General features: G+C 33.0%; 8 protein-coding genes and 6 long non-coding RNA genes across 16 annotated transcripts; 8 read left to right on the plus strand and 6 right to left on the minus strand.

Moving 5' to 3' along the window:
• The first annotated feature begins 1,166 nt into the window (after positions 1-1,166).
• LOC105325208 (uncharacterized) lies at positions 1,167-20,886 on the plus strand. Of its 3 annotated transcripts, XM_066085088.1 has the most exons (26): positions 1,167-1,347; positions 4,870-5,123; positions 5,742-5,923; positions 6,523-6,629; positions 8,676-8,941; positions 9,050-9,211; positions 9,311-9,351; positions 9,520-9,611; positions 10,023-10,170; positions 10,795-10,842; positions 11,128-11,208; positions 11,513-11,776; positions 12,218-12,481; positions 12,646-12,906; positions 13,579-13,836; positions 13,930-14,190; positions 14,584-14,841; positions 14,982-15,239; positions 15,471-15,725; positions 16,088-16,203; positions 16,377-16,444; positions 17,345-17,565; positions 17,684-17,780; positions 17,877-17,893; positions 18,214-18,364; positions 20,798-20,886. In XM_066085088.1, the coding sequence occupies exons 1-26, from the start codon at positions 1,231-1,233 to the stop codon at positions 20,868-20,870; spliced, it is 4,320 nt and encodes a 1,439-aa protein (XP_065941160.1). In that variant the 5' UTR covers positions 1,167-1,230; the 3' UTR covers positions 20,871-20,886. The 3 variants fall into 3 exon arrangements, with proteins under 3 accessions (XP_065941160.1, XP_065941162.1, XP_065941161.1); XM_066085090.1 differs by lacking the exon at positions 12,218-12,481; XM_066085089.1 differs by lacking the exon at positions 11,513-11,776.
• A 1,865-nt stretch (positions 20,887-22,751) lies between these two features.
• On the minus strand, positions 22,752-24,474 carry Perlucin (perlucin-like protein). The gene is made up of 5 exons (XM_011435114.4): positions 24,386-24,474; positions 23,928-24,028; positions 23,715-23,811; positions 23,385-23,601; positions 22,752-22,907 (listed from the first exon to the last, which is right to left on the minus strand). Exons 1-5 carry the CDS (start codon positions 24,423-24,425, stop codon positions 22,874-22,876), a joined length of 489 nt encoding a protein of 162 aa, XP_011433416.3. The 5' UTR covers positions 24,426-24,474; the 3' UTR covers positions 22,752-22,873.
• Positions 24,475-27,312: 2,838 nt separating this feature from the next.
• Positions 27,313-35,082, plus strand: LOC105346056 (eIF5-mimic protein 2). Its single transcript, XM_011454508.4, has 14 exons — positions 27,313-27,425; positions 27,750-27,817; positions 28,027-28,109; positions 29,257-29,350; positions 29,465-29,571; positions 29,669-29,734; positions 30,321-30,456; positions 31,839-31,948; positions 32,295-32,381; positions 32,511-32,594; positions 32,979-33,044; positions 33,414-33,633; positions 33,757-33,879; positions 34,495-35,082. Exons 2-14 carry the CDS (start codon positions 27,757-27,759, stop codon positions 34,515-34,517), a joined length of 1,260 nt encoding a protein of 419 aa, XP_011452810.1. The 5' UTR covers positions 27,313-27,425; positions 27,750-27,756; the 3' UTR covers positions 34,518-35,082.
• An 804-nt stretch (positions 35,083-35,886) lies between these two features.
• On the minus strand, positions 35,887-39,965 carry LOC105346054 (leucine-rich repeat-containing protein 56). The gene is made up of 4 exons (XM_011454507.4): positions 38,948-39,965; positions 38,277-38,761; positions 37,811-38,027; positions 35,887-37,328 (listed from the first exon to the last, which is right to left on the minus strand). Exons 1-4 carry the CDS (start codon positions 39,774-39,776, stop codon positions 36,820-36,822), a joined length of 2,040 nt encoding a protein of 679 aa, XP_011452809.3. The 5' UTR covers positions 39,777-39,965; the 3' UTR covers positions 35,887-36,819.
• A 10,781-nt stretch (positions 39,966-50,746) lies between these two features.
• On the plus strand, positions 50,747-53,821 carry LOC109620963 (uncharacterized). The gene is made up of 2 exons (XR_002201574.3): positions 50,747-51,838; positions 52,536-53,821. It is a non-coding gene; the product is annotated as an uncharacterized lncRNA (long non-coding RNA).
• A 5,184-nt stretch (positions 53,822-59,005) lies between these two features.
• On the plus strand, positions 59,006-65,046 carry LOC105346053 (protein eyes shut). Its single transcript, XM_011454506.4, has 5 exons — positions 59,006-59,166; positions 61,027-61,208; positions 63,211-63,343; positions 63,534-63,596; positions 63,865-65,046. Exons 1-5 carry the CDS (start codon positions 59,094-59,096, stop codon positions 64,758-64,760), a joined length of 1,347 nt encoding a protein of 448 aa, XP_011452808.2. The 5' UTR covers positions 59,006-59,093; the 3' UTR covers positions 64,761-65,046.
• Positions 65,047-69,947: 4,901 nt separating this feature from the next.
• LOC105346052 (uncharacterized) lies at positions 69,948-72,300 on the minus strand. The gene is made up of 4 exons (XR_010713896.1): positions 72,141-72,300; positions 71,881-71,981; positions 71,234-71,739; positions 69,948-70,000 (listed from the first exon to the last, which is right to left on the minus strand). It is a non-coding gene; the product is annotated as an uncharacterized lncRNA (long non-coding RNA).
• A 535-nt stretch (positions 72,301-72,835) lies between these two features.
• On the plus strand, positions 72,836-79,210 carry LOC105346049 (von Willebrand factor A domain-containing protein 7). Its single transcript, XM_066084118.1, has 14 exons — positions 72,836-73,114; positions 74,306-74,428; positions 74,820-74,993; positions 75,086-75,149; positions 75,305-75,399; positions 75,509-75,697; positions 75,831-76,022; positions 76,607-76,726; positions 76,873-77,031; positions 77,297-77,413; positions 77,541-77,695; positions 77,817-78,487; positions 78,626-78,927; positions 79,112-79,210. The coding sequence occupies exons 1-12, from the start codon at positions 72,865-72,867 to the stop codon at positions 77,892-77,894; spliced, it is 1,716 nt and encodes a 571-aa protein (XP_065940190.1). The 5' UTR covers positions 72,836-72,864; the 3' UTR covers positions 77,895-78,487; positions 78,626-78,927; positions 79,112-79,210.
• Positions 79,211-79,948: 738 nt separating this feature from the next.
• On the plus strand, positions 79,949-82,362 carry LOC117684035 (uncharacterized). The gene is made up of 3 exons (XR_004597886.2): positions 79,949-81,375; positions 81,482-81,841; positions 82,023-82,362. It is a non-coding gene; the product is annotated as an uncharacterized lncRNA (long non-coding RNA).
• A 1,289-nt stretch (positions 82,363-83,651) lies between these two features.
• On the minus strand, positions 83,652-90,317 carry LOC117684028 (uncharacterized). The gene is made up of 14 exons (XM_034454567.2): positions 90,180-90,317; positions 89,716-89,834; positions 89,431-89,616; positions 89,216-89,328; positions 88,840-89,005; positions 88,654-88,736; positions 88,370-88,526; positions 87,771-87,940; positions 87,251-87,362; positions 86,776-86,977; positions 86,585-86,678; positions 85,689-85,927; positions 84,449-84,797; positions 83,652-84,280 (listed from the first exon to the last, which is right to left on the minus strand). Exons 2-12 carry the CDS (start codon positions 89,792-89,794, stop codon positions 85,709-85,711), a joined length of 1,581 nt encoding a protein of 526 aa, XP_034310458.2. The 5' UTR covers positions 89,795-89,834; positions 90,180-90,317; the 3' UTR covers positions 83,652-84,280; positions 84,449-84,797; positions 85,689-85,708.
• An 854-nt stretch (positions 90,318-91,171) lies between these two features.
• LOC117684034 (uncharacterized) lies at positions 91,172-95,642 on the plus strand. The gene is made up of 3 exons (XR_004597885.2): positions 91,172-91,357; positions 94,568-94,869; positions 95,048-95,642. It is a non-coding gene; the product is annotated as an uncharacterized lncRNA (long non-coding RNA).
• On the minus strand, positions 92,691-93,653 carry LOC136275542 (uncharacterized). Its single transcript, XR_010714123.1, has 2 exons — positions 93,215-93,653; positions 92,691-92,887 (listed from the first exon to the last, which is right to left on the minus strand). It is a non-coding gene; the product is annotated as an uncharacterized lncRNA (long non-coding RNA).
• A 1,695-nt stretch (positions 95,643-97,337) lies between the features above and the next one.
• Positions 97,338-98,609, plus strand: LOC109620961 (uncharacterized). The gene is made up of 3 exons (XR_004597891.2): positions 97,338-97,808; positions 97,912-98,271; positions 98,457-98,609. It is a non-coding gene; the product is annotated as an uncharacterized lncRNA (long non-coding RNA).
• Positions 98,610-108,244: 9,635 nt separating this feature from the next.
• On the minus strand, positions 108,245-120,018 carry LOC105346051 (von Willebrand factor A domain-containing protein 7). Its single transcript, XM_020074426.3, has 20 exons — positions 119,526-120,018; positions 116,725-116,835; positions 116,181-116,354; positions 115,835-115,898; positions 115,462-115,562; positions 115,015-115,209; positions 114,710-114,913; positions 114,261-114,380; positions 113,976-114,161; positions 113,761-113,873; positions 113,383-113,548; positions 113,197-113,279; positions 112,915-113,071; positions 112,305-112,474; positions 111,682-111,793; positions 111,220-111,421; positions 111,031-111,124; positions 110,201-110,439; positions 108,945-109,293; positions 108,245-108,772 (listed from the first exon to the last, which is right to left on the minus strand). Exons 1-20 carry the CDS (start codon positions 119,722-119,724, stop codon positions 108,617-108,619), a joined length of 3,195 nt encoding a protein of 1,064 aa, XP_019929985.3. The 5' UTR covers positions 119,725-120,018; the 3' UTR covers positions 108,245-108,616.
• Between the last annotated feature and the right edge of the window lie 17,902 nt (positions 120,019-137,920).

Raw genomic sequence — 137,920 nt, forward strand, 5'->3', positions numbered from 1 at the left:
ATAATACATAGTCTGGTAAAACAAATTACAAACTACGATGAATACAATCTCTAAACTGAATAAGTATCTAATTAAATGAAATTCAATGTATATTGGACATAAACTTATAGGAATATTAATATCTTGCAATATGCTCGGCCTATACAGCTCAGCTGCTTATCGATAATATGCATGAGCTGTTCAAATCTATGATTATCGTACACATAAAATTCAGTTTAAAAAATTGTATGTAATTTGCACGAATTCTCAATTTAAAAAATACACATCTTGTGAAATTTGGATTCAGCAATATTCCTCCTTTTCGTCAAATTTTGTCAACCGAGAAAGATCAGTGCAAAGGAACGCCTTTATGGAAGAGCATAACATCATCAATATATAGTTAGTATATATATATATATATATATATATATATATATATATATATATATATATATATATATATATATATATATATATATATATATATATATATATATATATATATATATATATATATATATAGTTAAAAATGCAAAATGCTAGTATTACCATCTCATAATACTCAAAGAATGATTCATGTTTCTTAAACAAGTACAGATATTACAAAAACGTTGCACTGGCGTTGTCCCAGAACGTTAACAAAATTGAGAATTATTTTTCATTTTGAGTTCATATCATTCAAGACTGCACAGTTGACATCTGCTTAGAAAAAAACATTAGATAAAGATTCATTTGAACTTTAATTGCACAACATTTTGTACACCGCAATTTTCGCAAATTATATTTAATGGTAAAACGAATAAACAACTTGATATTGTTTGGGATTATAAAAAACAGTTTACATGGATTAGAATGCCTGTTATGTTTTATTTTTTTATTAGAAAGAAATGCCCATCCGACCATGTCACTGACTGAATGTATCCCGGCCAGATCTCTCAAATTAGTGGTCAATTTACTCTAATCCCCACGAAAAGCTCGCGGCGCTAAGCTTGCTATTTTGTATAAACACGGGAAAATCTAGACATAACAAACCGTTGAAAAAAGAAATCGTCTTAAAATGCAATATCATCCATTAATTCAAATCGCATATTATATGTGTTATAGTAATGGCCTTTAAACATGTCGTTGACCCCCGTATAGTATTAATTCATCAGAGTATGTGAGTCTCCCCTGTTGGAGATTGTGCCAGGATCAGAGACTCCTCTTTTTTTTGATATTTCTTTGCTGTGATGTGATGGAGATCTGTTGAACATGGGAGTACCGCTGTCTTTATCCCTGTCGTTAATGTGGCTGCTGCTGTCCTTTGCCAACTGTTCTCATTTCAGAGGTGGTTCCATATCATGGAAACCGACGTCAAACCCGTCACAGGTAACTTAATTTGTAAAAAAAAAAAAAAAATAGATCACATATTAATGATGGTTTTTTTTAACGGAAGCTAGTATTTATGAACTGTGCGTTGTCTTATATAATGCATAAAGCATTTAGTTAACAAAAAAGAGCTTCAAATTAGCCCCGACCCGGTGCTGAATTCTAGACCAACGGAAATCGTTCTCCTACGGTGTGCGGCCAGCACGTTGAGGCACCACTCGGTTTACTGGTAAAATCCACTGCCGATTCTGTAGTTAATCTGTAAGACAATTCCTTTCCCAATTGCTTAGTTTATTTATATTTTGAATACCCATTTTGTGGTTCGGGGACCAAGCTTCGCCCAGCGTCCTGACATCATCCATTGTTAGGCGGCTCAATGGCACTGTTAGAAACCCCTTCCATATGTTCGTGCAGCATTCACAAATTGACAAAGTATTGTATTGTATTTAACATATTTCTACTTTTGCAATTTGAATGGCACATGGTATAAAATTGCTAGTTATAGTACAGTGTTAAAGTATCAGAGAAAAGGAACCATAAAGAAAACGAAAACAATAGGCACATGTATTACTATGGAACGCATCAACTGCCTTATGTGGATGATCTTCATAATATGATGATACTTCAACATCACATGCTGATACTTTAACATTACGTGCTGATACTTAACATTAAACATCACATGCTGATACTTCAACATTACATGATGATACTTTAACATTACATGATGGTACTTTAACATTACATGCTGTTACTTCAACATTACATGCTGTTACTTCAACTTCATGATGATACTTCAACATTACATGATGATACTTTAACGTTATATTCTGATATTTCTTCATTATATGTTGATACTTCTACGCTATATGTTGATACTTTGTCTTTATATAACGATAGTTCTTAATCATATGCTGATACTTTCTCATAATAAGATGGTACTTCACTATTCGGTGGTTCTAAAAATAGGCTATACGCTAAAACTCAGAACATCTGGATGCCTGTAAAGTTTTTAACTCTGGGTTGTTTCTCTGTTTCGGTATTGATCAGATACAACTGTAGGGTCAGTGGCGGGGGGGGGGGGGGGGGGGGCTAGACTTATCAGAAATATTGACAAGCAAAAAAAAAGGGGGTGGGGAGGGTTATGGTTATGTCATATTTTGAAAAAAAGTGGGTAAGGGGGTTAAGTCCCCCCCCCCCCGTTCCGACGCCTATGAGGTCCACTGAGACTAGTTTAGATCAAGATACTCAACAAATACTACTATTTGATCACGTGTTCTCTTTTACAAAGGTCATTTTTAAAAAGAATGCCTGCTTGGTAAGACCATTGGCGCTTCCCATTAGCGTATAAAAATCAGGGGGTTCGAAAAGTTGCCCAGATGAATCCAAACATGTGCATTCTTTTGGCGCTTGGTAAGTGTTGACCGCTAAAAATATTAATAGTCCCTAAGCAAAGACTTCTGTCATTCAGGTTAGATTGGACTAAGAGGATTGATGGGCTCTGACTGGAGATCCACGTGTAGGAGTGGACAATATAAGCACTGATTTTTCCAACAGTACGGTATTGCTATAAAATCAGTTTCAACAGCACACATAGTCCCTGACATCCGACTTCATGTAAGATATTGCAATCCAGAGGACGCAATGCTTTATCCTTTGCATGAATGGGGTCGTGATTTTATAAGCAGCATGTGTGGTTGTCGTATGCCTTAATACATTACACCGAAACATATCGTATGTTCCGACATTATTTTTTATTTAGTCGAGATCTCTTCTTATGAGCTGTACTTTATACTTTAGTACCAGCATTTTCTTTCATATGTATGTTAGCAGATGCGCCAAGTTACTTAAAATTAGGCAATATAAGCACTGTAAATGCTTCAAGAAGCCAAAATCATTTTACCAACTCTCAATTTAACAACACACTTTTTGTGAAAAGTTTCCACAAAAAGTGTGTTGTTAAAAAGAGAGTAGTTCTGGAAACAAACATTTTTCACATCATCAAATATAAAAAATAATTAATTAATTATAATTAATATCGACAGATATCCCATACTGCCTCAAAATAAGATTAATCATTCCAAAACCAGTGCAATTTTTTGTGCGCCGTACAATGCAGTTTTTTTTAACTATGGGAGTCACTGTAGCTCCATGGTCGTCCTTCTAAAAATTTTTTTCAGGCCGGGAGCTACAGACCTGCAACTATATTTCTCACAACACTTGGTTGAAGAGTACCTGACTATAGTAATATTTTGTGTCGTACGCATTTTTTTTTGGGGGGGGGGGGCATAATGATTTTTATTTGGCTAGATACATCTAATATTACTGTAATTGTTTACAATTTGTTCTAAGCTTGAAATTGTCATCAGGTCTACCTTCTATTACCATGAAAACGGTGCCACATACATGTAGCAATAGCAATAACCAAATCACAGACACACGAGAACTAAACCTCTGTCTTCTTCTTCATTTTTCAATAAGTATCAAACCATATAATGTAAATAAAATAGTTGACAGCGTTACTTCCGAATTTTGGTATTTGCACAGCTAGAGTTGTTGTTTCAAAAACTGTACAACTGAATATTACAGAATACCCTTTAAGGCGAAGGTTTAAGTGAGCTTTTCTGATCACCTGCAACGTCTGTCCATCTGTCCGTCCGTCTGCCTGTCTGTAAACTTTTCACATTTTTTACTTCTCTAGAACTCCTGGGCCTAATTTAACCAAATTCGGTACAAGCATTCTTAGGGGGGAAACGATCTTAAATTATTAGGATAAAGAGTAAAACTCTTTTTAAAAGAGAGATAATTACGAAACTGTGAAAAAGGGGTATGTCTTTAAAATCTTCTTAAGAACTACTGCACCAAATATGTCTTCATTTACATCCAAGCTTGCATATAGAGTGAGGAATTTAAATTGTTAAAATCGTGACCCCGGACTGGCCGAACTAATACTGGGGCCCCAAGAGGGGTTCAAAGTTTAATATAGAAATATATAGGGTAAATGTTCTAAAATCTTCTTCTCGAGAACTACAATGCTACAGTTTGTGAAATGCAAGTATCCTCAAATAATGAAATTCTAAATTGTTAAAAAACGTGACCCTTGGACTTAAACTGAGGCACTAAGATGGGATGAAAAGCTCAACACAGAAATAGTGTAGGGAAAATGTTAACAAAAACAGAAAAAGAATGATGCAAGGAACTGTTGTTCAGGTGAGCAATGTGGCCCATGGGCTTTTTGTTCGGGTGATGCTTTTTTAAGGTCAAAAGATTTGTAACTCCGTGCGTGAAAAGGGATACAAAAGAATGTTTAAAATAAACTGTCATATAACTTAATATATAATTATCTGATTAACCCTTATATCTGAAAGGTTGGCTCTTCTCAATTAAACAGTTCAAAAAAGGTTGATGATGTTTGTGGAAACAGAAATGCTTCAAAATAAACTATTTTTTTTTAACTTACTAGTATGAGAGAGCTTTTACTGCATGAGTGAGTCAGGTAAGGAGTCGTCTTTCTTGTTTTAGATTGAGATCTCCCACCAGATGGCTTGGAGACGGTCCTACAGCAGCTCGTCATATTGTGACGACACAAAAATAGCGAACGGAGGGCTCATAGCTCTATCAGCCAATTTGTACTGCAGAGAGGGCTGCAACTCGACCAGCAGTATCAGCACCATGCGCGGTAAATGCATTGCGTTCAGCGCAGGAGAGGATTGGTCCCTGGGAGAGGGGTCGTTCTTATTCACTGTTCCTACCCCTGGAATTCAGTACACTTTCAGGTAGGTGACTTGTAGAACATTTAATATATTAGATAAAGTTACAGCCATGCAACACATTTGTAGTGGCAAATTCCTACCATTACTATCCACTGAAAGGAGATGGAAATAACGGATTCGAAGCGATGTAAGCAAGAAAGACAGTTTTTTTTCTATCACAGAACAAAATATCAAAGTTTCGTTAAAAAAATTGTTTTTGATCACCTAATCATACAAAAAGAATAGTAAAATTAATGTTCTTTATTCAATAACTCTATACAAGAGTTTTGTAGAACTAAATTTAATTAGGACAAAAAAAAAAACACCAGTTAACATTATGTTTAAAAATGTGGTTTAAAAAAAAAAGATTTAGGATACATAATTTTAGGAATATTTGTCTGATTTTAATACAAAATTAATCAATTTACTGTAAGTTTTAATTAATGGACCATTGTAGTATTTCATTTGATACATTACTAAGAAGAAAAAAACAAACAAACAAAGACCTTGAGAACTATTGATTATTCTATAATAATTGGTTGGGAAGAATGTAGAAGAGCTTTGCTTGAAAAAAAAAACCCGTTCATTGTTTTGAAATAAAAAATTATACTACCCTCCAATGTTTTTTTTTATTTGCTTTAGACTGGAGGGCTGTTGTTGGCAAAGTTTGAGTAATGGCGCTTCAAGTGGTTCAATGAGAATGACTTTGACCGCTGACCTACAACCTCGAAGTGACACAGGGGTCATCAACTCCTCTCCAGTCGTCACTATGACACCCGTTGTTCGTCTTCTCGCTGGCTGTCAACATTCATTGAGAATACCAGGTACTAGTATGCATTGGATTGCCGACCTAGGAAAAAGTAAAAGAAATATTTGACTGTTATTCAGTTAATTGCCTTGTTCGGAAAATGTTCATCATGTGGCATTGCTATTAAATCTTAACACCAACTTAATCAAAAACTAATACTAACATTAAGTTAAGACGGAGATAAAATGAAAAATGTTGAATACTTCATTGAAGCCTTTATTGAAATCAAAAGGAATAACAGACCAAACTTTTCCTTTTGTACCCTTGATCATTTGAACATATGCTGCCGCTAATTTCTAAGTAGAGGCTCTTTTATTATTTATTTATTCTTTTATTTTTTAAAGCTGTAAATTGATAACTTTGTATTGATCTACATATATGATATAATGATATATTGATAAACTGTTACATGACATATGACACTTAAGTACATGTATTTTAATCGGGAATTAGCACGTAGAATTCATTCATTTGGTATGTTCACAGAAGACAGCAAACATAATTTATATTTCACACGAGACAAGGATTTGGCAGTTAGCACTTTGCGTAAGATTTTCGTGCATATATTTTTTGCACGCTCAGTATTGCATATATATTCTGAATTTTCTTCATCAGTGATTGACGCAGACGGGGACATCGTGCGTTGTCGGTTCCCGACCTCCAACAGCACCAACGAGTGCGGGAAACTCTGTGACGGACTGGCAGGCAGTACCATAGACACGGTGTGTGTGTGTGTGTGTGTGTGTGTGTGTGTGTGTGTGTGTGTGTAGCTTGACGTCACTACTATGATGTAATATGATATCATAAAAATGGTTAGACAGAAATGCAAATATTAATGTCTTATATGTATGATTTCAACCAAATCATTGTGATTAAGCTTGCATCATTTCGGAGATCCTTTGAAGGCGTATGCCCCGCCCCCAACCCCCACCCCGGCCACCCCACACCCCTCACCATTGAGGCCGTTTGGGATATGGCCCGTAATTTTCCTGTATTCCAACTTCTACAGGTCGACATGGATGCAAGCCGCAGTAATGTCACCCCCCCCCCCCCCCACGCCTCCTTTTTTGGTGAGGGGTGTGGGGTAGCCGGGGTGGGGGGGGGGGTGGGGCGGGGCATACGCCTTAAGAGGATCTCCGAAATGATGCAAGCTTAATCACAATGATTTGGCTGAAATCATATATATATAAGACATTAATATTTGCATTTCTGTCTAAACTCAAAACAATGTATTTGAGCATTACCATAATCTTAAAATATAAATGCTGTCTCGATCGCGGAATTGTAGCAAACTAATCTAATAACGTCTGTTACACTTTGAAAAAATACGCACTGTAAAAATTTTCAATATTTTTTTTTCAAAGTGCGTTGGTATGTTCGATATTAACACACATGTATTGTACGGGGTCCAGTCGAAAATGTTAAGACCCTTAAATATGATAGATAATTGTTTTAACCTACATGTAGTTTAGCTAAACGCTACATTGACAAGAGAACTCGAGTTTTTAAGCTTTTCTGAATAGCAATTTTACAATGAAAAGGCTTGTCTATAAAGTCATTTAGTTTAACGATTTAAACATGATGAACAACATTTTTTAAAAATCTTTATTACTTTAAGAGATCGGAAAAATGTTCAATTAATATGACTAAACTCTGTTTATTTAAGTTTATGAAATTGATATGATGTTTAAGAAGGAAAGGTGCTGGTGAACTCTTCAAGGGATCAATGTGAATATTAATAAATTGGATATTAGGTTGTATTTTTAGTTGTCCGATTTCCGTTCCCAGTGATGCTAGACCATATTAAACAGTGTTTACATTAAATATCAACTCTTCATCTGAAAAAATACGAAATCAGTTAAGAAAAAAAAGTTCATAATTTGTGATTTACAGCCTACATTATTTTTTACAAAGTAAGTAAATTGTTATTTACATTCAAGTATGACAATTTAATAATTCAGATATCATAATAAAGGATTTATTATTAAAAGTTTTATTTTACGGTAATGAAAAGTTAACTTATTGTGCTGCATGCCATGCGCCTTTTATTTATATGAATTCTATAATTGTATGCCAGAATGCGTGGTATTGAAGGAATTCATGAATTATCATCATCTAAGCATGCCTTTTACAGGTACATAACTTGAATAATCAAAAACCATTCTTTGTTTTAAAAAATTAAGGGTTTTTTTTTATAATTTATTTACAAACTATGCATGTACAATCATAACATAAAAAGATGAATGAAATTGGAAACTCAAGTAACTAATATTTTTGAGATGATCCGCCAACTATCCTTGACCTCATTTTCTTTTCGTATGTTCAATGAATGGGAAGAGTATATGTCAACATATCTAAAACATTAAATGTATTCAAATAGTGATTTTGTAGAGGGTAAAATGTACTGACATCTGTTAATATAAATAAATCTTTTTGCTAACAATATCAATAGATTAAGTGCTCTATATAATACAGAATTGGCATGGTTACATCCAAAGATTACTGTTTGTTCATTAAAACATACATCAGTATTGCACAAGTTCTTTAGTTTTTCCTGTATTGTAATCCAAATGTTTCATGCATGCAGACAACCATAAAAAAAAGATGACTTATTGACTCCTTAGTTTCATGGCAAAATGAACACATTTCAGTATCTAATATTTTATTAAAATATAAATAAACGAGAGTTAGTGCACATACGAATATCCCCTTTTTTAAGGTTTTCAAGTGAAAATATTCGATTTTAAGTATTTTTTTAATTGTTACAGGATACGTGCGTATTTAATTATAATTCAACTTCGGGGACAGGAACCTATGGGGTGAGTGTGCAGATCGAGGACTTCGCTGTCACGGCTCCCACCGCCGTTCTGAGCTCAGTGCCAGTACAGTTCCTGATCATTGTGTTCTACGACTCCTTGTCGTGTGACGATGCTCCGTCCTTTGTGGACCCCACCCCACCGGAAGCCAGCTGTCACGTCGTCACATCAACCTTTACCAAAACAATCGTGGCAAGAACAAAAAATGCTGCCCATTCGTAAGATGTTATGACCAATTATTCGGATTTTCAGTGTTTTGTATATATCATTTTTGAATATCATTGCCTTTCAAGAATGTGTTATTGTGGTATAATTCTTTATCGAAGAGTAACAAAGATATTCCTTATGGGTCCTACTGGAATTACAAAGACCAGCTTAGCCCCCTATGGGAGTTCCGGTAGGGAATGGTCGATATCAGTCACGTGGTCACCCACGTCAAATCAAGCCGGATATCATCTTGTGTGTTTTAATGCAGAAATCAACAGCAAGTATGTCTTATATAATGTTCCTCGATCGTAGTTGCAAAAAAATATGCAAGACCTTGGCTTATCTAGTTTTTTTTTTTTGGTTATTTCGTGTCATTTCAGACTCTCCTCAAGTATGATTTGTATTGATCTGATGAAAGGAAGTAAGTCAACATTTAATGTGATGAATAAAAAAAGAAACATCTTTTACTAAATTCAAAATATTTCTATATTGTGATTAAAAAAAAGAAATATCTTTTAATTAATTCAAAAGGTATCTATACTACTTTTTAAACAAATATTAAACAAAAAAGGCGTTTTTTTTCTTTTAGCGCCACCATCCATTAAACAAAATTGTCTGACGCCATCTAGTGACGTCGTCATCGGGCCCAATATTACATTTAAAATGTGTTTTGATAGAAAGGTGAATATGCATTTACTTTCTTTATTATCATAAAGGGATTCTTAAGTCATCAAATCAATTTACATATGTTCTTGCGAACCTTGACAAAAATTAAAACACCTTTCAAAGGGTCTTTTGTTCGCTTTCTTTAAGTGACAGTATTTAAAAGTCATTGGGATACATGTATTATCTAAGTGTATGCTAAGCGAGTTGCATTGAAAATTCAGATTATTCAATTAATAAGTGACAATATCAAAGAAATATGAAAAATAAACAATAAAAAAGCCCCAAGAAATGATACTATTTATATAAGTAGCCCCCCCCCCCCCAAATTAGATATATAACAAAATACACGTAGTCGACTAGTCGTATGACAAAATATTGACGTTCATACCATATATATTCCTAATTCACTATTCCCCTATTGAACAGATTATGCGACCAACGACAGATAAATTCATGATAATTTATCATTCAAATGGAACTGAAGCAAACAGATTCAATATAACGGATCCAAACATAGCAATATTTTCGACTGCTGTCGATCGCACTGTTACTGTCACGTGGGGCGGATCATCGGGTAAGTTTTCCTTTCATCTCCGAGTTCAACAAAAATTTCATCAATGGATAAACGCATCAATGGAGGAAGTCCATCTTCAAATATTAATCCATGATATATTTTTTTAAGTTCTCTTTAATGTATGTATCATATCTCTTAACATGTACATGTAGAACTCATATGACAAGTATAAAGTATAAAAAAACTTATCGGGATTATTCATACCATGTGTTTATATACTTTGGGAATAAGGAATCATTCTTTGAGTATTTATATGAGGTTATAATTTCGGTCGGGGTGTGATCAAATCCAATAAAGCCCGAAGGGCTTTATGATAGATTTAATAACAACCCAGACCGAAATTATCACCTCATTTCCCACCTCATAATATTCAAAGAATGATACCTTATTACTTATATTTACATAATTTTCAGCCATTGTACGATTAAATATTCGAATATACAAATAAGCAACCATGTTACTATAAGGGGCCATGATAAAGGGTTAAAGTTTTATCCCGAATGTAAATATCTATTACTAGTATTGAACTCTAATATGAAAAGAAAAGGAAAAATTGTCTCCCTTTATTGGGGGTATGTTATCTGAGTGGGCGATTTTTCAGTAATCTGTATTTCTTGTTTACAGGGCCTGACATATTGGGTGTTGGACAATATTATATTTTACTAGAAGCAGGTAAGTCCTTTGCAAGTATTCAATTCACTGCCATTCATATTATAATTAATGTATGAAATTATTTTCTATCTTACATACTTATTTTCCATTCTTTTAACATGGTATATTTTTTGCAAGGAAAAAATATTCATAATTATATAAAATAATCTTTATTTGTGTCCCAATAATGCTTTATTTGTGTCCAAATAATGCTTTATTTGTGTCCAAATAATGCTTTATTTGTGTCCTAAATATATTGTACTTACACATATTAAAGCATTTCGTTGTGATTTATTATACAATCAGGGTCAGTTGCCGCTCCTCCCCTGAGTTGTCTTGCAGACTGGCCTGGAATTACCCAGCCTTTTTACTGGAACTTCACCGTAGGTATGAGAAACCATTGATCTATGCAGGTGTAGCCACGCCCCCTTTATATATATGATTTACAGCTGAATGAGACTTTCAGTAACAAATCAAACAAACGTATATGATTTCATTCCTTACAAGGTATTAAAAAAAGTAATGTCTAGAATGATAAAAATGTCGATCAGGTTTGTACAAGTTGTCAAACTCAAGAAATGAATTTGTGTTGTTTAGCACAGATACCTGTAAAAGGTATCAATTTCTACAACAATTTTACAGCGTTTGTTTGTCTTCAACTAACCAGATGTGCATAAATAAATTTCCACAGTTGATCGTACACCACCTACCCTCAGCTTTACATCAAACCCAACACAGGTCAACGACAACGAGACCTTCTTTATGACTTGGACGGTGAGTGAACCGCTCTCCGTGGAGCGCTGTAATTTGACAACACCTTCATCTTCATCCATAGTGAACTGTCGCGGTACCTTTACTCAAAACAACTTGGTCGCCGGAAATTATTCCATTAGTATTGAAATAGAAGATTTGAACGGGAACAAAGCTGGACCGTTTGACCACCAGTGGGTCGTTAGTACGTATTTTTCTTATCGCAGGCATTTTTCTGTTTGTTGAATAAACAAATTCATTGGCTATTAATGATACATTGCGTAATCCTGATCCCCTTTAACCATACCAGTTGATTTGGTAACAGTTCTCGAATTATTTACAAAATTTCATCAGTTATCTCGCTCCCATATTTATAGTTATAGTATTTGTTTGATGTTTTTCTTCTTCATAATCTTTTATCTACAATATTTTTTCAATTAATCTTTTTGGAATGAACAAGGCATTTTGATTATTGTCATATTTATATAGAAACTATTACCGACATCAAATCTTCTTGCTCTATTAAATGCTACAATCACGCGACAGTCTTAATAATATTTAAGGTAATAGTTTCAAATCTGCCGCCTAGTATACTGAATGATTTCCTCTGACATGTGTACTAGTATTCTTATGTACAATTCCACAGTTGATCGTACTCCACCTACCCTCAGCTTTACATCAAACCCAACACAGGTCAACGACAACGAGACCTTCTCTATGACTTGGACGGTGAGTGAACCACTCTCCGTGGAGCGCTGTAATTTGACAACACCTTCATCTTCATCCATAGTGAACTGCCGCGGTTCACTTACTCAAAATAACTTGGTCGCCGGAAATTATTCCATTAGTATTGAAATAGAAGATTTGAACGGGAACAAAGTTGGACCATTTGACCATCAGTGGGTCGTTAGTACGTATATTGGCATATAATGCCATCATTTAATTTGATATAATATTTTGTGTTGATATGGACTTAGTCTAACAAATCTTGGCTCTTTATTTTAACCATATGTGTTATCTAATACACACAATTTTGTAAATGTTTTTCTTGCAAAAGCTACATTTGGTTTATAGCTGACGTAACGCCGCCAAGTCTCACATTTGTGACCAACCCTTCCCTGACCAAAAGCAACGCCTCTATCACTTGGACCCTTAGTGAGCCTGTTGCATCATCAAAATGTACTGTAACGTTTCCGAACGGCACTGTAGTAAATGAAACTTGCAATGACCAATGGGAAGCTATTGATTTACCACGTGGTACTTACCAAATCAGCATCGTTTTGGTTGACGCAGCTGGTAATATCGGGGGAGCATTTCGCCACACTTGGACGAACAGTAAATGGCTTATCACTAAAAATTTATTTTCTTTGTTTTAAAGCATAGTAAAATATTTTATTCTTCTGGAATGGCATTATTTTCTATACTCTTACAAAGAAGACGATTTACTGATTTTTTGTTCACATTTACATCTACATGTATATCATAATAAAATTGTTTATCAACTCATTTATCAATGTCATTTGATAGGGGAGTTTATTCGTGTATCTCACGATTTACCTTTATTAAAAAGATATACCAAGGAAAATAGTTTTACCATATAAAAAAATAAATGTACACATTACATACATATATATTAAATTTCTTACCGTAATAAGACTAAAGGCTAGTTGAATGTAAATTCCCATCAGCTTTGAACAAAATTTCAGTAAAATTCTAAATTCTGGTAGGAAAACTAAATATCCTACGATAAACGGCTACCCTGTATCTGATTAAGTTTCTTTTAAGCATTATTTTTTATTCATAAAAGTAAAATTTAAGATAGGATTTTTTTTTACGAAAACTTAATCTAACCTAGATGTACATATTTTTTTAATGTAGAAGAATATTGGGTTCTCCTTTTTAAGGCAAAGCTACAATTTAATAAGTTTTTGGTCTATCAAAGAATGTTCCTTATTCCTTAAAGAGAGGAGGCTACTGTTGATAGAGATCGAACTCCTTTCTGTGTAGTTGACGTCACGCCCCCGATTCTAACATTCAGAAGGAAACCACGGAGATCTCTGAGCAAGGCTAACATCACCTGGGTGACTAACGAGGAAGCTGATGCAGTGTGTGAAGTCCAGGGCCCTTCCTCTTTTTATAGGTCTGTAGTGTGCGACAAAGCCTGGAGTGAGGACTATTTACCGGAAGGAAATTTTATCCTTAACGTCACCGTTTACGACAGGTCCTTAAACATGGCAGGTCCATTCCAACATAAATGGTACAACCGTAAGTATCCAGTTCGCCCCTTTTTTTCTATTTGTTTAAGTCTTTTTTCACGTTGACATTTTGGATTTTTTTAAAAAATACTTTATCGTGAAGGAGATGTAAAACCTCCGGAGTTGAAACTGACGAGCACTCCATATTGTGACAAGTCTTATGATAATGCCTCTCTTACGTGGACTTTCAATGAGGACGCAACATCAACGTGTCTGATCAGAACGTCATTAAAGACCGAGTTTGCCGTCTGTGACAAAAGTTGGAGTGGAACTTTTTTGCCTGAAGGAAATGTAACAATCGAAGTAAATGCTCGTGATAAATCAAGGAACTCTGCACCATCATACACGTATACCTGGTACAACAGTAAGTTGACTACTAGTGGACGTAAATCTCAAAAATACTATTATCCAAGTAGTCCTCAGTAGATTACGTTAGCCAACAGGTACTTGCAACAAACGTTCGTAAACAATGAACCTAAAACATTGGGATTTACAATCATTATTTTTGTGCAAAAAAAAATCACATACACTTTATATTTAACTTTAAATGTCTATGAAAAAATTCTGATAAATAAATGAATTTATCTTTAACTACTTCTTCGAAGACAACAGTCAAAATGTTGAAAACCGGTTTAGACAGGGTATGATACTAGTATATAATGTATATGAGACGGCCCCTTATACCTGCATTGCTTTTAATTTCTTTGGAAAAGAAATATTTGATGGCCTCTTTTATTACCGTGTACTTCTGTTACAGAGGATGTTACGCCTCCAGTACTAACCTTTACACGGAACGGAGCATTAACAATAAATGATGCAACGATCACATGGTCTGTCAATGAACCGGCATCGGCCAACTGTACGCTCACTACTCCATTCACGACTTCGGTATTTTCTTGTGATTCTGGTTCATGGTCTGGGAGCAGTCTTCAAGGAGGGATTTACGAACTCAGTATTCGCTTGCTGGATCTTGGGAACAACTCTGCAGGGCCATATGTTCATAAATGGAGAAACGGTGAATGCTATTTATATAGCTCAAAGTAACTTTTGTTAAGGACAGTACCTGTCTAATAGATCAAATTTCGTCCTAAATGAAAATAAGTTATTAATTTACAAGGGTATACAATCAAGAATAATTATGCAAACCTCTTTTAGTGGACACAATCAGACCAAAAATGACCTTTACCAAGACCCCCAGTAGAACGTACAGTAACGCGACAATTCAATGGGGCGTATCTGAATCCGTGAACGGCAGCTGTGAAATCAGAGGACCCTCTAACTTCTACAGGAACGTGTCTTGCGATCGCAGCTGGGTGGGATTGAACCTCCCTCCAGGATCCTTTACTCTTTCAATTATGGTGATCGACACTTCTGGAAATATCGCGGGTCCCTCCAGTCATACGTGGATTAACGGTACGGTCCTCAATGCTGGGTTTGAAATAAACATATTAATTTAATGTGCAAGTTAAATACTCCAAATTTACATAATCAGAATCAAATTCTAAAATGGCAACTATCGGTATCTCCTGTTACTCAGTATACAGTACTGTTTTACTGGCACATGTATCATGTTTGATATGGAAATAAAACATCTCTGCTGCTCATTATTTTTTTTACAACTTATTTTATTAATTCTGTTTACAGAGGATGTTACACCTCCATCACTTCAGTGGGTAGGTTCAACTCCATCCCAAACTAATGGAAGTATCATGTTGTCCTGGACGACGGATGAAGCAGTGACGTCACTTTGTACCGTTCATTCTCCAGTGAAGGCTACAGACGTATCGTGCAATAACAAGTGGGTGGGAACAGAGCTGAGACATGGAGAGTACTCCTTAACAGTTAAAATGGTGGACGGGTCCGGCAACAAAGCGGAGGCTGTTTATCGCTGGAACAATAGTATATCTGATTAATATTTCTTTATTTACAACAATTACAAATCAAGAGTTGCAAAAGCAAATCCTCACACAGATTTGTTAACTTATCAGCAACATCTTATCCGTATACATATAAAAAAAGAAGCAATCATGACTGGCCTACCTTAATGGCCGTTTGAATCCAGGAACATTTTAGAGATAATATAAAATTTTCAAGAATTACCATATTGAGGCCTCCTTATGTATGATGTTGCGTAACGGCTACGATTTCAAAGCTTAGCGTGGGTCGAATATTGCTATGTAAAAAAGCTTAATCTATGTTATGTTTCCTTTCTAAACTTTGTAACAAGACTGGGTATTTGTATAAAAGATTCCATATTTCAGCTGCACTGGAATTGGTATTTGAAGTGATACTGACTCTTTCGAATGTGAAAGTAACGAATTTTACAAACAAAACGTCTCCAGAATACAGCAAGCTAGAAACAGAGAGTCAGACCGGAGTAAGTGACGTCATCTTATTTATTTGTACCCTTTTAACTCATAAAATCATAAATACAATCCATCAATTTTAATTTTTAGATGTCCTTTGATTGTTTAATTTTAAATTACTACCGATACATGTACACATGTCAGCCAAAAATGTAGCATTGATTTTTTTTTTTTTGACTTTTAGTTAGAAAATTTTTATCAACAAAAAGTCGACAATTTTAAGGCAGTTCACATCAGAGACATCAACGTTTTGTGAGTACACTTCTTAAAAAAAATGCAAAATTGAAAGTTTTTAGTAAAATGTTTAATATTGGCGGACTTCTAAATTATCATTTTTTAAATAAAACGTGGATATTTTAATAAAACGCTTGTATAAATAACAGTGGTAGAAGGAATCTTGCCCCAAAACTGTCGGTGCAAAAACGACGACCATAAAAGTAGGTCACAATGCTTTTTTAACACCACATTTATCAGCGTCATAAAATAATGTAATGCGACGTATAAAGGAATACTGGTACCAATACCTATATCATAGCCTGTATACAGAGACAGTCACACCAACACATACTATGACTTTGTCCAATATATGTTGACATCAATTTTCGTGGGTTTAATGAGGCGAGGTGGTCACCAAATTAGCCACTAGATCCTCCTTAAATTCCAAAAAATTATTTGTAAGGCTGTAAACTTTTATTTCAGACATTAAATTCCTTATATTTTAGCTTTAAATGTTTCAAATATTTTCTTATATTTTTATATAGAACTCCTCCTAATGAGATCAATAAATTGTATACAGGATTAATTTCGCCCCGTGTAATTTTCGTCCTTCAACACTTCTTGAACCGTCTTGAATTTGCCCAAAACAAAACGGGGCTGAATTTTTCCCTTTATAAGGTAGTTAAAAACGGCCACGACCACCCTGCCTCAAGAAAGATCACAGTTTTACGGATTCGTATGCTGGGGGACGTTGACTCTGTCAATACAAATTGTTGGATTGATTCTTTCTTCAATGAACATTAAATGTTTTAATCCTCTCAACAACAAAATCAACGAAATTTGGTACATACAGAAGTATATAGCGAATTATAATGAATGAAACACTGTGGATAGTATGAAAGTTCAAATTTAATTTATCGTTTTAAAATTAAATAGTTCAAAGCCAACCAGACAGAAAAGAAGTACCACCTCGACCGGAAGTCAGGTAATAGTAGACCATGACGTTGTCCTGGGTGGGAACAATATGTCCACAGGTGCAGCTGCTCTGTCCAAAACCCTGTCAACGCTTTCTACCGGGGGGTCGACGATAAACATTGGAGGATCAACAGCAACGTTCGCCAATGTCACTCTCTTGTTGGAAAAACGAGCATCAAACGGTAAATTCTTTAAACCGTGTCTGGCTAATTTCGTGTTTATAGTCGTTATAAGCACTGCGTCGGTAATAATGATCTAGTTACTGTTTGTATGAATGAGAATTGTTTTTATACATTCCAGTAACATTTAGTAAAGACTCCAGTACTTGTGAAATATCTCAACTCTATGTCAAGTGTGGTCTTAGGGAATACTGTGACGAGGCAACAGGCATGTGTGTGTAGGTACACCAGTGAATCTTGTATTAAATTGAAAATATCTTATTTATCATATCAAAAAGGTGTATAAATATTAAATGATTTTTTTTATTTTGTAGAACTAACGCAAAACCAGGTACGTTATCATATTTAAAAAGAGTCAATTATGAGTGTTGGAATCGAGCTAGAAAATGAAAGGTTGAATCAAATAAATGATTATTTTTTAATTTTCGTCAAAATTCAAAGTTATTGTGCTCGTTTAATAGATACCCTGCTTGCTAATTATCAAAATTTCAAAGTAGTATTTCTAAGAAGTTTAGACATTTATTTCACTTAACCCAATAGCTGTTAGGGCCTTGTGTTATAGACATTTAAGATTTAAAAAAATGAAAATGTATCATGATTAGAAAATAATTTATCTTCTAACCAAAGATGTTTCTAATTTTTTTTAATCAGATAACAACGGTATGATTTTAAGCATCGGGCTCGGAGTGTCGGGACTGGTCGTTTTGTTGCTGACTACAATCATAGTTGTTCTGTTTTATCTCCGAAAGAAAGCAGAGCAACACAAAAAAAGACAGCAGATTGAAAAAGATGAAAAGAAAAGGTTAAAATTTATTTAAGATAGACAAGCATAAACATATTTCAAAGTGGAAGGGAGGGACATACACGTACGTGTATCTCTTCGACTTGAATTTCTAGACGACCCCCCCCCCCCCCCCAAATGAAAAAGAAAAAAGCGGCAGGCGGGGGAGGAGGAAGAAGTGGGACCCCTACCTCCCTTATGCATGTACATGCTTTAATATTATACATGTACATGTAGATATAAAAATATATTAGTAGTATTGAGGATATTGAATTTTCATGGCTGATTTTACACTCGTTGTGTGCATGCATGAAGTGGAAAAAAACAGAATAAATATCTTAAGGGTGTTATTTACTCAGGGTTTGAGTTCTCAAATTCCGATTGTTAAAAAGTTCAATGTAATAAGTAAAATTTGTTCTAAACACAAAAAGTATTTATGAAATGAATTATTATTGACAAAACATTCAATAGTTTTACTTTATTATGGAATTATGCTCAAACAAAAATTGACTTTTAGCCAAACAGAGGAAATTCGGACTAAATTTTGCAGATTTTGTTTTCTGCTAAAAGTTTTTTGGCAGTAGTCTAATATTAAAAGTTAGGATCTTATATTTAAATGTACGTAATTTTGCATTTTTTCCGTTGGTTTTACCTCACTTATTCATTAAAATAATCTTATGGCACGAATAATAATAATATTGAAAAATGCTTAAAAACGATAAAAGACATCATATCTCAAAATTTTGATCATTGACCTCATATAAATTTTATGCCAACAGAATAAGGTCAATATAAGTAGTTCAATATCTTAAATGTTTTTGTATTATCATCATTCAATTTTTTTGTAAAATTGAATCAAAAATGGGAAGGGATTTGAAAACTGATAGAGGAAATTCGGACTAAATTATTTTTAAAAATTGATGCTGAAATCTAAATGTTGTGTACTTATTTAGTGCCACTACCATTCGTAAACTGTATCTTATTTTTTAAAGTGATTAATTATTTGGAATATTTTTATAATTAAGAAAATCTCAATCGTAGTGTAAAATTTTATGGGATTTTTCTTGAATTTTCAATAAATATTCAATGGCCATTAACTCAAAAAGTAGGTCATTGACCTACTTTTCTGAAAGTGAAAAATAACAATACAAGCAAAGGTCTATAACACACAATAGATGGTTTTTCATTATCATCAGTGGATTTTTTTTTCATTCTGAGTAAACGTCATCCTTAATCATGATAATTCTTGCAAAAGTTTGATTTTAAGTGATCTATTTTGAAATTGAAGAGAAACGTTTGACAAGAAATTCATTTGATTTTATATCTTTAGATGAGAACGAAGAGCCAAGTTTGAATACTCATTTAAGGTTATTTTCTCCACTGATAAACACCTTTTCATACACTGGCGTCGGAAGCAAATTGAAAGTGGGGGGGGGGGGGGGGCTAGACTAATCCTCAGAAATATTGAGAAAAAAGTAATTCCCATCCGTGAGGGGGGGGGGGGGGGGGGGGGGGAGTATACCTATAAAAAAAACTTACTTACCCAAATTTTTTTCCCCCCAAAATCATGAAAATCCTAATCCGTGGGGGAGGGGGGGGGGGGTAGTATGCTTCTGAATCCAACTTCTCAATCTTTCAAGGTAAATTTAGGAACAATAATCTTTCCTGGGAGAAAAAGTGGGGGGGGGGGGCTGAACCCTCTATCATGCTATATTTCTAATGGTTAGGTATAACTTTGCAAAAAAAGTGGGGGGACTAAGCCCCCCCCTAGCCCCCCCGGTTCCGACGCCTATGTCATATTGATTGAAAATGTACAATCTGAATCGTGCATATAAAAAAAAAATCAACGTTTTGCCTTTGAGATATCAAAAAGCATCACCATCACTAGCTTTATACATGAGACATACGGCTCAGACCCCCGCCCCCGTTTTATGTTTTATCAGTACATCGTCACCTTACTTTAAATTTATAAATTCTACATTACTCTAAATAACAACATTCACATCTGCAATCAATATATTAATTATATTAATATCTATTTTATACAAGCATAACCTAGATGATTCCCAGGAATCATTTAACATCAAGGCTCTTATCCACCTGGGCGACCGTCCACATGTCTCTAGTTGTAATGTGCAATATTCAGATGTTTAGGCTCTGTTTATGTAGCAGTAACAAAATAAAAGAAGAAAAAAATTACAACAGAGAGAGAGAGAGAGAGAGAGAGAGAGAGAGAGAGAGAGAGAGAGAAAATGATTCTAAATGAGAGTTAACATTTATATACATTTACATTTATATACAAGATGAATCTATTACAGTCTCAGTTGAAAACAATTATAAATGTAGTTTGCAAAAATATCAATAACATCGCATTCATTAGGCATTAACAAGATAAACTTGCCTTTATTACGTAATTTATATATTTTGGGTTTTTTATCTCTCTGTTTCTTTTAGGTTTGAAAAGCCAGTGGAAACAATAACATTCCCACCGCAAGTAATGTACAAGCCGTACAAATACTGGCAGTAATGTGACGAAAGAGGGATATGGTCGTGAACATCATCGGTTTTTTTTAGAATTAAATCTTCTGACTTCAAAGACATCGTAAACATGGAATTATAATATAATGTCACGATAATATGCATTGAAGTTTTGAATTGTTAGAAAATGAAACAAATATGCAAAAAAAACAACATATGAATACTCATTTACCGGTACTGGTACTATATACGTGTACATGTATGTGCATTCCAATATCGAATCTGTTAGAACTGATTTGCAATCATGGTAATCATGCAAATGCCTTTTCAGAAAAAGATTCGAAATCAGAAAATTTCATTGCTGAAAGAAATCTGGAGATAAGCAAAACAACAACGGGAAATCTACAGGCCTACTAGGATACTAAGGAAACATATCCATGAAGCATGTTGATGTCAAACCATATAAAAATAATGTTGTCGTCAATTGTTGTCTGAAAAATATTACAAGAAAATCATTCAATTTATATTTTAAAAGGTCTTATTTTTATGCATGTTTATATCTAACTCATCATGCGAATACTTCAATATATTGTTCGACATAATCACGATAAGGAAAAAAAGCATCCTCGGCTAGATTGAGACATGTATATATATATGTTGAAAACCTATTTGTTAGTATACAATTTCAATTGAAAATAAAAATTTTTTTTAGGTAGCATGATTTATATCGTCAAATAAATCTAGGCAGTATTTTTTTTTTTGCCCTGGAATACAGATTATATTCAAGTTTTCACAAGTTGAAACTTTTTGTAATGGTCATTATGAGAAATTTCAACTTTTAAAAAACTGAATGTCAATGAATTTTCGTTTTAAAAAAGGTGATATTTAGGCAATATCATCCGTTTGCAAGTTTTGGTTTGTTGAAACAGTCTTTAATGAGTCTTTTTAACGAGTATCTTACGAAACAACTCAAAATTCTTAAAACAGATGGATTTGAATATGTTAACAAAATAATTGAGTAAAGAATTTTTAATTATGTGGAACTGCATGCAGGTCTTCCAGGAAATAGTCTAGTGTTGAACCAATGATATATACAGTTTAGCTGCTTAAAACGTTTACATCCTGGAGAAGCATACAAAATCCAGAAAAGAGAAAGCATTCATTTATTTTCATATATGATGCCTCACTACCAAGAAACGAAAAACAAACAAACAACAGCTTTGTCAGAAAAAACATGGTTTTTCGTGTTTCTATATCTTTATGGAGAGCAATACGTGTCTAATACCTCAAATACCGGTATGCACTCGTTATAGCATTTGCATGCATGGTTATTCTGGATTTAGGACCTCTTTTGAGTCTACTCAAAACATATCCAATGGTAGACTGATGAAATTATTCCATAGAACTCGGAGTGTGGAGTTGCAGATCATGTTTGATCTTAATGTTCTTCATATCATGTCGCGTATGTGAACACACTTTGATGATGAAAATATACATAAAACATCGCAAGCGCCATTCTGCTGGGCCAATTCTTGAGCCTCCTCTGCATCACATTGATTTGGAACGAGAAGAATTGCAGTCTTAATGTCCTGCACAATTCCCCATAAGATCATTCATAGATTAACTTTGAGTTTATTTAAAATTAAATGTAAATAAAAGATCAAAATGATACATTGTCCTCAATGGATGTATTATAATATTATATTATAATCCTATATAAGTAGCTAGCTATTAACAATACGAAAACCAATATGAAATTGTTAGTTGCATTTGCTGTATTAATACATGGTCTACGTCCATTGTGGTAAGCAAATGCATCTTTTGAAAAAATCCCTGAAACAGAACTAATGTCGAAAACAAATGTAATCATTCTTCTATGTGTATGAATTAAGTATACCAACTATATATGTGTGAGTTTCTTCTAGCATCAAATGATGAAATTTACTTGCATGTAAGATGATTTATACACGTTGGTTTTATTATCAATAAATGTACATGTATATATGCATAAATCTTGGAACCTTCACGATAACATATTGGTAGACCATGGACCTATTTTCTCCCGATGATGAGCATTTCATCCAAACTGAAAAGAATACAGCAATACTGTATACAGGGAAATAATCGCCCCCGTTTTATTTTCGCCCGTTTCGCCCTCGTTGTCAGCGGGCGAATTAAAGACTGGACGAATTCCAAGATCTTATATTATTTCTCTTTAAACAAACGTTAACCTGTGTTTGGGCGAATTCAAGACGGTGCAAAACCGTTTGCTAGTGAAGAAGGGTGAAAATAACACAGAGCGAAAATAACCCTGTATACAGTACATAAAACACGAAAAAAAAAATAGAAATAAGCGTACATCAACCATTTGCTTTGTTGAAGAAATGTTCGAATCATTTAATCTTCCAAAAGGTGAATACGTTTTCATTAAACGTCTTTGTAAAAGTGAATGATTTAATCATTTGATTTGATCACGTGATAAATCAAGTTCATATCCCATTGAACTTTTAACATTGATGTTTGCTTCAATTAAGTAATTTAACGTTTAGCTATGAATTCTTACGGTTTTTCACAGATGAAGTTCATTCTCTCGTCACAATGGGAATCGTTCCAAGAGTAGTTCACACCGGACCACAAGTGAGCACAGTCCTCGTTACCTTCGTAATCGTCAGGGAAATCGTCCGCCCAGTCATCGTAAGAAAACTTGGCCTGTGATGTGATCCATATCCACTCCCCCTCGACCACAGCATCCGTGCCCCCGATCCAAAAACCGGATTTTGCTTTAATAGACGTTCATTAATCTCAATATGGACTAACTGTAACAGTGTAAAAACCTTTAATTATTTTTTCAAAGATTAGAAGACGAAACGTTCAGGAAGTTTCAATGCTGTACCGTGCTGATGTTCGGACCGAGCGTGGTTTTTCAGAAAGTTGTTCTCCTTTTCTGTCTCAATCTCCACCAGTTTGGATCCAATCATGTGACAGAAATACTGAAACAATTTTTTCCGAGTGAGTTGCATATACTTTCTTAGAGTTCAAAAAAAATTCCAGATATAATACCGGTATGTTTGTCGTTAGGACATGGCGTACTTAGAGTACATTGTACCTCTGATTCTGTCCAGTCATTGTCAACATGCGTTACAAAAAGGTAGCAGGAATTGTCATTCTTTAACCAGCCGTGGGGACAGGTTGACTGAGCAAGCACCCCTGAGTTTAAACCAAAAAATAAAAATAAAAAATACACTGTACATAAAATGAAAATCATATTTGAAGAGCAGGTGTTGGAATGAATGACAATTTAAAGTTGATTGTCATTAAAGAATGATGAACAAAAATCAAAATGAATGAAACACGGAAGAATTATCGGCATTTTAAAAATTGACACTGTTGCCAATTTTGGTATGCATACACCATGCAGATGAATTAGTAAACAATAAATTTGTGAATTTTTAAAACATGATTTTAAAACACGATTTTAATTTACAATTATGTAGCATCATATTAATACTCATATATAGAAAAAAGTCTGCTTTGTTTTTCCAAACAAATAGATCGATATTTTACCTGTTAATGAGAATATAGATAATAGGTAGATCCGAAACATGTCAGAAAATTGAACCAAATAATAATCATGACATCTATGTGTATATAGGTATATATGTAGGCTAATCTAAGATAAGCGACTACAATAAATAAATACCTAAGATGTACTAGTATACTAGTGTGACAACTTATTGGCAAGGTATCGAATGGTCAATTAGAATAAACATAAGTATCTTAAAAATAAATTTACCAATAGTACATATATCTCTTATACATGTATATGTCAACGCACACTCACACATTATATATTTTATATTCTGTTCTGTCATATTGTAATCTTGGTCTAAACATTCTTGGTTATAACGCACAACAAAGAAAGAATGCAGTGATAGACCTTGCCTGAAATGATTTAAAATGAGGTAATATATAAAACAAGTAGTCACAGACATCAATCTGTAATTGTTCGTCCAATGGTGCTCTCTTCTCCATTTATAAAACCAAAACCTTCAGGTTTCAAGATTTTAGTAATAAAGTCATTTTTCAAACGCCACAAATTGCACATAGTTTACTAGTTAATGAGGTTTTCATTCTTATACAGCCCTTCACCAGTACATACCAAACTTTTTTAAACCAGAAAACTGCATAAATGATATGAAAAATTTGCAGACACCACCATAGTTTCCATTTTGAATGTAAAATGTTTATTCATGATCAGAGATTTTGCCAATGTTCAATATTTGGCCAATATATTTTCTTTATATTAATCTTATTTTTCATTTTTTGGTTTCAAAAATGTCTAAAACCTATTCATATTTTTCATAAATACAATATACTCCAATATCTCAGTTTACTTATATGTAACGTTAGTTCTCAAAGTAAGGTTGGTCCCGTAACATTCTTAGCAACAAAACATCTAATCCTTCAGCTCTTTAGCAGTTCAATGGTTTCTTTATTTTCATTTCCATTTATTACATGGGGGGGGGGGGGGGCATGTTCTTTTAATATGATAAGCAAATATTTTTAAGTGTAAATTTAAAAAAAAAATAATTGAAAATTATTTGTTTTTAAAAGTGGAGGGGGCAAATCCATATTAAGTCTATTTTCTATGTGTAAATTGAAAAAAAAAATGAAATATTATTTTTTTAACATGGGATGGGGGGCTCTATGATGAGTCAAGTTTTATATGTAGGTTAAAGAAAAAATGTCTACTGCAAAAAAAGGGGAATGAACTGACGTTACAATCACTTTAAAAGAGGAGATACAGTGCAATGAATATTTATACATTAAAATCTTTATTATTCAACAACATTGTATCTGAGATTAAACTACTGTTCTACTTATAAATAAATAAATTATAACAAATCTTATAAACTATGAATAATGAAAATTTACTGAAAAATAGATATGTTTTATTTTTTTGCATTCAAATTTTACGTTGTTAATTTTATTTTTATTGATTTATTATAGCGAGCGCAGCTCGCCGGCGCGCAGCGCCGGCGCGAAGCGAGCTCTACCGGCAAGGCGTGTGTGAATAGAAAATTCGGACTAGTTGCACATTCATTCAACGGATTTTTTTGGCGTCAGTAAATCGGACCAGTAATGCCTTGTTTTAATCGTCCCAGTAATTCCCTGTAAATATGGTTTCCCATTTCAAACTCTCACGAGAACAAGATAAAAGACTACGTACATCATGGATTGTAAATAGAATAATTCCATTACATAAGACTAACAGAGTTGTCGTTCCTTCGAGTGACGTCACAATAGATTTCTTGCACATTGATCCCACAGAATTTTTCGGAGTCAGTAAATTTCGACCCACAATGCAATTTATCAATGTCGGACGATCTCACTAGACTTGATTCCTTCTCGCGAGAATCAAAGTAAAACTTTGAGAAACAGATAAATTGTGTAATTTCATGAATATCATGCTATTTAGTAAACAAAACAGTATATTTCACTTAGGGTTTTTTTCAGGGTTTTTTCAAAGAGACAGACGGCACTTGACCGACGTCAACTTTGACGTCACAATAAGGGGAAATTACTCTAAGTAGTTATTGTAAATCTGCTGGAATATAAATACCAAAATCTTCTCAAAATCTTGCAAAGCTAAAGAATGGGGACATCTTTTTTTTTTTAAATAGGAAACAGTTGTAACTTGCTCTCATTTGGATAAATGCTCACATTTATTTTATTCACTATATATTTACAGTAATTAATTTCCAGGAACGTTTTTTAAAAGGGGGCGCGGCAGCATCATTCAAAAAATATTTACAAGTAAAATGAAAAATAAGTTCTCAAAATCAGGGAAATTCTAATCCGGGTGAGGAATGGTGAGTGCGTAGTATGCATTTAGCTCTTTAACTGCTCAATGGTATCTTTATTTTCACATTTATTACATCCTCCCGGGGGGGGGGGGGGTCCAAAACCGATTTTCTTATATGATCAGCAATTTTTTTTATACGTAAATTATATTTTTTTTTAAACGGGGGGGGGGGACTTTATGATAAGTCAATTTTATATATGTAAGTTTAAGAAAAATGTCTGCTGCAAGAAAAGAGGAAATAAACTGCAATAAACATTATGTTAAACTCGTTATTATTCAACACCATTGTAAAAACTGAGATAAATTCTATTTAAATAAATAAACAATCTTATAAATTATGAATTATGAAAATTTACAAGAAAAAATAGGCATGTTTATATTTTATTTTGCATTCAAATTCATTTACGTTACTTTGATACTTTTATTTTTATTGATTTATCATAATTCATTGTTTGATCAAATGCTGCGCTCGCCCCAACGGTCGCACCGTAAAACATATTAGTTCATTGTTTGATCACACGCTGTGCTCGCCTGGGCAACGGTCGCACCGTAAAACATATTAATGTCCATCATTACTTTCAGTTCTTTGATTTTCGAAGATGGATAGCTTCCGATGCCTTCCGAAGGCTACAAATCTCGTTCTCATAGCACCTGACGAGATTTCAGCGCACAAGCATTCTCTTTCTATTTTTGGATCATTCTTTATCCGAGGCGAACGGACAAGAAGGAAGCTTCAAGGTGCGTAAAAGATGTTTATTTGTAGGAATCACACATTTATGTGGTTAACAATGATTCAAATACAACGTTTTAGTTTAAATTGAGAGACTCATTCGTGATAAACTGTGTTACTGGACGATTAGATTGAAATGGTCACGTGGAGTCAAAAGCAATGGCTTCTTTCCGAAAATTTTGTTGTAGATTCATTCTATGGTGATGTTTTTATTGTCCATTGGTTTTAATTTATATGAAAATATTGATAAAACGAAGAATGTCTCTGAAAATCTTTCTATTTTATTAATCAGTTCTAACTTTGAAATATATTTATGATTCATGTAATTTCAGATTTTTTATGAGTCAGAAGGTAGAAAAACCCTCTCTATCAGGCCACCGTCTGAAAACTAGGAAAAGGGGTAAGTCCACTGTGGTCATCAAATAGTTTTTAATAATAATTTTGTTCAAATCTAAAGAAGAAATATGAATGTAGTGCTTGCTATAATAAATGTTTATTTCTCAAAACAAAGTTCTCAATGATATATCAATGGATATGTTTATGCAAGTGATCTTATAGTATAGACATATTCTACTGATTCCTGATTGCATTCATTTTTTAAAATTTTAGATGAAAAGGAGAAATACGATCCTTCATCTTTCCGTGATGCAATTATACAAGGACTGACAGAGACAGGAAATGATTTAGATCTGGTAAGTAATCAAGGTCTCAAATGCTGATTTGTGCCTATACTCAGTCCCAAGATATTTTGGATTCACATTTGGCTTAATTGCTTGATTTTTATAAATACCTCAGGGTTCAAACGAAAACTTTCATTCAAAAGTATGAAAAATTTCCAAGATTTCTCAATCGAAACGCCCCTGTTAGCTTATCAGGTTTCAACACAATGCTAAAAAATGAGATGTCTACGGAGATTTTGTATTGCAGCCAGCCTGGATGATAACTTTGAAAAATTGCGCGATGTATTCTGAGTGTATTCCGAATTGAGAAAAAAAGTAAACATTCCCCATTATAAATCTCCGTAAGGAATCTGTTTTCGTTCCTGTGATTTTTTCCGAGTGAAAGATGACAATATGTCAATGAAATTATCTTGGAAAATATCCCTTTCAACTATTTCAATTGCACTTCTTTCACAGGTAAGTGTATTTTTATTAAAAATCGTCCAAATGTGTTGCATAAATATCTTGGGACAGACTATAGATCAAAAGCACTACTGGCCTACGACCAATATTGCCATGTACCATTTCTTGCCGGTACATTGTTATGTCTTTTTCCTTTTAAAATTTTGTGTGTTGATAAAATGAGGTAACAGTAAATGCACTGGCGAGAATAAGTATTGTATCATGTATCAAAATAAAGAATAGATAATACACTATCCAGTAAAAGAAATTAAGACATTATACTGACTTAAAGGTGGCTGACTTTAGTTTTCAATGTGCATGCATTTGCGGATTCTAGTAAAATACTGTGTATTTATACCTTTTAAGAAATTGTTGCAATACCATTCATAAACTTGAACACTAATCACAGTAAACAAAATACAAATAAAGATATTAAGATTTTCAAAGAAAATTTTAAATATTTTTAATAGGTTAGCATTGCCATTGTGCTTTTATAGTGATATGAAGCTTTGGAGGAGTACATTATAATTAAGAATTGACATGAAACAATAAATAAAAATTATATGCCCTAAGAAATTTTCTAGATTTTCTATTGTAGTTTTTACACAAAAAAACCCCAAATTGTATTCCTTAATTCAATCATATTGGCCTTCCATGAATCTTACTATCCCTTTGACAGGTGGATTTTGACATACTTTTTAACTTTTCTGCATTATAGGTTGCAAAATATCTGGACTTGCAGGGAGGCAAGCTTGACTTCCGTCGTTACGCTGATGTTTTATTTGACATCTTATTTGCTGGAGGACAGCTAGGTACATGTACAAAATTATAGATCTAACGAAAAAGAAAGAACAGAGTTTAATCTTACAACCTGTCACCAATCGCTTCAGGTTAGAAATGACTAATCAAGGGTATTTGAATTGTAGCCCCTGGTGGATCCATTGTTGAGGACTCGACTGATCCAGAAAAGCTCTTTAGAACAAATGTTTGTGTGTTTGGAACTGATGAAAGCAGATTGAGAGAGTTTTATGAGGCAAGTCAATCAAATTTGAATAGATAGTAAATTTAGAATAAGATAACTTTTTAATTTTTTCATACTTTATTTTGATAATCTTCGTTCACATTTTCAGGTTTTTAACAAACTATTGAGACGCTACAAGTACCTGGAAAGATCTTTTGAGGATGCCTTAAAGAAAGTGAGTTTGTCAAGTACTAGTAGGGAATTTCATAAACCATTAACACCATACATGGTGTGATACATGTACTGTAAGATCAGTTAAAGCTGAATACAACAAGTAAATAGTAATACACCACATTTCTATTTCTACCTCAGATATCATAATATGTATACAGTCCAAATTACCAAAGCGCTCACTCGTATTTATCACAAACCTCTAATTTTATGAAAGAAATTTAAGAGTTAATTGAAAACCAAACTGTTGTAGGATCAAAAAAAGTAATTAGTCTATTTTTGTTTTCATAAATCATTGAACTTTATGTTTATATTATGTCCAGTGGATGTATTATTCTTTCCAATCCAAATGAGTTATGTTCAGCTTACAACTAGATATTGACGTCCATTATATTTTGTGTGTGCATAAATTAACATTTTATAATGGCAGGGGATCACAACTTTCTAAAACTTGAGTACATAATAATTTTGAAAATATTCTAATTTCGTATAATCGGGAAAAAATTCATTAGCTATTGAAACTCTGTAAAGGTTTCCAAGGTAATTTTTCTATGCAAAAAATTTTAAATTCCCAACAAATTCTTTTGTAGATCCTGTATTTTATGAAAGGATTTAAGGATGATGAGAAACGCAAATTGGCAATCATCACTGGCATATTCTTGGGAAATGGTTTTTGCTCAGCCAAAGTTCTCTCCAGCATATTTGAAGAGCACTTGGTTAAAGATGGTATGTTTTATATAATTTTGAGAATTGCTGTTCTGCATGATATTATATAGAAACATAAATGAAACCATTTTCCATCAAATGATCCTGACTCTGTAATATATTAAATACTCAGTTGTGGTTTTTTTTTTTTTGAAGTTTGGATTGTTTATGAAGTTGATAAAGACGCCCCACTCTTCTTAAAAAAATAAAATCAATGACTTATCAATGTGTTTCAGTCCCTTGTTATTTATTTAAGTAGATATTTGGGGCTTTTTTCATCAGATGTCCGACGAACAACAAATTTATTTTGGTGTGGCCTTAGTGATGTTTCTTACGCAGTTTCAAACATATTTTCAAATAAAATAGAATTTTACATCAAAAGAGAAAAGTTGTTTGATTTGCATTACATATTGAGTATGGAATAATCATGTTTGTATTTAGAACCATGTTTTTAACACCCTTGCTATATTTTTATCATATGATTGATTTATTCAAATTTTCAATGAATATCTCCTTTGTTATTGCTTTCCAAAATTATATTTGATATTCGGCTCAACAAACCAAAGAAATAAATAGGTGGTTCACTAGAGGCTATTCCTTTTTCCGTCATACATACATGTATCAGAGCAAAAGTTTATTTGGTTCTTCAATAGAGTTCCATTTTTCTGACCTTTTATTGGTGTTAAGTGTACAGCAATTGCACTGTTAATTTGTTGAGATACAAAAAACTCGTATGATGTAATATGATGCTCATTCACTGTTCACAGGAGCTGCTCATGATACAAGAAAGCTTGTAGTTGTTTGTTGAACACTTTTGTAAAGAAATAGTTTCAATAGTTCATTCTGAGTAAGGGACCCTCTGATTTTTTGGTACACGTATAAAGGACATATACATGTGTACATAGTGTATTTTAGTGCAGACAGCACTGTGTTTATTGATGTATGTACATGTATGTGTGGGGATTTGCCATATAACGCTTCAATATTTTTCATTTTATCCACATATTGTAGATATATTTCTTATGAAAAAAGAGCAGATGCCTTTGGTTTGCAGCTGTTCTATTTGCTCTGGTGTCAATTTGTTTCTTGTTCAAAGTTTTCATTTGATCTATCTGTTATTTATTTCTATCTAGCAAGTACACTTTAATGCATTAAGTTTGTGCTTCAATTCAATCAATAACATCAGAATTTGTATTTTGATGAATGGATCATTACCTTGAATGCATAATCGAGAAAAAAATTACAGCTACTTAATAAAGTAAAGTATAGTACATTAATTTTCAGTTACTGTCTTTATTTTTCTTAAAAATAAGCCATGCAGAAAGATATTATATTCTCCTGCAAACTGTTGCATTGGATAGTTGTTTCATTTGTCTAAAATTGACTCATGCATTGACCTACAGGAGTTTCACTGGATTTTGCCGACGTGATGTTTAAGACTTGGCTGGCAGAGAAGGATATGAGCAGCATCATAACCGCTCTCAAGAAAGCTTCACTGGAAAGTAGACTTCCAGTAAGTATTACCTGCTGTTTAAGATAACTCATACATGTGACAAGCAGTATCAAAATATGGAATTTGTATGAGCTCTTTCTAGTTCTCATTTTATGGCTTTCTTGGTGCACCTTGGGGTGATAGTGTGTTGCAATATAGAATTTCAGGGCATGGTAAAATCATTTCATATCCTCAAAGCCACATGTTATGTTCAATTCATTTTATTAAAGCATAGGCAATTATTTATCCCTCATTTTAAACTTGAGTTGTGAAACAAATGGCAACGATATCTTTGTGAACTCTGTGTTTTGGAAAGCAATTTAATCCATTTTTCATTGGGTTTCTATTTTACTTCACCTGATTGCAGGAATTGTTCCCAGTCAACAAGAGAGATCAGGAGACATTTGTGGCGCACTTCAAAAAAGTTGGCCTCGGTCCCATTGCTGATTTTCAGGTAATCTATGAAGAATGTCTTAAGGTTGTGACTGTTGCAATAAAATTCATGTCGTTGATTTTTTTTGTTTTTTTTACATATGCTACCTCCTGATGTATTAAACATTGTTTTTGGTTTCTTTTTGGTCAGGAAACCCAGAGAAATTATCAAGTAAAGGTTGAACTCAAGAAGCACGTCACAGAAATGATGAAAGATGAAGAGCCTCCTAAAGAGGTAGATAAGTTATATCAATATTTTGATCCAAAATGTGAAATAGCATTTCAGATGTTTTGAAAACAAACTTATGATAATTTTGTATCAGATGACATTTGCGTTTAAGTAAATCTTTGAAAAAGAGATTTATGTGCATGTGTATGATAAGCAGTACATTCTTGCTTATTTGCTGGTCATGTACATTCACTTTAAGTCAATGATGATATATCTACCCGGTATGTGTGTAGACAGATATCCTGTTCTAAGCAAATGATTAGCCGCACCATTATATTAAAGCATGGCCTGTTGCTAAAAGAAAATAAAATAAAAATTCTTGTTCTCTTCGATAGGTGTGGAACATTCGTACATGTAAAAATCTTAATTCTGATTTCTGTTGATTTTTAGATGGTGGCTTACATTCTTGAACACATGCAGAAGCATAATCTCAAAGAACAAGAAGTAACCATGTTGGTAAGTCAGAACAACCAATGGGTCAGAACTAGGAGGCCAACATTGTTACATGCAGATATGTAGATTTCAAATGGATGTGGTCAAAGTTTTAAGTTTTTTTGTAAATTTGAAGTACTGTAGAAGCACATATTTTCGTTGAGTCAAAATTTCGTTGTTTTTAAGCGAAATAAGATTTCGTTGTCATTTAATTTCGTTACATTGTAATCTCTTTGTAAACAGTAATACTTGGGTTAAAAATTCGTCATGGATTAAATTTCGTTGATTTATACTACCAACAAAAATAACGAAATTAAATCCTCAACGAATATTTCTGCTTCTACAGTATGTTTGGTATTGATACATTAACATATGATAACGTTGATTTTCTAGGTATGGAGTACCATTATGGCATCAGTAGAGTGGAATAAAAAAGAAGAATTAGTGGCAGAGCAGGCATTGAAGCATCTGAGGACATACAGCCCACTGCTGGCCGCTGTAGCCAAGTCGGCCATGGCAGAACTGTCACTACTGGTCAAGATACAGGAATATTGCTACGACAACATGAACTTTATGAAGTCCTTTCAGAAGATTGTGGTCATGTTGTATAAGAGTAAGCAATTTCATTGTCTTCGACATCTCCTCTGATTGTTTCATTTGCACAGCCAGAGGATTACTCTGTATTGTGCCTGATGTGTTGAGAACTTTGTGACTGTATGATTTCATTTGTCCATAGCTGAAGTAATACGAGAAGAAGTAATCTTGAAATGGTATAAAGATGCACACTCTTCCAAAGGAAAGAGTGTCTTCTTGGAACAGATGAAGAAATTTGTGGAATGGCTGGAAAATGCCTCAGAAGGTTAGCAGTTTGTATTTCAGTTGCCAATAAAAATGCAAATAATACTTTTTTTGTGTACGATCCCAAAAAATAATCGTAAATTAATTGTTTCTTTGGAATTTGAATTGATTTGAAAAAAAAAAACTTTGGCTTTAGACATATGATATAAACAACATCACACTATTCTTTTGATCTCGTCCCTGTTATCAGCCCTCGCTCTTTGGAAATGGACCATAACTAACTGCTCTGGCTGATACCAGGGTAGAGATCAAAACAGTGTGATATTTTATGTATCACACAGTCCCAATCCTATCCAATTAACCAAAGATGCTATTTTGTCTATCATATTATCAGAAAAAATAGTAAGTAATATATAAGAAATTATTTGGTGTTTGAATATAAAATCAGAATAACCGAAATATCAGTTTAACTGCTATCAGATAAAGTGGAACCCTCTGTATTAAAAGTTAATTAGTCAGTTTGTCAATAGATGAGAAGTATAGGTTTTGCAGGTTATAGACAATTAGTAAATTTGACTTTAATAAATTGCTTTATAATTTACAATGAAATACTAAAACGTTATATGTATAATAGTTGTTAACTTTAGTCCTGACAAAATGTTTTATATTTTCTTAGAGTCTGAAGAAGATGAAGACTAACCCACCTATTATTCAGGGATACTAAAGATTTACTCTGCCTTGCATCCTCAGTCTATGCAGGCTCTCCTTTGTTCCTTCATAGACAGGTGCTTCTCCATTCTGAATGATCTGTGTGAAACCTCTATAGCCCTTTATCACCATAGTTCATGACTTTTTTACAGGAAAGATCTATCAATGTAATGAATAAGAACTCTAAATTGTTTGATGTTGTACATATATTGTGGGTGAAAGATGGCAAAAGTAGACTTCTTAATTACTTTCTAACATACATTGGATTGTACTTGAATAAATACAACTAGAATCAAATATTGATACAGATTTTTTGATGTTAGCTTTTATATATGTTCTTTTTTTCCAACTTTATACTTCAGAATATCATCTGTAATTTGTCATGTTTCATAGTTGTACTGTTTTTGTACAAAATCAATGTTGATGTAGCAATAATACTTTCTTTTGAAAGTGAATTGATAAATAACATGAAATTGATGTGTAAATGCTTTTGAAGCAAATCAAAAGATGTATTTTGTTTGTATATGTATTGATAAATAAATACAGGTCTCTTGTACATAGTATTTCTTTTGATCTCTGTTAAACTGTTGGATGTTGGGATTGTGTGGATACAAGAAGTGACCCAGAAGAACCCAAAAGGGATGAAATTATGTACATTTACATGTATATGTCACTGTACACTTACTTATACTTATACTGGTTTTCACTGTATAAGGAACCACAGATGTTGGATGTTTGCAATATATGATAACAGCCATCTCATCATTTTTACAGTAATTGGAAAATCAGTATAGTGTTTTAAAATTTGAAGAATTCTTGGACAGTTTTATATTATTTCCTCATCTTCATAAAAACATTCAAATAGTAGTCAGGAATAGACTGCAAGGGTTTTTCGTGGAAATATGTAACTAAAAACATCTTCAAGGTACATTTTTTTTTTTTTTGTAAAGGACTGAAACTTTGTGAAATTATTTAAAAAATAGTTTTCAAAAACCAAAAGAACTTGGCTGAAAAGGCTACAGAAAAGTACCAACATTTTCTCATGATAATGATCTCCAAAGAATTGAAATTAAATTTTTTTTCAAATTCTTATCAAAAACAACAAAAGGGGCTCAATGTTAAACAAAAGTATTGGCATATATTGAAAGAAAATAGAAAGGTCTCCACTCTATTTTAAATTTGATTCGATAAAGCAGAGTTATGGCTATTGTAGTTCAGACGAGCAATGGTTTCCATCTTGATGGCTTGTTTATCAGTTACTGCCCTTTGCGATCCGCACTGTTCCGTAATGTTTTCTTTTCCAATCTTGAAACCTTTTCTACTAAATTGAGCCATTAGAAAGTCTTTAGAAAAGAGGCACATTGTTGTAATCAGAAATATTTATTGTGGAAAAGGACAATCTACATTTGCAGAGTGAAAAAACAAAACAAAAGACCTAGTCAACTCAATAAACGTACACTATGAATGACAACACACAGCCACATCTAAATTTCAGAAAATATCTCATCAGTGTTCTGAATATCTCGCAACCATCTAACATACCAAGATGTGATTATACAATCCACTAAAATAATCGTTATAAAGCCAATAATTAATTGCTATTTTGCTTTTTTAATATTCAGATTTTATAACCCACACAATGATTTGAATCTTTAATCAGCTATGAAAATTTTTCAACATCAGTGCATCCATAAAATTAGCAATAAGAAGAGTTCAATCATTACAAGAAAACTTTTTTGTTTCCAAAATCAATATGATTCTCAGCGTTCATCAAAATAATGTTACATTTTGTAGGTATCACTACAAATGGCATATATCATTGTACTTGTACAATGAAATAAATTAAAATACTGATATGTAAAAACATGAAAACTTTCAGTACTTAGCACACTTTTATCATCATTACTAGAATTCATTGTACTGAAATGCATTATAGTTATACAGTCATAACTAGCACACATTGTCCCTCACAAAGAAAATCAAAATTCTCATACTTAAAAAAAAAAATTATGACTGTATATGTAGATTTATTTCATGAAACAATTTAGTTGATTTTCATGCAAGCAAATTGAAGGCACATTACCTCGCATCAGAATACATGTAGTAATAAACATGTGTATGTACTTGTTAGTCCAAGACAGATGTATCAATCCATTATTATTGATAAAATGGCCAAAATATGAATTTATACATGTAAATGCATCAGCTAGCAAATAAAATGAAAGACAATTTAAGCCAGGAAGAAACCAGAAGAACCAGATATATTTTTTTGCCAAAAATAAATAACAAGTTCTCATTTGGGAAAGCTTGGTTTTGAGGGTAGAGTTGGAACCTGTGGCAGCTGCCTGCGGACTTGAGATAGCACGGCCCGTGCCGTGAAGGGACGGTTCTGGAGAACTGGGCGATCAGCAGACGCAGACGGAGCGATCACCGCAGTGCCGGAATCTTGACTGTTTGGGCTGGTCCTTCTTGCCGGGACAGCCATGCTTTTACTCAGCATGTTTCTGGCCACTGCCGAGGGAGGGGGAGCACGGGGCATGACTGGCCCGTCCATGGTAAACCTCCCAAGGGGCTTGATGGGGGGACAGGGACGGTGAGGATTGAGGGCGTGGTTCTCCAGACGGGTCTTCAGCTGGAGGCTCTCTGGTGTTTCCTGGGGCTCCTCTGGTTCCTCTTTCTTCTTGCTGTCTGCTGTCAGACCCTCTATCTTCAGGGCCTCAATGATTCCCTCCTGGAGTTCACCAGATGGAGGTTCACGAACATTGCCCAACACTTTGGGTGGGGTGGGTGGTGGTGGGAGATCTGTAATAAAATAAGAAAAATACAACACAATTATTTTTCTTGAATTCAAAATAACTGTAGATATACTTTTAATTATTCTTTTCAAACAGTTTAAACTGAAGATTACAAAGATTTAAAAAACATATGCAGTTTTGGGGTTTTTTAATAACAAGAGGAACAAGAACCAGGTAATGATTTTAAATTATGGAATGACTTCAATAGCTATCCACTTCATACATGTATAAGCTGGGTTTACACCTTGAAATAATTTCTCAAATTAGGAGAAAAATATTTTTTTTATTATAGATGGCATGATGCGAAAAATTAACAATTTTGTTAAAAAATTGTAATTTTCAAAAATTTAATTCAGTAAATATTAACTAAATTAGGCCCGAAGCTGATTCGAACTCATGATCTGTAGTTCACAAGCCCGATACTTTAACCACATATCTATGATATGATATAAAACCAAATTGATGTGGACTCCATAAAAAACGTCGTACCCAGTAGAGGACTAGAGCTGACACTTCGTTCCTTGCTGCTTGGCCTATCAGCACTGACAGGTCGGCCATTACCGCCGGACTGGTTCTCTCTGAGTGGCCTGTCACTGTTGTCCAGAGAAGTTAAACCCGAGGGTAAATCATCATCATCATCTTCTTCATCTGTCACTTCCTCATCACCAGATATGCTGATCGCATCATCATGATCAATTACCAACACCTGTAACAAATGAAGTACGAAAGTAACTTCTCTGTAACTTCTCTATAAATGAGCATCCCATTAAAAGAGGTGCGCCCTTTTCATTTTTTAATGAAAAAACCAACAAAACTTTTTTATTAATAAATATTTTTTAGATTGAACAACTGTGAGGATGTGATGAATGATTTAATCAAAAATATTTAGTACGATATTCAGAAAGAATCAAATTACCATACAATACCTAAACTTAAACTTATCCAAACATCATACCTGGGGAGCTTTCTCCGCTTTGATCTTCTCCATCATCTTTTCATGATGTTGTTTCCACTCCTTTAGTTCCGCCACTATGTCTGCTCTCTCCTTGTCATCATCTGGAACAGGATCGTATGTGTGCTCAGGTTTGTGTAGAAATTGAGGAAACAGCTTTAGTCCAGTGGATTCATTTGTATTTTGACTGCCTGGATTGATTTTTCGCCGCGAGAAGAGGGCTTTGGATGGATTTCCACAAACAACAGTTCCCATGGTAAGTTCACTCGAGGCATCCTCTGTAATTTTTTTATCCTCTGAACTTTCCTCCCTGCTTGCCTTCTCTGCAGTTAAAGGTCTGACGTTTCCCCCAGAAGTAGTAGCAGGTCTCCTGGATGCTGTGAGGGGTCTGAACCCTGAGGAGGGTCTGAGGGCAGAGCCTGGGCGGTACCCTGTTGTAGGTCGCAGGGACGCAGTGCCTGGTCTGCCTACAGTCTCTGTAGGACTGTCTGAAATCATTAATGGAAAAAATGCTGTGGTGAGGGACGTGACATAACTGGGCAGGTTATAGTTTATTAACATATAAGCAATTAATAATGTGTTTAATTTGTTATTAATGAAATTTTTGTTAGATAAAACTTTGATGGTATTTTCTGACATTCACTTAATCAAAAAGACTATTTTCATTTCTTTACCTAGTGAATTAAGACTTTCTGTTGAGCCGCCTATTCCTACATCTCTCTGCAATTCCTCCAAATAGGCCCAGTCATCATCAAATACATTCTTTTTCTTTGAGGGTGATGGTTCTAAATTAAGTGCTTCTTCATCTAATATCTTAAGATGAGGTATGATGTTTTTGACAGTCCACCTGTAGTCATAGTCCTCTGTTTCACTACTGTCTGGTGTAGGTAATACACACACAGGATTCCCTTCCAATGTCAGACTGGAGAGGTTTGAACACATAGCAAGATAATGAATCTGTTGGGTATCATCGATGTTGTTTCCTTCTAAGTCTAAAATTTGTAGCGAGTCCAGCATGCTTAGAGCACTTATATCACAGATTTCATTGTATGACAAGTATAGTTCTTTTAGACTTAGCATAGATGATATTCCATCCAATTCGTATAAGCCACAACGTGACATCCATAAAACGGTAACATTTCTTAAACTAGAACCTAAGTCGCGAATGCATGGGATGTTACTATTTGATAGTTTCAGTTGTGTTAAGTTTGGTAGCAGGGAACCAAAATTTCCCAAGCTTGTTTCTTTTGTGTCGACTTTTAATTCCAGGCGATAAATGTCATCTAAATTATCAACCCCAGTCAGAAGTCTTAGTTTACCTGGAGAAAGATACTGTTCTAGTAAGAGATCACTATCTTCTAAAACTACTGGTTCAGGGTTTACCCTTGTTTCCTTAAATTCCGTAATTTGCACACCTCTGGCAAGGGCACTCGTAGGACGACTTTCTAATGCAGAGCTCATCATTTGAAGTCTATGGTAAAGACTGTCCTGTACAACTGCCATTTAAAGATATAGACACAGGCGTTATTAAGCCAACTCCATTCGAAGTTAACTTACAGTTCGATTCCTTACCATTCGAATGCTCATCAGGCACAATAATGTATACAAAATTAGATTGGTAATACGTAAAATTTACAGGAAAAGTCACGCAGTCTATATCCGTTGTGACGGACGCAAAGTCGCCATGTTGGTATTTCTTCTAACTAAATTATAAACCAAGTCCGTTATGTTCCGGAATCACTGAGAAAAGCTTATGAGAGAAAATTTTCACAAAATTTAAATATACAAAACCCAAGAGAATTTAGTAAAGGTATTACAAATGTTATTGAAAAAATCCGAATTATTTATTTATGAGAGGTTTTTCTTTTTTTATGATAACCACAGGGCTTAATATGGGAAAAAAAGCGCCCTGCACCCAGGTGCTAAAAGTATGTCAATTTTTTCTTTTCACTATGTATTTCATTGAAAACCAATATTCTTTAAATAATTGTATACAGAAACCCCCTGTAATTTGAAAGACGAACCCGCCCCCATATACCTGTACATAAAATATTATTTCTCCTAAAATTAACGCATTCATTGCATGTTTTCTGCCTTGATATAAAGTGCATTTTTTCTGAAATTATTTCAATATCAAATTATGAAACTATTTTAAAATGCTATTATTAAGGGCAATACAGGCCACTATAAGTGGGACGCTTTGTTCATTCAAAATTAGTAATTTTCTTTCAGAAGATCAAGAAGTCAGCTGTGAATTTGAAACGGGGATCAATGTGAAGGGGGTTGTTATAGGCTACACATGCACTATATAGGAGGGGATGGGGGGCTGTAATTGTTTGGATGAAAAAAAATGGATAAATAAAAGAATAACTTTGTGTTTTTCAATAAGGGAAGCTTTTGACTGAATGACAATGATGTTTCAACAATGAAGAAGTTATCTCTCTTTTCATGTTCTCTGAATGAAACACATTAATTTAATGTTTTCCGCATCTTTTATTTGCAGACAAATTTTGATAAAACTTCAACCTAGATTAAGTAATCTATTCAATTTTTTTTTTTTAAAGTTATGTCTGTCAATTCTGGAAAAGACCATTATTAGATACAATACAGTGTCGGATTTTAAGGGTGGGTACCCTGCGTCCCCCCTAAACTGTCAAAATAAAGTTAAATCATACTCATTCTGGCGAAAAAATGAACAATTTGTGAGTCTTTATAATCAACTTCTTGGAAACTCTTGTAATTACTTAACATTTAACTGATTTCAACTGAACAGTATGATTAGAAAACCCATGAATTCAATGGTGTTATATACAGAAAACCTACATGTATTTTACTCACGCTTCCCGTGATCAATAGGGTTAATGGGGAGCAGAGTGGACCGAAAACCCTTAACTAGTGATGATGAATAAAGCTGGCTTGGTTATTTTTACTTCATTTTCATCTTCCCATTGACCTTGATTTTTTTAAACTGATTTTTTTTACAGCCATCCATAAGAAAAAATTGAAAGGAAACGGTTTTTTTATACATCTGCATGGCAGAAGCTTTAGATGTGATCACTTCAGGTCTTAAATATACAAACTTTTAAATTTTTAATTGTATTACTTTTAAAGTATAAACACGAAAAGAAATATCAGTCTTACTTTGAAGACTTTATTTTTACCTTAGAAAGTCTCTAGAATCCCAGACCCCCTGGAAAAAAATGAAAAAAAGTTTTTATCGGTTTTTTTTGGTTTAAAAATACTTAAAGAGATACACTTGACAATTCTTTAGTAAAATAAATTACTTATCTCAGAAGACGAAAAAAAAACCACATTGAATATTGTTTATTTTTTTTATTTACGATTATTCCTGCGTCCATCTGTCCGTCAGATATTATTTGTTCATTTTTTTTCTCTGAACTTGACCCTATTTGGTTCAAGCTTCACAAACAGTGTATCCTTGTGGAAAAATATAGTAATGATATGGAACCAAGGCCAAGGATAAAGCTGATCATAACGGAACTTCTCCGGAAGGTATTATATCATCCTTGACTCTGTGTCTCATGTTAAACCAAACGAGTGTTCAGTGTGTGGTTAAATAACGAAGAGCGACCATTAACCAAAATTTTCAAATCTATGGATCTTTTTTGTTGTTGTAATCTTGGACCCTCTTTTTTTTTTTACCCATAGAGCACTTGTTAAAAAAAATATAGAATGACTTTGTATGAGGTTTCTAAGTTCAAAGGTTCAGGTAAACGTATATAGTCACTTATAGTGTTTTTCATATTTATGTCCTCTACTAAAGCGGCACCATTTTAGATGATTACATTTTCAATGACGGCTTGTTTTTAAAAAATAATATCAAAGAGTGTGCTTGGAAATTTCTTATTCGAAATAAACAATTGATGACGGAAAATAAACAAGCAGACTTTCATATAATAGCGATGCTGGACCAAAAAGCCTCCAAAATATACCCCGGACACAAGCACGAAAAGAGAGAGACCTGTGCAGTAATGAAGCTTAAGAGAGGTACATGTACAACAGACACAGGTTTCGCTAGGTTGTTGTTGTCGTTTTTGTTGCAGTCATTTACTCTGAATACAATAACTGAGTTTATTTTTTTTTCTCATAATCTGACGTCACAGTATTATATCAACTATAGTTCCTCTTTTGTATTAATGTATTTCTAAAAAATAAGAGGATTTTATGAGTAATTTTGATTTTATGCTTTACGTTTTCGATTTTAAAGAGCTCCAGACAGTTCATGTGGAAGCAAGAAGCATGAGACAGGATTCCAGAACACACAGTTTTGTAAAGGTATCCGACGGACAGTACAGGAACACAAGGTAGTTACACAAAAGGTTTAATGAGCTATTGCATATCAGTCTTAACCATTTTTTTTTGTTATCACAGGGAATTTTTCGCGTGAGCTATTAGGCTCATCAACAGATTGCTGATAAACATCGTAAAAGTATTAACATTCTTCACTGTTGATTTGAAGGCAAAAGCCGAAGTTGTAAAAGGGATAATAAAAAAATCTTAAAAACATAATTCGCAGTAGAAGGATAAACAATGGATGCACTTGAAAGACAAATACTGGACAAAGGACAGAAAGCACAGTTAAATGAAAAACAGTGAAATCAATAATATCACAGAGGATGCAATAAAACCACAACAAATGGCACATTAAAGCATACGGAGGATGCACTAAACAAAAAGACTCTGAAGATCCCCCCCCCCCCCTTCCAGAAAACGCAGGAGAAGGATAAAGAAAAGACGCAGTGGAAGACCAAATAGGGGGCAATAGAAGGAAAGCGGATGACGCAATGAAACCCCAAATAAAATGCACAGTAAATTAACAATAGACGCTGTAGAGTACTAAACAGAATAGGCAGTTTATCCATGTTTGTTTTACTTTTGGAGAAAAATAAACGTTCGTGCCTCGATCAAATAAGAATCGTCCTTTACATACCAAAAATCTGTCAATCATATATATTAATTGAAGAATCTATTAATATATATATTTACTTTATATTACAAGTGGTGAAGACAAATGTATGTAGAATAACCGCCTCTGAATCATACTGCTCAGAATGTTTGTTCGACCAGGGTTATAAACATTTTGACAGTCCATGGGTTTCACCCAGTTCTAGAATTTATGTAATGTTTATACAAATGTTTGATTACAGGCAACGATTACACTTACTCCGCTCGCAATATCAGACAAAGATGGCGTTAGAGTTTGATACATGCATCTTGATCATGTAAGTGTTTGTTTTATCTGACACTGATTGATATATTGACGGATTGATTGCAACATTGATTCAATATCAAACTGGAATAGCAAGGAATTTCATTCGGGAATGATTTTCTCCCTGCCCCGTCGATAGAATTGGCAAATAATTTAGAATTGTTCTAGAAGATAAGATTAAGTTATATTGTTTTAGAATAATATGCCATGAAACATACAAATGCACCTTCACATAGCCAGCTGAAGACAATATGATTGCGTATTTCATACAAAGTCTGACGTTATGAATATATATTTACATTTTCCAGTGTCTTTGCCTGTGATAACACTACGTATCGATTTTGTACTATATAACCCATAATACAAATAACGCCAAATTGAGGCGCCAGCGGGGTTTGTTTATTTATATTTAAATATTTAATCATACGATGGCTTAAAATTATATAAAGATAAGTAATAAGGAATCATTCTTTGAATATTATGATGTGATAATTTCGGTCGGGGCGTGATCAAATCCAATAAAGCCCAAAGGGCTTTATGATAGATTTGATCACGCCTCGACCGAAATTATCACCTCATAATACTCAAAAAATGATTCCTTATTCCTTATATAATTTACGATGCTTTGTTTTTGAATTTTTAATATCAATATCTTTTAAAAAGATACAGGAATGGCCATACAGAAACAAAGAGGTGCAGGGATTCTTTGCATTGATCATGAGATTTGACCTTGAGCAAAAGTACTAATTCTATGCTGTTCTTTTTTTCGAGCAGAAAACATCAAGACAAATTTTTGTCGAAAGTTGTGCATATACAGAATACTCATGCAATTCGAACTTTATATTCTAAGAACAGAGTCGTTCCAAGGTTAATTATTTTTTAATTTGTCCATCTTAAATAACTTTTTTGAATGCATATATATCTCGAGAAGATAAAAGATGTAAACTACGTATTGTAGCAGCAATATAAATACCTATGCATTTTTAGCATATAAATGAAATGTGGATTGTTGATCTGTATCACTAATTGTGTAAATGTATATATATATCTTTCCTTCGATATATTTCGTTTGAAGTATTCATGCCTTTCGTTATAAACATACTTTTAATCAATACACAGCGTTTATAGTTATCAATGATTAGAATCATAAACATTCTGACAAATAATACAAGTTGAAATGCCATTTGTATGGTAATTATGATTGGCAATGCTATACTTGTTTTCCATTTAGTAAAGAACTCCGCACCTAAAAGTTTGGACTGGCGGAAGGCGGCTTCGTTTAGCGTATTTCAAAAGTGTGCTGATTGGTTGAATTTGAGTTGGCGCGGCATGCGTTGAGGAGGTCCCTAGTCAAGCCTCTATCTGATACGGAGGCCGCCAAACACTCCAAAGGTCCTTGACGTCAAGTGCCGGGGCCCATTTATAGTAACAAGACTTCCGATGTGTTGGTTTACAAATACCCATCATTTTTCTCCTGAATGAAAGAAAATGAGTTTCAACCTATAAAAACTGTTGAAATAAACTTAAAAAAACATCCTTATTGGCTAGAGGACAACACTGTAGAATAGCCAGGATTTTTATTTTAAAATGAAATTCTTTTCAAACTTTGAATATTAACGAAAATTATATGTACGCCCTTAATTATTGACCATAATTGTAAATAATAATGCTTTATGATTACCCGTATAAATATAGAATAAAATTCACTCCATCCAGTGGGAGAAAAAGACATTGTGTCATTGATAACCCAAGTTATACAACTAGATATTTGAAAGAGTTGATCCAGATTCTAATGCGCATAAAGCTGCGTCCCGGTAATAAACACGCTTTATGTTATAAAAAGTTTCTAAAGGCCTGTTTTCTCGTTTGAGCGATCGCTTTTTCCAAATGTTACATCTCGAAAAAAAACCCACATAAAGTATTATATATTTAAAAAGCTATAAAGAATAAAAAACGACACCTTAACAAAAATGAACAAGAATAAATGAGGCATAGGTGGCATTACGAGTTAACTGTGTCAGATGAAATACAATTAGCGGAAAGATATTAAATATGATCGTTATATAAATGAGACCTATTATGTCTGAAGGCGAACAAGACAGCTAACTATATACATAAATATTAAACGGTTAAATGATGAAAGAAGAGACATGCATGTATTTATTTTGAAAAGGTTATTCACATAACTTCGTTTTTTGGTCTGATCCAATTTGAACCTTGGTATTGTTTTTGTACTGCAGTGAAAGGGTGAACACTTTCATCGAACGACTGAAACATATCAAGTTCATTTAAATCTGAATATAAAATTTTACCGACAGTAAAATGCAAATAAACAAATAAATAAATAGATATAAATAAATAAATATACTAATAAATAAATTAAAAAAAAAACCACGAACGCTCCCAACCCCCGCCCCCCAAAAAAACAAACAAACAAATAAAATACAAGTATTAAGCATGGGCGAACTGTCAACCACCGGTCCCAACCCATGAATAGCACGTGTGTAATATTGCAGTTTTCTCTCACATCTTTGTTTTTTAATAACAATCAATAAACTCAACAAGAAGAAAATGTACAATACTCCGATGTGTGTCTTTCTCAAAACCACTGACCTTGGAGTAGAAAAATATAGGAAATGCAAAAGGTTAAATAATATATATTCAATTAAAGTACACGTCGAAAGCATAAATCTATAAAACCACATTGTTATGTATATGTACTAGAACTGGTACTTCCGGTGACTTGTTTTTCAAGGCTATTCCAATCAAGAAAACAAGACAAAGAAAAAAAATTTCCAAGCCAGAATCACAGAGACATCTACCCACTTTCTCCCAATCAGTGAGAAGATTTATTACTTTTATCTGAGAGGATAAAGGAAATGAAAAAGAGATCGAAAGCAAATGAAAAAATATAAAGTATAAAATGACGGATTGAAGGAAGATGGACAGACAGTCCCCACTCAGAGAACTGGAATTAGGAGAAGATTATCTGCATAAAGATGAAATATTTAAAACAAAACCAAGCAGTTATTTACGATTTTTCCATTGTCTTGTGATTAATGTGATGGACCCTCAGGAACCATCTTCTTTTCTTGGATCAAATACTGTTAAACTGGTGTCCTGGTTCATAAAAACAATACATTAAGATGTTTTTTCTGAAAACAATTGAATAGTTTCATTCGTACACGAGGTAAATCCTTCTGAAATTAATTCTATCGTATCTTCTGTTATATATCTTACATGTAATGGTTTAGAAAATATGTAAAAATAAAGTTGATTCAACATCAATTATCTAATATGGTTTGAATTCCAGAATTTGAATATAACCACATCTGATATCATACACAATGAGCCCTTTTTTGAAAACATGGAAGATTACAAATTTTTTTTACAAACTTTGAAACTGCTGTTTGCTATTTAATTTGTTACTGTTTATTGTTTTAATTTACTCATTGATAATTCTGAAACCCAAAATGATGTCGGTAAATGAATATTATCGTGCAGTGAACAGAATTAAGAAATAATTTGCTACTTAAAGCTGCACATTAAATCCAACAGTTTTGATGCTGTTTCAAATTAAATGATAAATTTACTTTGCAGAGCATTAATTCGAAGATAACAGGTTGTTATGCACCCATTGATCACGTGACAGGTTAATGAGATGAGACCATCCCCGGCTTTGAGACCTCTATGATCACGGTTAGACTGACAGGGCAACACTGTGGGGGGCTACAACAGAGGTCCTTCACCCCGAGATTGGTTCTCCCAAGGTAATAGAACCTTGAGAAGTAAACAAAAATTTTTAATTTCCTCAACATATCGCTATCAGCGCTGACCTTTTGATATTGTTTTTCGTGTTAAGGAAAGTCGAATCATCTTTACATGCATGGATGGTATGCCTTTACAACAGGATGACATAAGTTAAATTAATCTCTCTAGAATATAATCAGTTGCAATTGTTCATAATGATACTTAAGGATAGGTATTAACTTTGAATGTGCAAAAGCGCACATTATGGAAATTGCTTTGAAAAACACACTGGTTTCCGTATGTGGTTGAAGCGTTTTGACACATTGAAGTGAAATGACGACTTGAATTTCATCTGAAACAGGCACAATTTGTAGGAGGGAAAGTAAATACTTTAATAACTTCAACGGCATTTAGGAACAAACGTGTTCTAGTACGATTAACTGCTGCCATAAAGCTGGCCAGATTCAAAGAAAACTCTCCAATATTAGAATTAACGTTTTTGCAAAAATCAATGGACATCGTTGTGTTCTCCTCAATTCAATATGTTATTTACCCCTCCGTTCGTCATCATTTCTCGTAAATTTTTACTCGGAATGACCAAATAAGCCCTTTTATTTGTTTTCTAGACACTTTCATTTCCAAACTTAGTAAAAACAACGGAAACGCATTTTCGTTCAAGTTTTACTAAATGGCGGGATGTTTTCAGATATACCGGAATCAGTATTGATCATCTGTGTTGCTGATTATTCCCAATCAATACTTCCTCTTTATGGGACAGTAGTTGAGCATATTGAGTTATTTGATGACATCCAATACAGAGCTTTGTCACATTATCATGAAATAAAATGTCTGTATCTCACTGGGTACATACCGGCAATACAGCAGCCAAATCGTAAATCAAAATGGGAAAGGTTATGGACATTCTCTTTCAAGAAGCTCTTTACAGAACATTTACTTTTGCAATGGAGACAGTGCAGACAAAACTGTAGCAATGCAATTGGGGAAAAAAAATTACGCACAAGAACAACATTCTGAAAATGCATTTTATTTCGGACCAAATTATCGCACTTCGAATATCTTAAACAAAAATCATCCACCACTCCCACCCCCACCCCCACCCCCCAAAAATATTTTGATTCTTTCAGTCAATCCGAGCTTAGATTAGATTTTAATCAAAGTAGTGAAACTTCTGTGGGAGATGATTTATGAAGGATTATTATATAACAGAGTAGATCGATAATTTTATAAATATTGTCATCAACATAGATATATTGGCCTTATTCAATAAATGTCTCGCCCACCCCTTCCACCCTCTCGGGAATCCATGCACTACCCACAAGTAAGCCTCTCTGTAAACATCAGTACCTGATACGTGTGTTATTACTCCTGACGTCTTTTTTTTTTTTTAATTTAAACGCTTCTAAGTTATGGTTAACAAGCTTGCTGTTAAATTTTCATTTTCGTTCGTTTTAGATAACATTGTGAATTCATTGCTCAAATGTGAGCATCGCTATTCATTTGCAGTGATTGATTGCACGGAGGAGTTAATTTTAAAATCAATCCAACTTCCAATAAGGCAAACTTATAAAATATTATGCATATTATATAATTCCCGGAAGAACATTCCTTATATTAAAATACGAAAAATGAGCTTAAAATCGATAAAACACTGGAGATGACGTCATCATAGAAAAAAAAACCCACAGATCTATCCGATCTGATGTTTTAAATCTAGTCTTGCAGAATATGTTCATGTACGTTAAAATAAAAATTGACTTAACGAAATTTGAAAATATAAATTATAATTTTTTTTAAAGTATACTTTGTCATGGCCATTTGATTTTTTTCAATGGCAAAATTTTTCAAAACTTATGTAGATTCTGATAAATTAAAAAGGTCCTTTATTCAAAACTGAAAATAAATGCAACTAAACTGTATCTTTGATGAAACGAATATATTTTTGAAAAGATTAATTAATTAAAATTTGATAACAATATATGTATAGCGTATCTATTTAGACTTTACTTTTGAAATTGAAATGTAATTTATTACCCCCCCCCCCCCCCCCCTCAATACGGATATACATATTGCCGGTAGGCGACCCCTACAGTTTCTCGCTTTGACCACCGATATGGACACGATATTGGCTTTCTCGTAAGTACCTTATCGCAGGTAGGGGAGATATGAAGTAGGGATTAAAGCTTGATACACGGATATTACGCTCAATTGTCCATCCTGGAATGTCAGCAATGCATGGAGATTAAGGGGGAATTTCGTTTTTTGACGGCCTTGACCTTTTAAGTGTACACAGGAGACAACTACCAATTGTTTAAGATAGAGGTGATTTTTCTCTCTGTCAGAGACAAATGGGGGAGGGGGGCTATGCAATAACAGCTCGTCATTCTCTGACAGGGGGCAAAGCTGTATTGACTCTAGTCACGAGTCCCGGCTCATGGTCATTTCTTCCGTTGTCCAAAATATCCCCCACCGAGACCTTGAAATAATCTCCAGTCTCGGACTCGTAAACAATATGTCCTCAGTGTACCCTCCAAACGACCCCCCGCCAAAAAGGGGGACTCAATTACTGGACAAAGCCTGAAATATCCGGGACAAGTCAATTTTGTTTTTGACATCGGGTACTAAATAAAACTGTGAAGTTCCACATTTAAAGATAGAGGAGAAATTGCTCTGTCAGCAAAATCTAGAACTCTGAGAAAATTTATCATCAAATCCAAGGATAACTAGATAGAGATTTGAGTACACTGCATAACAAACGCACATACGTTGCCTGTAGGAGAGTATATAAAAAAAAATCTGAGCACAACGCAGCACATCTGATCCCTCTTTTCAAATTGCATATTGAGAACATTAAATTAAGGTATTGAAATCTTGGAGAAATGACAGAACAAACATGTTGTAGATGGAAAAGACACATTTACCGCGTTTTGCTGATTACAGTCTACAAGATTATATAACTTTAAGGTTAAAAAAATTTCACTGATTAGAAATAAATGTTTAATTATATTTTATCTTGGATGACGATGAACCAGATATACATTTATATTTTTTGCAATATATTGTTGAATTTTTCCATTGTAAACACAAAATGGTTTTATTTAATGCCACAAAATATGGAAACATTTCAGGCGTACTTTAAAACGAATCTAATCATAACGCTTTTAAATATATTTTCTTGTCGACAATGTCTCAGTTCCATATTTTTACAGAAATTGCCTATATCCCTTCCGAGTCACTTTGTATTGTCTTAGCTTTGTTATTAAGCCCATTATGGTAGAAATATTTTTGTATGTTTCATGTCTTGCGCATTTATTTTTCTCTTTCTATTGTAAATATTGGCGCAAGAAGACCGAAATGAAGCTGTATGGAAATAGTTTTATTTCCTAAACAATTTTATGATTCAATATTTACAACAGTTAATTTAAGAAACTGAATGGGTGAGTGTATGAATGAAAGAAAGTGAATCAATGAACTTCCTTGGGTTTGTTTAGGGTGTGAATTAAAAGTAATTTCTGTTAAACAAAAATCAGAGGAAAGACTGCTATATATACAATGTATAACGATAATATTTTATTGCAAAGCGCATCTGCAAAATGTCCAGACCTACTCCCAGAAACAGAATTAATTCCTTAGCCTTGTCAACACTTAGATTCAATAAGAAACTCGAGACAGAAAAGCAGCGCCCTTGGAATAGACGATCTCCTGTTTTTAACAGTTGAACTTGTAAAAAGGCGTCACTTTCACTCCGAACCCCATTTCTTTAAAGATGAGAGACAGATTGAAATTTTTTTTCTTGCAGAGTGATGACAAATTTTCTTGATTTTCATCACGGCAGGCAATAAAAACCTGGAGGATGCGGAAACTAGAGAAGCAAAAAACGCAGAGTCAACTTTGACGTTTATTAAATTAATCACAGCAGACGAAAGATTTTGATGCAATCATCTTCATTTGAGAAATTTATGTACCTATGCATACAGTTATATAGCGCATGTAGTGTTTACATAATGCGGCTATCTCTTATAAAAACCGAGCGCGATCCGGATCAGCAGGGATCATATCATTGTAGTATATAAAAGCTGGCGGCCCTACGGTAGATTTCATTACTTTTGATTTACACCAGTTGACAACGGAAGCCAACAAAGGTGTTTAAAACTTTTTTGTGTACTTAACTAAGCCAACTTCGAGACATTTCACCTGATGGTAAAGGAAGTTGGATTTTCATATTAGCTACTAAGTTCCGCGTAAGTTTTCGCCGTACTCGAGAGCAGAATAACTGGAATTGCCGGAGTGTATAGTGTCAAAAATCGACTTAATCTGTAGATATCTTTAAAGAATCTTCCCCTAGTGTCCGTTATCTAAGTACTAGCGATAACTGCGGTATGTCTGCCTCCCGTCGAGATGTTTGTACAACCCCTAGCCAACCGGTTATAAATGTACCCCGCATGTGATGTCCGGACCAGAGCTCCCGTAGACTTCAACGAAGAAACACCGCAATATCTGCAGCCGTAGTGTTAGCACCTCCTAGGATTTTATATCTATCTACAGCATTGTAATTATATATCTTAAGGTATGTTGTTTTTCCCATCATTTGGAATAATATTTATTTATTAAGTTTTTAATTTTTTCAAAGAAGTGAAAAATAGGTGAAAATTTATTCCATGAAAAGAATGCAATAAAATTAAGGGAAAGAATATTTTTGAAAAGTCTGCTTTTATTGAATTATTTTAATATTTTAACGCACAACAGAAATAAAATAAACATAACGAATTCATTCATAAAAGTAAAACGTAGAAGACTTATACGAGTAATGTAAAGATGCGAGAAATCTGTTTGTTCAAGTACTCCAAACAATAGTTTATCACGAGCAAAGAGGGATGTAATAAAGTGTTTTGTTTTGAAGACAGTCCTTTTGAAGAAGGGAAATGTAATTCAATGAATTATCGGCGGTTTCCACACAAATTGTGGTACAGACAACAATCTAAGATACAATTTCAATGTAATGACCGGAACTTAAAAGCGCTTTCTCCTCCCCTAATTAACTTATAAATACTAGAAAATCGTGTGAAAACCGCATTATACACTTAGTCTTTAATTGCTCGTTGAGCGATGTAGGTAGGCAACTATTTCTCTGACATATTTGACATGATGCTTTATAGCCACTTATAGTAACTTTACGGTTAGTTGTTGTTGCTTTTATTTTAAACCATGTAATTTTTCGACTAGAACGATTTTTAAAATATTATCTTTCATTTATTTCTTTCCAGAATGGTTGAGTTTATTTACTTTTTATGCCTCCTTGGAGTGACAAGCAGAATCTTCGCTCTACCACTGTCGTCTGCAAACACTGGAGAAGAAAATGGAATATCCGCTGACGTGGTAGACGTCGAAGTTCCTGGACAATTTCTCATGAATTACGAAAACTTGTTGAATTCTGATGAAGATTTAAGCTACCCAATTTTGCCACTACCCAGAAATCCCCCACAATGGCTGATGACGCTTATTCATCAAACCGAGATCAAATCATCAGAGTTTTCTAACAGACAGAAGCGCGCATATCCAGACTATTCCAATCCTCGTCTTCAAGCCATTCTACGCGCCTTCTACTCTACGTACGGATACGACAACATGAATCTTCGCTACGGACGTTCAGTTCGCTCCGTAAAAAGCCTCGTTCCTATTCAACACAGAATTTTCCACAATTCATTTTTAAAACAAATGAAAGCTGACACTCATTCCAGAGGTCGTATTCAGAGATCAATATACAGGAGACCCGAAATCCAAAAAATGTTAAGAATGTTTTATTCTAGAGGAAAGTTTTTTGGAAATCATGGGCTAAGATATGGCTAAAGGGGCAAAAGTGTGCTATACCTTTAGTAATAAGGTATACGATTGACCTTAAAGGCAGCATGCTTTAGACAGTAAGTTCGCAATGGTTTGGACTTTCCAAGGCACTTTGCGAACCTTGCAATAAAACCTTGGCGTTGAATCTCTGATTTGTATATAATATACATAGTACTTTTATTTATGATATTGTTGTTTATATGGTATAAAATGTGTTGTATTAATGTTGAGAAAGAAAACTCCTCAGGTAAATTCGTTTTACCTAGAGTAAACATGTTTAATATTGTTTTCCCTGTACAGTCTTTCATGAGTTTCGATATGTTATAATGTTATGCTTTATTATATTTTTCTTAGGTAAAAGTTTATGTGTTGCTAGTGTTTTATATAATTTAAGCTAAACAGAAGAGAAAAAAATCCCTGCATTTCTTTTTACTGATTGGAAATGCTGCATCAAAGTTTAACAACTTTATGTATATGTAAATTATAGAATGTTCTGTATCAAATTGAAAAAAAAATCAAAAAATAAAAGAAGTATCAAATGCGATAAACTTTTCATGAGGCACTTTTTGTAAATGTTTGTTAATAACGATAAAGTATGTTTCAGTATTATAATTTGCTTTTTGGGACATTGTTAGAAATCAAAGTTTCAAAGTATTTGTTGTTCTTAAATAAGGAAAATTAAAGTAAAATTAAATAAATTAATTGCATCCTTGTTTTGTTTTTATCCTTTCTTTAGAATGCCCACTTAAGCGTGAAAAGAACTTTAAAAAATGAGTTTAAAAAGGGACTTTTAATAACTCTCGGCGATAAATCAAGGGTCTGGATAAATGTTGTCTTCAAACACGCGATCTATTTAGTTAATTTTCGATTCAATAGTGTAAATCATATTTGCACGCCATCCGCTGACGTTATAACGAATTAAAATCGAACCAAATCAACAAGGATACACTGTATGAAGGATCGGATGCGTTATAAGGAAGCACACAGGGCGTGACGATCAATGCATATAAACTATTTGAACAAGGAACTTTGCATGCAAGAAACATCTCACGGCAAAGCTATTGGCTGTCTAATTGTCACTCTTAAAGCAATACCAGGCACAGGAGTAATAGAATATCATTCAAAAAGTGAAGTTAAGTGCTCTGCATCCTCTCCCTTTATCGTTAGCAGGGTGCTTCCGACCGTTCATATTAAAGTCATATTTAAGATTGACGCCCTCCAAGTGGTTTAACGTAATGATACCATTAAAGAAATTAAGAGTATTGACTTGAGGTCTTTAAGTTCAGAGTAAATAGAGCCAAAGTTATAAGTTGCGTTTCCATTTGATATTTACAACACATCTTTTTAATAATAAAAGATGTCTGTGCTGGTTCGGTTTTTAATGGGGATGACTATCTCTAAACTATCAGACTGAGAACGTTGTAAGTTAAACATATTCTCCTAATTATTGATAATTCTGATGAGTTTTGCGCTTTGAGTTATTTGTATATATGTAGGGCAAAGATAAGAAAGCATTGAGTCTTTGCGTTATAAAAATGTCATAAGCAGGCACAATTTAACCATCCATACTTATTAAAAATTGTTTAACAATTAATATGTTTTTGAAGTAATTTGAATTTATTGCTCCTAAAATTTTTTTGCTTCCTTCGTTTTTCTTTTTTTGAGTTGATAAGCGTTTCATTTTTTTGACGCTTTTGTTTCCAATTCGTTGTGCAATAAACGCAAAGATTTTAAATAAAAGTTATTTAAATACCAACGTTCTTTTTTGATAGTTAGAGTCCCTTTGAAAACCGAACAAGCAAAAGCACAACATTGGTGTTTACAATATATTTGATCACACCCGATAGTATTTCATCACCTCACAATGTTAAGAAAATATGTTTTCTTTTTCCTTAATAATAAGCGATGCTTTGCAAGAAAGTAATTTAAATATCTTTCGATTAAAATCTTTGCGTTAAGTGCACGACGATATGGAAACAAAACATAAAAAATTACATTTTTTATTTTTAAAAAAATAAGAAAATTTAGAGAGCAAACAAATATTTAACAGAAATCATTTCAAAATACTTCAAAAACAAATCATCTGTAAAACATTTTCATAAGTATGGGAAGGTGAGGTGTGTCAGCCTTTGGCATTTTTATTACGTAAATGACTGAACATTTTCTTATCTACATGTATGTTTTTAATATGTAAATATGACACAAAGCTCAAAATTATCAATAATTAGGTGAAGAAAAAAACAAAAACAAAACAAAGCAATGTCAAACCCAGATGTGTTAGACAACGTGACGTCATAGTTAGTTTGGCCAAGGATACTGTCATGTTTATAAATGATATGATCCTGCTTCACCCAATATATGACTTTATATAGAAATTATAACAACATTGCCTTCTTTAAAACAAGTACAATAGGCATACACCTAGATTCTTCTAGGTCAGCGCGTGGATAAACAGTATATAGGGACATTTCGGCATAAAGATAAATGAATGTGCATTGTAGAGATTTGGTGGGTTTTTTTTTTAAATTTCAAGACCTACTAGTACATTATTGCTAGTATTTTAAAATTGTTTCAATTTAGGTTATTTTTCCTTTGATTTAGTTTTGTAACAATTCATTGGTGCGGCAAAATACATGTATACTTAGTATACTCGATTATTGAAGCTTAAATTTCACAAATACTGAGTATAAGACACTTATTAGAATGGTCATTCAAATAAGGTAAGATTTTAAACAACTGAATTATCGGAATTACATGTATTTGTTTTCTTAATTTGACAAATCACCTTTTCATGTCTATAGGTAAAACGTTTTCGGCAAATCAACGTAATACAATTGAACCATTAATAATGAACATTGCACAAACTGTTTTCACTAGACACAGCAATGTATAGGTAAGATAAACAACTTTGTTCTTAATATATTACCGAATAAACTTTTCTTCAAAACAATGAGGGGAAATAAAAAAAAATCTCAGTATCAATTGTTAATTTCATTTACATATTCAATTTATTTAAAAAAAATATTAGTTACTTTAAATTTACTCGATGAAACTCCCTTACTCATAAAGTTACTGATCACTTGTAAAACTATATTATGTTAGCCCCCCCCCCCCCCCCCCCCCCTTGCAATCCAAAGTTTTATGGCGATGAATATATGCTGTTACATTAACAATAAAAAATCTTAGTTTGCAATAACTCAAGAAACCTAATCTAGATCTGCACTTGTTAAGACATACAGAGTGAATCTTAGACTTCATTTTATTGTGTTTTTAAGAATTCTAAAAACAAAGAAAAATATCATTTCTAAGACGTATCTTGATCTTTGGAAATTCAATTTGCGTCAAAAAAATCCTTTCCATATAAAAATCTCGATCTATGTTTAATGTATTTGAACGTTTCCAGCGTAAACTGCCAACCTAATACAGTTGATTATCAGGAGACATGTTCTGATACTTAAACAGATGGATTTGTTATATTGTCTAGGTCTTATCTTTTGTCTTGTCTTACTGTAGTTTTATTGAACGTTGTCACAACGAAATTCAGGCCAGTGGCAAAGCACCATAGTCTGAGAATTATTGCATTATCGTATCTTCTATTATATTACACCCTTTTAATGGGTTTTTTTTTACATACAATTTGTTAAAAAAACTGGAATATCATATGGTTATGCAATTCCTTATCAATTATGTTTGTTTGTGTCAAAAGATGTAAGCAATTTTTCTATGCTTTATATAATTAAGAATGCTCAATAAGTAGGAAAAACGACAGTTGCTTTATTTTTGAAAATAAAAACACAAAACACACTTAAAACTAAAAACATAATTCATATATATATATTCATTTTGAAATAGCCCTGATATCAGAGAATTCATTTAAAAGGTTTTTATACTTAGATGCACTCAATTCCGACTTAGAATTAGTTTTGTTTTTACTTGTTGGTTACAAAAAACGCATTTAATTGTAATTATCTCCCCCCTGCTTGTATTAAAACAAACTTAAACGCTTCTTATAGGGATTTAAGTTTCATATATGATAACCATACCTGTTGTACTTTTTATGCATAATGACGACATTACTACGCTTTCTAAGATACGCATTGCCCATTTTCTCGGTCATTGTTTGATGTGGTATCGGGAAATTTATATTACTTCTTATACTCAGTAGGGCTGTTTCGTGCAACCTTGATAAAAGAGATAATACGATAATCCGTGTTATCTGTCTGCGAATTGAGACATAAAAAAGTAAAAAGCTGCTGTGTTTATCGATTCTTTTAATTTTTACCTTCATAATCTTTGAGAGAGATAATTGGAAAATAGAATTATCATATACTGCGGTTGTACCTCTGTGCGAAAAAAAACTTGGACGATTCTCAGTGTGGCGTGATATCATTGTTGATCATAGAAATCAATTTTCCATCTGGTCTTTGTAATGTTCCACGCCCGAAATCAGACAAAACTATTATTCTTGGTAAACGGAGAAAGTGCAAAAAATGAGAAATGCATGTTTAAAGACATATGTACTTGTTATAACAGCTCTTTGTATAATGACCTTGCCATTTTATCACAACATCAAGGGTTTACAATCTAAGTGCAGCTAACCTATATTTTCTTACTACAGAGATTTTGTAAAGTAGCATAATTGGTTTGGAAACTTTATAGATATTTATCAAATTTGCGTAAATCGTATTGAAACATTACATTCTTCGTTACAACCCCCTTCTTCTTTTTTAATTACCAAAAGATCTCATTTTATTGTGGAGGAGTAATGAAGCAATTATAAATTAATCCATCAAAGAAGAAATTGCAAATTAGAAGTCGAACACGCACAGCGGTAGGTGGCATGACGTCACTATGGAGCAGACACAAAAGGTGTTTTGAGTTAGAATTTGTAAAGAAACAAGATAGGCCACAAAGCTGACAGGGAGTTGACTGTGCAGCAGATTACTGGAAATCAGAAAGTCATCGACTAGATTTGAAAAAGTACATCGATCCATGTATAAGCTGTTACAAAGAGGCACTACACTGAAACAGAATATTCCCTGAAGGTTATTGTTCTTACTTGTTTACATATTGTTTTTTTAACCCAATAATCAATATAAAAATTGGCTTTGTCATTTCAAAAGCTTGATTAATTGCATATACCAATTCCTTACTTTGTATGATTTGTGCGGATGTAACACAGTTTCATTACCAGTTACTGCGCACTTAACTTCACTAGAAGTCTTGGTAGTTCCTGGTGCACATATTCATCTGTATCTACTGGAAATGAATCTAGATTCATATCTAATTAATACTAAATAAATCATTCAACATTACATTGTTTTATATCATTTGATCTAACTAACCACAAAGGCCTGAGTATGATCTTATTTAGATAACAACTTATCAGTATATGTGTCCGCTTCTCCAGATCCTCACCAGACAATCTTCATGATGGGATACGATGTTACGCGACACTTTTTCCATGCTTGTAAACACAGGCAAAAAAAAACTTCCTCACATGACAAATTCAGCATCGTTTTTTTAAAATTTAATACAAATGAAATGAAATATTTTGCAGTAGAATAACTCATATACAAAAATGCTGCAAATACATGATATAAAACTACTTATATAGAATATATTTGAAATTTGTTAGGACTTGTTTCATCCAAATAGAATTATTTTTATTTTTGACAAAATACATAGAAAACAATTAGAATTGATTTAATATGTTCTTACATCTTGTAAAATGGATTAAATATTGTTCATTAATTATATTCGTTCATTGTTGTAACTGCCTTTTTTTTTATCAAACATTAAAGATAGCTGTAAGCCTTAAAACGTTGATGACACGAACGCCTACAGTCGACCAAGGCCTTGTTGTTACACTTAATAGCACTCACCTCACGCATTTCAGAAACCTACCTGGCGGTGATAAGCAGTCGATGAGTGACCTAGAAAGCACCCCCTCCCCCTTCACCAGTTGAGAACTCTACACAATGGCGTCGCTGGTTGTTTTGTTTTGTGTCCTGGGGACCGTTGCAGCCCAGTCTTGCCAGATCCACTCTGATAGTAAGTAGCCGACAGTTGGTCTGGAGGATGTCTAGCAATACTTCAAATCGGCCAGTGACATGATAAAATGTAACGCAAAACAAACAGTTTTTATCCCCCACAAGGCTGCAGACAAAAGTTATAATTGTTTTGGTGGTTTTTTTTTCAGAAAAGAACCTGCATTTTATTTATGACAAATAGAAAGGTCAATTGTTCATATGGTATTTTTTCAGACGAAAAAAAATTAAATTCAGAAAAGTTTTGAACATTACTTCGACGCAACTAGAAATATGACGAGCATCATATTATATTTATAAAACTGAAAATCATGTAATAAATAAACATCATGAGATTTTAAACTAAATATTCTACAATAATTAGGAGCAATTAGTGATGCACAAGTCGGTTAATTAAAATCGGACAGCACAAAAGTTCAATGCTCCATGCAAGTTTAAAGACATCATTTTTATATTATCTTTTGTCTGGCTTAAATGCAAATGAAGCAAATAAATGTTTTAATTTACGTACGTACGAGATTTTTCAATTGACATTTCTTGATTTTGCTTTTAAATTAAATCAATTGTTCATTTGGTTTTCCATGCATTATACATTTTGAAAAACAACATCAATTTAATTTAGGACAATTAGTTGCTTTAAAAGTTCATGACATCATATCGGAACATTTTATAATAATGAATCATTTTAATTTTTTTCAGTAAATTATCCTCTAAAATTTTTGTCATGATATAACAATATATATGAGCAATCATTAAAATGAAACCTTTTGGTATAACAAAATAGGCATATTTCCAATCCATTGACTGGTAAAATAACAATTTGTTTAAGAATTGATCAGGCCATTAAATAGAAAAGTCAAATTGGGTTAAGGTCACCTATAGTTATTGCTTCCTTTGATAAAAAGTCACCACATGTATTTTAGAGCCACCTTCGACAAACATGCCGCCATTATTTATGTCGTCTTAATGTTTCGTAAGGTCATGACTGTAAAACTTTTCCGATACTTATACTTATCTCCAAAATGAGTGATTTATGATAAGTTCTATACACTTGACACACGACCCTTATAGAGAGTTTCGCGACTGTAAGTTTTTTTTACTAAAGTAAAGACAGCTATATGTTATACATATATAATTTTTTATCCTGATTTTAAGGATAAAGGATGTATTTTGCTTAAAGGGACAAAGACATAATTTGTGCGGAAAATTTTCAAACTTTATTTTCCCATTTTAATATTTTGAATGGTAATGTTTGTTTTTTTTTCATGCTTCTTCAAAATTTGTATGTAAAATATCGAGTAACAAGCAGGGCACAGAGTTCATAATTCATTGTTTTTTGTTTTGTAAACAAAGCTCGAGTCCTGTTATTGTTTTTAAATGTGTTTTATTGGTGTAAGTTTCAATCTAATGTTGCTTTCTTTCGTTGACAGTATTATTCAAGAACACATTGAATCAGTTGATCTTTTTTTTGCAATTAGCCAGCTTGTCAAAGAATTGCCTTACTTTCCATTATTTGTAAACAAATATACCTGAGCTTTGTTAACATAACAATGAATTCTTACCTCTGAATCTCGTTTGTAACTTGACTTCTAAATTCAAACTATTGTCAATCATTCATAAACTAAACCATTTCAAACTTAAAGAAAAAACAAAATTTTGATCTTAAATCGTGTCAAGGTCCCTTTAAGATGAAATTTAAATGCGCGATCCTTTATCACGTATATCATTTAACAATGCATATTTGCTATCATTGCCAAAATATAATAATATTAATTACAATATCTTTGGTTTCGAATCTCATATCTTGTATTAAAACTCGAAAAAAAATAATATGTGTATTATTTCATAATGTGCCTCTTTGTAGCTTTTGAGACAGATTTCTGTCAGATGAAAGCCACAGTGGATGTGTTAAAGTCCGACACACAGCGAGTTTCCAACAGCGAGGTTGAAATCTCTAGACTTTGGCATACAATCCACACCGAGACCAAAAGTATCTATGATAACCGTCAGCTGATTGATGACATCAAACACAACCTTACTGTAAAGGTAACTGTCATATATATCAACTGTTAGAGAGAGAGAGAGAGAGAGAGAGAGAGAGAGAGAGAGAGAGAGAGAGAGAGAGAGAGCACAACAAACTGAAAACAGAAGTTTTATCAAAAGATATATATATATATATATATATATATATATATATATATATATATATATATATATAAAAAAGTTTAAAACATGTAAATATATCCGTCAGACCAAATTCTTGGTTTGCACTTTTAATTTTTTTCAAAGAAATCGTATTTGTTTAATTACTAATAAAAACGCTTTCGAAAACTAGATATCTTTTTGTCTACACAATCTAGGTTTTCTACAAATGTTTTGATGATATGTCAAGGTCGTTCGAAGGGTTCTGTAAGCCTTCAGTCTAATATGTAGGGTAATCCTTTATTTCGTTTAATCAGCATTATTCAATTATCGTAAATGTGGTGTTTATCATTAAACAGCAGGAGATCAATCAGTAACAAGTGTAATGATTGTCTGCCTCTAAAGTGTAACTTAATGAATTGATTAAACAAGAGAGAGAGAGAGAGAGAGAGAGAGAGAGAGAGAGAGAGAGAGAGAGAGAAAACGTAGATAGATAATAGATAAAATGTTTTGCTGCACGATTTAAAGTTGAATTTTGTAGTTGCATCAGGAAAAGGAAATTGTTATTAATTCTAAGTAAATTCGTTACACCTCCGTTTCAAATTCATTTAATACACGCAGGAAACGAAAACTCTTTAGATTTTTTTTACTGCATTTAAGAGAAAGTATTAGATACATTTATGTAAAAAGTACCCAATTATGGCTTGGTATTGCATCTTTTGATTTATTAATCTATATCTTTTATGGTCAAAACCATTCAAAGTTTTTACCGTCGTCCATATTTTAACACAACAATACGATTATTCAATGTTCATTTTTTAAATGCAAAAGCTTTAAAGAAAATTCGTGATGTAAAATTTCTCTTGAATAAGAAAAACACATTGCAAAGAATAATAAATACTACTTTAAAATTATAATGCAATCTTTGCTTGTGTTAAATGATCGTTTATCCAACCAGTTACATGTATGAACAGTTTCCTAAAACTATACTTCTGAAAGATAACTGTGACATTCAAGAAACATGTGTAAGATAAATACTGTGATATAATTTATAACATTTTGTTCACCGAGTTACACAATCAAAGTAAAGATATACTGTCAAATAAATATGGCATGGTTAAAAATGAGGTTAATCACATGTCCGGAGATGTGTTTACTGATAACATAAGGAAACCACTTTAAACCTAAAAATAACTTACATATTATTGTCCTTAATGTTCTATGTTCTATATCCAATCATAGAGTTCACATTAATATTATATAAATTCAAACAATCTGAAACTTATTAACTTTCTGTCTTATTTAGCTTTAAAATATGTAACAATTTCTTTTTAAAATGGATACAGGTAACAATAAATTACAATGTAAGAAATTCTTATAGCTGTTAATTTATATTTGATGATATGTGAAGAAATTGATGCTACTGTATATTCAAATATCGATGCTTGTTCCTTTTAGCCAACTAATACAACACAGCTTTGCATACAGAAATCACAAAATACTCATCTTTATAAATACTCTACAATTATATTTATTAAATGTTAAATCAGAAAAAGACATTCTTTCTCATTTTTACACATGACCAATCTCATCAATATTGCAGGTTCAGAATTAGATAAGAAGGTGAACTCAGATATAATCTAAATTGATAATATATAATTTAATATTAGAATAAATGATAGACACGAAGAAATAAATCTTCAGTCACATAAAACTCGTAACATTCCTTCAACATTAGTGTAGTCGTTTAGGTCAACCACATTAAAGGTATTTTGGTTAGTTATATCAAGGAAAAGCGATATCTTTCTCCAGATGCCGAGATCTATTTTAAATGCAATTATCTTTTTTAAGTCTTTGAAGGTGTATTATTTATTGCAAACAAATATCTGGAAATGTCATTTCACAGAGTACAGCACCCAACAGCAGCAGCCAGCACATAATGGAAACATTACATAATCTTACATCGACGATGGACGATAAAATGAAAAACCTAACCGACACGGTGACAGCTCTTGAATCCCGGATGAGGCAATTAGAAAGTACTTAACGAAACCAATAACAGCAAAAAATAATCATTAATATCCAAACAGTAATTAATATTAATTCTCAATCAGTAAGTTCAGATTTAATACATTATTCAATGATTCACATGCTTGTTTGTCAGATCAGAGGCACCACTGCAAGTGGGTGATTTTAATAATAATTTTGTTTTTCATAATTAAACTTCAGTTAAGTGCAGCAGCTGCGGTACAGGGGGTCACCCTTGCTCGCTTCATCCTTGTGAACATGGAGGTAACAATACCCAAATACGTTTTGTGATCAATGCAAAGAAAAAATTCTTAATAAACTGTTAGTCTTGTTATTGTCATTCTATGCTGTGGAAAGATATCAACACTGTGTGAGATTGCCTGTAAAGAAATACAAAACATAATGAAATTAAATAATCGTCAAAAGGCATCCCATTAACAAATATACAAATGTAGGTAGTAGGTACTTAAAAAAAACTTTGATGCTCAATTAATTTTTTAATTGTTTATGGTTACATTTTATTGAATTTTAGGAAAATGTGTCGAACTAGGCAAAGATTTTTACTGCGCATGCCCCGCTGGATTTTCAGGAAAACTATGTGACGTCACGGATCACTGTGCTACTTCACCTTGTAAAAACAATGGAACATGCATAAATAACGTTCTCTCCCACACCTGTATTTGTTCTTTGCCTCATACTGGTCCAAACTGCACAATAGAGCTAACAGTCTGTGATACGAACCCATGTGCAAGAGGCATGTGTGTCCCCGATGGAAAGAACTTTAAATGCCTTTGTGATCCTGGTTTCTACGGTGACTTATGTAATAGCATAGTTGACCCAAGCCTCATAACTACTGTTTCCTCCAAATCTTCCCCTTCGAGTACCTCAAAAACATCAACCGGATCGTCACCAGGCTCGAGTAAGCCAATTTCGACAATTTCTACCACACCACCGGCGAAATCTACGACAACTACCACAGGGTCAATGAAATCAACGACTAATACCACACCACTTTCCACAGCATCCAAGACAACGACCAGTTCATCAACGTCACCCAGCGCCTCTACTTCCACAGCATCTACTACACAACCAGCCTCAAAAACTTCGCCAGTTTCTACAACACAAAACTCAAAAGCTACACACATTTCGTTGTCGACAACGGCATCAACATTAACCGGAAGTTCTGTAACAACTCAAACTCAGTCATCAGGTTCTACTCAGACAACTACAATGGTTGACCCTTGCGCTCAGCCTGGTATATGTAACGCCCCGTCTATTTGTGTTACCCGCGGTACTGGCTACGAATGTCTGTGTCCCCCGACAAGCAAAACGATGAACGATCCATGTCTTGAACCAATTCTAGTTAAACCTTTCGACATTTGTTGCGTTCAAGACACCTGTCAACCCATTGCAACGCCGATTTGCTGATCAAGGCTCGCAGTGTGTAATCTTTTAGTAATCTCAGGAAAATACATAGCTAATAAAAAAATACCCATCTTCAATATTTTGAAGTCATTTTGTTTATTTTGGTTTTTTTTTTGGTGTTTTTTAAAAAAATGATTTTTATGTTCTATTTCGAAATTTCCGTAATACCTGTAAGGATGTTTTGTTGTTGATGTCTGTGTTTTGTGTTCTTCCTCAGTTTAATGTACGTAATGCTGTGTTATCTGTTTTGTTTGATTTACATGTAAACACTGTAATAAAAATATAGCAACCCAAATGCATTTTCAATTTTCATTAAAGTTATTTTGTAGGTGCATGTATATCTGTAGCAAAAAGAGCCTTCTTTGTTAGTTCTCTATGCACTAAAGTTTGTGTTTGTTATAATCCAATAATCAACACTATATTAGGTATTTTTGTGTTTGACTGTTTTTCTCCTTTAAGTAAATTACATGTTAACAAGGACTGAGAAGTCGGCATCAAGAGTCGTGTAATCTCGTTGGCAAGCGATATGTCTTCTGGACAAACACCACATCCTTTTACTTGTACATGTACATATATACACTTTGGTTCAGTTTGGTATCTTAATTTATTTTCATAATCAAATTCATACATATGTGTTATGGGTACATATTTGAATTAATAAAATGCTTCCAAGTATCAGCGATACTAACTGCAAAAATTGTTTAGAATTTTGTTGAAGTGTTGATTTTTCCATACCGATACCTTTTTTACTCGAAATAACATTGCAAGAAATATCTTTATTCAGTGCTTTGATCTGAAAGATACCCTCTCTAATGAAATTAAAAGATGTATTGATATTACATGTAATTAATTAATTATCTTCATCTTGTTTTCTTTTACACCGAAATGGATAGACATTGTAAACCCATGGGTCCATTGATACAACATGATTACTGTGACAAGAGAGATAAATCGAGAGAGAGAGAGAAAGAAAACGAAGCAAAACGAATCGAGAGAACTATTTCCGATACACCACCATTTTATTTTTAATGATCGTTAAAGTATCGCTTGTAAAACAAGATTTTGTTGGTCAAAAAGCATATTGCCTCTTAAGAATTTATACGAATATTTGCATTTTTGATGGAAATTATAATCTGGTTTGGTTTCCGGAGAGGCACTGATTTTAAGAATCTATGTTTATAGATACAACACATTAATCTATTAAATGCCTTATAAAACATTTCTTGTGAAGTCAATAAGACGTTTCAATTTTTTTAAATGAAAATTTACAGAATGTAAGGATATGTATTATGTACTCATCGATAACAAAAAAGAATCAATTCGCTCAGTAAAGAAGTGGACAGAAAGTGGATTTGCTTATACAGAAATAGAAGGGAATAATATTTTTGAACTCCCATTTAAAACCTCGAAAGAATCCAAATTTCAATGGTTGCAATTCCAGATTTTACATAGAATTTTGCCAACAAATGAGTACCTTTTCAAACTCAATATAATTGATTCGCCAGTCTGCTCTTTCTGTAATCAAGATATAGAAACTATAGAACATTTATTTGTGGACTGTTTTCATGTCAAAGAAATATGGCTCTACTTTGAAGAATGGTTAAGAAGCAAGTTTAATTTTTTAATGACATTTGATAAAAAAAAAACTATACTTTTTGGTAAATTCAAAAACAGAAATATGTATTGACTTTAAAACATATTGATTCTTACAGTAAAACAATTTATTTTTGCCAGTAAGTATAAGAATGTCCCAAACCTCTCGACGCTCATGTTAAAACAAACAGTCACTGATAGAATACATATTGAGAAACTACTGTTGTTGAAGAATTGTAAATTTGCTGAGTATGAAAAGTATTGGCAAACTATTTGCGATTTGTTATAAAATGTGTTTATAATAGCTGCAAGGAAATTGTAAGCAAATAATGACAAAAAAATATAAGTCTACTTTTATGTATCCTCTTGCATATGTATGAGTTTTTTATATTTAGTGTTCCCCTCTCTTTCTCCACCCTCTTTCACCCCCCCCCTCCTCATAACTAAAAATACTCAAACTTTCATGGGTGATAAAAGCAAGATTTCAAGATTGTTTGTGCATATATGTCTGTCTGTCGGTGTATACACCTGTCTGTACATGTGCTTTTTTATGTGACTGTGTTTATATTATACTTATATTCTAAATCTCAAATGACGTGAATATGTGATGTGTATGCACTGTAAACTAAGTATATAAGAAGATGTAAATAACTTGTACATGAAAGTTTGAATAAAAAAAAAAAAAAAAAATTTAAAGAAAAATTTTGTGTTCATATTTTTTCAAATCTATGGATAAAACATTCAAAAAAGATGTGTCTTATAGAAAAAAAATTTAGGCAATCATTTTAAACAAAAAGAGCTGAATTTTAGAAATATTTTAGAAAAGATACTTTATCGATTTAAAAATATTCTTTTTAGTTTAGCATTCAACCCTAAATGATAAAAAAATAAATAAATCTAAACCACGATTCTTTCTAATCACTTAAAAATACATGTACTTGGCAATGTATGAGTTTGTTCCCGTTAAACATTCGCTTTTTTAAACAGCGTATCTTTATACATTATAAAAGGAATCCCCATGCTCCAATATGTTGTCGACATCATTATCTTAAGGCGACTAAAGAGCGATCAGTCTTTAAAAAATGTCGATATATGACCCGTCTCATTAATAGATTCAGTGCTAATCAATACCAATGTGTCCTCTGACTGCCCGCTTACTAATTTAGTGTGAAGCTGGGAAAGCGGCTACTATATATAGTATTCATTAATTAACAGAGAGAGAGAGAGAGAGAGAGCATCGATATTATTATCAGTGATTATTAAGTCTAAAGCACAGTCAATTAACAATTATTTAATTGTACTAATGCCCTGTTGCTTAACCCTCTGATTACGATTTATTGTTATAACTCACAAAATCTAACTAAATGTAACGCATAATTTTACGTACAAAGCGTCATGGATATGATTTTGAATTTAATGCAAGAAAACGGGAATGAAAAATGGCGTCAATTTTAAAACCACTTATTGATTTGGGAAGGCAGGCAAACTTCCCGTTTCTTTATTTATTCTCTCTGTTTCTCTCTGTAATAAGTACTAAGTTTATATCTATCAAAATACAGAAAAAATTTGCTGAACAATGGAAAATCAACCCTAAACCTTTGGATAACTGTAGAAATGATAACATTATTAAACCTCAATATTGAACCAAACATCTGTCAATGATCAAAATCGACATCCTTATCCATTCTCTGTCCTCCCACATCGCTTTGACTGATGCATTGCTTCATCTTGATTTTAAATGCTCTTCTTGAAACGAAAAAACGATTCTTATTTCTGCTACTTCTTATTTTTGTGAAACATTATTAAAACGCTTCCCGATAATGTAAGGTAACTTAAAGATAAATTATAAACGCCGAAAGGAGGTTTTACGGCTATTTGATATGAAGATTTTAAATGTTTTTGGAATTATGTTATATTAAAAAGATCAAGTAATTCTTAAATTCATTAGACTAAGTTTAAGTTTAAGGTAGATGTTTCCTACAAAAGTACACTTTCAAAAATATTTTCAAAAACAGATAGAAGTAAACAAAGAGCGATGACAAATGTTTTGTACGCGGTGAATGCGTAATTATTATGTTAGTATTTGGCATCATTTAAAACAATGCCTATTTATGCATGTCTTCAAAACAAGTGTTTAATTTCTTTGTTCCATAAGGATCAATAAATGATATATATTCTTTTTCACTGCCATCCTTTCAAAATCTTGTTCAATCACTGTTCTAGTATTTTAACACAGCGAATGTCATGATATTTCCTTTTTCAGCGAACAAGGATACTGATTGTTCTATCTGACGCCATGTAGCGTCTCGTCATATATCAACCAGAAAATATATTCGGGGTTTTTCACCAGAAATAAGGTTTTTTCAATCTTTTGCTTTTGCTAAATGCACCACAATTGAAGTTTTTTATCTCACGAGTAAAACAGTAAGGTGTTCTGGTTGTGACGTATTTTTTCGTGTTTTTTTTTTTAAATGTAAAGCAATATTACATAAAACTCTGAAGTTCTATCCCTGCAAATTTACAGATCTTTGATTTTTTATACACTTACAGATGATGGCTTATTCATGTATATAAGAGAAGAGTTTTGGCAGACATCACTTTTGTCAATACTTTTTTGTTTGTTTTATTGTATTCGATCGGTCTGTGTATAAATACAGTTTTTAACCATGACATGATGAAAAAAAACATGGAGTGTTTAGCAAATTGAAAATATTACAATCAAATCTTAACCGTTACTTTTTCTTCTATTTAATGTGAACCCAGGTATGTGACATCGTCAAGTATTTTGCTCCCGTTAAGCATTTGCTTCAGATAATATCACCTCAAGCGTTTAATTTAATCTTTTCCTAATATTGTTGTCGGCATTATTGCATTATCTAAAGACAACTTTTGTCGATATATGACTTGTGTAATTAATAGAGTCGGCGCTAATCCATACATATTAACCTTCAATCTGCCAAAGTAATAAATTATTTTTAAACTAAGGAAATCGATTATAATAAAAAAAATTATAATTTATTTTGAAATTACGTATTAACAGTTCATGAAATAGTATACAGTATAAAACAACCATGGTAATTCTTGCAAGTGCAATAATTCTTGAGAACCTGCTGTTTTAGATTTTGTTTCCAATCTGTTTTAAAGCTAACTTACTTACTAAATTGTGTGCTTGATTTCATGTACAATGCAAATGAATTGAATTAAAAAAATCAGCTTTTGTTACAGACTCTAAAAATAACGCCAATTAATTGTGCTTGAAATTCACAGACTGAATTAAGAAATCTAATACATTTCCCAAAGTTTCTTGATTCGTTACTTATTTTTATCGACCAGAAGAAAAAACAAATCTCTTTAACATTGACCTTTCGTCCTAAACCTCTAGATCACTACAAGACAGATAACTTATTTTATACTCAACATCTGCCTACGATTAAAATCGATATGAATGTACATCTATAATGAAACAAACGTTTTACAAGTGAAATGATCACATTTTTAGACAATATTTGTTATATCTTGTTAAATTCTTAAATGTTCTTAAATTCTTAAATTCATAAAAATAAGATCATTTTGCTGTCGATTCCTTTTTGTTCTGTCCTACCACTTCGCTTGGACTGATTCACTGCTTTGAGTTGATGCAATTGTATTTTCTGGAAAGTAAAATCAGTTTTGTTAGTTTTTAACATGTTGAGTTAAAAGAGACACTTATCTTGCAAAGCTATTATAATAACCTTCTTTATAGCTAACACTACTTGTACTAAGATATGAAGTCTATTTTTAAATTATTTTTTTTAACGATTTCTTGAGGTTGTATGTAACCTATGCAGTTATCACCTACATCTGAAATTTCGATCAAGACACGTGCTGCTGTAGTGAAGAATTTTTACTCATTGATTTTACGTTGTCAATTATAAAAAGGGCGTCGTTTAAAACATATTCTTTATTGTGTATTTTTAACTAACGCTCAATTTGTCAAAAACCTAATATGAATGTTTGTAAAAAAAAATTGAGAAAGTTTTATATCATTCACACTTATTATTGTTATAAATAAATTTTATTTATAAAATCAAACTTATTCAAACAAAAATTGGTATCTTATAGCATGTATACTATTTCTTTTATTGCCAAAGGCATATCAAATGCAAGAATTGTAAAATTGAATAACATCAAAAAGTAAAAAATGAAACAAAAATTGTTAAATATTCTTTGAAAACAAAGAAAAAGATATACACAATTACTGTCTGAACACGTGAACTTACTGGACCCGTAGCAGTGCGATTTCCCGTCAATCTGAAAGTGTGTTTCTGACGGTGATAATTATGTCGTACAATTCATATGAATTTAAAATAAAACATATTTATATATCTTTATGTCTAATAATGAACATTCTTGTAGGATTTTTTAATGTTAATTTTGTATTTTAAAGGAAGGCATTTCCATATTGGGAGTCCTGATATGGATATAGAACCAGCTGCTACTTAATGGCATCGTCTAAAACAAGGACCCATATCATCTGAATAAGATATGTAAAGCAGACTAAATTAATTTTGTCTAAATTTATTAAACTTTGAAATATGAAAACTAGTATGTGTATACAACTGAACTATGATCACTTAGATTTTAAGAAACTGGCATCGAGTTAATGTAAGGTATGGCATCTGATGTATTATATTATGTATCAAAATCATATCACATCCTAGAATAAATAGTGTTCTTAGCATATACATATGGTGAGATTTTTAATGAATACTTACAAATAAATATTATTCTTAAGCTTTGTTGTTTCCCAATTTAGCTCAATGCAAAAAAAGCCATTGTTTTTTAAATACATTGTATTATCAACTGTTCTTTTCAGTTACGGCTTATTTGCAGTCTGCACTAACCTGAGAAAAATGAAAACGGCGTCGGATCTCCCATTTTTGGTCTCGATAGCCCTCTTGTCGAGTTCTCGTTGATGTCCAGAGCTTTTCTAAATCTGGAAGGGCTCGGTGTGTTTACTGGTGTAAGCTCGTTACCAGTCATGGAGTGTGCGTAAGACATTCGAGTGTGATACGATGGAGGACGAATGTCGGTCAAAGATCTGTCGTCTGCGTAATACGTGTCGTTATTGGAGGCGAGAATCATCGGTGCTGGGCAAGGATCGACGTCGGGAAGCGCAACGTTGCTCAGGATGCTGGTTCTACGCGTTGTGGACTCTATCGACGAATTCTCTCGAAAATCAGACACACTGCTTAGTCTTCGGAACGTTTTAAGTTCCACAACGCCATTAAAATTGAGATGACTTTGCGCAGGTACACCAACTTCAATTTCCTCTGCTTCGTACAAATCATCCAGAGTTATTTCTTCTGGAAGATTTTCCAACAGATCTTTCTGAGATCCATTTTCTGTCCTAAGTGAAAATATTATATTTACTTGGGGAGGTATTTTATTATTTGATATGATCTATTAAATATTGCAAAAGACGCTTATTCCTAAATACTTATATAACAAAAATAAATTTCGAACCATTTAAATGATTATAATATTATACTTTTTGTCGACGTGTTTCCTCCAAAAGAATATTCCGGCGACAATACCGACGAATGCTTCAGCGCCAACCAAAATTAATACAAACTCCCAAATCTCCAACATCTGTTCACATAAAAAAAAAATTATAAACAAGAATTTGCACGCTTAATTTGTACATGATATTTGCTTGTTTAAATTTTTTTTACATCAACATTTTGATTAAAATGATTTTTTTTCAGATTCACATTAGTATGAAAAAGTATCTAAAGATGAAAAGTCTACCTTGTATATTTCAGGATGTTGTCATCATAAAATGTCCTGTTCTTCATAAATCCTGCCACGCCAAACCAGACACCCCGTCTAACAGTCCGCACTGATAATTCTTATCGGCTCTAAGTGTTTGTTTGTATCGTAAGCAACGACAATTTATTTAACTTTTAACTTTACTTTGCTTTTAAAACTTCAAGTGAAAGGCATCAAAAGGAATAGGTATAGATTTTATGATCAATCAAATTGGAAATTTTTACTTGCACCTACGTCGTGAAAAACGATTTTTTAGCAAATGTAAACTTCATACTTTAAGATCCAAATGCCTGAAAATTAACCCATTGGAATTTTTTTCAGTGATTTGCATATAATAAACTAACTATACTTGTTTTTCTGTCACCAATATTCTTATTCTTTTTTAAACGACTAATCCCGTCCACAATGTACATTGTGACTTATACTGAATTTATAATGTGTTCAAAATTGCTTTTGTATTTCCACCATAAAAAACCTTTTACTTTGATAATTCTATCACTCTATCTACATCCTTATCTACAAAGTGCAAACCAAGGGTAGATTCGATTTTGCAATGACGTTAAGTGATTAGAAATGGAGATTTATTTGTTTAACGGTCAACAGGTTGTGCCAATCTTTCGGCATTTTACACACGAACCCGGTGCATTACCTTCTCAAACCGACCTCCCGTAAATCCATACCTAACATAGCTGTTAACTTGAAAATGCTCGTCTGGACCATCAGTACGCTTTTGCTGTACGGCGTGAGTGCGTTCATACCAAACGCATTTACACCTTATATCACTGACAAAGACTTCACCCATCAGGACCTGACGGAACAAGGTATCTTATTAGCGGTGGCTGAGTATTTTGAGAGCAAACCTGCCCCCGGTAAATCCACACCCCCTACTGCTGGATCGCTGACGGGGATATCCAATATAACCGCAAGGAAACTATTTGACGCTTATTATGGATGTAAGTAAAAGAATGGATTGAAATTTATCATCAATGTTATGCGTAGATGTTAGTGCAATGAGGTCATTTATGCCGCTTAAAATGTAGAAAAATGTAGAAAAATCATCATTCTGTTATCAAGATTTGTTTGACGTAAAGTGCCTTCAAAAAATTATGAGGGTGTATACTGGTACCATTATACATTATATATACCATTATATATTATATATGCCATTGTTACAAAAGCCACAACCATGTTATTTTCAATAAAATCTAATACTACTCATAATGATACAATACTCAACGTTAGAAGCGTAACGTTCAGTAACACAAGTATCGTGCGCAACGTCTACCAGTACTTTCTTTGACGTATTGACGTATGTGTTAATTCAACTTTATTGCCTGTACTTAACCAAACTGTGTAACTCATTTGCTTTCAAAGTGTAAAAGAAATATAATGCCCAATACAAATGGCTAATGAAAATTATTTATATCTTAGTTAAAAATTATGAGAGTTATTCATTGTATAGCATTTGATAATTAAGAAGCTAATAAGATTTAATCATTTCATAATTCATGCCATTTATGCTTATCCAGCCCTGGTTCCATGCTAATTTTAGTGTATATACCTTATTTAAAATTTTCTGAATGTTTTTCTGGTTAATTTTAATTATGAACAGCATTAATATATGGACATGCCCATTGAATTTCACTGATTTGTTTTGAAAATTTTATTTAAACACTCTGCCCAATTTATATCTTGCACACATGCTGAGAAAGTTCAACATAAAAGTTTTGTTTCGCGAACGTTCTTCTTGTAAAATTAAAATCTAGCTGTTTTGTTCCGCGAATGTTCAGTTCGTAAAATCAGAACAAGCAGACGTTCCTTTGATATAGTTAAAACATAACTGTTTTGTTTAGCAGATGTTTATTTCGTATAATTAAAACATAAATGTAGCTGTTTCGATTAGTGGAAGTTCCTTTGCTGTAATTGAAACACCCTTTTGTCTTCTACTTATTAACAATTTTTAATTGTCAATGAGTCCATGACTAATTACATGTATGGACTTTGTTGACAATTAAAAATTGTAAAAGACACATGTAGCTGTTTCGTTTAGCGGATGCTTCTTTGGAATAGATAGAACATAGCCGTTTCGTTTAGTGGACTTACCTTTAGTATAATTAAAACATACATGTAACTGTTTCCTTTAGCGTACGTCCCAGAGACAAAATTGCAGTCTGCTATTGACGACATTGTGAACTACAACACAAGGGTGGAGCATGAGAATTCTGCTAAAGCCGCCTGGCACTTCAACGGAGAACAAATCACCCAAGGTACACTCATTGTGCGTCTACAGGCCTACTTGTCTCCTGTTATCAAAAGAATATTATCAGGTCATGAAAAGTAAAATCTTAATAGAGGACAGATGGATCGTAGAGACCAACCCTTCTCAGTCACTTAAATTTGTAATCACTATGACCCAACTTATTTTATAATTAATAATCAACGCACTTAAAAGATGACCGATCCAAAGTGATCAAATATATATTCTCTTTTGATTTCATTTCTCTAAGCTGTCGATTGAAAATTTGACGTCACTTTGAACATAGAAAATAACAATATTAAACGACTGCTGATTGGATGAAAGACTAGGTTAGACTGTTTTATATAATTGCTATTACAATGATATAAAAAGTGAAATATAATATAGACGTAAATGTTTAGGAAACGACATTTTGCTGAGGCTGCGGTCGGAGGCATTTGATGCTTTGAACGTCTCTCAACCAAACTATGCAACTGCTCGCCACGTGATTGGTCAATATTTGCATGTTCTGCAAGACTTTTATAGCAACACGAATTGGAACAAAATTAATCCTTCAAGTTATTACAGTGATTTGGGTAACGTATTTTATGATTCATTTTTTTTCTCTTGTAAAGAACGTGAGGATGAAGTTATCTTAATTTTCTTGTCGTGTATTCATTTTTACCAGGAATTCCTGGGAAAACTTTGCGTCAAGTGTCAGGTCCCAGTGAAGATACATGTAAAAATTGCGGGTTTGTATGCTTGTAGATGTATGTTAAATATTTTTGGGGTGTAGCACCGAGACAAGTATCGTGACTTCTTTTCTATTCTGTATGCACAATTCAAGTAAGCCTGGTCTGAACAATAAAAGGAATCAAATCTTTGCATATATCATTATATCTTACAGACAGACTCTTCCCTGCTTATTTGATCCTCCATTGTTATCCACTACCAAGATAACAAGTGGATACAGAAGTGGACAAGACATTGTTAAACCATCAAGTAACTGAAATTATAAAGATTTAAACCATCAAGTAACTGAAATTGTAAAGATTTTTAATTAAAATTCTCAGTAATTTATTTATAGCATTAATTTACATGATTCCTTTAGAGCCGACAACTGATACACAGGGAAAATGTAGTCATGGCGGGAAATTTGACACCAGCGCCACAACATCTGCGGCGGTTGGAGGAATCAACAAAGAGACAGTAACTGCTGATTATTCCCCGTTATTCCAAGAACACGGAGCAGTTGCTGATTTGGCAATTAAGCACACAACATATTTTTTTGCTGGGCAAAGTAATTTTTTTCAATATCGCTTGCTCTTTTTTTTTAAAAATGGGTTTGAATAAAGATTTTTTAAGATAAAAGATCTGGAAATTATATTTCATAGAATCTTCAAAATGAAATTTTCACTTTTTATTTTTATAAGCCAATAGTCTGAGAACAGTATTTGGAGATGGTAAATTTGAAGGTTTGCTCCAACTTCATGCCGGAGTATCATTGTGTTTCGTCATTGATACCAGTGTTTCAACTGAAAGAGATGCCATCAGGCAGGAAATTCAGAAACTGATATCCGCAGGAAGCAACCCATATAACTACATACTTGTTTATACTAATTATGGTAAAGTGTTGGGTTTTTTATTCACTAGTATGTATGGTAATCAACGACACATTTTAATCGTAGTTATCTCTGGACACTCCTCGGGTGAAAAAAAATTATTGTCTGTTTTTGATTGCAGTTATTTTTATTAAACCATTCCCTCTAAACAATACACAATTATTTTGATACCTAATTACACCGGTATATTTATTTGTCTTTATAAAAAAAAACCCAATGGTAAATATATCGAACGTATGATATTTACAATAAAATCCTCCAAAGATACGGAAAATGTCGTATGGCAATGTTTAGAACTGCTCAGTATAAAGAATACTAGTCAACCCGGCAACGGGTAAACCGAGATGCGGGTAACAAACTCACTAGGTGCCTGATTTACCAAGTGCCAAATTATTTTTTTTTCACGCGTGCCGAGTGTACCAGGTGCCTTATTGACCTGTACGCGGTATGAATATATAAAATCAAACTATTAGAATTACACGGCAAGAATTTACTTTTATTTTTCATATTTATTTATATTTGCATATAAGGTTAATTGTGAAAGTTGTCTAATTGTGTGTTTAATTTTTTGCTTTATACAATCCAAGGTCAAACCAGTCCGACTGTAATAACTAAGACAAATGGTAATGATATTTTGACTGCATTTGGATCCATCAACATAGCCAGCAACCGTTCATGCACTTTCTCTATATCGGGAACCGAAGCAGGTATACTATAACAAATTCTGTAGAATCTGAACGCATTTTACAGAATGCAATTTTTCTACATAATCTTAGCATTTGTTTCCGAAGATCAAAAATGTTAAATTCTCTAAATATATATATTTATTGTAATTTTTTTTATTTGTTATTAGCTGCCACAGTGGCGGAGTATGGATCAAAAATTTATGTGTTCAGCGATGCAGTACCTAGAAACGACGTCACAATACGATATATTCAAGCGATGCAGAGTGAGAAAGACCTTACAATTTCCCTTCTGTTAACAGGCCAATGTAAACAAAAACGATCGATAGGTAAATATTTGTCAAAATAAGCAGTCGTATCATCCACTATGTAAATAAACGTAAATTTATTTACCAAAAAGAACCCAAATAAAATGATAATTCTCGTGAATGTTTCGCGCATAGGTTTGTCTTGGATAACCGCATTTCAAACAACACTAAATTATAACATTCACAATTATTTTATCAACATTAAACCATGTCATACAATTCTAAAAATTCGAAACATTAGAAAAAATATGACATATGATTCACATGTAATCGTTTTTTGTTACAGGTAATTGGTCAATTCTATCTCAGACAAAACATGCGAAAGCTAAACCGTTCCACATTTACCATCAGTTCCTGGTTCAAAAAGGGACACACTGGATCCGAACCTCTCATCCACCTACAGGTTACAAGTTATCACAACATTTACGAGTCTGGTTGATATCTTTTAATATTATTTACCAAACAATATACTTGTAAACATAGAATCATTCTTTACAGTTATCATAAAAAGTTTTTAAACAATATTTTAGGACAGAGGGTCGTATTGTCAGTAAGAATAAGCGATCCAGCAACTGTATTAGGATTACATTTGATCGAAATTGCGAATTTCAAGAAACCGCTAAGAAAACTTAATCGAAGTCGAATACCTGGAATTTATTTGACTTTAATAGACAAATTCCCAGATGTAAGTACTTTTTTTTATTAGTTTTTGCATAGAATTCATGAAGAATTTATCTCTGAAATATTCATCAATGTAAACAACTCCAGGATATATCTCAACAATATATTCCACTTGTGGTTTACAGGTCGAGAATTTTGTTATTTTTGTGGAGGGCTTTGACAAGGATGGGAAAACATTTCGCGTGAAAACACAAGAAATCTGAGGAAGATGAGTTTGCAGTAAATGTATTAAAATTTTACGTGACATGTAACTTAAAGGCATTTAACAATGCTGTGCTTAATTACTTCAAACCTTATATTATCTGTTTTATGAAATACATTTGCAATAAAAAACCTATATCTTTGTTTGTATGCGCATAAATATCATAAACATTATATAAATTATAAATATAGCATAGTATCATCTGCAACAAGTAATACTATTCTTTGACATATCTTGACAGAACTTTTAAACAAATGATGCGATTATTTACTTGTTCTTTACTTAATGTATACATATAGTGTGTACAAAGTTGCATACATTATATGATTAAAAACTCGTCGTCGTTACATAACTTTTAAATTGATAAGTTTTTTTTCTGTGAGGTCGTTTCAAGTCAAGAATTATTCACATTCGTAAAACTTCGTGCACCAGTAGATGGTGAAAGACATTCATCATCAGAGATAATTTGCATTTAACAACACACACACACATACACCTTTAGTCATCGATTCCTAGCCTCGTCGTTTCAAAGGGAGATTTGCACTGCCGATCTGTACAAGTAATCACTGTTACAGGGAACAAAAATCACACTAGGTATGTATAATCTTTGGAAAAGCTTATAAGAGGGAAATGCAAATGCCATCTCTATCACAGTTTGTTAAATTATTGGGACAAAATTATCAGATCTTAACAATTTTTTCTGGCTACTGCGTTATTTGTTTTTTTTATTAGATTCGTGTCATGACGATGTCGGGCTCGGTTTATATTTTTCTTTTATCATCATACTTCCTGTGCAAATCTGCAAGTGTAACACCGTTGCCTGTGGTAAGCACTACCACTAAAGCTCCAGATGGAAACAGAACGAAGCTCATTGAGGCCATAGTCGCCATTTTGAGCATTGGGCAACCAGAAAGTAAAATCGCTGATATACGTATAGATGTCGACAAGAAGGTCAGGGAGAGCAACCTGACGCATCTTTCACAAGTATTTACGAAGGCCGAATACGATCGCTTCTGCTCATTCAACCCAGTAGGGTAAGTCATGTTATGATTGAATCAAAATTTAGCTTTTCGCAGAGGAATATATTTAACTTTTCTTTAAACAATGGTAATACAGGTATGGTATAAGGCTATTTTATTACATTTGACTATTTTCATACAACTGTTTACATTTTTTCCGCTTCGATGATTAGACACAGTCGTTTATCATTTATTTCAGATGTACAGGCACACAGTATAGTCATTGGGATGGACGGAAATAAACAACACTGTTTGTTTTACTTTTGACTGATTTGTAAAATAAATTGGAGAAAATTTATTTGAGAAAATTTGAAAAAAAAATCCCGTAATTTTAGCGCAAGGGGGAGGGAGACACTTATTGACAAAATATATGTGACATTTAAGCACTATTGCCATGGGCTGAAAAATGACTACAGCGACAGATGGCATTGCATATTTATATCCTAATGAATTTCTAACCTTTGGTATAATCGTATAAGTTTGGAGAGTGTCATTAAAATAATGAAAAAAAAATAATTATGACATCTCCACCAAAATATTTCGCCCTTTCTGGCATTGACCATAATGCCAGTGATTAAAAATGACTGCATAATCTACATTAATGTGTTAGCAAACATATGTAAGACAAAATCCCCGTCAGTAAGATAATGCTCTGTAACATTACAAAAGCAGAGAAATATGCACTTTCGAACTGCAATTCTAGTACTAGTCTTATAATTTACGGTCTCACTTTTCTCGGCTATGATGATTGTATTTGTCATATACTTAATGATAAAATAAATGTTTTCTTTATATTGATTTGCAAGCATACTGTGTATAAACCACAAAACGCCATTCGCTACTACTATTATGAAATTGAATTGTTCCAACGAATTGAGCTGGTTGACAACATATATATATATATATATATATATATATATATATATATATATATATATATATATATATATATATATATATATAAAAGAACTTTTTAAAATTGATGTAACGTAGCTACGACCCTTGGTTATTTCAATGCTTTCTACCGGTATTGCATGGAAAAAGACAGTACAGGAGCAGAGCAAATACGGACCTCTAACAATAATAGAGGCAGTGTCATGTTGTAAATTTTAGATTTACTGGGTGGATGTAAATACAAAACTTACAACATAACAACTTGTATAAATTTTGTATTTACACCCACCCAGTAAATTCAAAACTTACAACATGACAGTAGGAACAGGTGCCATTGAGGAGATACTGACACGTCACACCCGCCGTGTCCTTTTTGTTGTATTTGGGAAAACGGAAAATCCGTAGACAATTAAGTGAGTAATTATGATCCAACAGTATGAAAAACGTCAGTCAGAATTAATATCATAATAAATGACAAAGTACAAAAAACGACATAAAATGCCACAATGTAAACTACAATTACCTAAAAACGCAGTAATTTTCACCATAGAAACAAACTTGTTTATATAACACATAGATAAATAACATAGTAATGTGACTAGAATTAAAAAAGAACATTATAAGACAATAAAACTATCAATTTCTATATACAAAAAGTGTCAAAGATGGGTTCTTCCGCCATATATATTAAAGCTACAGTTTCTTTCAGCATTATTTTTTGAAAGGTCAATATTCATTGTTGTTTTATTACATTATCTCAGAGAGTTTTTGCCGTTATTTATTTATAAGAATGAAGTAGGGAAAAAAGTTATTTTATGAAATGTAATTCGATTTTAAGTTAAAAATTTATGTAAACAAACGGTTTACATCTAATTTTAGACCTGTGTGTTTCATATTTCAGAAAAAAAGATTGTCAAAGAGTTATAGGAAAGATACAGAGCTCATTTTTCTTTACTATATAAACACATTGAAGGATTTTGTGAATTCTGTAACTTTTAACCTTTGATCTTATTACAGTAATACTAATAAAACCCCACTGCGTTTCATTTCATTGCATATTATTGTGCGTCATGAGAAGTCAACAAAAACTATTTTAAAAATAAATTGAAAAGTATATACGAACTGTATATAATTATTATGTATTTACGCAAGCATACTGTAGTCAATTAAATCTTTAACAAAATAAAGGCAAGAACCACATATATCAGTGGTTTAAACGAAAGGATGTTATGCAGACCGAACGTAATGACACTAAATATCACTGGTTATTTGCCTGCGTTCTTTGCTTAGAATGTCCTTTTATACCATATAAACGTTTATGGTCATTATATAATCTGCAGTGGTATTTAAAGTTTCTGTTGGACAGGTTTAAGACAACGATTTAATTATACGCGAAGGTAACGCTTCGTGCACCGGTAACCGTTGACAGACATTCATCATCAGAGTTAATTTGCATTTCACAACATACACACGCCTTAAGTTATCGATTTCCAGGTCTCGACGTTTATAGAGGAGGAATTGACTGCCCTATGTAGTTGCATGTACTTTGCTTGTGTTGAAACATACGAGGTATGTATTATTTATTCTTTATTACCAACGTAAATTAAAACGAAGAATTGCAAAAAAAAAAAAATTCTTTTACAGTTAACACTATGTTGTACATGTATATTTCCAGCTTAACCCGACCTTTTGAGATTTTTGACAGCCACATTGTCAAAATGATGCCAGTTTCAATTTGCAGTTTTCTTTTATCTTCGTATGTCCTGAGCAATTATGTAGTAACTATGTCTGTTGTGAGCACTGCTTCCCAGACTACTGTGTCCGCCGAAAACACTTCCACTCCAGCTCTGGACAGCAATGAACAAAGGATTGCGGATATTATAGTGATGATACATATGATTGGTAAACCACTGGAAGCGGAGGCAGCTATACGAATGGATGTCGAGAAAAAAATCAGAGATGGAAATGTAACAGAGCTATCGCAAGTATTTACCAAGGCTGAATTTAACGCCTTCTGTGCAATTTGGCCAAATGGGTAAGTGAATGGTGGATTGAATTTTGATAAAACTTTGAATTTTTTTAAAAAGATAGATCATGCTTAAAAACATCTTTACAGTGTTAATTTTACCACAGGACCGTACTCATTATACATAGATTAACTGCTTGCATTCTTCAAATAGACTCATTAGAAACAACCAATTATTTATTATTTTCAGATGTTCGGGCACGCAGTATAACAATTGGAAATGAAAGAGAAAAATAAAAAGTGTTTGATATCATTCAAAATTGTGTGAAGAAAAAAATCAATAACATTGTAATTCAATTATGAAAAATTCTCCGAGCTATGTTCTTTACACAATGTGAATTTTTGACATAGCATTTGGCTCTCGGCGCAACTCCTATGAGCTTGATGAATTCTGTAATCACAGATGATATTTGCTTCATTCCATAATGAATTGATTAGCATTTGTGAAGTGTTATACGTTGGGTCATATTCATTTGCATTGTGAGATTTAAATCGTTATGAAATTTTCTAATAAAATATGTCACTTCTAAGTTTTCCATGTCGCCTTTTCTAAGAAGAGTTATAATTATAGAAAAAAAATGAGTTAATGTGATGTCAACTGTAGTAAGGTGTACTATAAATTAAATCTTACTACCAAAATTTTTTTAATGCATCCTTGGAAGTGCAATAGTATGTGTCACGATTTAGTGTTAAACTTAGCAAGTGATAACTTTAGCGATAGCTGCTAAACTATTTTAACAAATATCCATAAATATTGTAAAAAGCAAGAAAAATCATTGCACCGACAAGGTTTTGTTTCTCTGTTAATTGAAACATACATGCGTGTCAGATAATCTTAAATTATACGACAAAAGCACTGAGAAAACCGTTGTAATTATGCATCAACGATTATGCTATCATCCCCAGGATAAAAAAAATCCCCAAGTTATTTCCATTTTGATACATATTTATTGTTATGTAGAAGTCTGAAGCCACAGTTAACCGTGTCATTCGGTGTACTAATTTCTTTTATGAGTATACTAAATTCATATCAAAGATTTTTGTATTTGGAGGGAGCTATATTTGTCGAAAAATTTGTATTTGCAGGGAGCTATATTTGTCGAAAAATCTCAATTTTTAGGTTTAAATGATTAAACACATAGAAAGAAAGGAACGGTAACAAGAGACAAATCATACCAGTACTTATGGTTGTTTGATCTGGTGATCGTTGTGTTTTTATATGTGTTTGTTTTAACAATGGAAAGATTATGAAAGAGCTCAATATTCGGAAACATACCTGGTATAAATGTAATGTGTGTGTGTATTGTCTTCATCTTAGTTTTGATGATAAGATTCGTGCATTAATTGTAATAGGGATCGTATAAAAGCATGCCGGATTTCTTGTGTTTCTCTCAGGACTAAAAGCAGTCATGATCACTGTTTACGCTAATTGTTGTGATTTATTCATGCGACAAGACTTTTCCCAAACAAATTCCTTTACCTTTGCATATAATATCAACAGCTAGCGAAACAATTTATAAATAGACCTGTCTCCTCTCACTTTAATATACATATAGACATTTCTATGTCCATTCTTAAAACTTAAATTTTTTCTTATATTTTTATCGCAGATAAAATGTCTATTATTGGAATTCAATAGATTTTTTAAAAAATTTTAATCATAAATAAGTAAAGGCTTAATATAAAAGTCACTCGTTAAGTAATTGGATCAAGAAACATGCATTTGTTGTGATGTGTTCTTAATTTACCACTTACCCTTTTTAATTTATGAACAAAATCTTTTTAGACAAGGATAGAATCACGCATAATGGTAAAGAATTTTAATAAAACTTCTCAAGATGCACAAATATAACAATAATAAATAGTTAAAAATCGACAGAAGTGTTATACACTGTTTCAGAATCATAGAAAAAAACGAGGAAAATACATAAATACATGTAATTTACAAATGTCCTTTTATTTTCCTATATCAACGTTATTACTTTAATAGTCTTATTTTTTTTATCAAGAAAACGATCTTCCAATGCGTTGCAATGTACATAAAGAAGATTTTTGCACTATTATGTTATTGAACAAAACAACTCCCGTAAATGCGACAGTATACTTGATAACTTCGTGATAAATGTATCCCCTTTTTAAATTAAAACATTTGACCGATAAAACGAACAATAGCAAAAACGCTGGCGATATGAAATATGATAAAGAAAAACACAAGAGATTTAAGCGTAAATCAGATTACAAAATAAAGAAAATGTCAACAATAAATAAATAAAGTTCAACTGGATGTAAAAATCAGTTTGGTGACACGGAGGTGAACTTTTTCCTCAATAGAATCCCTCCCGTGAACAGGGCCGCCACAGAGATTGCCGTGGCGGACGTTGCAATGACGATTTTCCAGGTTGTGCTCAAACCATTTTCGCTTCCGTTGGAATTGGAACTGGACGAAGCCTACAGTAAAATTATTATCATCAGATATATTTTTTAAATAATACTTTTTTAAAAAGCAACGATTTAATAACGTATATATTTATAGGTTTGAAGATTGGATTTAAAAAAATTAAACCTCTTTATTTATTTTGATAAGCAACTTTATAGTTTTGTATATATTAAGTATACCGATGTTACAGTCGTGGTAACCGCTGAAGAACCTGAAGTTGGATTCACACCCCCACTCTGGGAGGCGGCGGCATTTGATCCTGTCTGTGTTACTGATAATGTCGACGTCACGCTTCCACCGCCTGTCTGTCCGTTAGTAGATCCGACGCTTGTAGTTCCTGCATTAGACGTGGAGGAATCTGTTGTCACAGAAGTCGAGGAGTCGGTTGTTGGACCAGTGGTTGTGGTCGGGGGAGGGGTCGTTGTGCATGGTCCAGGGGTCCATGATGGATTCACCGGGACAGTGCATGTACTTGTGGACGTCCAGTCAGTCAAAGTAATGTCCTCCTAGGCCCGGCAACAATCTGCACTGGATAAATTCAAATCAAATTTAAAACTGCATAAAAAAATAGAAGTCTGTCAGAGACTCCTTAAGCATAAGTATCAAAATGATAAATATCTCTTTTGAAATACACGTGTTCTTTATACAGGAGAGAAAATAACACTGAAAATTTGCACTATATCAGAAAGAACAAAATGTACGTTTTGATATTTTATTTTTCTTCATATACCTATGTCAAACTAAATGTTTAACTCATCTTCAAGTTGCAATATTGTTCTGGGATATCTGGTTGTAACAATACATAAATTGCCATATATCATGTTCATTCCGTTATATTCATATGTATTTTTTTTTGTTTAAAATTTATTCCTTCATAATGGCCCCAAACTATCTCCTGAGCAATATTGAAATTACGCTAGCCAAAAATGCTTCAACACAAGATTGGTCTTTCGTGATGAAATGGTTTCCTGAGAATAGGTTTGTATGGATACATTGATTCTATATGATCCTCTCCTCTCCTTAAAAGAGGACGTGGCCCTTCATTTGAAAAACTGGAATTTCCTTGACTTGTGGATGATTTGTTGGATGAATGAAAAACCGAGCAGAATAAAAAGTACATTGTGCGTTACATTAAATTTAACTATTAAGTGCATTGATGATAATGGTCTTTCACCATATTCATCTAAACGTTCATCTTGATTGCTATCTAGATGACGGGCTTGGTGGAAATGATTTTACGATTGATCAGCTCTAAAATTGATTTGGATACACGTAATTGTGCATGCACTTGTATTAAAGTCATAAACGAATAGAACCCCCCTCATATTGATATGAGCGTGGTTGAACATAGATACTATAGATACTAGCTGTACTGTAACATGAATTTAAGTAAACAAATAACGGAAGATAATTTCTCACACTAGTTTTGCTATAACAGTTCATTGGCTTAATTCAAGTCCTGCGATGAATGGTTTGTGTGTAAAATTGACACCGTTTCCTCCCGACCCTCCGTAGGAAATCGTCTTGATGCCCTCTCCTATGTCAAAGATCTCTAGTTTCGTTGTGACCACTGTCATGTTGCAGTCACATTGCGTGACACCACTGCAGCTTCCGATGACCTTCGTAATGTTGCAGTCCGGTGGAGTGGTATCCGGAGTCTAGAATTTATTGAATCATAAAAGAATTAAGGTAAAATGGATCACCTTCATATTGTGACATACTTCTTAACGAAATAAAAAAATAAATGCAAGTATAGTTTTAAAAAATTTTTCTTTCCCAAAGTTGTTACCGAACGCGTAGCACAGTGGATTAGAGGCTGTAAATTTATGAAAGCATAAATTCTATCTTTCATAAAAGTTTAAACATATTTTTGGATCAAACATTGTAAAATTCTAAACCGATGAAAGTATTATCCACATTAATATCGATAGGTGTCCTATACCACCTTGAGGACAACATAATACGTATTTGTATCAAGTCATTGCGAAGGGGTTTTCATTATTTCTACTCACCATTTAAAGTTTTATGTCTCTTAAAGATGGAATACTCAAGACATTCTGTTTTGTTATGTGTTTTTAGTTTCAGGCGAACATCGTGAAATGAGTCGATTTTTGGTTAAATTTAGAAATTTTTATATTAACATATCCTTTCGACAATACGCCTTATTCTAAAAAAATTTAAAACATTTACAACAAAAAATAATGGTCCTCCTCTTGAACTGACAAAAATGCCAAAACGAAAACAAGCGTACATCATTATAATTTTATATTCTATAAAACAGTGGTAAACTACTACAAACATATATAAACATTCACCTTGTTACTCGGGTCTTCTGTTGTAAGAGAAAATATAGAGTATTGGAAGTTTGAATTCCCTGACGTCAGTGGCTCAGCGGTGATGGTCACCGATCTACAATCACAATCCAAGTTGCTCAATAGAGTAAGTTGAGTTTAAGATGTGTGTACTATTCATTTTTTATTTCACTTCAATTTAATAAGATACACACGTGGTTATCCCTTGGGTCGCTCCCCCGTGGAGCACAAACATGTCCGTGATGTTGGCCCCTGCCGCCAGCTGGTGTGTCTTATTGAAGGGACTAACGGCAAACTGTTGGCTGTCCCTAATACTTGTCAGTATTTCAGTCAGACCGGCCCCCAAGTTTGTGACTGTGTACTGAATTATGAAGTTTCTCCCCGTGTACAAAGGATCTGCAATAAAGGTTTACGTTTAAATACAAAAATAGGAAACTATAACCGTTTAAATACAGGAACTTATGAAAGGAAGCTAATTTTCGATTTTTGATCTAGAATTGAATTATGCTATTACACGTATATCATGCATGCATACTTATTCTTTATCATAGACAAGGAGGGAGATGTAATATTTTGGATGATATGCTCATCAATGAGGGGTACAGATTTCTTTGTTTAGCTACATGTACTTTGATAACATTTACTTATTCATATCCATTTAAAACTTACTTGGAAACGGGTGTATATCTAGTTTTATCAGCACAGGGGAAATAAGTTCAGTATGAAGTCGTCTGAATTGTGTCGCTTGCCCATCCTCTCCATCAATAGCAATTTGAAAATCCTATGAGCAATTAAAACTGTTCAATTATTACATGTACTTTCATTTGATAAAAACTACTCAAAATAAAATTATTGAATGAAGAATTATAATTTATCTTAAACTGATTCAAAGTTCTTATGGCGTCTTGAAAAAAAGGGCTTCGTATAAAATTGGACAATAAAAATAAATATTTCTTTAAAATAATAGAGTAATAATAATAGTAATAGTCATAATGCGTATTATAATTAAGAAATAAATAAAATACATGTATATCAGAGAGGACGCTACAACTAAAACTTATAAGTAATTAGGCATTTCTCAGATGATTGATACACTGATTTTGATATTTCTTTCATGAATGTGGGCCAGAATTTCATGTGCTTTGATATACATGTACATAACAATTTTATAATATTTGTAATGACGTACCTCTGGCGGGATTATGACGTTGCAGTAGTACACCCCCTGTTTGTGTCCAGAGTACTTCTGTAATTTACTGTTGGTCAATGTGGTTCCTTTGCTATTCAAGAGCACCAGGTCCGACACGCTTGTGACATTTTCGGGTAAACTCACAGTCACAATAACAGTGACGTTTTCCCCTGATAAAACGTTTTTATAAAGTTTTTATAAATTGTTTGAGCAAAAGAAAACATAAATGTTGTGTTTAATTCATAGGTGGTTTTACGGACACGATTGATCGTCAAACATACAAAATGTAAGTTGACTTAGTTGAAGAAATCTTTGGCAGTTTTAGTTTACATAACTTTATTAATTCTTAAATCAAAAAAAATCCATAAAATAATTCCATGTCCATTTTTTGGTTTAGTATTAATGAGATGCAAACAAATAAGGAATTCCGAACTCCGTATAGAAGAATTGGTATACATTGTTTTTAAAATGATTGACGTTTACATTTTTTTAATTGAGATATCATTACATATAGTTTATCTCAAACTTTTTTTACTTGAAATGACTGGCAATGCAATAGTAGAAGTTGATCAAACATATACATTTATACATGTACATACCCACGGTTGGTCTCCCCTCGATCTCCGTCAGGGCATAGCTGTTGGCGTCCGATATCATAAGTTGAGCGCTAAAGTCGAGTTCACTCACAGCTCGTACTTCCACTTTCCAGTAGGTATTTATATTTTTTTCAATGAAATAAAGACCCGGTGTAGGATTCTGTAATTACATAAGTGGTAACTTTCAATATCAAAATTGAGACGATACCATTCATGTGAAGAAAAAAAACCCAACGAAAATGAAATAATATTGTAACAATGTTCAACATCAATATATGCATGCGTACAACTATTTCCATGAGTGTTACGGTCCCAAAATCGGATTCAGTAATGTTTGTTTGTCCATTGGCACCGGCGTACAGAAGGTTACCTGAAAATTCACAAAGTTCAATAATCGTAAAAATGTTCACCGATATTATAGTTAACACAGCAAAGAACTTATCTCACATTAAGCTGACTTGCCGTTTCTTTACCATTTTGGTCTTTAATTCTGGATGTTGGTAAAACCGATATTCCATCAATTTTAATGATAAGTTTTGTAATCGTTGAATCAGCCGGTACAGACAAAGTACTAAAACCACCGAAGCCACCGGGAAAGTCAAGCTTCACTATTGTCACCTCTGGGTCCAAAGAGGAACCCTAAAAGGATAAATCAATATGCTTAAGTTTTGAAAAGTTATTACGAAAGATGAACGATGTATCTATCTTTCCTTAAATGTGTGATCTTTTCAACAAAGCGTTATACCCTTTTAATCAAGTGAGGCAAAATTGTGTATCACGAAAAGCTTGAGTTTTTATTTTCAGCATCTTATGGTATATGTTTTGACATATCATTAAGCAGAGACTTACAATATTAAGCAAATTAAGCGATGATATGCCTGTGTATATCTTACCCCCTGAGCTGCTGGCGATTTGTGAAAAGCTAAGAGGAACCGAAAAGGCACTCCGACGTTGACGAGACACTATAAAACATTACAATACTTAAAATTTAAGATATCGGTTTAATACAACATGACAAATGTACAAATCGGACATAAAACCTGTATTATTGCATGTACATATACCTTTCTTGATGTTATGAGATATTTTCTGTCTAAAAGACTTGACTAAAGGAACACTGCATGTCTCCTTTAGATAGAAATTCATAACAAGTTTTTTAGCTTCCAAATCAGGACTTTCTTTGTTCTTCGCTGATGGTACAGAATCCGTAAATATGTATACATTGGAGAGTTTCGGAACAACTTTGGATACTGTTAAAAGAAACAAAATTGAATTGTGAAATTGTGAAAATGTTTCGGTTCTCAGTGAAACTTATTTCATTATTATGCATATTATGGACTGATTCTTACCCATGTTAATTGCCTCTAGAATCGGCTTATCACAGTATGGTTGAGTATCAAACATTATCTTAGATACTGCTTTCCGCATTTCAAATACCGTTGAAAAAAGTTAACATCAATGTTTTCAACTGTAGAAAAGCAGAAAATAGATTATATATTATTACAAGTGTTAAGAAGATTTTTCACAAGGAAAATATATTCAATATAGTGAAATAGATTCCGTAAAATGTGTATCTTAGTATTTATTTATGTAAACATTAATTATGTAAGATAGAGAGGGGGGGGGGGGTGGGGGTGGCGAGTGTTACATGTATAAGTATGTGTCTGATCTTTATTAATAAACTTCAAACGTATTGTCATTCTTGTTTAATGTTATGTTATGGACAATTTGATAAAATTTGATATCATTTGGTTACATTTAATCTACAATATATATAAGTTACGAGTTATGTTTGTTTATTCAGGATTGTTACCATCTTTTCCTACTGTCGCCAACACAAACTTGTAACTGGCAGGGCTTGATGATCTCGCTATATACTGTATGAACTTGTCTAAGGCCTCTACTTCTGTCGACATTCCCGGAGAAGTGTCTATGATGAAAACCAACGTTTATACTTGTAAACAATATACTTGTAAACATAGTATCATTCTTTACAGTTATCATTAAAAGTTTTTTAAAAATATTTTAGGACAGAGGGTCGTATTGTCAGTAAGAATAAGCGATCCAGCAACTGTATTAGGATTACATTTGATCGAAATTGCGAATTTCAAGAAAGCGCTAAGAAAACTTAATCGAAGTCGAATACCTGGAATTTATTTGACTTTAATAGACAAATTCCCAGATGTAAGTACTTTTTTTTTATTAGTTTTTGTATAGAATTCATGAAGAATTTATCTCTGAAATATTCCTCAATGTAAACAACTCCAGGATATATCTCAACAATCTATTCCACTTGTGGTTTACAGGTCGAGAATTTTGTTATTTTTGTGGAGGGCTTTGACAAGGATGGGAAAACATTTCGCGTGAAAACACAAGAAATCTGAGGAAGATGAGTTTGCAGTAAATGTATTAAAATTACGTGACATGTAACTTAAAGGCATTTAACAATGCTGTGCTTAATTACTTCAAACCTTATATTATCTGTTTTATGAAAAACATTTGCAATAAAAAACCTATATCTATATTTGTATGCGCATAAATATAATAAACATTATATAATTTATAAATATAGCATAGTATCATCTGCAACAAGTAATACTATACTTTGACATATCTTGACAGAACTTTTAAACAAATGATGCGATTATTTACCTGTTCTTTACTTAATGTATACATATAGTGTGTACAAAGTTGCATACATTATATGAATAAAAACTCGTCGTCGTTACATAGCTTTTAAATTGATAAGTTTTTTTTTCTGTGAGGTCGTTTCAAGTCAAGATTTTTTCATCGTAAACGTATATTCACATTCGTAAAACTTCGTGCACCAGTAGATGGTGAAAGACATTCATCATCAGAGATAATTTGCATTTAACAACACACACACATACACCTTTAGTCATCGATTCCTAGCCTCGTCGTTTCAAAGGGAGATTTGCACTGCCGATATGTACAAGTAATCACTGTTACAGGGAACAAAAATCACACTAGGTATGTTTAATCTTTGGAAATGCAAATGCCATCTCTATCACAGTTTGTTAAATTATTGGGACAAAATTATCACCCTTACCAAAATATTGACCTTCTGGCAACACATTCTGGCATTATTGCAGCAATACTGCAGCAACATTCTGGCAATACATTGCGGCAATGTTGCTGCAGTAGCGTTTTTCGTATGCAAATGAGATTGCGGCAATATTGCCAGAACTATGTTGCCGCAAAAGTTTTGCTGCAACATATTGTTGCGACAACACCTTTCTGGCAATACATTGCGGCAATGTTGCTGTAGTAGCGTTTTTCGTATGCAAATGAGATTGCGGCAATATTGCCAGAAAGATATTGCCGCAAAAGTTTTGCTGCAACATATTGTTGCAACAACACCTTTCTGGCAATACATTGCGGCAATATTGCTGCAGTAGCGTTTTTCGTATGCAAATGAGATTGCGGCAATATTGCCAGAAAGATGTTGCCGCAAAAGTTTTGCTGCAACACATTGTTGCTGCAACACCTTTCTGGCAATACATTTGCACAAGAAAAATGACATTGCAGAAATATTGGTTCAATGCATTTTCTGTGCTCTGGCATCAATGGTACAATATATGCAATATTTATAAATAATAAATGTATACAGTAATTTTAAGCAGTCATGTATATTATATTAATCTACAACCAAAATGAAAAAAAAATCTTTAATTGCCATTACAGTTTTATTTTTTTAAAGATGCAAAAAGGTTACAACAAGACTAACATTTCGCATTACATTAAATTAAGACTTTCAAAAATAAAAAATAAAAAACAGTTTGTGTATACACAATATTACAGAAGTAAAAAAATTATATTATTCAATGTAACATGCACAAAATAAGTATTGAATTAAAAATATGATGTATAATGTTAGAGACCTGAAACTGGAATTTCAACATGCTTATAAAGGACACCAGTTAAAATTAATAATCTTTAAATTTAACACATAAATACAATAAACACAAATATGATGAACAAATCATGATGAAACTTGACTAAATGAACAAATCATGATGAAACTTGACTAAAAGTACTCGGCCAATCAGTGACAATTTATTGCTGCAGAATAACATGTATTGTAGTTTGATTGACACAACGCGCACAGACGGATTGACACAACGCGCACAGACAGATATGGACAAAAGTTCACTGTTTACCGTAAGCAGAGCTCATACCATATAGTTCACAAGTCCTGCACAACCACTTGCTGTATTACGACTGATCAAGGCAATTGTCCTAGGCATTCCAAATGTCCTTTTTTTGACAGCTTCGTGGGCATTCTGATTTCACACATAAACAATTACAAAAACAGCTATCAGAATATCACAACAATATCCACATTGGAATTCAGCACTGTTGTGTATATGTTCCTCTCCATAATCTTAAACAAATTACGTCATCATTCTTTTTTGGTTGCCAGTTCCACCATTCATTTAATCAGTAAGGTGACAGCTTTTTTAGGTTTTCTTCAGGTCTGTGAAACCCAGGGCAGACCTACTGGGAAGAAAAATGGATTTCATATAAGCACGTTGGCATTTGTTATCAGATTTTAAGCAGTTTCAAGGGGAATCAGGGGGGTTCAGACCCCCTTCCCCTTCAATTTTTTTAAAATTACAATATAAAATTACCAAAAATATGCCTCGGACCCCCTCAAATAACCGTCGAACCGCCCCCCCCCCCAGAATTAAAATTCTAGATCCGCACATGGTTCTTAAGTGTTAAACCCATTGGTATAATGGTAGATCGCAGTCTTTCGGTTTATATTCTTATAACAAACATGTTTAAACTGCCATTCAATGAATATATTTTTATTGCTAAACTTACTTTTTCAAAAACGTGCTCATGGTGCAGGGGATGTCAACACTCGATTCGTTCACTCAGATTCGTCCTCAGTTCAGCCGTTGATTTTTTTTCACAGATAAACACTCCATTGACAGTGTATTTTTTAACCTTGTTTACAGATAATTCCCGTATTTCATTCATTTCACCATCTCCACTGATCACTGTCAGGAGGCTCGATGGAAGACAACATGGCAGCTTCGAATGTGAAAATTGGCGGCTAGCGATTTGATCGACCAATCAGCGCGCGCGTAACTTAACATTGAAACGAAAATAAAAGTGGAAACAAACAGCATACGAAAATTTTTAATTCAACATGCATCGAGCAGTTTAGATACTCAAATCTAAGTAGACTGATATTTTAACTTAATAAAAAAGAATATACCTTTACAAAAGAACAGACAGGTCGGTATTTCACGTAAAACATGAGTTGGGGGGGTTGGGGGTTGATTCAAACAGTCCTTTAAAGTGAAACATCGTAACCATGCATAACAGTTATATGCCATTAAAGGGAATATCATTGAGACTTTCTTAGAATAAGACTTTAATCATAAAATATTTATTAGATTTAATTTTTTCGACTTATATTTTTTTTGGGGGAAAAATATGTATACAAAAGCAATATTCATGCAATTATAATTGACAGTTTTAGACTTGTGCTGAATGTGTAAAATTTTATAAGTCTAAATTTTGCTAAAGCTTTTGCAAGCTCGGTAAGCATAATAAATCAGAGGAAAAAGAAAAGTTTGTGGTAAACTTCTGGCAAATTTTGAGGTGTTATAACTGAAATCATATCTAAATAATTGACAATTTTTTAACCCCTCTCCACTGCTCGGCTTCTCCTTAAATTATAATTTAAAGCAGAAATCAAATATGATGCCTAAAGCAGTATTGCCAGATCGAATTATATATATTATGTATATTAGTTCATGATTTAAATGATCAAATACATGTAGATGTTACCAGAAAATTATTTCTGGCAGTATGATACTGAGTGTAGCCAGAATATTACCAGAAGTTGTTGCAGCTAGTGGCAATATTCTAGGTGCATGTTAATATAATTTTTTACAGAAATAACTCTAATAGTATTGCCAGAATGTTGCCAGAAGTTATTGCCGCTAGCGGCAACACTCCAGCAGTATTGCCAAAATGTTACCAGAAGTTGTTGCAGCTAGCGGCAACATTTCACTAGTCTCAAAATCTGGTTTCTGGTAACAAAAATGTGTTGCTGCAATATTCCCGCAATATTGCGGCATTGTTGCAGCAATAATTTTACTTTGGTAAGGGCAGATCTTAACAATTTTTTTTGGCTACTGCGTTATTTGGTTTTTTTATTAGATTCGTGTCATGACGATGTCGGGCTCGGTTTATATTTTTCTTTTATCATCATACTTCCTGTGCAAATCTGCAAGTGTAACACCGTTGCCTGTGGTAAGCACTACTACTAAAGCTCCAGATGGAAACAGAACGAAGCTCATTGAGGCCATAGTCGCCATTTTGAGCATTGGGCAACCAGAAAGTAAAATCGCTGATATACGTATATATGTCGACAAGAAGGTCAGGGAGAGCAACCTGACGGATCTTTCACAAGTATTTACGAAGGCCGAATACGATCGTTTCTGCTCATTCAACCCAGGAGGGTAAGTCATGTTATGATTGAATCAAAATTTAGCCTTTTTTTTGCAGAAGAATATATTTAACTTTTCTTTAAACAATGGTAATATAAGGCTATTTTATTACATTTGACTATTTTCATACAACTGTTTACATTTTTTTCCACTTCGATGATTAGACACAGTCGTTTATCATTTATTTCAGATGTACAGGCACATAGTATAGTCATTGGGAAGGACGGAAAAAAACAACACTGTTTGTTTTACTTTTGACTGATATGTAAAATAAATTGGAGAAAATTTATTTGAGAAAATTTGAAGAAAAAAAATCCCGTAATTTTAGCGCAAGGGGGAGGGAGACACTTATTGACAAAATATATATGACATTTAAGCACTATTGCCATGTGCTGAAAATTGACTACAGCGACAGATGGCATTGCATATTTATATCCTAATGAATTTCTAACCTTTGGTATAATCGTATAAGTTTCAGAGTGTCATTAAAATAATGAAAAAAAAAATAATTATGACATCTCCACCAAAATATTTCGCCCTTTCTGGCATTGACCATAATGCCAGTGATTAAAAATGACTGCATAATCTACATTAATGTGTTAGCAAAAATATGTAAGACGAAAACCCCGTCAGTAAGATAATGCTCTGTAACATTACAAAAGCAGAGAAATATGTACTTTCGAACTGCAATTCTAGTACTAGTCTTATGATTTACGGTCTCACTCTTCTCGGCTATGATGATTGTATTTGTCATATACTTAATGATAAAATAAATGTTTTCTTTATATTGATTTGCAAGCATACTGTGTATAAACCACAAAACGCGATTCGCTACTACTATTATGAAATTGAATATATATATATATATATATATATATATATATATATATATATATATATATATATATATATATATATATATATATATAAAGTGCAAATATAAAAGAACTTTTTAAAATTGATGTAACGTAGCTACGACCCTTGGTTATTTCAATGCTTTCTACCGGTATTGCATGGAACTCAGATACATGTAGTATAAATAAATTCTATATGCTTCCTACAGCTGCCAAATTGATAACACGTACATATCTAATCATAAAAGTTGTCTGATGCTTAAGCATACTCACCGCCCCATGGAGTCTCCTACATGGGCATACCCCTTTTCCAGTAATGGTTAGCGTGACATAGATTTCTCCCCTAAAGAAAAATCAACCAAGCTCAACTTTCCCTCCTCTGAAAAACATCCCCAGTATAGATTTTCCAATGACAATGTGATCCTCTTTCTTTCAGTCGTAGCTATATATCCATCACTTGGATAATTGAATGGTCTTAAATTATCTGGGTCCATTCTTCAAATTTTGTTCAGAACCACACGAATCACAATTTTCGTTTTATGGATAAGTGATATGGCGGTGCTCAGTTTGACACGATACAACTCAAGACATCGATTAAGGAATAAACATAGTCATTGATTGAATGACATTTGGTGATAACGAACAAATTTCAAAATCAAAAGTCCAAAGGAAAAAGACAATACAGGAGCAGAGCAAATACGGACCTCTAACAATAATAGAGGCAGTGTCATGTTGTAAATTTTAAATTTACTGGGTGGATGTAAATACAAAATTTACAACATAACAACTTGTAAATTTTGTATTTACACCCACCCAGTAAATTCAAAACTTACAACATGAAAGTAGGAACAGGTGCCATTGAGGAGATACTGACACGTCACACCCGCCGTGTCCTTTTTGTTGTATTTGGGAAAACGGAAAATCCGTAGACAATTAAGTGAGTAATTATGATCCAACAGTATGAAAAACGTCAGTCAGAATTAATATCATAATATATGACAAAGTACAAAAAACGACATAAAATGCCACAATGTAAACTACAATTACTTAAAAACACAGTAATTTTCACCATAGAAACAAACTTGTTCATATAACACATAGATAAATAACATAGTACTGTGACTAGAATTAAAAAAAAACATTATAAGACAATAAAACTATCAATTCCTATATACAAAAAGTGTCAAAGATGGGTTCTTCCGCCATATATATTAAAGCTACAGTTTCTTTCAGCACTATTTTTTTTAAAGTTAAATATTCATTGTTGTTTTATTACATTATCTCAGAGAGTTTTTGCCGTTATTTATTTATAAGAATGAAGCAGGGAAAAAAGTTATTTTATGAAATGTAATTCGATTTTAAGTTAAAAATTTATGTAAACAAACGATTTACATCTAATTTTAGACCTGTGTGTTTCATATTTCAGAAAAAAAGATTGTCAAAGAGTTATAGGAAAGATACAGATCTCATTTTTCTTTACTATATAAACACATTGAAGGATTTTGATTGTGAATTCTGTAACCTTTAACCTTTGATCTTATTACAGTAATACTAATAAAACCCCACTGTGTTTCATTTCATTGCATATTATTGTGCGTCATGAGAATGCAACAAAAACTATTTAAAAAATAAATTGAAAAGTATGTATGAACTGTATATAAGTATTGTGTATTTACGCAAGCATACTGTAATCAATTAAATCTATAACAAAATAAAGGCAAGAACCACATAAATCAGTGGTTTAAACGAAAGGATTTTATGCAGACCAAACGTAATGACACTAAATATCACTGGTTATTTGCTTGCGTTCCTTGCTTAGAATGTCCTTTTATACCATATGAACGTTTATGGTCATTATATAATCTGCAGTGGTATTTAAAGTTTCTGTTGGACAGGTTTAAGACAACGATTTAATTATACGCGAAGGTAACGCTTCGTGCACCGGTAACCGTTGACAGACATTCATCATCAGAGTTAATTTGCATTTCACAACATACACACGCCTTAAGTCATCGATTTCCAAGTCTCGACCTTTATAGAGGAGCAATTGACTGCCTATGTAGTTACATGTCCTTTGCTAGTGTTGAAACATACTAGGTATGTATTATTTATTCTTTATTACCAACGTAAATTAAAACGAACAATTGCAAAAAAAAAATTCTATTACAGTTAACACAATGTTGTACATGTATATTTCCAGCTTCACCCGACATTTTGAGATTTTTGACAGCCACATTGTCAAAATGATGCCGGTTTCAATTTGCAGTTTTCTTTTATCTTCGTATGTCCTGAGCAATTATGTAATAACTATGTCTGTTGTGAGCACTGCTACCCAGACTACTGTGTCCGTCGAAAACACTTCCACTCCAGCTCTGGACAGCAATGAACAAAGGATTGCGGATATTATAGTGATGATACATATGATTGGTAGTCCACCGGAAGCAGAGGCTGCTATACGAATGGATGTCGAGAAAAAAATCGGAGATGAAAATATAACAGAGCTATCGCAAGTGTTTACCAAGGCTGAATTTAACGCCTTCTGTACAATTTGGCCAAATGAGTAAGTGAATGATGGATTGAATTTTGATAAAAGCAAACTTTGAATTTTTTTAAAAAGATAAATCATGCTAAAAGCATCTTTAAAGTGTTAATTTTACCACAGGACCATACTCATTATACATAGATAAACTGCTTGCATTCTTCAAATAGACTGATTAGAAACAACCAATTATTTATTATTTTCAGATGTTCAGGCACGCAGTATAACAATTGGAAATGAAAGAGAAAAATAAAAAGTGTTTGATATCATTCAAAATTGTGTGAAAAAAAAAATCAATAATAATTGTAATTCAATTATGAAAAATTCTCCGAGCTATGTTCTTAACACAATGTGAATTTTTGACATAGCATTTGGCTCTCGGCGCAACTACAATGAGCTTGATGAATTCTGTAATCACAGATGGTATTAGCTACATTCCATAATGAATTGATTAGCATTTGTTAAATGTTATACGTTGGGTCATATTCATTTGCATTGTGAGATTTAAATCGTTATGAAATTTTCTAATAAAATATGTCACTTCTAAGTTTTCCATGTCGCATTTTCTAAAAAGAGATATGATTATAGAAAAAAATGAGTTAATGTGTTGTCAACTGTAGTAAAGTTTACTATATATTAAATCTTACTGCCAAGAAATTTGAATGCATCCTTGGAAGTGCAGCAGTATGTGTCACGATTTAGTGTTGAACTTAGCAAGTGATAGCTTTAGCGATAGCTGCTAAACTATTATTTTAACAAATATCCATAAATATTGTAAAAATTAAGAAAAATCATTGCACTGACAAGGTTTTGTTTCTCTGTTAATTGAAACATACATGCGTGTCAGATAATCTTAAATTACACGACAAAAGCACTGAGAAAACCGTTGTAATTATGCATCAACGATTATGCTATCATCCCCGGGATAAAAAAGTCCCCAAGTTATTTCCATTTTAAGGTATTCAATGTATAATGAAGGGATATTGAACAATTTTGATCATTTTAAAATAGCTTAATATTTATTGCTAGATAACTATGAAAGTGAAATGAAACAAATTTACATGACAGACAACATGTAAGAAGCCGGTTATTTTGCACCTTAAAAGTTTTTAAAGAGTTATCTCCCCTTGATGGAAAAAGAAAAATTTTAATTTTGTCAAAATATCTGCGGTAAATGATTCATTTTATTTCATATTTTGATAAAAAGAAAGTTTATGCATGTATTAACCAAGAGAGTTTTACGAATTATAAGTTACTTTTTACAACATCTTAATAAAACATACGTTACCCATAGACTTCAATGCAAAATTCAAGGTGTAATTAGTTGGACCATAATTAAAATTTTGAAAATTCCTTTGGTGGAGTATTTTTATTTGATAACACCTTCAAAATGATATCATGATTAAGCAAATCGGACCATTCATTTATTAGGTACAAAATGTGGTCGTTATACATCGAATACCTTAATACATATTTATTGTTATGTAGAAGTCTGAAGCCACAGTTAACCATGTCATTCGGTGTCCTAATTTCTTTAATGAGTATACTAAATTCATATCAAAGATTTTTGTATTTGGAAGAAATAGCTATATTTGTCGAAAAATCTCGATTTTTAGGTTTAAATGATTAAATACATAGAAAGAAAGAAACGGTGCCAAGAAACACAAATGATACTAGTAACTAGAGACGAGCTCGTTGCAAGCAACGATTAGGTCTTCCGTCGTAGCTGCGTCATACTTGTGACGTAATATAAAAATTGATACCTGACCATGGTGCAATATTAGATGTATAAACACTGTGTAAAAGAAACAAAGTACATGTATATAAGCAAATACAGATCTTTAAAAGTTGTCTGAAGTTTGATTCGCCGCATGTTGTTTTTTTGCATGTGCATTTTATTTTGAGAAACTTATCGAATCATCATAATTGACTCAATATACACAGAATATGGACGACGATTATAATCACACAGTGGGTATGCCCGGTATGAACGTAAAAAGACCAAACATTTTACTCGCATTTTTTATCGAAAGCAAGGGCCAATGAATCTTTTAGAATGTATGCGGAGATTTTGAGTTTGCCTGGGGATGTCCGAGGCATATTTTTGTAATTTTATATTGTACATGTAATGGAAAGAAATTTTGCGGGGGTTGGGGTGGGGTCTTGAACCCTCACCCTACTCTTCTAGATTCGCGCATGGGGAAGGCCGATGCCGGTAATTTAACGGTAATTTTAACCATTTTTATTTAATTAATCATTTTCAAAATTATCGGAATTCCAATGTTACCTTTAAACGCAGTTAAAACTTAAAATACGAACCATTTAGTCTCGGTGAGTATTCGGCCAACATGCGTCCGCGTACGAAAGAAATGGCAATATTCAAGAAATTTGGATGGACGATCTGGGTCCTAGGTCGTCCATCCGATTCTTTTTCAGACTAAGAGCTACAGAACTGCACTTAGAGAATGTCAAACTGATTATGTCAATTTATTTTGTCTCAAAGAATCAGTTTTTTTAATAAAGTTTTATTTTTAAAAAAAAGAAATCGGGCACAATTTTCAATGTTAGCATTTTACAATTTAAAGGTCTAATCAAATTTTGAATGAAGTTTCAAGATACTACTCTTCGTTGTTTTATACGAAATATTGCGTGGAAAAAAGATTTACATCGCATATATATTATAGAACTAATTTCTTCTCTTTTTTATTTACATCAAAATAAATCCAAGAAAAAATCTAAATATTTTTTTTTCCTTTATATGTGTTAATGAAAACGTTGATCAGCAAGGGCCGGTTCTATGTCGTGCAAGCACCTACTTAATAGATTGTTACACGGATCTACCACGATGACAAATATCGAAAAGGCAATATTGTGGGTGAAGGATGAAAGTGTACTTTGTTTTTTAGGTTTATTTTTGATAATTATATTTATCTGGATCAATTTGGTCTGTTGGTTTGTTTTGTTTATTGAAAAGGGGAATAAAGAAAATGAGTAATTTCCGATATGAAGTCAAGCATATATTTTCATATTATCATTGACTTAAAACATGTTGGAAAAAAGAAATATTGCATCAAGCAGTTAGTTATTATGCGCAGATCATGCATTCCTCTATGGTTTTCACAATTGCATGTATCAGTTACTACACGTATTTGCTTACGGAGAAATAAATTTCCAAAGAGATGATATATTTATCACAGTGCAAAATTGACTGTTCTATAATTATCTGTATTTCGGACTTCACTTTTCAAATACAACATTTATTTTGTCATATATTCTTAGAATTTAATGTTTACAAAGTGAATCAGCAATTGACACTTGGCAGACTCTTTATTTAATTGTTATTACAAATCAGACAGATGTTTCTCCCAAGAACTGCTAATCTCTTGAAACAACATTGCGTAATTATATGCCTTTCATGGCCTGGCCATCAAAGACTCATTGAGTTAATCATATTACCTAATACCTGTGAATCTTTCACTCAATTCATTTGATGTCATCAAATTGTCACTTTTACTCATTGTTTAGATTCTTATATATACTGAATTGTATTTGTCAATCTTCAGTTCGGAGGCCTGACACATTACCGGCCACTTCCGTCTGTGTCGCTTATTTGTTTGTTATTGTTCATCTTTAAAATTCGATTGATAATAAATACGGAATCCTTCATCACTTGGTTTTACTTCTCTGGAATTGCATATTGGTGGACCCTTGGGAATACGGCATACATAACCTTCGTTTTTAACTTACGGCCCACAGCGCGCCTTAACCTTATAACTTGTTTCTTTTACGCCAACATTCCCTCACCCGGTTTGTACTGCACACGACCGATGCAGATTTCAGAAGAATACCATAGCACCGTAAAAACTACGCGGTCACAATTTTATCAGTTAAGTTCCAGATTGTCTTCTGCACATGCAAGCACGTGTGTAATCCTGATTTAAAAATAGGTATAATGTCCGGGGAGGGGGGGGGGTCATCGCAACAAAATTGTGTATAAGCGTACTAGAGTGTACATTGTTAATTAATAATTGATGTTGAATTGTTATTAACAAACAAAATCATAAATTTATAATAACAAACACTAAAATGCCAGGGAGTTCTGCTGGACGCGATTTCATTTGTCTTCAATTAATAGAGTGTAGGGATGCCCGCCTACTTAATACATATGCTCACGCGTCAACAGATTAAAAATGACTGTATTTTGGATTTATAAATCGTTCTAAAACATTCGATCTGATATATCGTTGTTAACAATTCAAAACTTTGAACGATTAAATTTGTTTTTATACCTAGTACCCCGACCCTCACGGAAAAATCCATTCAGATCAATGGAAATTTCATTTACAAGACTCCGCGCCAGAATCAGAATGTCTCATTCATTAATTTTTCGTAGTTATAGTGGACGAGTCCAAAATAGGAATTTTGAGACACATCATACAATGTGAACATATGCCATGAATGCAGTTTACTTTGCGTCTATTTTCTTATTTTGAGAGTCCTTTTTATCATGTTTATCATGGCTTGAAAATGACGGAAGGCCCTTGAATGTTGTTATCTTTATGCAGGCACGTAGCATCCTTTTTGAAAGTGGGGGGGGGGGGGCAGACTCATCCAAAAAATCTTGACAAGCAAAAAAAAAAAAAAAAATCCTAATCCGGGGGGGGGGGGGTCTGGCGTGGTATGTATATAACTTCAATTTCAATCCTAATTTCCTTATTTTTATATAAATTTTTTACATCCTTGATAATTCAATTTTTTATAAGTAAATTTTAAAAAAATTAGTTGCTGTGAGAAAAAGTGGGGGAGGGGCACCCACAAGCTTGAATCAATAATTGCCTGAGGATGCATCTTTAATGTGTCAACATTTATATTCATAATTGATGAAAACGTTATATGGGATGTAATAAGCACAATGAGCAAGAGTGTTCAATTAAAAGGGCATTTCACATTGCACGTGTGTAATCCTGATTTAAAAATAGATTGCCATATTTGAAAGGTCAAAAAAAAAAAAGAAGAGGGAGGTGTCATCGCAACAAGATGATACACATTGTCTAAGTAGTACAATGTAAGTAATAGTTGGTGTTGGATTATCATCATTAACAAAGAATCATCAGTTTGGATTAATTAAAACAAATATATATAAATTCATATAATTGGAATATTTACTGGAGGGGCTACGTACAAGTAATTCGCCGAAGTGGGGTACGTGTGACCCGATTTTCGATCAATTGGGCGATTTCATTCATCTGGAAAAGGGTTTCACTCGCGTGTACAAATGTAAATGTACATCTAGCAATTGCTAGTCAATTAAGTGTGTATGTTAATTCGATAGATTTCTTCTAAAACATTCAATCCAAAGTATAATATATGTAGTTATTAGTTGACACCCTCTCAGTGGATCTATGCCGATGGATCTATCTGAGATCTCAGCTGTTGCGTGAATGGTAAAGAAAGACTTCGCGCCATAATACGTCTCATTCATAATTTTGGCTCGCCGATTAGTGGGCGAGTCCAAGTTAGGCCAGAGCACATGATGTGTAGATGGTCTTACCCACTCTATTTTCTTAACTGGTCATATAATAAATAGAGATATCATGGATCTTTCACTTTTGTCGGAGCATGTAATAAATGGAACCAAAAAATAAAGTAATTCTAATTGAATTAAATTGAAGTTAAAATGAAAATACCCCCTCCCACCTACGGATTAGGATTTTCAAAATTCCCCATTTTTATAAATTCCTTGTCAAGATTTTTTTTTTGATGAAGCTGCCCACCTAACCCCCCCCCCCCCCCCCACACACACACACTTTCAAATAACGATGCTACATGTACGTGTTTGAATATCCTTTCCTATATGGTTAGAAATAACAAAATGTCTTTGATTTTGCATCTAATATATAACAAACTCAATTTTCAATTTAGCTGTTTGAGATTATTCGATACATGTACATTCCTAAAATGATTTAAAATAATGAAATGATTTAATTTCCAGTGATATACAGGTACATGCACTAGATCGAAGAAAAAGATTGAAATTGCTTCTAAACTCTGCGCGTTCAGTTTAATAATTTATGATCCGCAGCGAAAATTAAATTTCATTTCTTATAAGATAGCCTAATTGATACATGCATGCTTCCATTGAATAAATTTGGGTAGTCAGGCAAGCTTTTTGGAAAGCTATTGCTTCTTGTATAATATTAAGGTCAAACGCGACCTTCATGTGTCTTCCATTTTTTCCTATCTCCACAATGTGAATTAAGATTTCCACTTTGTTATTTCATAATTAAATTTTTATGTAATATGATTTTTTTGGTTTGAATATAAAGTGTTCAAATTAAAATATATAGTATGACTTTACTTATAAGCATTCAAATGCATTTTGCGTGCTATTTTAAGGGAAGTTCGAAATATTCTAGCTCCAAAACGAACCTGGTAATGTACTCTAATTTTTTTGGAATTAACAGGTTTAAATGTTAATAAATGAGGAATGAAATATCAAGGAAAATTATATAAAATTGAGGAACGTTTCGTCTGTCCTTAATTAAAATAATATAAATAGACATCATAAATCCCATATCAAACGACATATAACCACTTGAATCTGCGCGTCTTTTAATGAAATTATGAACAGCGGCAATTCTAAGTCAATGTTAGCTGCAAGTCTGTATAGCACTTGTATGCAAAATTTCGGATGGTACTTAATTTTTCCAGACGGAGAGCTACATATATGCAGCTAAGGTAACTAATAATGCTTCCGATGAAATACTTTGTTTAGTAATGCAAGGTTTTAAGAGAGCAATACTTATTTGTTTAAAAATAACACCCTAATACTTCGCATTTCATTCGCTGTTTGTAGAACAAGCAGAACCAGTATCAGTTCGATCCCTACCGTATGTACATTGTTCGAATTTAATAGCCCTTGCATTGGATTGCTTTGCATGTACAAAATATCTTTTAAAAATTCAACACTGAAAGTGTTTATCTATATGGCTATTAATCTATATGTACATGTACACATCGCGTACACATGTGATTCAAAATACCCCAAACGGAAAAATTCACTTATTGAGTCTACATTTTATAGAATTTGCAAAAAATACATTGCGGGTCTGAATGTTTGTTAATGTGTCACTCTATCAATATACAGTTTGTTAATTATTTTCGATTGCTAAGGCTACATCGTTTTTGATGAACATTGAACAACATTTTTTCCATGTCATTATTTATACGGAAGATAGCGAGTACAATTATAAAGCACAATTTATTTAATTATCTCTTTAATATTGTGTACTAGTATGTAATAAATTATTTATAAATTGCTGCCGAAGGTTGTTTGGTATTTTCGTTTGTATATCACCGGGGAAAATAAGGTGTGTCTATATTTCCGGCGACAATAAAACTAAAATGCTTTAGATGGTAAAAAGCACTTTATTTGAACTTTAGGTCGGTATGGGTGATTTCTGGGAATCCAAAAACTACACCCGAACAGTTCATCCGAACCCTAATTCCTCTCTCCCGACAATGGTGTATAACACAATATAAATAAGAATTGAAAACAATAGAAATTAGCACTTAAGCACGAGTGACAAATGTCATAGAGTAAAACTTCAATATGAGTGAGTCAATTAAATCAAAGGTGAGGGTAAGAGTTAATAAAATAATTAAGCAATTATAACTGAAGTGAATTATTGTCTTGTACAAAGGGAAAGGCATATTTATGAATAGATAACAGTTACTCAAATTTCACTCCATGATATGTAGATGCATTGCAAGTAAAAAACGTGAAACGCGGGGCAAGTCATAATTAATATCCCTAATAACCGTTACTTAAAAATAGCGGCTTTGGATTCAAATATTATCGTATACGAATATTAAGTTCACTTTTTAAAATCATCTCCACGATGATAATATTATATCCATCGGATATCAGTATTTTGTTTTGCTTTAAAAGAAATGTTCTATCTTGAGCAATCCCGCGTTCGTTTAAATTGCCAGCGTACATTTGTCATGTCAGTAATACACATTGTGCTTTATATGACGGCCGTGTATACGTACTGTAGAAAAGTTGAGTTTAATTACCATGCATTCGAACCATTTAATTAACACATCTCCCAGTACTGAAACAATTCAAAATGTCTCTGTTACAGTAACACAGCGGGGCGTTAAACATGTGTACGTCCAGCTCTACAAGCATATGCACTGTCGTCAAGGCGACGGCCTGAATACAGCTAGCGACTCTTCTATCGATCGGTTACCTGAGTCTCGTAATGCATCTAAATATAGAAAGGGGCACAGTTATGAAACAAACAACAAAAATAAGGTCAAAGACGTTCATCTTTATGAAATGAATATGTACATATGAATAAAAACATTTGGGAATTTTATGTAGAATTATTTTTGCGCGCTGCATGTATCAGTTAGTGCATTACAAAAAGCCCTTTCATAACCTCCTAAACGTGCGCACCCCCACAAAAATCGACCGAACTGACAACAATTGTTTCTGCAAATACTGGCTATAAATTACGAAAACATTAAATTGAATACCACGGAAGGATTCAAAATTAATTTCTTTACAACTTTGCTTCAATAATGCATTAGAAATTTTTATTCCTTTACAAGTTATTGACAAGAAACTTTTGACGCATCTAACTCCTTAATTATAGGGGCCAGCCCCTTTTTCTGTATACCGAATGAAAGGTCTTGGTAAGACCAAGATCTTTTAAAATACATGTTATAACAAATTTTTATCAGGTAGGAAACTAACACGGAAAATACGCGAATTTTTTTGAATTTTTTTCTTGCCTTTGTTTCAACATCTATACCACCCCTTTTATTTGCATTTAAATAATAAATAAAATATATCTCGCACAAATTCAATGTATTAGCTTCCAAACCAGCCCATCTTTGAGACTCTGCCAGTCATCGTTATAGCTAAACCCCCCTGGACAAAAGAAGTCGTTAAATTTTACTAAAAGGGGAATAACTCAAAACCGAATGGGGATTTTCCTCAACTAAGATATGCAACGACAACATCACGCGGCATGTTATCAGTCCTGAAAATTTCAAAACAATCGGTGAACAAACGAGCGAGATATTAAGGATCAAAGTTGGCGTCTAGAAGAAAAAAAAAAATAATAAGAAATTTGAAAATTTTTCAGAATAATAGTAAGGTCTTCCGTTGGAAACGGAAGACCTTAATTATGGTTGTTTGATCTGATGATCGTTGTGTTTTTATATGTGTTTGTTTTAACTTTGGAAAGATTATGAAAGAGCTCAATATTCGGAAACATACCTGGTATAGATGTAATGTGTGTGTGTGTGTGTGTGTGTGTGTGTGTGTGTGTGTGTGTGTGTGTGTGTGTGTGTGTGTGTATTGTCTTCTTTTTAGTTTTGATGATAATATTAGTGCATTAATTGTAATAGGGATCGTATAAAAGCATGCCGGATTTCTTGTGTTTCTCTCAGGACTAAAAGCAGTCATGATCACTGTTTACGCTAATTGTTGTGATTTATTCATGCGACAAGACTTTTCCCAAACAAATTCCTTTACCTTTGCATATAATATCAACAGCTAGCGAAACAATTTATAAATAGACCTGTCTCCTCTCACTTTAATCTACATATAGACATTTCTATGTCCAGTCTTAAAACTTAAATTTTTTTCTTATATTTTTATCGCAAACAAAATGTCTATTCTTGGAATTCAATAGATTTTTAAAAATTGTAATCATCAATTAGTAAATGCTAAATATAAAAGGCACTCGTTAAGTAACTGGATCAAGAAACATGCATTTGTTGTGATGTGTTCTTAATTTACCACTTACATGTACCCTTTTTAATTTATGAACAAAATCTTTTTAGACAAGGATAGAATCACGCATAATGGTAAAGGATTTTAATAAAACTTCTCAAGATGCACAAATATAACAATAATAAATAGTTAAAAATCGACAAGTGTTATACACTGTTTCAGGATCATAGAAAAAACGAGGAAAATACATTAATACAAGTAATTTACCAATGTCCTTTTATTTTCCATTATCAACGTTTTTACTTTAATAGTCTTATTTTTTTTAATCAAGAAAACGATCTTCCAATGCGTTGCAATGTACATAAAGAAGATTTTTGCACTATTGTGATATTGAACAAAACAACCCCCGTAAATGCGACAGTATACTTGATTAATTTCGTGATACATGTATCCCCTTTTTAAATTAAAACATTTGACCGATAAAACGAACAATAGCAAAAACGCTGGCAATATGAAATATGATAAAGAAAAACACAAGAGATTTAAGCGTAAACCAGATTACAAAATAGAGAAAATGTCAACAATAAATAAATAAAATTCAACTGGATGTAAAAATCAATTTGGTGACACGGAGGTGAACTTTTTCCTCAATAGAATCCCTCCCGTAAACAAGGCCGCTACAGAGATTGCTGTGGCGGATGTTGCAATGACGATTTTCCAGGTTGTGCTCAAACCATTTTCGCTTCCGTTGGAATTGGAACTGGACGAAACCTATAGTAAAATTAACATCAGATAAGATCAATTTTTTTAATAACACTTAAAAAACAGTGAAGATTTAATAATGTAAATATTTATAGATTTCGATATGATTTGGGTTTAAAAAATTAAATCTCTTTATTTATTTTGATATGCAACTTTAAAATTTTGTATATATTAAGAATACCGATGTTACAGTCGTAGTAACCACTGAAGAACTTGAAGTTGGATTCACACCCCCACTCTGGGAGGCGGCGGCATTGGACCCTGTCTGTGTTACTGATAATGTCGACGTCACGCTTCCACCGCCTGTCTGTCCGTTAGTAGATCCGACGCTTGTAGTTCCTGCATTAGACGTGGAGGAATCTGTTGTCACAGAAGTCGAGGAGTCGGTTGTTGGACCAGTGGTTGTGGTCGGGGGAGGGGTCGTTGTGCATGGTCCTGGGGTCCATGATGGATTCACCGGGAGAGTGCATGTACTTGTGGACGTCCAGTCAGTCAAAGTAATGTCCTCCGAGGCCCGGCAACAATCTGCACTGGATAAATTCAAATCAAATTTAAAACTGCATAAAAAAATAGAAGTCTGTCAGAGACTCCTTAAGCATAAGTATCAAAATGATACATATCTTTTTTGAAATACACCTGTTCTTTATACAATATCTGGACCTCAGGAGAGAAAATAACACTGAAAATTTGCACTATATCAGAAAGAACAAAATGTACGTTTTGATAATTTATTTTTCTACATATACCTATGTCAAACTAAATGTTTAACTCATCTTCAAGTTGCAATATTGTTCTGGGGAATCTGGTTGTAACAATACATAAATTGCCAAATATCAGGTTCATTCCGTTATATTCATATGTATTTTTTTTTTGGTTTAAAATTTGTTCCTTCATAATGGCCCCAAAACTATCTCCTGGGCAATATTGAAATTAGGCTAGCCAAAAATGCTTCAACACAAGATTCGTCTTTCATGAAGATATGGTTTCTTGAGAATAGGTTTGTATGAATGCATTGATTCTATATGATCCTCTCCTTAAAAGAGGACGTGGTCCTTCATTTGAAGAACTGGAATTTCCTTGACTTGTGGATAATTTGTTGGATGAATGAAAAACCGAGCAAAATAAAAAGTACATTGTGCGTTACATTAAATTTAACTATTAAGTGCATTGATGATAATGGTCTTTCACCATATTCATCTAAACGTTCATCTTGATTGCTATCTAGATGACGGGTTCGGTGGAAATGATTTTACGATTGATCAGCTCTAAAATTGATTTGGATACACGTAATTGTGCATGCTTATTATATTAAACTCATAAACGACTAGAAACTCCCTCATATTGATATGAGCGTGGTTGAACATAGATACTATAGATACTAGCTGTACTGTAACATGAATTTAAATATCATACAAATAACGGAAGATAATTTCTTACACTAGTTTTGCAATAACAGTTCCTTGGCTTAATTCAAGTCCTGCAATGAATGGTTTGTGTGTAAAATTGACACCGTTTCCTCCTGAGCCTCCGTACGAAATCGTCTTGATGCCCTCTCCTATGTCAAAGATCTCTAATTTCGTTGTGACCACTGTCATGTTGCAGTCGCACTGCGTGACACCACTGCAGCTTCCGGTGACCTTCGTAATGTTGCAGTCCGGTGGAGTGGTATCCGGAGTCTAGAATTTATTAAACCATAAAAGAATTAAGGTAAAATGGATCACCTTCATATTGTGACATACTTCTAAACTAAATAAAAAAAAATGCAAGTACAGTTTTATATTTTTTTCTTTCCCAAAGTTGCTACCTGACACGTAGCACAGTGGGTTAGAGGCTGTAAATCATGACTTTGAATACTGCCGGGTCTTTCATAAATTCTATCTTTCATAAAAATTTTAAACATATTTTTAAGGTCAATGATTGTAAAATTCTAAAACGGTGAAAGTATTATCCACATTAATATCGACAAGTGTCCAATACCACCTTGAGGACAACAAAATATGTACTTGTATCAAGTCACTGCGAAGGGGTTTTCATTATTTCTACTCACCATTTAAAGAGTCGATTTTTGGTAAAATTTAGAGATTTGTATATTAACATATCCTTTCAACAATACGCCTTATTCTAAAAAATTTTAAACATTTACAACAAAAATAATGTTCCTCCTCTTGAACTGACAAAAATGCCAAAACGAAAACAAGCGTACATCATTATAATTTTATTTTCTATAAAACAATGCTAAACTACTACTAATATATGTAACCATTCACCTTGTTACTCGGGTCTTCTGTTGTAAGAGAGAATATAGAGTATTGGAAGTTTGAATTCCCTGACGTCAGCGGCTCAGCGGTGATGGTCACCGATCTACAATCACAATCAAAGTTGCTCAATAATAAGTTGAGTTTAAGATGTGTGTACTATTCATTTTTTATTTCACTTCAATTTAATAAGAAACACACGTGGTTATCCCTGGGGTCGCTCCCCCGTGGAGAACAAACATGTCCGTAATGTTGGCCCCTGCCGCCAGCTGGTGTGTCTTATTGAAGGGACTAACGGCGAACTGTTGGCTGTCCCTAATGCTTGTCAGTATTTCAGTCAGACCGGCCCCTAAGTTTGTGACTGTGTACTGAATTATGAAGTTTCTCCCCGTGTACAAAGGATCTGCAATAAAGGTTTACGTTTAAATACAAAAATAGGAAATTATAACCGTTTAAATACAGGAACTTATGAAAGGAAGCTAATTTTCGATTTTTTATCTAGAGAGGAATTATAATTTTTATATCTTGCATATACTTCTTTTTTATCATAATCATGGAGGGAGATGTAATATTTTAGATGATCTGCTCATTAATGAGGGGTACATATTTCTTTGTTTAGCTACTTTGATAACATTTTCTCACTCAGATCCATTCGAAACTCACTTGGAAACGGGTGTATATCTAGTTTTATCAGCACAGGGGAAATAAGTTTAGTATGAAGCCGTCTGAATTGTGTCGCTTGCCCATCCTCTCCATCAATAGCAATTTGAAAATCCTAAGAGCAATTAAAACTGTTCAAGTATTACATGTACCTTCTTTTGATGAAAAAGTACTCAAAATAAAATTATTTAATGAAGAATTACGATTTATCTTAAACTGAGTCAAAGTTCTTGAAAAAAAAACCGGCTCCGTATAAAACTAATGGTCAACCCTTAATTAAACATGTAACATTGTTCTTTCTGACATATTCTAATTCTTAAATGAATAATTATGCAAGGTCACTTAATATCCAAAATCATTAAAATATTTATGCATTTTATTTTTCTAAAACTTTCAAATTTATTTCTCTAAAATAGTCATAATGTGTATTATAATTAAGAAATGAAATAAAATACATGTATGTCAGAGAAACTATTTCGGTTATCTGCAACTAAAAACTAAGTAAGTAATTAAGCATTTCTCAGATGATTAATACACTGATTTTAATATTTCTTTCATGAATCTGGGCCGGGATTGCATGTGATATACATGTACACAACAATTTTAAAGTATTTGTAGTGACGTACCTCTGGCGGGATTATGACATTGCAGTAATACACCCCCTGTTTGTGTCCAGAGTACTTCTGTAATTTACTGTTGGTCAATGTGGTTCCTTTGTTATTCAAGAGCACCAGGTCCGACACGCTTGTGACATTTTCGGGTAAACTCACGGTCACAATAACAGTGACATTTTCCCCTGATAAAACGTTAAGTCTTTATGAAATGTTTGAGCAAAAGAAAACATAAACGTTGTGTTTAATTCATAGGTAATTTTACGAATATACGATTGATCGTCAAACATTCAAAAAGTAAGTTGACTTAGTTGAAGAAATCTTTGACAGTTTTAGTTTACATAACTCTTTTAATTCTTAAATATAAAAAAAATCCATAAAATAATTCCATGTCCATTTTTTTGTTTTGTATTAATGAGATGCAAACAAATAAGGAATTCCGAACTTTGTATAGAAGAATTGGTAAACATTGTTTTTAAAATGATTGACGTTTACTATTTTTTTAATTGAGATATCATTACATATAGTTTATCTCAAACTTTTTTTTACTTGAAATGACTGGCCAATGCAGTAGTAGAAGTTGATCAAACATATACATAGTTATATACAATATACATGTACCTACCCACGGTTGGTCTCCCCTCGATCTCCGTCAGGGCATAGCTGTTGGCGTCCGACATCATAAGTTGAGCGCTAAAGTCGAGTTCACTCACAGCTCGTACTTCTATTTTCCAGTAGGTGTTTATTATTTTTTCAATGAAATAAAGACCCGGTGTAGGATTCTGTAATTACATAAGTGGTAACTTTCAATATCAAAATTGAGACGATACCCTTCATGTTAAAAACAAACCCAACGAAAATGAAATAATATTTTAACAATGTTCAACATCAAAATGTGCATGCGTACAACTATTTCCATAAGTGTTACGGTCCCGAAATCGGATTCAGTAATGTTTGTTTGTCCATTGGCACCGGCGTACAGAAGGTTATCTGAAAATTCACAAAGTTCAATAATCGTAACAATGTTCACCGATATTATAGTTAACACAGCAAAGAACTTATCTCACATTAAGCTGACTTGGCGTTTCTTTACCATTTTGGTCTTTTATTCTGGATGTAGGTAAAGCCGATATTCCATCAATTTTAATGATAAGTTTTGTAATCGTTGAATCAGCCGGTACAGACAAAGTACTAAAACCACCGAAGCCACCGGGAAAGTCAAGTTTCACTATTGTCACCTCTGGGTCCAAAGAGGAACCCTAAAATGATAAATCAGTATGTTTAATTTTTGAAAAGTTATTACGCAAGATGAACGATGTATCTATCTTTCCTTAAATGTGTGATCTTTTCAACAAAGAGTTATACCCTTTTATAACCAAGTGAGGCAAAATTGTTTATCACTAAAAGCTTGAGTTTTTATTTTCAGCATCTTATGATATATGTTTTGACATATCATTAATCAGAGACTTACAATATTGAGCAAATTAAGCGATGATATGCCTGTGTATATCTGACCCCCTGAGCTGCTGGCGATTTGTGAAAAGCTAAGAGGAACCGAAAAGGCACTCCGACGTTGACGAGACACTATAAAACATTACATTACTTAAAATTTAAGATATCGGTTTAATACAACATAACAAAAGTACAAATCGGACTTAACATCTGTATTATTGCATGTAGATATACCTTTCTTAATGTTATGAGATATTTTCTGTCTAAAAGTCTTGACTAAAGGAACATTGCATGTCTCCTTCAGATAGAAATTCATGACAAGTTTTTTGGCTTCCAAATCAGGACTTTCTTTGTTCTTCGCTGATGGTACAGAATCCGTAAATATGTAAACATTGGAGAGTTTCGGTACAACTTTGGATACTGTTAAAAGAAACAAAATTGAACTGTGAAGTTGTAAAAATGTTTCGGTTCTCAGCGAAACTTATTTCATTGTAATGCATATTATGGACTGATACTTACCCATGTTAATTGCTTCTAGAATCGGCTTATCACAGTATGGTTGAGTATCAAACAATATCTTAGATACTGCTTTCCGCATTTCAAATACCGTTGAAAAGTAATTAACATCAATGTTTTCAACTGTAGAAAAACAGAAAAGAGATTATATATTATTACAAGTCACGAAGTGTTTAGAAGATTTTTCACAAGAAAAAAAATCAATAGAGAGAAATGGATTCCGTAAAATGTGTATTTTGTAAACATTAATTATGAGAGAGAGAGAGAGAGAGAGGGGGGGTGGTGAATGTTATAAGTATGTATCTGATCTTTATTAATAAACTTCAAACACATTGTCATTTTCATTTAATGTTATGTTATGGACAGTTTGATAAAACTTGATATCAATTGGTTACATTTAATCTACAATATATAAAGGTTAAGACTTATGTTTGTTTATTCAGGATTGTTACCATCTTTTCCTACTGTCGCCAACACAAACTTGTAACTGGCAGGGCTTGATGATCTCGCTATAGACTGTATGAACTTGTCCAAGGCCTCTACTTCTGTCGACATTCCCGGAGAAGTGTCTATGATGAAAACCAACGTTTCCTCTTTTATAAGTCCAAGAAGTAATTCGAGTTTCCGCTGTCCTATATCTTTTATAATGCCGTTTTCTGCATATGGAAAACAAATGAATATAATTCAAAGCCCGATATCTGCAACAACACTTACTATAAAAATGTACGATAACATTAAAAAAAATCTTTTGCCTTACGTTTGTCAATAAGAAAGAATGAAGTATGGTAAATTGCGGCTGAGGCAGCAATGTTGTGGAGACGGAAATGCGGCGACAACTGGGGGTTTGTTGTCTCTTTGTTGATACCGCCATTGACCACGGTAAGTTTTTCTGTTGTACGAAATGAGCTTTCACTGTGTCCACATTTTCCGTAACGAGGTACAATTTGACTTCCTAATATTGTGAATAAAATAAAATATGGAAGCATAACAGTATTTTTTATGTGAAAAAAAAAATCACATTTTTATAGAATTATACCAAAATTATGTGAGAGAAAATAAAAAAATTAAATTAAAATGAAAAACTAACTACTCGATAATCACTAGGCAATTACATTTCGCCAATGTTTATTCAACACAATATTTGATGAGTTGCTAACACAAAATCATACCTGTATATTCACTTAATAATATAAAAGTTTGCTACCTGTTTGATCATTGCTGTCTATGTCTGAGCGATAGCCACTGGTGAGGAGACCTCCGTTATCTATCAAATTGTCAGCACACCCATCAATGTTCTCTTCAGTGCTGATGGTATGAAAACATGACGTCATCTACACTTGAACTGACTGACGGTGCTTTACACCGTACTCAAGCGTGAACAATATGTACTCAAATTCATGAATCTATTTGAATTAACTCTTGAAAGAATACGACTTTGTTTGAAAAAGACCAAAGAATAAAAGGACGTGGATCTACAAGATATGCATCTTTGAGGGTTTTCATTTTGACTTCTACGAAATAGTCAAGAGGGAAAACATTCTTCAATGAAAGGTCCTCTTTTTAAGGGTTAACCTTACCTACAAGCTATACAGGTGCTCTTCTCTGTTGGAGAAATGGGAAGAAGTTGTTTTCCCGGTAACCCTAAGTCAAGATAAGTTTAAAACATTCATTTTAATTACTAAACAACAAATGAAAATTAAAAAAAAAACTTGCGTTAGTTTTACACCTTTTAAAACAAGGAATCTTCTCAATGCAAGTATCTAATATTCATTTTTAATTCACCTAAGGAGATTGGAAAAGACGAGGTGTGGTGAAAATGTCAGACGGCTTAGGGGAATATTGAAAACACGTCTACATGAATATTGAAAGACATTAAACTACAGTCAAGTTTGTTATCTTAATCCCTGTATGTATAATACCTACCCAAATCCCTGTAAAGGGCCTGACCATTTAGCTCTACCCAGTTCGTGTTGCTGTAGAAAGATTGTAACAGGTGCAGGCAAAACCCCAAATATTTCCTCGCTTCGGAGAAGTCTGGGTTAGGAGATTGCAATACATCCAAGACAATGCGACGATAGTGCTTCAGTTTTTCGTTGGCTGAAATGTAGCAACATTGATGATTCAATGCTATTTTCTCAAGATAGATATTTTGTTTTGACCAGACAAAAATGCTATCTGGTTAAGAAATAGCGCCAGGTGCATAAAAATTGTCATATGAGAGACGTTATATTAAAGTAATATAAATGTACAATGTTAATAAATCGGTTTTTTTTCATATTTCATCAAATATTTTTGAAGAATTTCATATCCCTTCAATTTTCGATAGAAGATGTCATTAATTTTACATATACATAACACCCATGAACAAATTCGTAAATGATAAACCTCTATCTATTTCTCTATCGGTACATTGTAAATGTATATAATTTAATGATATTTTATTATTAAATTGATGAAATAGTCTTACCCTCTACAATCTTTTCATTGTTGAAATGCCACATGGGGTCATTTTTATAGTTTTTATGGACATTGTTTATCGACATCATGATTTCATCCAAGGAAAACTTCGGTACAAATCCTAAAAGCAAAAGTAAAATGACTGGTATTACCTATCGTTTAACATAAATATTAATTGTCGGTTAACTTTTCGTTTACAAGTTTTTATTTAACTTATTTTTCAAAAGATTATTTTATTGAATGAAACAAGAAAAGAAATTACCGAAAAAGATGTATTCTTGGAAAAGCATTTAAAAGAAGTGAAAATGAAATGAGGCATACTCCCTATGTCCATTTATTTCAATAGAATGAGAAGAATTCTTGTTAGCAAGATTCATGAAGGAAGAGCAGATATGGGAATAGATTGTATAATTACTTACGTACAAAATAGGCATAATACTGATTTATAGTTAGTTCTCATTATCATTTTCTTCAAATATAAATGTATTTCATATTAACAAAATTGTTTATGCTATGCAGTTTACAATTATATATATATATATATATATATATATATATATATATATATATATATATATATATATATATATATATATATATATATTCGTTCGACATGTTATCCTTAGACTACCAGGGTATCTGACTATATTTCGATGATAAATCCACAATTAAAGGTTTGCACAATTCACCTTTTTGAGACACACTGGGATGTGATACGAAAATAAACAATCTAAATCTATTATGACTAACCAATTTGTTAAAAGATTTCCGGGGATCTTTAAGTTGGTAGTTCCGCGAAATACCACAATGGCGTTAAAATATCTTTGTAATAATTAAAACTGCACGTTCCTTGGTTTTGGTATTTTCATTCAAAATTGGTCTTGGTGTGTTTTAGTCCTATTTTTTTTTTCTATTACACTTGGATACACCGTGTAACCCAAGAAACCGTTCTGTGCAAATTCTCTGTCCGATAACGCTTAAAGAGACGGAAGTGCGTTCTATCTATACCTTTTTAATAAAACAGATACAGACAGTAAAGCCATTTAAAATTCTGATACATATCATAACACACTTGAAATTTTGGTAATACTTAATTGAGGGGGAGAGAGTGTAAAGGGCTTTCTTTACGACGTGGGGGAATCAATTTACATCGCAGTAACAATGATACTTGCTGAATGCTGTCTTTTATAAATTCAAAATGATTTGTGAAACTGTTAGAATGTTTATCCCGTCGATATTATGCAGTCAAAGACTGAACAACGAACTAGATAACGCGATTTAGTTCCTTAGCTGACTCGTATTACGTATTAATTTCTTCCGAAAATTGTCATCTCTTATACAATTATTAATGGCAATGTTTGCTGAAACGTTTGTGCTGGCCATGTATGTTTAATTGAATCTATTCGACATTGTTTTGATTTCTTGTCTACTTTGTTGTGCTCTCGCTCTCTCTCTCTCTCTCTCGTGTTTATTGATATTGTTTTAAGAAAGAGCTTAACGTTCTGTGATAAATTTACTTCATTGCAACAGCCCAAATAATGGCTGTATTGTTAACTGCATCCCCTCAACAATGTTCTGAAAAAGTTATCAATCCTATTAGCGACGCAGTGTCTTGATTCTTATATTGTGTAGCAGACGTTTATAAATGTTCAATATCTAAAAAGAACAGAGACATGTATTAAAGTAAATCTTTTGATGTGTAAATGTTTAATTTTCTTTTCATTTCCTGTATAGTTCTTTAGTGCACTATCGAATGAATCAATTTCGGGACAGCGAAGCGAAATCTCCCTCGTTCAGCATTATACTGAACAAATATTGATATGAATTTAATCCAGGTCAAATAGAATTTGTAGTTAAACTTTGTATACCAAAGATTTAAATGATGTTCTACCGTCAAATGAAGAGGTTTTTATTGGTTATTAGGACCCCATCGACTCATGATTTTAAAAGTTCTCGGATAACATTCGAGATTTTGAACGCAGAAATGAGCGCAATTTAATTCACATAAAGAGTGTAAAAATTCTGTTTAAGAAAAAAAATTCAAAAGGACCAATTTTGTGTGGCAAATATCTTGCCTATATATTGGGGTTTTTTTTCATATGACTTAGTAATCACAAAATTGTTGAAAAGTATAATTCATAAGCACAATTATACAGGATGAAACCTAACTGAAACCCCAAATAGGAAAAAAAAAGACTTGATATTGTTTCATTTGATTGGGCAACTTTTTATAACTTCTTTTCAAAAATCGATTTAGTGACTTTGAAATTTCCCCGCTTATTTCAAAACATTATTTGGGAAGGTAACGGGAACAACCGCCTGTTGTCCTTAAGCACGCATTCTATTTTGTTCTAGATCTAGGTCTAGGGGATGGGACTATCTGTATATTGTTGCGAAAGAAATATTCAGGGAAAATTTTAAACTTCAGAGACTGAATAGATATCAGTGAATTTGTCATTTTATAATTAGGGATACGGATTGAGTATATTTTTCTCATTTTTTCTGAATATAGGTCGATTCTGAATATTTATCCCGTTACCTTAATGCACTCTTTCTGTTTACATGTTAAAATTAGCCTGAGAGACCGCACTGGGCTCTTGCTTTCCACGAGTTGTCGAAATCGTTCGGTCGTCAAATTGAAAAATCTGGGTAATTGAGGATTAACAGAAAAAGCAGAAATTCAAGTGCAAATTTGTTTATCTATATTTGTGCTGTTTGGTATTTGATTTAGAAATGTGCAAATTCTTAAGTCTTTTAGAATGCAGCTATGAAACATTTTAGCTATTTTAAACCAACTTGGAGCAGCCTTACCTCGATTGTGAGGTACCGGGAAGCTTCTCCCCGACTGGTTCCTCAGTTCCTGTATCACTCGCGATATTCCAAACTCTGTAATACTTTCGTGTGTATAATCTCCATCGGACAAAAACGGCACAAGAGAGTTCGGGTAAAAAGCATTCGTTTCCATGATAAAAATCATTAGCCATTGTAGAACTCTTACGTGGAATCTCATTTTGATATATCTTCTTTTTATGTAGCAGTTGTAAAAAAATGGAACCTTCAAAATCCTTGTCTGAGAAAAATGTCGGAATTGCTTCAAAATTTTCTTTATATGACGACTGTTCCCTTTTTGTCTATGTAAGCTGCTGTAAAAAGTATTATGTAATAGGTCGAACTGTCACTCACATAATAAAAAAACTATGACTTCTTCAGTCAATTTTTTTTCATTGGTGTCAAATATATAACCGAATCATTCATTCCCCAAAACCGCTCCAACACATAAAAGTTCCCTTCCAGTGGCCCGCCCATATCTACATCACGTGACTTATGTTAATGGATTTCTCTGGTCCCAAATGCAGATTTATAATAAAACAAACACAGAAGTGACCGTAATCAGATAATCATCATCTATCATTTCTTGATAGAGACACCTACGTCAGATTCCGAACTTTCGATAAAGAACGTTTAGGCAAATAAAACGTAAAATATTTGGTGAGAGAATTTCTGTTTCTGATAAACTCGTATAAGTTTTGAAAACTTCAGGAACCAAACTTGCGATGTTTGTACACTGATTTGTTTTTGAAACAACCATTCAGACAAATAATTGCGATAAACGTTTGATCATTCAATTTATAAAAAGCACAGAATTTACGTGTACCAAAAGACGTATTTTATATACTTTTTCAAAATAAAAATCCCAGGAAGATAACGAAATTTTATACAATCCTTCAAATATAAAGGAGAAGGCTTACATAGGCATTGCCTGCTGCCTAATCCATTTATGTAAATTAATTATATTTGCATAATAAAATATGTTCAAATCAAATCAAATATAAAGGATGAGATAAACAAAGTAGAGGAAATTTAAACAAACAATAAAAGAATATAATAATTTTAGATTACAAAAACAAAATTATTTTTGAATACTTTTAAAACGCATACACATTTTTGTTTTCTTAGAAATGTTGTTTTAAGTATGATGATTACATAAATATATATCTTCATTAAAATACATTCAATTTTCTTTTTTTTATTTTGAATCAAAAACAGGATTTTTTTTTTGGTTTCACCATCCTACTTTTCAATATACTAATGAAATAAACAAAATCTAAATCTTGCTTTTGAAAAATCTTGCTTAAAATTTGACTTTGTGTGATAAATGTATATCTTAGTGGCAAAGCGTCCGTCACTTCACTTAAATGCCTGCACCTTCATTTCAGAGAGTGTTAAAATATCGTTTTTTGAAAAAAAAAACTATCTTTACACAGAATAATCTAACGTAAAACATCCAAACTAACGTCTGATTTTTATTTTATTTTAGGCATGTTAATTCAAACTGTATCAGATATGACGAGACATAAAAGTAAAATGTTTACATTAAACGAGACAAAATCCTCTTGACTTGCTGGTATCTTGAGTTTGATTAAAGAAGCCATCAACAAGTACGTTTTGAATCATTCTGTATAACTGTTTGATAGAAATTCATAGGGTAGTCAGACAGAATTTTGATACATGAATATTCATTTCTGCAGAAAACTAATTGTCCATTTTTGTTGATAAAGTTACAGTGGCTTTTATGTAGTTTTTTATTTATTCAATATTTTCCTATTTATTTATTTATTACATTTTTTGCAATACCCAAAAGCATATGTAAGATCTTTTTTAGAAGGAATATTTCACAATAATTGCTAAAACATTGATTCAAAAAACAATTCTTACTTTTGCGTAATTGTATGTTTTTAAAACATGTGTATAGATTGGGAAAGAAAACCCTTTGAATTATTTTCTTTAAAAAAACCTAATTCAAAAGAATCTTAATTAACGGCCAATTTAATAATTATAATATTTTGATATCTTCTTGACATCGAATTTATCAACCTAAATCATCATATGAGATTAACCGGATATAAAACAAATGTTCTTCATTTCGTTTTTTTCATTCTCAGATCAAACACTATCTCGATATCACAGCCTATTTTTTACATCTTCGACCAACTGACACATTTATAAGAGCAAATCGTCAAATGGCCCGGTATCATTTATAAATGAGCCTAGTTCTCTCGGCTTTACGAGGCTTGTAAGTGTTTCTTGTACATTTGTCGCGTTTCAGAGTTGATGATGTCGAACATGAAAGTGTTATTATCTCCATTGCTGTCCGATAGAATGTTATGGCTACCGCCACTTGGAAATCTTTCTCAAAAGTATATTTCGCACTGAAAGCTGCGAAAAAAGGCAAGGAAGAGGTCTCGAGATGTAGCCCGCTTTCACTTACTGATAAATGACTTACAGACAGTTTCAATTATGGCATCTCAAGAGCCGCACACGAAACCTTCAACTCCACTTAATTTTGAAATAAATAGGCCTCCCGTGTCGCATTTAGTCAAATATTTCGGACCAATGTCGGGAGATTGCGGGTATGTAAAACATCGTTGTTTAAACATTCTTCTCGCGGTGTCGACTTTTCCTCGTTCTCAAGAGCGGACCAGTAAGAGCGCACTTGACTTGCATTACGAACAGTCTTCAGAAGTCTCTATCAGCAGTGCACAGTCCACAGATATCAAAGCGTCCACACTGCGGGGATGTATAATAGTACATGCATATTGCATTTCTTTTTCTTTATCTTTCACCTGTTCATTACCCTTTGTTGTACAGTTAATGCTTAGAGACAAAATCAGTTACCGAAAATGAGCATTAATAAAAAATATAATATTTTTTTATTCTCTTATTACATTAAAGTTAATGACAAAATTTAAGAGGATTTTGTTCAAAATTCACCGTTACATCGTTTGATTACTTATATCGGGTTATCTGTGTTTTAAACTTGCCAGATGAATGACTGTGTGACTAAGTCGTTTGCCTATGGTGGGCATACATCAATCATATTTTAATTATGTACCTGCGTGTGTAAAGTTCCACGGCCACTCCATATATAATTGATGTGCATGTTTGCGTATTTGCAGCTGAATGGTACTCTAATTAAAGCTATTAACAGTGTAATACAATATATTAATATCACATATTTTCATAATAATCCGATCCTCAAACAGATGATTCAGAAACTCCATGAGACAGCAGATTTAAGAGTTGCTACATGTACATGACAATGCGCACGTGGATCGATCTGTGATCCAAAGGTAAAAGCACAAATACTGCAGTAAAATCAAGGCTGGGCAGATAGGTGGGTGGAAGGAGAGGATGGTCAAACTCAAACCAAACTGTAAAAGATGCAGGAGGAAGGCACGTCTGTATGTTTATACACGTAGTAAAAAGTTGCAACTACTTTTAATATTAGCAATAAGTTTTTAAGGCTAAATTATAGGTAGTTTATACAACAGCTTTTGGTACACTCTGAAAGATAAATCCAAGTAGTGTTTTATTCTCTTAGCGATATCTTGCGAATTCTGAATTTCTAACAAACTACTAAAATATATATGCAATGAGAAACTTTCTTGAGTAGTCTCAAATGAAGTTTGATAATTTAATATATAAATCAACTAAATATGTTTTCTTTATTTTTTGACGAGAATCGATTGTAATTCATACATTCATGACAAGACAGATCTATATCAACACAATGAACATGATCTTCAATGTAGGCGTAAGAATATACACTTTCTAAACTGCATTTAGATGCCGTGTTTAGCCTTTTAAATGACAACTTTAATTCTGATACTTTTAAATATTATTTCTTGCTGTTGACTTTATGGGGATTGTTTCTTGATCGATCGAAACTAAAACTTCACTGAGAGCTCAAACTCCACGGACCTGCATGGACTGACCTCAGATTTTAAAGTAGCTGTAGTTACCATAGTAATCTTCACATATATGGACAATTTCTTTTGTGTAACGTTTTTATTGACAAAAATAATAACTTACGTTTACTGACTTTTGATGGATGATTAATAATTAAATGTTTTATAAAGATAAATGTAAATGTTAATGATACCACGATTTCTTTGGTGCTTTCTTTGGGCTAGGAAGGAAGCTAGTGTTGCAGGAAAAAAATAAAATTTAATATCTGGCTTACACGGGTTAGGCATTTTGCCTGCAATGCTAACTACCTTTAAACCCGCATGGAGCAATAAGAAAGCAGTTGGTTTTTTGAATATCTAAAGAAAGAAATCAAATATTGATAGTCATACCTCACATTTTTATTTTTTATTTTTTTTTTATCTATATTCCGTGAACTTGATATGTTGGAAATCTGGTTACATTTGATAAAAAAAAACACCACGTCATATCAATCGAAAACTTTGAATGAATCCATTCGCAAAAGCTACTCCAGGACGTAGACGTACACGAGCAAGAACATAACAGGGCTTCGTTTGAACATCAAAGAATTCCATTGTGGGGAATTAAACTGACTTTCGGCCAGACCTACACGAGGTGTTTCCTTGCGTCGATCCATTGTCTGCCGTCAACAAATGTGCTGATTAACATTAAGAATATTGTTGTTTCTGCTCGGGGGATTGCTACCTGTTGTGGTTTGTTTTCTACCCTCAAATGGGTATGGATTGAAATGTTTTTCCAATATTTGTAAACTTTGTCAAATATCAGATTAATTTCATGTCGAGCTATGACGTAATCTTCATATTATAATAAGAACTTAGTTACCCTGATTTGTGAGGGGATCTACTATAGAGTGCCAGTCCTAAGTCACATCACTGAATGTTGATTTGAAAAAAAAACCCAGTTAAGCTAGTAACACTGTGCCAGATAATTATGCCAGTGTCGAGGTGGCATTTCTGCACCCGCTTAAAATGGAGTGTCGGAAAAATCCATTTCTACCAAATGATAGACCATTGTTTAGAGAGTATATAACCACTTTTGTTTTTAGTGTGTTTCACCTGACAGGTGGGATAATTACCTTTAAAAATTAATTTCGCGTAGGAAAATGATAATTCCCATAGGAGAAATGATTCGCCAACAGGAGATATAGACAATCCTATAGAATTTTCTAAAAATCTTACAGGAATTATATTTCCTGTATGAGAATGATATTTCCTGTAGAAATTTGATTCAGGCATGTTGTTTTTCTCTATAGGAAGTTTTTGTATTCCAATGGGAAATTTCAAATTTCCTATAGGAATTTTGTTTTTCCTGTAGGAAAAATTCTTTTCCTGTAGAAATTTATATTTGAAATGTAAATATCTCACCTGACAGGTGAGATACAATGATAACAAAGGTGGTTGTTAACTCTTTAAGTCATGGTCTATCATATGGCACATTTGAATTTTCGATATATGCAGCTTAGACGGGTGAAAAAATGCCACCTTGACAGTGGCATAATCATCTGGCACAGTGTTTTGTATAGGAAATCGGTAACAATTAATTTGTGACGACTTTCTAGTAGAATAAATTTTAAAAATTCTTTCACAAAAACTAGCTATTTTAGGTGTAAAAAATCGCAGTTTAATTCATGCAAATTTGGAACGTTGAGTTTGATTTATATTAAAGTCTTTAATCTCTAGACCCCTTTGCTGGATAATAGAACACTTTCTCATTCACTGATACACATTTACCTCAACAGAGTATTTTCTTGCTTACCGGCCTGGTCTCTGTTCGTGGTTTCATTACCACTAAATCTATTTCTTCGCTTAAGAATATATGCATTGCTTAAATCCTTGTGACTTGCCTTCAAAGGACTTAATTATTATAGTGTTGAGGTAGAAAATATAAAAAAATATTGAAATACCAACAAAAGTTTTTATCATAATTTGTGGCGTTAGTGATCGCAATATTACTTTTGCTATGATGATATAGCACGGATTGAACAGACTCGGTTGGACTGGCTCAGATTTCTAAACAGTAAACCTTCCACCTGTTGATTCTGTCCATGAGGTACGGAGAACTGGAACTAAAAATTCTTAATAATAAATTAATAGAGGTTTACTTTGTACACCTCGTACCAACAGGAGCATTCATACATTGAAGACTTGTTAGTTCCTTCTATGCAATATTCAGCAGCCACTTTCCACACAATACAATAATTGTTTACTGTAACAATGCGATGAATTTTAAAATACTCAAAATGGAGTCATGATCATATCTGTGGAAACCGATGATAGCAACAGGGTTTGTATTGGGCACGTAGAAATGTATGAACATGCATCGGAAAAACTATAAAACCAATCCTAGTATATGGGTTTTTTTGGCATTAAACTCGTCCCTGTTTCTCTTAATACAGGAACTGCTCACTAAAACTCATAAGAAATAATACTAAACCTGAAAAATAAAATAATTCATTTCCACTTAAACTTAATTAAGAGAGTAAAATTTCTGAGTGACAATGCGTTTGAAGTTTATTAATAAAGATCAGACACATACTTATACATGTAACACTCGCCATCCTCTCTCTCTCTCTCTCTCTCTCTCTCTCTCTCTCTCTCTCTCTCTCTCTCTCTCTGTGTTTACACATAGACCATTACCTTTTTCTAAAAGGAATCATTCCTCAGAATATCATTGTGTTCATTGACTGTGTACCTGGTATTCAACATAATGATAATTATTATTTATGTATGGATGTAAGACAATTGTTTGACCATGCATCGGAAAAACTTGAACCATCCAAAAACAAAAAAACAAATCCCTATTTTCAAAAATATGGTGTTTTTTTGGCATTTAACTTTAAATATTTCCCTGTTTCCCTAAACACAGGAACTGCTCGCTAAAACTAATAAGAAATAATACTAAACCTGAAATATAAAATAATTTCCACTTAAACTTAATTAATCATATTTCCCTTTCATCGTCATATTTTTCATTATAACCCGTTATTGCTTTACAATAGTTGAAAAACGGTTAAAACCCAATATATTATAAATTATCCCTGTTGGTCGGTATAATAAACAACTTATAGCACGAATATTCGGGAGATATGAAGATGTATCCCCCCCCCCCCCCCCAAAAAAAAAAATTATATTTCTTTCGGACGTTGCCCTCGGGAAATATGATGTCACAGTCATGCAATAAATGTACAATGTGTTATAGTGTTTCAAATAACATCATTCTTTAAAATATTTAATTTGTTGTTTTTTTATAGCAAATATTCGCTTCTATATAAAGGCATATTTTAAAAAATGATGTTCATGCTTTTATCCAAAACGAGTCTCTATTATATTACTCGTATTTATAAAAATTGCTCTTCAGGAACTAAACTTTTTAAAATTTATTGATAAGTAGAACTAAACAATAAAGGCACACAAAAAATCACGTATGTAAATTAAGTATCATGTCAACTGAAAAATATGACTTGGGATAGTAGAAATTTATACATTTCCTCTCTAGTGTCTCCCTCACCTGTGTGTGTGGAGGGGGGGGGATAGGAATGAATCTCTTCTGTATTTATCAAAAGAAATTTTAGGTTGTGTGCTTCTGGACTCATTTAACAGAACTTTCCTAGTGTGTCTTGAAGGTGCTGCAAATGATGTTGTCAAGACAAGTCACTTACTTCTATTTGTTTTGTTGGAGAAGTCTGCTACAGCTCTTGGCCTCCATAAACCTCTCACTTGTTATACTGTAAACGTATTACATTTGGCTGTGTATTTTTTTTTAGTATTTTGGCGGAAAGAGGCTTCCGCTAATTCAAGTATATCGCTAAATACCTTTCATATATGCATTAGAATGAGCACACTCATAAAAATGCCAATTCAAATCCACGCAAACTTGTTGAAAAATCATTTTTCGCCAGATATCCTACACGCTAAATATGGAACATTTACATTAAGTTTCTATATTGTGTCCATACCTTGACCGATGTCCTTAAACAGCCTTCGTTTTCATTGTGAACAGCTTCATGGGACGGATATTAACTTCTCTTCTTCTACTCTGTCAATCCTCTTCTGCATTCCATTGTTTCAGTTCTTGGGAGGTTCAAGGATCCTAGAGATGGCACTGTCCTCTCCTCTTTCGTTCAGCAAGCTCCAGCCTCTCCATCTGTAGACTCTTCTGGTCTCTGTACTTTTGATTTCAAATGCCACACTACAAGATATAGTTAAATCAGAGGTCTGAGGCTGTTTTAGCACATAAGAAGTTTCAGGAGTGATTGATAGCTGAAGGGATAGATTTGTTAGTGAGGGGATTGTAAAGTCTGATCAGCATTATGCTCTTTCAGATTCCTTCCTATATGATGATGCCCTCAACAAGTGGTCCACAATGAAGACGAGGAGTATCTTGTGAAATTTTTGTTACTGTGACTTTTATATTTTTATTGGACTTTCATATACTTTCGAGTTTCTTGAGCAGTAAAATGTGCTAATGTGACTATTAAAGGGGCATGGTCACGATTTTGGTCAATTTCTATTTTTATGTTTTTGTTATTCATAATGCTTTAGAAATGCATTTCTAATGATCAAATAAAATTTGACAGTCATTTGTAGAGTTATAAGCAAGATACAGTGCTCACAATTCTTTGTCATGTAAACAAGGCTCGTGCCTTGTATTTGTTTATATATGTTCAATATACCAGTAAAAATCTTTTTCCAGCTTATTTGTCTATCTTTTTATTTATTTTAAGCATAGATAAATCGTTCCTAACGTTCAAGACATTCGTTTTGGGTTTAAAATTGAAATTTTTACTTCAATGTTCAAAATGTAAACAAACGCTTTGTTTACCTAGCGAAGAATTTCAAGCTCTGTAACTCGCTTATAACTCAACAAATGACAATCAAATTTCGGTTGCCTATTAAAAATGCCTTTCTAAAGCATCGTAAATATTAAAATCAGAAAAATAATTTTTGACCAAAATCGTGACCATGCCCTTTAATCGAAATATCATAGATTTTCTTGTTCACATTATCTATAAATCAATCGATATCATGGACTCTGTAATAACACTTTTTTGTAATATTTACATTTTCAACTGTCTTGTCTGTGATAACAATACGAATCAATTTTGAAGTCTTTAGCCCAATAATTTCATAAAACATGAGCGACACAAAATGGGTGTGTCTTAGAGCATAACACAAAACGGCATTGGCTGCGCCGCGTAGTAATACACAGCATGCTACGTGAAAAAAATGTTGTTTTTAAAGAGTAGAAATTTGAAATAATATAAATATAAACAATAACGAATCATTCTTTGAATAGTATGAGGTGTTAATTTCGGTCGGAGCGTGGTCAAATGTATCTTGAAGCCCTTCGGGCTTTATTGGATTTGACAACGCCCGACCAAAATTATATCCTCATAATACTCAAAGAATGATTCCTTATTCCTTAAATATTTACTTTTTTGTTATATGAGTGTGATATAGATCGGTAAATAAATATCTATATTTGAGGAGGTATTTTTGTTTATATCGATAAGAGATAATTAAAATAGAATGAGCTTTGTTTTATTTGAGATATCATCATCTGTATACACCGTTGGTTAAATTCGGGGGGGAGGGGGGGGGGGATCTGCCAAAACAAATATACAGTTGGTAATTGGTGGGTGTATAAAGTGATAGTCAGATCTGCGGATATGCCGTGCAAGGTTGCGATACATCATTTTTTCTTGTTACGTTGGTAAACTTTGCTGTACTACGTACAGTAACTACATTCTTCTCTTTTTAGGTGACATGACTCACTCAGAAGACCTATTGAAATTGGTACTAGTATTCGTCCGTCGTCGTATGTAAACAACTGAACATCTCTTTTTTTTTTCTTTTCTTTTTTTTTCCAAATTTTTAATCGCCCCTTCAATATCATTCTAAGTTTAATGCCAAAGTTGGGGAGCACTGGTATCATTAATCTAATTTTACAAATTGTCCTCCTATTACATATTGAAGAGACAGTTTTAAACAAGTATACATATAAACACCCATTCTGTAATACATTCATACAATACACGTGTAGTGTGTTCTTCAAAAATTAAATGTCATCAAAATGGAAGTAACAATGGAACGATGTAGTGTATCTTAGGTAGCAAATAGAAATAATGTCACAGACAATTCTATCTAAGCAAAAATCACCCATCTTTTGGCAAAGTTAGAGCTATCCTTTTCATATATATATATATTTTTTGTAATGCAAGACTTCAGTTTTAGCTCCTTTAAAATATGGTATTTGATTGCAACATCTCTTTTTGTATATGTATCTTTTAGTGATCATTAGAAATTTCAAGTATGGTTTTACTAAGAGGACTGGGTAAGCTATTCAACAAGTGTGTTATTTAAGGAATGATTAGTGTTTTTGTTACAATAAAGTTTTGTAATTCAAAGAATTCAACGCTATACAATAGATAGTTTTGAATTCTTTGAATTGCAAAACTTTAATGTAACATTTTTCCTACTGTTATTTTACCTGCTGTTGACAATGACCTTCTAGACCAACGAGATATCATACGCCTCATTTCCTGAATTTAATTTAAATATTTTAAGTCAATCGTTCTATCATTATCCAAATCATAACGATAAATAATATTTAATATTATATTCCGGACAAAAATGTTCAACTTGTACATTGTTCTTTAATTGACCAATTTTTATGCACACAGTCTTATCAAAGTTTGACTTTAGGCATGAAAACTTTGCAAACTAGTTTACAAGTGATAAAGCAGATTTAAGTAAATGCTGTGTGCCATCTAAAACTTTAACTGATCTTTAACATCACCTTGAAAACTGCTTTGCTAATTCTTTCCAAATGTGTCATGATGCATGTTTAAGTATCAGTCACATTACCCAGCGATGGGGTAAACGATGTGCTACCGATGCGTTTTTAGATGAAAATGGCGTGGATGCCGGTGTAACGACGAAAAGTGACCCCCGTAGAATATTGACCGAGGGTCATTTTTCTACGTAGAAAAATGACCCACTCAGTTGTAGAATACTTGGATTACATCGTAGACATTATGGTCTTAGGGTCATATTTTTCCGTGTGGGTTGTAAAAAAATGACCCCGTAGAATATTGACTAAATTTTATTACATATTCTATGTTTACTAGTTTTTGGTCTATTCCTCTTCCTTAGGGTGGATACAGGGATGGTGACGATAGTGGAGGGGGGGGGGTTACATTGCCTGCTTGATATTTATATTTTTTTTGTCGTATTACTTTGTACAAATAATCAGTCTGAGATCGCTTTTCTGACCACTTGTCATTTCTTATCATCATTGTTTCAGTCTTTTTTTTTTTTGATTTTTCAAATCAAAAAAGAAAAGATAAGTATTTCTATTTGACCAAAGTACATTGTTCACAATCTAAATTTTAAAAAAGATCGTACAAATTGTAAACAGGCCCCGAGGTTATAAAACTTTTTTGAGTACGATCTCGTACTCCAAATCGTACTCCGTGCTCCAAATCATACTCGTACTCAAGGTATCGAGGTTATAAACTTTTTCATACTCATACTCGTACTCCGGCTGAGTACAAAACGGCGATTTTCTGAGTAAGCTTTGAAGCTTTCTCAAAGTCGTACTCAAGACATTCAATCTAAATAAAATGCAGTGCAAACATATAATATTGTTCATATTGTAACGTTGCTATATTATACGCTATAATTTAATCATATTTACATGTATATGAATTAAAATGGAAAGTTTTTACCATTAATGACATATCTAGAATAGATATAATGGAGGTGAATTTAAGAGTAAGGGCGACATGCAACCAAGATTATCAAAATAACTTTTAGATAGTTTGCTTCATTAATTAATGTACATATACATGTAAATCTACGTACAAAATACTACCGTTGAATAGCTCGACTTTTTTAAGAATTCTGTTTTTAGTCAAATACTGCCCATACACCCCATCCTTTAAAACAAAGAAATCAATGTATTAATCAATTTCAACCAGATGTACTTGCTGGGTCCCTTTTTTGATTACAGTGAACATGTAGGTTAGTTCTAAACATTAACAAAGGATGGGGGATGCATAAAAGTCTAAAACTTTCTATTACTTACTTATTAATCAATTATCATTTATGTTCCATGCCACAAAACTTGGAAAGGGAAACATTTTATAGAATAAGCGGTAAATCAGTGGCGGAGTAAAGGAGGTCGCACCCAGCCCCCCCCCCTTCCCCCACAGCCCTAAAAAAATTGTCCAAATAAAGTTAAATCATACTCCTTCTGGCAAAAAAAATGTACAACTTGCAAGTCTTAATTATCTTTTTTTTTAACTTGGGGGATTTCTCTACATTAGACTGATTTCAATGGTGCAATAGGAAGAAAACGCGTGTGTTCAATGGTGTACCTAAACCCTCCCAGAAAAAAATGTATGTAATCGATTGAAAATACTACTTGTGATAAAATAGCTTCTTCGCATTTTCATGTGAGAGATTTTTCTCTATATAGCTTAGCTGTGGGAATATTCATCTCTTAAATTATTTTATTTCATTAGCAAGTAACTATCTAGATAATTCATATAGTTATTTCTTTTTTATCTAAAGTAACCAAATATTTATGTCAAATGCATTAAAATTAACACATGTATTTCGAATTTTAAAGATGAATAGGAAAAGGCTTGCTCAAAAATATCAAATGACGTTACTTAAGATTAAAAATGACACAGTACGTGTATATGTAAATTCTAAACACACATTTTCAAGCCTTGACTAAGTGAGAAAAACTTGAACCATCAATAAAACCCCACAAAAAGGGTTACAGCAACTTTAGTACACAGTTTCCTTGAACACGTTGTTTCGGTTTAACCTGGTCCTCATAGTGGAAATTTCAAAAATATTTCAATTAGTGAATTTTCTTAAACTCTCGTGCACATTCCCAAAAATATTGAAATGAGAAACTTTACGTGTGTCCTTGGCTTTTGGCATATGTTCATTGATGCAATTCCAACCCCAACCCCCACCCCACCCCTTTAAGATATTAGATGTTTTTTTCTCACAAGAATTAAGGCAAGTATAGTATGTTGCAATTAAATTGGAATACCCCTATAATTTCTTTAGTGTATACTTTCTGAGTGTGAAAATAAACGGATCTTCTCAGTATTTTTGTGATTTTCCCAAGTATATGTTTCTATTTTTGAATTAAACTCTTCCTGTTTTTCCTAATACAGGAACTGTTCACTAAATATCTTAAAAGATATCCACTTGGGGGCAGTGACTTTCCAGTTTTGTATTGGCGTCGTTTCTGGCCTTTTCCTGACATTTAAAATATCAAAATCGTTAAAAAGCCAGGAAAACTAAAGATATATCGAACTAAATTCTATGTTGAAATACTCTCTTCATATCCGTGTAAATTCTTACTTCTTTCTTTTATATTCATATCGTTCCTTACAATATAATTATACTTAATCATCACATGCATGAATCACTATCTGAGTCTCATGAGAGAGAGAGAGAGAGAGAGAGAGATATTTGACATAAACACAATTTGTTGATAATTTTACCAATTACACTGGATTTATCGTCTTTGTTGCTCAAAAATTCATAACTTATAGATGCAGACACACCTCCATGCTTGCAGATGAAGAAGGTAATATGTACATGTAAATAATGTGTTACATTTTGTTGATAAATAATTAATCTGAATACATGTACAGTTTGCCTACATGCCAGGACTATTTACATGAATTACTGTTCTCTGTCTTTCTCCAGAGACGTAAATTTTCATCGATCGGCTTTTGGAGCATACTCCAAATAGTACTCAGCGGAGAACGTACTCCAAAACTTTTATAACCTCGGTTTTTAGAGCCGTACTCAGTGGAGCACATACTCGGAGTACGGAGTACGAGTTGGAGTATGAGTATGGAAAAAGTTTTATAACCTCGGGGCTTGGAACTGATACCAGTAAATTTACTGGGGAAGAGAAAATTATTCATCATGGTATCTATCACAATGAGAAATTAATTATTAACCATTGGTCAGAAATAGGCACATGATCATCTCATCAAATGCGTGATTTCAGAAAATTTTATCCCCCCGGGGGGGGGGGGGTGGTGGTGGGGGGGGGGGGGGTGGTGGATATTTATTGGACGGGGGGGGGGGGGTCGAGGCCTATAATAGGTAAATTCAATCAGAGTTACCTTAATAAGTTTGAATTCCCCATCCCTTAGATCTGCGATCGATTGCATGCGTCATCCCATTTGGATATTTATCAATTCTTTTATTGTTATGTTACAATTTAAAAAAAAAATGCTTGATTTTAAAACCATATAAACATTACCAATTCCAAAACTTCGAATTTAGAATTGAACACAAGACACAGAATACTTTACAAAAAACTTTGCATGGATTTGAAATCGATATCTGTTGTAATCAAATTGACATTCAGAATGTACTTGTAAACTTCGGTATTTAACAGCTAGTACAAATTGCAAAGAAACAATGACACTAAAAAGGACTTTGGCATTGACTTTGACTCCATTTGAGTATAACTCTGGTATGTAAAAACGACATTTGAATCTAGTAAATAATACGGGTATATTCTTACATAACTTTAAACTTTATTTGGATTTACCATATAGGTTTCCCAGGAAATCATTCTCATTTTTAACAATTTTGAAAGTAGAAACTACAGCTGTTTTTTGTTACTTATCTCGAAAAACTGATCCTTTTACTGAGTGTCAATAAAGAATAACATCTATTAAGAGATATTTGTTGATAGGTAAAAAAACGTGGCATAAGAACTGCTGTAAGGACCAGCTAGATTGCATACACAAAGATTTATATTTACCAAACTTTCAAATCATAAAAGAATATTACCTGTTATCCCTAATCATATCCTACTAGTAATTGTAAAGGCTGGAAAGGTTTATTACACAAACAGAGAGAAACATGTACACCCATATCAAAATGGAGAGAAAAGGGTCATAATGATGCACAAGAAACCTGGAACAAAATTGTTGAACTCCATTTTAAATCGACACAAGAATCAAAATTACATTGATTACAGTTCCAAATTCTTCATAGTATTTTTTAAACAAATGAATATCTTTTCAAAACAAAAAACAGAGTCTCCTGTGTGCACTTTCTGTAAAAGAGATTAAGAGAGTAGTTAACATTTATTTTAATTATGAATGTACTGTAGAGACAGAATTATAGGCTGATGTTAAAGAATAGATTTTGAGACGGTTTGATTTATTAATAACATTTGATAAACAATCAGTTTTTTTTAGAAAATATGAAAATAGAGAAATTTATAAAAAAAAATTAACTTGGTAATTCTTATTGTGAAGCAATATATTTTTTTCTTGTAAATATAAAAGTAACGCTAATCCAAATATACCTGAATTAAAAACAGTTATATAATAGAGAGGCTTTTGACCGAAAAATATATGCTAATGAAAAATTGAAGATATAAGTAATATGAAATCTATAGCAAAAATAAGCTTTAGTGCTGTAGTATATAAGGATAAACAGTTTCTTTATTGTGGTTTTTTTTGTTTAGAACTGCAATGGTTTTTTTTTAATTTTTGTATCCGCTTTCAATTATCCATGTAGAACAAGATATGTCACGTTTGTATATGTATGTATATGATGTGAATGTGGAAAATTCAATTAAAGAAAGATAAAAAACGAAGTCATCATCAACGTGTTGCATATTGAATACAGAAAGTCGGAAAGGCGGTGGCTTTGCAGTATTGCAGTGTACTTGACGGTTCGGTATAAATCTGATTAGTTTATTTTAGGCAAAATGCATCCGTCAGGTAAACAGCATTCGTTTTGTGACCTTTGCTGTAGGTTGGAATAAACAAAAATTGGTCTCTGCAATTATTTTTTTCTCAAACAAGTATTTGATGTAGGTCTTAGTCAATGCTGAGAGCAATCTGAGTTAAAAAACAAAGTACATTTAAAAAAAACAACCATGCCATGCTAATACTATGAAAATATTATTATAGTGATCAAAATCTATTAGAATTAACCACTCGTACATGTACCTATAATTAAATATGTTTCAATGCAACTAAAACTATAAGACACTAAAAGATACTATAGTGTGATGATTCATGCGTATTGCACTTAAATCTGTAAAATTCAATAAAATAATCAATATTAAACGAAAATAATATATGAAAATAAAATAGAGGCCAACAATTTTTGTACAGGCTAAATTTGAAGCCAGGCCAAAATTTGAGACCAAAAGTACTCATTCAAAAACGTTTGTTTTTCTTTATTTTTTTCCAGCTTTTAATTAAAGAGCTGGCCACTTTGTATATAGTTAAAAAAAACGCAGTCAAATTCCAAACCTCTCCTCTTATGGTAAAATTTTTTAAGTTTACAAGTAAAAAAAATTGAATTTATAAGGAGCCCCCCTGAAATTTTGACACAGTCAAACGGATCATATTACTTAATGATTCTATCAGTTTAATTAAATTTGACCTTTTTGTTTTCGGATAAAGGTCAGGTCAAGGTCACTACCTTTTTCCTCAACGTAAAGAATAATAAAAATAAGTGTAGCTCTTTATCGTTCTGTAGACATTTGTTTAAGATTTGAAGATTCAAATCTTCAATGAAATCATAGACCATGAGAATGTCTATCAGCTTATACTACTAAATTGGAATGAATATTTATACTAAAATTGATATTGCTTAGCCCGCATTTCCTCCAATTTTCTTAAATTTTGAAGAAATTTTGATTATTCTTTTATGCTTCCAATAATAAAATATTTCTAATTTTTATGTATTATGAAGACTTTATATAAAGATATAAATTGACAGAAAAGCTAATATATTGACCATTTCATAAGAGAGAAAAACTGATTTTAGTGATTTTTTCATAAAAATCAATGTATAGAATGGGCGCTTTAAAAAGCTTATAAAAATGTTATTTGATAGGCAAATCATATTTTAAAAACATATTCTGAAACCCAAGTATCATATTATTAGTTCACATTAGTAAAAAAAAATCCAACATTATTGTTATTGTTTTTAAAATGCTAAATCAGACTCATTATATATATAATCTGCAGCCAATTCTGAATTGCGCAACATGTGATATTTTCCTACGCCAATATTACGCCAAAAATATAGTCCTTGTTCCATTCTAAACATTGATTACATTTTTCTATGCCAAGTTGTATGATAGTAAAAAAGAAAGAAAAATATACTATTTTAATTTCCTTTCATCTTGATTTAATGAACAATTAATCAAATTTACGGTTGACAAGTCGAAAATCAGAAAAGACTCCTTCCTTAACTACATAATGGCAGCGATGCAGAGTTTGAAATTAAACTTATCAAACATTTTGTGTAACGTTAGCGCAATCGTGATAAATCCAAAATTCCGAATGTACTCGCGAGGTGCTGTCTTCAGTGTACCTGTCTAATCTTTCACATGCTTTTGCTGCCCCTCCCCACCCCACCCCCACCCCCCGGACACTTCACATTAATGCTAAATGTATCCCTTTAACTTTTTTAAATAGTATTTCTATGAAGTTTATAAGTGAGGTCAAAATTCTATGAGGGTCAGTTTTCAACGTGTGGGGGGGTCGTAGATCTACAGGTCTGGAATGGTATTCTACTGTAGAAAAATGACCCAATTTGACATAGAATACTGACCCTGGGTCAGTTTTCTCCGTAGAAATTTGACCCCCGGGTCAATGTTCTACGGGGGTCACTTTTCGTCGTTACACCGGCCGGGTGACTGAGATCATCGGGCACATCGGTGGAAGTCATCGGAAGAAAATAAGAGGTAAACTCTTGTCCTACTTGTCCTACAGAAATAGACGGATGTAAGGGAAGAGGTTGATAGCTCGTTAACACGATTCATAGAGCATAAAAAATTCAAATTATATCCATTCTCCATGGCGAATAAGAGTGAATGATTGGGTAACTGAAAATACTCTAGTGATAGGAAATTTTAAAAATTCCCGCCGGTAATGTCTTACCTACCTCTCCCCAACTCCCACCCCAGGGGGAAAGAAAGTCTTCCCAATTGACGTTCAGACAAAAAAAATGGTAGATTGTCTTTCTGATCAACAAAGCTAAAATTTGGAATAGGTTCATTAACTTCGCTTATTTGCTATGCGACTTCAAAGACAGGGGAGATAAATCTGTAAATCTGAGAATGAAAAGACTCCTGTATAGGCATGTCTATTGTTTAAAGCATAAATCAGTTTATTGGATTTTTCATAACAATTTATTTTATGGCTTAAAGTAAATAATTAGGAATTGATAACATAAAACATTAACTGCTATACAATGTGCAATGAAAATCTTTCACGCCTTCTTTTCGCTTAAAAAGTCTGATTAGCTAATAAGTAAATGAAGAAACAATAAAAAACAATTTTTTTCTCTTAAAATAACGATATGAATTTATTCTTTTTAATGAAA

The sequence above is a fragment of the Magallana gigas genome, chromosome 5 (assembly GCF_963853765.1).
Source record: "Magallana gigas chromosome 5, xbMagGiga1.1, whole genome shotgun sequence".
Classification (NCBI taxonomy): Eukaryota; Metazoa; Mollusca; class Bivalvia; order Ostreida; family Ostreidae; genus Magallana; species Magallana gigas.

What these genes read in the sequence shown, in the direction of transcription:
- LOC105346054 (XM_011454507.4), bottom strand. Translation starts at nt 39,776, where the DNA reads ATGGCAGTTGTACAGGACAGTCTTTACCATAGACTTCAAATGATGAGC. An exon ending in AGAAAGTCTTAATTCACTAG is followed by an intron (nt 38,762 to 38,947) that starts GTAAAGAAATGA and finishes TAATGATTTCAG; the next exon opens with ACAGTCCTACAGAGACTGTA. An exon ending in AAGCGGAGAAAGCTCCCCAG is followed by an intron (nt 38,028 to 38,276) that starts GTATGATGTTTG and finishes CATTTGTTACAG; the next exon opens with GTGTTGGTAATTGATCATGA.
- LOC117684028 (XM_034454567.2), bottom strand. Translation starts at nt 89,794, where the DNA reads ATGCGGAAAGCAGTATCTAAGATAATGTTTGATACTCAACCATACTGT. An exon ending in ACGTCATAATCCCGCCAGAG is followed by an intron (nt 87,363 to 87,770) that starts GTACGTCATTAC and finishes AATTGCTCATAG; the next exon opens with GATTTTCAAATTGCTATTGA. An exon ending in CAGAAGACCCGAGTAACAAG is followed by an intron (nt 85,928 to 86,584) that starts GTGAATGTTTAT and finishes AATAAATTCTAG; the next exon opens with ACTCCGGATACCACTCCACC.
- LOC105325208 (XM_066085088.1), top strand. Translation starts at nt 1,231, where the DNA reads ATGGGAGTACCGCTGTCTTTATCCCTGTCGTTAATGTGGCTGCTGCTG. An exon ending in CACGTATACCTGGTACAACA is followed by an intron (nt 14,191 to 14,583) that starts GTAAGTTGACTA and finishes CTTCTGTTACAG; the next exon opens with AGGATGTTACGCCTCCAGTA. An exon ending in AAACAGAGAGTCAGACCGGA is followed by an intron (nt 16,204 to 16,376) that starts GTAAGTGACGTC and finishes TTTGACTTTTAG; the next exon opens with TTAGAAAATTTTTATCAACA.
- LOC105346049 (XM_066084118.1), top strand. Translation starts at nt 72,865, where the DNA reads ATGCTCGTCTGGACCATCAGTACGCTTTTGCTGTACGGCGTGAGTGCG. An exon ending in CGGAGAACAAATCACCCAAG is followed by an intron (nt 74,429 to 74,819) that starts GTACACTCATTG and finishes GTAAATGTTTAG; the next exon opens with GAAACGACATTTTGCTGAGG. An exon ending in AAGTTATTACAGTGATTTGG is followed by an intron (nt 74,994 to 75,085) that starts GTAACGTATTTT and finishes CATTTTTACCAG; the next exon opens with GAATTCCTGGGAAAACTTTG.
- LOC105346053 (XM_011454506.4), top strand. Translation starts at nt 59,094, where the DNA reads ATGGCGTCGCTGGTTGTTTTGTTTTGTGTCCTGGGGACCGTTGCAGCC. An exon ending in TTGCCAGATCCACTCTGATA is followed by an intron (nt 59,167 to 61,026) that starts GTAAGTAGCCGA and finishes GCCTCTTTGTAG; the next exon opens with CTTTTGAGACAGATTTCTGT. An exon ending in TCATCCTTGTGAACATGGAG is followed by an intron (nt 63,597 to 63,864) that starts GTAACAATACCC and finishes ATTGAATTTTAG; the next exon opens with GAAAATGTGTCGAACTAGGC.
- Perlucin (XM_011435114.4), bottom strand. Translation starts at nt 24,425, where the DNA reads ATGTTTCGGATCTACCTATTATCTATATTCTCATTAACAG. An exon ending in ATCTATATTCTCATTAACAG is followed by an intron (nt 24,029 to 24,385) that starts GTAAAATATCGA and finishes GTTTAAACTCAG; the next exon opens with GGGTGCTTGCTCAGTCAACC. An exon ending in AACTTCATCTGTGAAAAACC is followed by an intron (nt 22,908 to 23,384) that starts GTAAGAATTCAT and finishes TATTCTTTTCAG; the next exon opens with TTTGGATGAAATGCTCATCA.
- LOC105346051 (XM_020074426.3), bottom strand. Translation starts at nt 119,724, where the DNA reads ATGAGATTCCACGTAAGAGTTCTACAATGGCTAATGATTTTTATCATG. An exon ending in TCTAGAAGCAATTAACATGG is followed by an intron (nt 114,162 to 114,260) that starts GTAAGTATCAGT and finishes TTCTTTTAACAG; the next exon opens with TATCCAAAGTTGTACCGAAA. An exon ending in ATGTCATAATCCCGCCAGAG is followed by an intron (nt 111,794 to 112,304) that starts GTACGTCACTAC and finishes AATTGCTCTTAG; the next exon opens with GATTTTCAAATTGCTATTGA.
- LOC105346056 (XM_011454508.4), top strand. Translation starts at nt 27,757, where the DNA reads ATGAGTCAGAAGGTAGAAAAACCCTCTCTATCAGGCCACCGTCTGAAA. An exon ending in ATGAAGAGCCTCCTAAAGAG is followed by an intron (nt 32,595 to 32,978) that starts GTAGATAAGTTA and finishes GTTGATTTTTAG; the next exon opens with ATGGTGGCTTACATTCTTGA. An exon ending in GCTGGAAAATGCCTCAGAAG is followed by an intron (nt 33,880 to 34,494) that starts GTTAGCAGTTTG and finishes ATATTTTCTTAG; the next exon opens with AGTCTGAAGAAGATGAAGAC.